The 144,179-nt window shown below is 37.3% G+C and overlaps 7 protein-coding genes and 2 pseudogenes across 11 annotated transcripts in view; 4 read left to right on the forward strand and 5 right to left on the reverse strand.

The window, feature by feature from the left end:
- The window catches only part of LOC110048742 (protein naked cuticle homolog 1-like), a 26,284-nt gene extending 26,070 nt beyond the window's left edge, over positions 1-214 (reverse strand). The window contains exon 1 of the mRNA XM_089297950.1: positions 1-214. This exon is cut by the window's left edge and continues 51 nt beyond it. The gene's annotated coding sequence lies outside the window, so the exon portion shown is untranslated.
- A 4,072-nt stretch (positions 215-4,286) lies between these two features.
- On the forward strand, positions 4,287-10,856 carry LOC110048724 (mitochondrial genome maintenance protein mgm101 homolog). The gene is made up of 5 exons (XM_020754502.2): positions 4,287-4,509; positions 6,086-6,192; positions 6,313-6,416; positions 8,560-8,763; positions 10,655-10,856. The coding sequence occupies exons 1-5, from the start codon at positions 4,325-4,327 to the stop codon at positions 10,802-10,804; spliced, it is 750 nt and encodes a 249-aa protein (XP_020610161.1). The 5' UTR covers positions 4,287-4,324; the 3' UTR covers positions 10,805-10,856.
- LOC110048725 (exocyst complex component 2-like) lies at positions 10,774-88,808 on the reverse strand. 2 transcript variants are annotated; one of them, XM_089298521.1, is made up of 29 exons: positions 88,584-88,808; positions 83,883-84,056; positions 80,321-80,459; positions 74,956-74,999; positions 73,082-73,151; positions 69,672-69,796; positions 62,354-62,434; positions 62,025-62,170; positions 61,477-61,558; positions 55,756-55,858; positions 55,356-55,468; positions 54,915-54,992; positions 53,260-53,337; positions 52,706-52,833; positions 50,848-50,904; positions 49,191-49,357; positions 46,089-46,210; positions 42,725-42,798; positions 41,308-41,391; positions 39,985-40,035; positions 39,400-39,464; positions 38,550-38,637; positions 32,178-32,294; positions 31,207-31,348; positions 30,759-30,814; positions 29,632-29,754; positions 21,085-21,146; positions 13,077-13,136; positions 10,774-12,461 (listed from the first exon to the last, which is right to left on the reverse strand). In XM_089298521.1, the coding sequence occupies exons 1-29, from the start codon at positions 88,690-88,692 to the stop codon at positions 12,377-12,379; spliced, it is 2,823 nt and encodes a 940-aa protein (XP_089154647.1). In that variant the 5' UTR covers positions 88,693-88,808; the 3' UTR covers positions 10,774-12,376. The 2 variants fall into 2 exon arrangements, with proteins under 2 accessions (XP_089154647.1, XP_089154648.1); XM_089298522.1 differs by lacking the exon at positions 10,774-12,461 and adding an exon at positions 13,583-13,625.
- On the forward strand, positions 18,501-19,287 carry LOC149106039 (uncharacterized; annotated as a pseudogene).
- Positions 88,809-92,362: 3,554 nt separating the features above from the next.
- On the reverse strand, positions 92,363-97,194 carry LOC110048734 (uncharacterized). 2 transcript variants are annotated; one of them, XM_089298596.1, is made up of 2 exons: positions 97,092-97,194; positions 92,363-94,546 (listed from the first exon to the last, which is right to left on the reverse strand). In XM_089298596.1, exon 2 carries the CDS (start codon positions 94,518-94,520, stop codon positions 93,231-93,233), a length of 1,290 nt encoding a protein of 429 aa, XP_089154722.1. In that variant the 5' UTR covers positions 94,521-94,546; positions 97,092-97,194; the 3' UTR covers positions 92,363-93,230. The 2 variants fall into 2 exon arrangements, with proteins under 2 accessions (XP_089154722.1, XP_089154723.1); XM_089298597.1 differs by having other exon boundaries at positions 97,109-97,186.
- A 3-nt stretch (positions 97,195-97,197) lies between these two features.
- On the forward strand, positions 97,198-104,942 carry LOC110048773 (transmembrane protein 170A-like). The gene is made up of 3 exons (XM_089298598.1): positions 97,198-97,387; positions 100,021-100,191; positions 104,401-104,942. Exons 1-3 carry the CDS (start codon positions 97,354-97,356, stop codon positions 104,529-104,531), a joined length of 336 nt encoding a protein of 111 aa, XP_089154724.1. The 5' UTR covers positions 97,198-97,353; the 3' UTR covers positions 104,532-104,942.
- On the reverse strand, positions 104,760-130,118 carry LOC110048769 (radial spoke head protein 4 homolog A-like). Its single transcript, XM_089298595.1, has 14 exons — positions 129,957-130,118; positions 129,816-129,877; positions 127,238-127,293; positions 123,839-123,898; positions 116,211-116,403; positions 115,110-115,198; positions 112,032-112,086; positions 111,816-111,935; positions 109,114-109,211; positions 108,168-108,309; positions 107,446-107,555; positions 106,554-106,695; positions 106,023-106,140; positions 104,760-105,161 (listed from the first exon to the last, which is right to left on the reverse strand). The coding sequence occupies exons 1-14, from the start codon at positions 130,091-130,093 to the stop codon at positions 104,933-104,935; spliced, it is 1,611 nt and encodes a 536-aa protein (XP_089154721.1). The 5' UTR covers positions 130,094-130,118; the 3' UTR covers positions 104,760-104,932.
- Positions 130,119-130,134: 16 nt separating this feature from the next.
- On the forward strand, positions 130,135-132,399 carry LOC110048744 (uncharacterized; annotated as a pseudogene). The gene has a single exon (XR_016209968.1). The product of XR_016209968.1 is annotated as an uncharacterized LOC110048744 (transcript).
- Positions 132,400-135,584: 3,185 nt separating this feature from the next.
- LOC110048757 (uncharacterized) overlaps positions 135,585-144,179 on the reverse strand; it is a 13,549-nt gene continuing 4,954 nt past the window's right edge. The window contains exons 4-9 of one of the 2 annotated variants that reach the window (XM_089298594.1): positions 143,501-143,567; positions 143,048-143,116; positions 141,632-141,706; positions 140,681-140,929; positions 139,297-139,427; positions 135,585-136,877 (exon numbers count right to left, since the gene is read on the reverse strand). In XM_089298594.1, coding sequence (XP_089154720.1) covers positions 136,823-136,877; positions 139,297-139,427; positions 140,681-140,929; positions 141,632-141,706; positions 143,048-143,116; positions 143,501-143,567 — 646 coding nt within the window. In that variant the 3' untranslated portion in view covers positions 135,585-136,822. Of the gene's footprint in view, positions 136,878-138,586; positions 139,428-140,680; positions 140,930-141,631; positions 141,707-143,047; positions 143,117-143,500; positions 143,568-144,179 lie in introns of those variants that run through there. The other variant, XM_089298593.1, reaches the window with a different exon arrangement.

Below are 144,179 nucleotides of genomic sequence, written 5' to 3' on the forward strand. Positions count from 1 at the left end.
GCGCAGATCATCTAAAAACCAGACTAAGCGCAGGTGCAATACAGTTAACATCTTCTGAAAGCCACAACTATATGATATAAAAGCGTATGATCCGGAGCTGATCCAGAGCCGTTGTACCGTAATTTGATGCTAGTGATAAATCATCAGTAGTTGAGCCGGGACTCGACAATGAGCGGATCTTTTTCAAACCAGTTGGCGAGAAAGTGGCGGCACTTTTGTTCCTCAGACAACGGAGACAACGGGTTGAAATATAAATATTTTAATCACAAATCAGTTTGGAGAATATTAGTTGACAATGTGCTCCTCCATATAAAAAAGATGCATTGTTTGGGCGATCGGAGTAGTTGAAATTAGATTCTAAGATGTCCTCCATAAAGGAGTCATCAGCGGCCTAAACAGCCATGCTGTTTAAAGCACAAAATTTGAAAGAAATGTTTTAAAAAACTGTAAAAAAAGGACGGCAAATAGGAATTCCAGCCCCTGTCTCCAACTCAGACCTATATCGCCCGGAGCGTGACTTTTCATTGTCCGTCCTTACTAATACCTCACTTGCAATTGGTCGCCGGCAAACATCCGATATCACCAACCACGCGAAACAAAGAACAAAGCGCTGGTGTATCTAGTTTTCCACAGATCCAAAAATAGTAATATCTCTCCTTATTCATTGACAATATTTCGAAACACGCGTTCAAGCGAAAAGTTTATTTCCTTTCGTGGTTGATCCTCGGTCAGCTCTTTGCATCATTTAAGTCATCATCTCTCTCATAGAATGAGCCCGCGATATGGTCACGTGATACTGGTCAGGTGTCAACTGACCATAACATGGATGTCCAATATCAAAGAGGGACGCTACAAACCGAGGGTGCGTGTCTGTCAACCTATTAGCTGTTGTATGGCTGCCTTCTTAATTGCGCGACTCCGTCGTCGTCGTCGGTGTCGCCGTCGTCGTGCGTACGTGTCCACGAGCAATACTGTTAGCCATGATAGCCATGAATAAAAAATAAATTTATTTAAAAAATAAAAAAAAATTAAAAATAATAAAAAAAATTAAAACAGAACGACAAAAAAAAAAAAAGAAAAAAAAAGAAAAAAAAGATAACCATGAGAAAATCAATTCATGGGTTTGATTTGGCGTACGTGCAAACGGATGTACGGACAATCACGTGTCAACCAAAATTTTGTCAGCTTGATGGGTTAACAAAGTTTCGCAGCTATGGTGATCCGCTCGCCCGCCCCAGGAGCTTCGGAGGCTGCCCAAGGACCAGCTCACAAACCAGTTCCGAAAAATCCTTATAAAAGCTGATGCCAATTACAATCCTGTGGATAAGCAAGGACCACCACAACAGAATTATAAAACACCTGATCCTGTCACTGTGTCAACATGATTTCTTTATGGAAGTTCGCGCGAAAATGTTCCAACATTGATTTTTTTCTGAGCCTTTTATTACTGTAAGATGATCAGTTAGTTATGTCAGAAGTGTAAATAAAATGGGGGGTCACCGACTTCGTTTTGAAGAGAGCATGCTGGGAAGAACACCCTAAATCTGAAAAAAATCGGGCTTCGTTAGCGAATAAGGCCACAGTCTCTGTAAGCCCAAAAATATTGCAATTAGATCTTTGAAGTGAAATGTTCTCCGCGAAATATTGTTTTTTGAACCTATAGGCCCTTTGCACGATCCGGTCACATGGCGCAAGTTGCACAGTGGGACTTGAACAGGAAACAATTGCATTCATTGGTGTTTGAATAGACTTTTCTGCATTACGTAATCCTTTTGTTTCAAATCATGTCAGTGGACGGCGAGCATGGCGAAGCAATGGACGAAGAAGAAGACCGCATTGAAAGTTTAAAGCAGCAAAATGCGAAGGATAAATCTGCCTTCACCAGGATCAAGAACAGGTTGTTGAGCCGTCTAGATGAAGAAGATTATCTGAGTCGGCGGGAAGTCAAGGCGGTTTGTCAAAAGCTTTGTGAAGTGCAAGAACGCACGATGTCAACTGTGGAAGAGTTATCTCAAAAATATTTATGCTCCAAAGAGAAAGAGACGAAAAAAGCTCACCAATGAAATGGACAGATCAGAGGCGGAATTTTCGGAGGCTCATGACAAAGCTCAAGAATTATGCCAGCTTGAACTGTCTTGAACGTGCTCACAGATAATGATGATGATGAAGATGAAGACGTACAGAAATTTCTGGACAGTTTAACTGTTTCACTTATAAGGACAGTCCACCTTATCATCGGCATTATCGTTGTATTGACATGCTAGGGCATATCAACGAGGGGGAGAATGATCACGAGACAATTGCATTCATTAGTATAGGTAATCATACGGTTTCGAGTTCAATTTGGAATTAATTTGCACGAGTGAGCTTTTTTAAAAACTCACAAGTGCTAATTCATTTCAAATTGAACGAGAAAAACCGTACGATTACTTATTAATAATATAAACATGAAAAAAAAAAAGTTTGCGTGGAGGAAATGCTAGAAGACCTTTCTTGAAGCCGTTTTTTCTCATTTCGAGAAAACTTTTTTCAAAAGATCTGCACTAAATTTTGGTCATCATTTTATGTGATATCATTGGCTTAGAAAATTTCCTATTTTCTTTCAGCCAATCACAATCTAGAATTACGATGTGTAATTTGCACTGATGTTACACTTTTTGCACTGGTGTTACACTTCAACTGCACTGCTCTTAGCCAATCAGAATCGGGTAATTTTTTCATGTATATTATTAGTGTTTGAATAGACTTTTCTGCATTACGTAATCCTTTTGTATTAGACTTGCAATAGTGCATTTTTCGCATATATTAGTTTATATATTAGTTTTCGTTCAAAAAAATAAGATTAATTCTAATCCTCAGCTTGGAGGTAGAGACCGTATCTTTTGGACACTTTCGAATATCGTTGGACACTTGGACAATAGTATAGATTCGTAGTCAAGGCATATGGACATTTGGACTGTCGCAGATTCGTAGTCAAGGCATCGTTTTTAAGTTTAGTTCGTGCAAACGTCTGTAACAGAATAAATGTTAATCTGGTAAATAGGACTTCCAAAACAAAGGAACTCGTACCAGTCCAGCCCGGCTTTCCTTTGGTTTGGAAGTCCCACTGTGTAACTTACGTCCCAGCATAGTTAATTTCGTACCTTGTTACCGGATCGTGCAAAGGGCCTATTAAGTGAATTTGGTCAACTGGTGATGTTCCTTTTAAAGACCAAGCTCGCATTTAGCGACCATAGTTTTACCCACCTTGCAGCCGCAAGATGGCAGGATTCGATGTCCTGTGGACAGAAATCTTAGAATTTTTTTTTACTTCCCACGTTGATTTTTTGTTCATTTTTGGACAATGTTTCTGGAAAGAAAAGTAGGGGTCACCGAACGTTTAAGGCGGGGGTACACCTGGAAATACACCATTTTTTCAAACTTTTTTCATGGCTAAGACTTGACTCCAAACCATGGCAAGGTATACACTCTAAAAAGGTTAAAGACTAAAAGATTATTATAAATTATAACCCACGCTTAAATTTCGCGCAATTCTATTGGCTACTTTGTGTCACGTGGTGCAAAATTACTGGGCAGTTATCACGCAATAACCTCCGCCTGCGTCGATAATTGTCCTGCGACTGTTTCTGTTGAAAAGAAACAAAGCTAAAAAGAATAAATCCAGTTCTAGAATTTCACCTTTTCATCTTTATTATTTTTCATGGAAGAAAAACAAACTCTTTTCGTGGAATCCGCTGATAATGACATTAAAAAGAAACACTGGTCGCCAAGCTGTTCCGATAAGTACAAAAAAGTCGACAAAATATGCAGAAAATTAATGGGAGGGTTATAAAATAAATAAACCCCTTTCTGGCTCGCTGGTATGTTGGCTGATAATGTCCTTGGCTGAGAGACTGTCCTCAAAATTTCGCATTTGCCCTCGAAGCTTCGCTCCTCAGCCAAATATTCATTTTTTGGACAATATCTCAGCCGCGGACATTATCAGCCGACATACCAGGCGCCAGAAGGGGTTTATTTACTAAATATATTTTGTACCCTAGAACTGTATTGTGACCTGACACCGGCTGATTAAACCTGCCACCTGCTGAAGAATGCGCTCTTAGATATGACGTGGCGTGTGAAATTACCTGCGCAGTTTCTTGGTTCCCTTTTAAAACGACTGTTGCCAATCCGGGATTAGGAAAATTTAATTTAGGTTGATTTTCTTCCTCGGGGTTAAGGGTGTGGTACCTAGTCTCTCCACGCAGACGCTCTTAGCCTGGAGAGCACTGGGACGAGAACACCAAGTTGTACCCAGTCCCTATACTGAGAATCAAGAGTCAAAATGGCGGGACTAGTGAGAGGTGTTCGAAGGCTTTCGATGTTAACTCATGTTCATGCTCGGGTCGCGAGAGTTTCTACGAGATTTTCGTCAACTGAACAGCATGGCGAGAATGGAACAAGGAGCCCCACCGAAGAGGAAGAAACGTCCTCCACAGGATTTCCACCAGCAAGTAACTCTGTCGATAGGTGAAGACTCCACTGAAACCATGCTTCTTACCCTGGGCATAGTACTTTGTAGCATATAAGCTTAACTTACGTGTCTTAAGCCTATATTTATTATTAAGTGTTTTTAAAATATCCGTTTAGCTTAAAGTTACACTGACAGATAGCGATAATTTTTCCGGGGGCACTCCCTTATATGGGCTATATAGGTATGGGCGGCCCCAAAGGGTATGGTTTTTAGCTGTTTTGGTCAGAAATAGCGTATCGATTTTGGCCATCTTGGTCTCACATTAAGGTGTGGTTTTTGCACTCTAGCCTTGAATTTGGTATTTTTTTAGAAAAAGCTATCCTACTCGATAAAAGCATACCGTAAAATCCCACGTTAAAGCCCTGGGCTTATATAACTTCATAAGGAGTTTTGAGTGGACTTATAAACGGGGGGGGGGGGGGGGGGGGGTATATCTGGGGGGCATATAAGTGGAATAAAATAACCAGGGGGCTTATAGACGGAGAAACATCTTTGTTAACAAATAGTAGGGCCTATATCTGGGGGTATTATAATCGGGGGGCTTTAACGTAGGATTTTACTGTATAATAAAAGCATGGTTATATGAGTATCAAGTTCTTCCCTGCTGGCACTCTATTTGCGTGTATATCTTGACGCAAATTAAGTTGTTATAAATAAATAAACAGTGCCTTTAACATAAGTCTAAACTAGGGAACTAATTTTTAGGCAGGTCTAAAACAGGGCATTGATTTAAGGGTCAGGTCTTAAGTATGGTATCAGATTTTTGGTCAGCTCATAAAGAGGGAAGGGAAAATCACAGATTTTGGTCTAAAATAGGGTAAGGGTTTTGCAAAGCATGCCGCACACCCCCAACCCAATTTTTCTGGGGGTAATGCCCCCTTCAGGAATGAGCTTAAGGTAAATGTACTGCCTATGAATTGATTTTACATAGGCTTATTTTTAAAAGTGATGAAATTTTCACAAGGTTAACTTTTTATTGAGGTTCAAAGAGCACAAAGCTTTGAAGTTCTTGATCTCCTTTCGCCACGTTACAAACGATGGTGTTGTCTCTGGATGTCTTCTAGAGCTTCACTGTTATTTCAAGGCAACTTGTTGAAATTTGTCCCCTCTTTCCATATAGTGTCAAATTTGTCACCCCAATAATAATCATGAAAGTCGAACTCCCACCTCCCCAGGATACATCAACAAGTTAAATTTGATCCCACTATAAGAGCTCTTCCAATTTCACCACAAAATTTACAAAAAAGCACACCAATTTCTCTCCAAAATTGGTCAAACTATGTTCTTTAAACGAAATGTGTCTGTGTAGGGGGGTGGCTGCTCTGGTAATCTGTAACATCAAACTAAGAAGTTTGCTAGTTCTGATTTGCACATTCCTGAAACTTAACATAGTAAAATATTTAAATATAACAAAGTCACACTGAGCTAGTTTTTTGGAATTTATCAAAGACAAAACACACCAAACCAATAAATTTTAGTGCTTTTGACAACAAGGTTATGGTTCCAGGAAATGTGACGAAAAGGTTCTTGGCTCTCAGAATAGAGTATATTTTGTTTTCATATTTCTTTAAGGTTGCCAGATGCTTTCTCAGGAGCTGCAACCACACCATTTAGCCGTGAAATTACCCAAGTTCTGATGTCACCAATCAATGAGACAGATGTTGAGATCAAACCAGATGGTAAATTAGTATACTTGACCATTTTGAGTTAAAGTTTGTTACAGTTAGTTAGTATTAATTTTATACTTATTTAATTTATACATGTGGAGCTCAGGTTAATGATATGATATTTCTGCACAGGGTTGATTTATATTCCTGAAATAAAATACAGAAGAATACTTAATAAAGCATTTGGACCGGGAGGTTGGGCATTAGTGCCCAGGGGAGAATCTCTTCAATTTCAGGTAAAATGAAATTACTGATATCTTAATCAACTATGAGTGACCCTGAGCAGATTTATATTTACCCTTGTTAAAGCCACGATTACCTTAAGCATTTCCCCCCTGATTTTTATAAATCTAAACACATATGTGATACAGCCAAAGTGTTGGGGCATCTGCATATAATTCTGAAGTGATTTTATCTGGTGTTTGGTTGACCAGTCTTGGAATATGGTTGTCCAAGAGAGTTACTGTATGCCCTGAGAAGTACCATCAGAGTACAATTGTGTTTGAATTTCTTCTGCAAGCAAGCAGTAATGAAAGGTTAATGGGAATTGGAATTCTAGAGGTGGACAATTCTTTATCAAGAAAACATTTTCCTCGTTGCATTTGTCTTGAGTTACAGAAACACAAGTAGAAGTTTGGGAGAGTGAGAAATGATGTGGTAATATGAGTTTCAGGTGAGTGTTTCCACAGCTTTTTGGAGTTCTCCCAAACTTTCACACAATATATCAAACAAGAAAGACCATGTTTGACCACAATTCCAAACAGCAAGAAGAGAGTTGAAAATATGATGTGTAGCAGAGTATTTGTGACAAACTTTGAGGTGTTTGTAAATGTGGTCAAACACTGTGAGTCTTGAGTGTTTGATATACCTTCTCAATCAAATCTAAAACTAAGGAGAAAATCTATGCTTATTAAGATCAGATATCAAGAGACTGTTATGGTCTTGATTTCCTTTGTTTAAACTCAGTGAATTATAAATGAGTATGAGAAGGGTGTTTCTAAAACTCAATAGAAACGGAGAAAATGTTTTCTATTCGGTCAGTGTATAATGCAGACTGCGGACTTACTTCCAAAATCAAGTGCTAACCATAGACAGCGTTATTCAGGCTAATCATAATGAAAGACTGCACTCCAGTTAGACTGAATACCACTCAGGTTAGCCTAAATAATGCTTCAGCCTGTTACGGTTTGCTCTTATTGATGGAAATGGTAATACAATTCAGTTAAAAGGTCATCAGTCTGTAGTCTGCATTCTACCCCTGGTCTGCAGTCTGCAGTCTGCATTTTACCCCCAGTCTGCAGTACGTAGTCTGCAGTCTGCGTTTTACACTGACCAGTTTTCTATTTCTCTTAGAAAAATGCTGGGAATGATTTTGGTTTTCGAACTGTAAATTCTCTTCGCTCATTCCATCATTTTGTCAACAGCTTTTGCTAACTTTGTGTTTCTATTGAGTTTTAGTTGAATTCTACACCATATCCTGATCCCATGCGCTCTCTCTAGCAACAGCCCTGACTGCCCTGAGACAAGGACAGTCAAGGTTCAGTCACGTCAAAAAACCTGTGTTTTCCCTAAATTACTCTTTACAACTTACACATGTATTATATCGAGGAGCAGGGATGACACGACAGTGAGAGCGCTCATCCCCCACCAATGTGGTCCAGGTTTGATTTCAGCCCGGTGCCATATGTGGGTTGAGTTTGTTGGTTCTTGCCTTGCTACGAGGGTTTTGCTCTGGGTTCTTCCGTTTTCCTCCCTCCACAAAACCCAACTTCTCCAAATTCGACCAGGATAGAGGACCTGTATGAAACTAAGACTGATGTGGCTTCCTCTCTAAATACTGTAATTTTAACTATATTTTTTTTATAAGAAGTTGGCGGCTCAGAAATGGAAGTACCGGTAGCCATCTTTTTAGCCAGTGGCAGGCACTTACTTACAACCCTGCATTATTGAAAAAAAAAAAAAACTGATAGTCATGCATTTCAAATGAAAATTCAGTCCAAGTGATTTTTCAAAGGTGTGAAGCTTAATATGTAGAGAAACAAAGAACTCAATTTCTATGAGGTGATAGTTGATTCATCCTTCAGCCACATCAACATGAACTATCAACACATAGAAATCTAAAGCTCATAATCTGATTGTTAATTATCATAAGAATATAAAAACTATGAGCAATTTATCATGAATACCATTCTCTTATTGGTTACTAACTTTTGTACCTGTAGGGTGTTTTTAAAAACCAAGTAGAACTAAAATGTCAGCGTAATGTCTTAACTTCGCAAGGGCGTTTAGTAAAAGTTTCTCAGCCTAAATGAAACTTTTGAAGCCCACTACTAGTGTAATTTGTATACGTGTTTACTAATGAATGTTTGTGAATTACAGAATGACAGAGATAACAGCCAGCTGATTGTGCGGGAGTATGCACTATTTTGTTTAGGAAGATTTGTGGCGCAGACAGTTGGTGAACACACATTTTATTCAACCAATAATATGGTGTATGGAAGAGCTATGGAATCTGCTAAGTCTAATGCTTTAATGAGGTGTTGTAAAGACCTTGGAGTGGCCAGTGAGCTCTGGGACCCACAGGTAAATAATTATTATTGACCAGTAAAATATTAGGGCTTAAACATGAACTTTCAGTCCACTAGCAAAGTGTTAGCTGGTATGATTGCTTTGAATGTCCTAAACATGTTAAGGTAATGATAGTAGTATTTTCAAGTGGCTGTATTCTGCCCCCATGTTATACTATTTTTACTATTTTTCTCCCACATTAAGGTGGCTATTAATGGTTTCCAGTATTTTTCAGCACTTCTTCTTTAATAGACTTATGCAACCTGTCATTTTTAGTTGATGCTTCATTAATGGCATCTGATGGTCTTGATGGGCCACTTGGCTCATATGCAGACTTTACCCTTTACCTTAATCGAAGGGCAAACCGGAAAATTGGACTTCTTTGTACACAAGTGAGGATGCTGTGGGTATCTGCTGGTTTCACAGCATGACAAAAGACTGAAGTGACAAGAAGTTTCATTTCTGTTTTGCTGAAGGATTAGGAGAAATTCTAGAGAGACAGAGAGTGTGTAAATATCTTGCTAGTGCATGCAGAACACAGCTACTAATAATTTGTCTGCTACTATTGCTATCATCTCTTTTTCTTGAACTGAGCCTGTCAACAATATTACAGCTCCCTGATTCTCAGTCAAAACTGTAACAGAGAAATGTTTACTCACAAAGGTTTGGCACTGGATTCTTTTTCCTGGCTCACAAATTCCATAAGATTCTAAATACCACTCACATTTTCCAGAAAAATTCCAAGTCCTTAAAACAATTTGACATGTGCATTATTCTCTAAGACATTATGAAACAAAAGTTAATAATAGGCATTCAAATCATTTGAATCTGTTATCCATTGATACATGTAAAAGTGTTAACATATACCGGGATTTCTTGATTAATTAAATGCTGGAAATCTTCTTGTAAACCCAGGGTTTATTTGAACTTGGCATTTTTTTGGGGCGAGTTTTATTTTTATGCTACTATATTTCCATTTTAATAAAACAATTATCCCACTTGTGCTTGTTGGATATGAGATGATTATAGCCAACTTGGTACTACATGCCTCTTCTGGCAATGTGCTATCTATCATTTTATATCCAACTTGTGCTTCCAGAATAATTGTAAATTAAACCATGCCTGACAAAGATTGCCAGCAAAATAAAACTAAAATAATATAGGAGAGACTGTGATATTTTGTGCTTGTTGGATGATGACTAGAGCCAACTTGGTGTATCATGCCTCATTTACTATCAACCATCTCACATTCGATGTATTGTTGTGAAACAAATTTAGTATGAACTTAAATGTAAATAATACACTTGTAATAATAAATGAATACATAACCATGTTATACTAAGGATAATTACTTAATTTTTTTATTACCAGTCTAGTAGAAGTCTAGAATACTAAATAAATGCAATCTGGTTGGGTGAGCTATTGCACACTATCAGCCATTAGTGTGCAGTGGCCAGAGGTTGTCTGCAAGTTGACAATGTTCCCTCCAAAATTTCAAACAGAGAGTTAGAAATATTACTCGATAATTCAATTCCCAAGAGGACTGCAAAAGAACGATCAAAAGTACTCTAAAACCCCAAAATTGTTGAATGAACTGATGAGCACACATGTATACATATCTGCAAGTTGTATCTGAATGGCAATTAAGTCTGTACACCATTTTGCTTAAACGTGAAGTTTTGGATATCTTAACATTGGAAATTGGAAATCAGTTTTCGAATTTTTAACATATCGTTTCCATTCCTTACTAAAATGTTAGGAAAGAACATGATTTGCCCTGTGTTGGCCACACCCACCCAGTTGAGCTAGTCATGTAATTGTTACACGCCTTTGCTATTTTTCCACCTGGTCTCACAAAGTGGAATAACAACACCTTTAAGACTACTTATTGTTTTATGGTTGTCAGTTCATCATCGAATGGAAAGAAAAGTATGCTGTGAGTGCATGGTGTGAAAATGTACGAACCAGGGAAAAAAAGAAGTTATGGAGACGAAAGGACAGAAAATCAACAGATGCATTTCAATATCCATGGAAGGAGATCACTCAGGAAAAGTGATTTATTATTAGAAACAAGTAGTGTTTAAATTAATAAAAGGTCACTCCATTTAGTGTTGTGTCATTATTTAGAGGACTTGTTGTCTAACTTCAGCCCTATGCATTTTTAATACCTCAGGCTTTGGCAACAATCACTATCTCGAAATGAAGATGTGATAACCATAATTTGTTTTCAAATTAAGCAATTACTGCAAATGAAGCCCTGTTAAAATCATTCTCTGGTCCTCAAAAGGATTTTAACCTGTGGCTTATACTTTAGTGTTCTACTGACTGATGAAGATCCTTAGATAGTAATTTGGGAGCTGGCTTATTTATTGAGAAAAGGAAAGGAACAAAACACGAGAGTGAGAATGATGTGAAATGCAGAAATACAAATGAAATGAAGATGCAACCATCGCAGTTGTTATTGCAATGTTAGCCATTTCAAATCAAGCACAAAATATGATCTGGAAAAAGTCTTTTTTGATGCTTAACCTGCAATTTGCTTAAATTAGGATTACAAATGTGATGATCACATCTTCATTGCACAGTTCACATTCTCATTCTAAATTCCTACCTTCTCATGAAAATACAAGGAACAGGAGGACAAGAAGCAAACAAGCACCCACATATTAAACAGTAAAAAATGTACTTTATTACTGATCATGTCTAACCTTATTGCTACTTATTTTCACGAGACTTAACTTTTGTGATTTTCAAACAATTGCAAAATTACAGACCCGCGAAAAATAATTTTGCAAAGATTAACCACATGAAATTTAATGCCCTAGCTGCTATATAATTCCACAATCAACATTGGAATCAAGCCTTTACAACCCCTTGACTAGCAATGAGGAAAAGCACTATGCTGCCTAAGGATAAAGCAGTAAATGTTGGGATTGTAAAGGATGAGTCAGCTATTCCTCCCAGGATCTATTTGAAGAAGTTGACAAGTTAACAATGTCCTTAGCTCTGTTGTAAGTGTAAATAGACAGTGTCATGTAATCTGTAAAGCCCTGCTTTGTTACAAAGGAGCATGTCTAAATGTTTTCAGTTTTATGTTGTTATATGGTTTTGTTCAATGTCACTGGAAACTATTGTTATGGGAAATCAATTGAGCCAATTACAGTGTATGAGACTAACTATTTCATAATAAAGATCACTATTTCGACAATTTTTGTGACATTTTGTTCCTTTTCACCTATATGAATGTAGCAATATGCCCGTTTTATTTTTTGCAAAATTAAGTTCCCATGAAAATAAGTAGCAATAAGATAATAAGAACTGAGGAGATGAGTGTAATACTGCAATTCTTATTGAGTCAGTGAACCTCTCACACAAATTGCATTCAAAATAAAACAACCTTGCTTGACAAAAAACCCCCTGCTTTTGTCTTTTCATAAAACTTGTCGTAATTAATTCTTTGTGAGGTCAACAATGACATAACATCCATGCATTTACCAAGACTTTAGCTTTCAATAAGCTACATATTAATTATGTTTTTTAAACTATTTAAAATAATATTTTTTTCATGACAAGAGAGTTACTTTCAATACTTCATTTTTACTGTGATACTTCAGTTTAACTGTCAGGGTTAAAGTTCCTCCATATCCACTTGAAAACACAGCAACTGGAAGTGCATGCGCCTTTTGAAGGTAGCCATCAAAGCTTCTATTAATCTGCAATGAAAAACAACAGCTTTGTTTGACATGCAGTTCTATATTTGCTACATTCTCATTTGATAGATAGTTGCATATTACATGATTGCTTTGTTTTCATGTCAAGGACATTTTTCAACATTTTCAAACAACAAACACAAATCAGAGTTTCAATCACATCTTGGAAACAAGAAGCCCAACAGCTTAGAACTAAGCTGAAAGCTTGATCAGTCAGTAAATTAAATGTTATTAAGGAAAGGCACAACTGCTGTCGATATAAGCTGGAACATGTTTTCTCATAATTATAATTTTTTGATGTTCTGGGGTGTTCCAAACACGTGTTGAAATGGTCAAAATGCAAATTATATTTGCCGGTATGTTAAATAACAGGCAGCACAAGCTCACAAAGATCGCAAGAGAATGCAAACATCTCTTGCATATGAGTGGTATTGTGTTACAAAGGGTTTCTATGACAATGCATCATTTAAGGGAAAGCTCATTTAAAAAACTATTGACTGATACATTATTGAAAAAAGGCTACAGTGTAACTGGGAACTTCAGCAAAAAAAATTTACTCAATAAAATAAGAAAATGGATAAGTGGGGAGTAGTAACTGACAAGAGACCAAGGCACCACCTTTTGTCTGATTCTTTAGTTATGCCTGGCACCTTCCTGAGTGCTGCTTGAAATACATCTCTGAAATAAGATATCATCTGTCAATCACATAGCCTTACAACAGTTTTCCATAAAACTGCACCCTTCAGTTGGTCGGTCAGTTGTTTGGTCTGTTGCACAGTCCATAATGTATCATTTGAATCAAGGATGAACTTAAGAGAGAGTTACAGGATACCTACACGCCCTAATACTGCAAGGAATCAAAAAGAAAGTGCAACCAAGGCTAATTATTGCAAAGGTACCTTTCAGGATAAAGAATTTATGAAATCCCACTTCAAAAACCTACCAAAAGGTGCCAAATACAGAGTTGCAGATGATTTCACAAAAGAAGCTCTTTAAAAATATTTTTACACATATTTTGTTCAGTGATAAAATGGAGATAAGAGCCACCACCATCCTTTTCTCGAAAAGAAAAGCTAAGCAAAAAATGTGATGTAGGGAAAAAGTTGTTAGAAAAAGTCAATCACCTGCAAGAGCAAATCTGTTCAAATTTTAACAAAGTGACAAAAGCTGAAATAGACCACATAAAAAATAAACTTGCAAAAGCCCCTTGATATATTGGAATTTTACCACCATGTCATTTTGGCACTAAAACTAACATAAACTGGTATTGTAGCATATTGCAAATAGATTTACATACATTGTTGGTAACAAGCATTCTGTTGTAAGTATTGAATGTACTGTAATTGAATGTAAATTTTCAGTAACATAACATATGCAGTGTAAAATAACTAGTAAGACAATCTCAGATAGTCTGACATGGTAGGTCCTCACCCCTGCCTGGTTCACTTCCAGTTAGTATTTACCTTGGTACCTTGGGCTTTTCCCAGTGCAAGATATGAATGGCCAGAAACCTTGATAAGACGTAACCTTAGTGGTGTGTATGTTTCAAGTGTATTTTCATTTTTTGTCCAAAAATAACTTTCAGTTACTGTTTGTCAAGACAGCTTTCAAATTTTACTCCGGTATTTTACGTCGATTTTCGTTCATTTCAAATTTAATAATACGTTGAAGTAGCAAACGTGACAATTTTACTTTTCATGCCAACGTTTGTAACTTGATATTTTTGTTTTCCTCGCAAAGGTATGTAACATGGAACCCTTCTTTTCTCAACAACAAACGGACGTACTTTTTTTCTCAGTGCTGGAGATGATTAGAAGAAAGTTAAATATCTGATGAGGAAATTGTTTTATTCAAAATGCAAATTGTCTTTTCACTAATAAACAAGAACTAATTTAATTATCAAATAGTCACAGAATACCACGTTCTTATTCAGTTGCCACCTTTGTGAAAACAAAACCACTTAAAATATCTATTAATACAACTGAGAAGCCCCAGCATTTCAACAAGAAGTATTGAAGGTCAGCAGTGTTCAGTTCACCGAAATTATATCCTACATCGGTGAGCAAGTCCCCTCTAAGACTGATTAAACTAATTTGCACTTTCAATAGGTGCCACGGAGTCTGCAGCATTATTAGAGCACTTTCCTGGTTTCTTTTGTCACAGATTTACAATTTGACAAGTTTTCATGCCACTAAATTGGGAAAGTTTCTGCTGAATATGAACTTTTTGGTCTCTTTCATTGGACAATTTAAAGAAGAAATAAGCAAGCCGATAAGGAGAGGCAAAATGTTTCCATTCTTAATTTGAACCCTGGCAAACACACTAGGGTAGTTTGATAACAGCAGATGATATTTGTTGAACCGAGCTAGGGTAAAGTACTGTACGCACTAGGTTGACAACATTTGTTTGGCTATGACACGACAAATAGATAACCATGTGGCTCGGGGGATGAAGACAGAGTGTATCATGCTAATGATGCTAGAATGCATGCATTTTGCATGTTGGGTTCTACCACAAGGAAAAGAACTCGGCATTTGTGTGTGATTTAATATAAAAAATATAAATATAAAATCTGTGTCAATGTATTTAGTTTTCACAACTAATTGGGGACACAACAAACGTATCTTTCACCTAATATATAGTCGACATGAACACTAAATATCTGCGCACGTGCTTAGAGCAAATTGGTCTTTTAGAATACTACCGCAAGGAAAGCAAGGGTTTTTCTAAAACAAATATATAGCTTTGTGATGATATCCTTAAGGTAAGGTAGGTACGACACGTTTTTACCAAGTAGAGTGATTTCACAAACCCTGATTCTTATATGCTAATATTATTAGAATCCTTAAATGTTAACGAGGGTGTGCAAAAAGATAGAACTCCCGCATGTGCGCCTACAACTGACAAATCAACACAGTGTTTTTAAACTCTTTTTCACTGAACAGATCTAGAGGCAATCTGTGTTGACATTCCAGATGCCGCTTGGAAACGTTCATAAAGCTTAGCTACAACAATGCATTATGTCTGTTATTCGATGACAAGAACAAATAAATGAAGCCTACTTACACACGCCAAAACATGCCCAAACAAGAACCAATTTCATTTCAGCATTCACAATTACTGTGCGTCTATAGACAGTTCAGTACATAAATAGAACGTGTGCGCATTTGTTGAGAACTGTTTCAGTATGTTTTAGCTTTTGTACATTATGCTTTTACTTTCCCACTGAAATGCTCTACCTTAATGCTCTATCTTTTCCCCTTCAATGCTCGGTTTTCCCCCCAAAAATGCTAAAATGCTCGGTTAATGCTCATACATAGGGTTTTTTTAATTTTTAATAATTTTAACATTTCAACACAATTAATTGTTCAGAGTGCTTAACAAAAACGTACACTTAGTATAACAAGTTAACAACAACGACTACATAATAGTTTTAATACGCCAAAAGATAATTCTCTAAATGATCTGTTCTTCTGTTAATCCTTTGTCTCCTTCCAGTGATACATAAGTGAAGAGGATAAGTCTTCATTTTCTCATAAAAATAATTTTTATTTCTATTTTCTGTGGAAAAAATGTCAATTTTCTGAGAAAATGCCACTAAAATGCTTGAATAATGCTTAATGCTTTTGCCTCACTAAAATGCTTGAAAAAATGCTAGCATAATGAACAAAAGCCTATTAAGTTTCGCCGTATCTTCTAGACTGTTTTGAAGAGTCTCAGTTTGAAGTTGGATTTCCACTGTCGCGTGAATTTACGTTTGTAAAGCGTACGCTGCTAATTTCCACTGTGGTGGAAAAATGAAATACAACGCATACATTTTTATGTGCGTTGAATGTACATCAAGGTGTCTGTGGATATCAATTTGGTGGGAGATTGCGGGAGCTTATTCAAAGTATTGGCGGCAGCTGTAGAGAAGCGTTTCCTTCTCTTTCACCTATGACAAAGGTGAAAGAGAAGATGAAAATACCTCAAGAGATATTGGGTACGAGAGGTCTTTCAAAATCGCTTTCTAGTGGGTGAATAGCATACTCTGGTGAAAGAAATGCGTGAAAATGACCACAAGTCCTTTTAAAAATACTTCCGGATGACACCTGGAAGGTTTGACCATCTCCTTTCTCTTGTGGGCCCGATGTTGTTGAAGAAATCGTTGTACCGATTGACAGCTTCCACTTCCTCACACCAAGCATTTTCTTTCACAGCTACGTTTTTGTAGTTTTGGTCTATGGCTTTCCACAACGCTGGAAATTTTGCAAACTTCCTTGATATTAGCAGTGGTTCTACATCTGAATATCTTCCCATTTTTATGGCACTTTAAAGGAGAAGGTCATTTCAAAGAACTTACTCTTTTTGTCTTCACCTATGGCAAGTAAACATTCAGCTTTTCCACTCACAGAAGTTTCAGCCTCTGAAGTGCCCCCTATCTTGAAGAAATTCGTCTCGAAAGAAGCAAATGTGGAGGCTGCCATTTTAAAACTGGCTTGGTAGCCAGGCCATGTTTATGACGTCATTTCGTCCAACTCAAAATTGGCAGGCTGCAACTGACTTGGCATCCTTTACAAGATTAGCAAAATCTCTTTTTCCAAGTGATTATCCAATTCAGAATCTTCAATGCTGATAGCCACTATAGAACGGCCACAGTGGTTCGGTTAGAGGTCGATAGTTCTCATGTGGTGTGGTGTCTACTGCACCCACTACATTAGAAAATTCTTCCCAATTTCCCATAACATTTCTCCATTCATGGAGATAGGGCCAACTTATTTGATTTTGAAAGTAGTGCCAAAGTTCTGAAAGAACTTTGTAGAATATGCGGACAACAGATGACGGATCAATGTCAAACCAAAGAGAGAGTGTGTCCACATGGGGATATTTCCATAACCAAAGAATCATAAGTAGAACTTCGTTGATTAAGGTTATTTTCTGGTGGCGTTGGGTAATGTGAGGCTCTCCACATGTTAAACTGGAAAGAGAGGGTAAAAGATCCAAGGCTAGCCTTAAAGACGAAATGCCTGCCTTGACAGCTAGGCAAACAAAGTATTCCACGCTAATGACTCGTCACTCCAAGTCAACGAAAAGCGGAAGCTGTTAAAAGAAAACTTGACAATGAATTGGTCGCTTTTTCGTTGGATAGTTCAGAAGAAGAGAATGGTAGGCACGAGGAGAAGCAAAAGATTGATCACGCAAAAGAAGCACAACTTGCCCATCAAAAAATGTGTCAGAAAGCCATAGACACAATGAACAATGTGAACGACTTGCTCACCAAAGTGAGACAAGGCCATGAAATAAGGAAGAAAACAGCCATGTTTTTGCTCCATATTTGTTCTTGTTGGGCAGTTCTCAGCTATTTAATTGAAGTGTTTCAGGTTCATTTAACGCATTTTGACCACTAAAATATAGTTCCTGTTTGAGCCTGTTTTGCTCGGTGCAACATAGCTAAGCTTTCTAAATAGTTCAAATTTGAAGCAAGACCTAGATTATAATGTGATCAACAACGTTTCTGTTTGATAACAACTACAACTTTATTCAGTTTGTACTCAGCTAGATATTAAATGAGCAAAAAATTAATAAGTTACATAGTAAATGGTTTGAACCCAGGAGTATCAGTAGTTTGTATAGTGTGATCATCCGGGTGAGGGTAGTTCTGAAACTGTTGCTGGTGACTGAAGTTGCGACAACCTGAGCGGAAGTCATCTTTGGAGTCAAGTGAATAGTGTTTGTCAGTCGATGATGTTAGAAGTCTTGTCTGTTGAACGTGATTGGTCAGTGTAGTCATGATGGTATTGGCTGAAAGACTCGTGTTAAGTTTGTCATCAGTCATTGGTGGGTTTCTGCACAAACCTTGGTATACCCACCTATAGTGTCATTCTGTGGGTCCCCTACATATCAACTGTCTAAGTACTTGACGACCATACTGCAACGCCTTACTGACAAATCAAGACACAAACTACAATCTACAGAGAACTTTATTGACGCTATTAAGACAGTACAGATACCTGATGACTACAAACTTGTGTCTTTTGATGTGAAATCACCGTTCATCAGTGTTCCACTTCAATTGGCAATACAGTGTACCGAGACTGCTATACAACAATCTACTGTTAAACTACCGTTACCGACAGAAGACATCATGGACTTACTGAACCTTTGCCTTACATCGACTTACTTTCAGTACAACGGTAAACACTACAAACAGTTGCATGGAACAGCCATGGGGTCGCCTGTTTCTGTTGTTGTCGCAGAAATTGTGATGCAACACATGGAGGAATGCGCCCTTACAACCTGCCGACAAACAATACCGCTTTGGTTATGCTGCATTGACGACACCTTTACTGCCGTTCACAAAGACGATATTGATGATTTTCACGACCACCTAAATGAACAGAACGCTGACATCCAGTTTACTAAAGAGATCGAAGAAAATGGAAAACTTCCTTTTCTAGACTGGTAAGCAGCGACAACAACAAACTGTGAATGACAGTGTACAGAAAACCGACGCATACCGACAGATTACTTGACGAATCATCCTACAACCCTACTTCACATAAAGCCACGACTATAAAGACTGACGAGATGAGCACAACTAGTTTATGACACCAGACAGCTTACGTGACGAAAACAGATACCTTGAACGTGTTTTTCACAAGAACAACTACAACGCTGACTATTAGACGAAACATTTACCGACCTACTGAAGCTGATGCTACGAACAGGAACCCAACACCTGTTACTACAGTGACTATCCCTTACATTAAGGGCACTTCTGAGACCATCTCACAGATCCTACAGCCCTACATGTACAACATTTGTGTAGCCCACAAACCTAAAACTATGTTACGACACTTACTGACCAACATGAAAGACAGGGATGAGCCTAACAACAGACTGGGAGCAGTTTACAAGATCAAATGCTCCGACTGCCAGGCTTCCTACATTTGTGAGACTGGCAGAAACCTTAACACAAGACTGACTGAACACAAACGAGCCACGAGAAATGGTGATGCCAACAATCACCTTGCTGTACATCATCAACTGACAAACCACAACATTGACTGGGACTCTGCTCAGTGCTTAACCTACAGTACAAACTATTTTCAACGACTGACTCTGGAAAGCTGGTACACTAACCTAGAACAAATGCCTCTTAAGAGATGTCAACAACTACCAGCGCCTTACAAACGACTTATCCATGACGGAAATGTAACCGACAAACGGACTTCTAACAGACCGACTTAACAATACACGGACCAAAAACCGACCAATTTGACTAACAATAGACGGATTGAAACCCACCAATGACTGATGACAAACTTTACACAAGTCTTTCAGCCAATACCATCATGGCTAAACTGACCAATCATGTTCAACGGACCAGACTTATAACATCATCGACTGACAAACACTATTCACTTGACTCTGAAGATGACTTCCGCTCAGGTTGTCGAAACGTCAGTCACCAACAACAGTTCTTTTCAGAACTACCCTCGCCCGGACGATCACCCTATACGAACTAAAAATAAGTTAAAACAAAAAGAGTACATGGCTGCCCGAAATAACCTTAATGGGCTAATAACACTGGGCAGCCATCCTTACTGATTTAAAGCAATTATTTATTTGGGTCAAATAAGAAGAGAAAATAAAAAGAGATTAAAACATTGCAAGCATTGTTGTTTGTGTTTGTAGGAAACCATCTCAAAATTAGAATGGTGTACTTTAGAACATGCTGGCTCTATTGTTCTTGCGCATTGGCATTTAAGGATTCTAATTAGCATAAAAGAATCTGGGTTTGTGAAATCACTCTAGTGCACACAGCCACCTATCCCACTCCAACCACTTCCTTGCCTCAAGAATAATTAATTGATATTGATTAATTAAACAAACATTTAAGTATACACCTAATTGTCTTATTGCTTTAGCAGACATCAGGCCCCAAACCATCCCAATAGTGCACTCTGCACTAAAAATCAAGTAAATTACGATATCAGCACAGGTCTTCATTCCTAAGAGAAATGAACCTAAAGTTGGGTTGGTGGGGCTTCAAATAACGGCTGGTCAACGGACAATGTCCGGTCAAATATGGGTTTTGTCCGCTCAAATCCTTAGATGGCTGGATAATTTGTCCGGTCATTTACGCTCTTAAGGAAAAAATTTAGAGTTTCAAGTTTTAAACATTTAAAGATTCAATATTATTGACGTTTGTGGAAAAGGAAGGAAAAAAGGCGAATCCTTAACTACCAGACCAAGAACTTTTAATAAATGATTCCTAATAGTCATAGCCGTTGCAAATGTTCACACAAATGTGATACTAATTTTGCTGTACCATGTGTTCCATTTTTCCTGCATTGAAATTGATGCTCATGTACAATAAATGATTTGAAAATTTATTTGTTTCATATTTAAACATCATGTGAAGGAGGAAGGGGTCACTTTTATAGTGTTAAGATGTAATCGATGTTTGTCCGGCCAAATATTGGATATGTCCGAGCAAAAATAGGTTTGGCCGGACAATGTGACCGGTGCCAGCCGGGAAATTATTTGAAGCCCTGGTTGGGTTTTTCATATTCAGAAAATGAGGGATGGGTAGAGGGGAAATCATTGGCAGCAAAACTGTCTCAGGCTAACAAGTCTGTACCTGGCATGCTGTGAAAGATATGCTGCTAATGCTTCCTGGATAGCTCGTGCCTCCAAGTGGGCCTAAAAGAAAAATCAGTTAAATTATTGTTTTTTAAAATAATCTGTGAACTTAATGTTACACATTTTCAAAGTTCAGCTTGGCTTCAGCAGTATTTTAACCTCAGGCTAGAAAAGGGGACTTGAAACAATTTGCATTTGCTTCAGGGATTCTAAAGCTTGGCAGTATGGACCTTTTCGGCAATGTGGAGGCCATTTTGAATTCTACTGTTTCAAATAGCTACTATGGGATGCTTAGGAGACAAATGCATACTAATTTGCCCGCTGAGCATCCCATAATAGCTATTTCAAACAACAGAATTCAAAATGGCTGCCGCATTGCCAAAAAGGTCCATTGCAACCCTTCAAGTATGGTGTGAAACGACAAATTACAGACACCTAAGTCCTGTCTGTAAAAATCAGACAAATTCAAAATTTTAAGAAAAGGGTTGAAAATTCCATTTCACTCTCATCTTTGTGTTAGTTAGGCTAGGGTATAACAAAACTTACTGACATTTTTTCAGTTAAGAATCCCATTATTATGGAAACAAAAAGTGGATAACAAAATTCCATTCTAATCATCGTTTAGAACACTAAATTATTATGAAGGTTTGAGCACCCCACATGCAAAGCAAATCATTCTACCATCATTTACTCATTTTAATGATTTTGGCAAATATTGCATTGTTTTTTACTACAAAATAATCTAATTAAGAAGGCATACAATTACTGCAGTAAAAGTGCTTGGATAACATTAAATTTTCACCATGTCTCCCAAAACCTTCCTAGGCTTCTGCAGATTAAATTCGGGAAGGATGCAGGGCTTGACTTTCAGGGAAAACACCTTGGGACCAGCTGGCCCCTAAGTTTACAGATTTAGTCACCAGCAAAAGTATTTCAGTGAAAAGCATGAAAAGTTAGTTGTCAAAGAAAAGGTTTGGTCACATTGGCGACCCCAGTGGTCGCAATGTCAAGCTCTGGGATGGTCTAAATTCATAAAAGATTTCTATAAAAACTCTTCTGGGCAAGTGATTAAGAGTGGCCAAGTGTTGTGTATTCTGCCAAGCATTGTGGTTTGTCATAAATATTCGTCTGGGAAACATGACTGCCTTGTGTATGGCATACACAATATGGTGTCAGAAGTGGGACACAAACCTCTACCTGAAAAGAACCCATCCAGCAAGCTAAGATACACCCTTAGAGTGGATGCATAAAAGTTTCACAGATATCCAGAAGTGAAATTGAAGGCATTTTGATAGCAAATATACCCATAAAGGACTGGTAAAGAGGTGAGCTGATGGGAGCGTGGAGATCCTTCAAACAGCATTGCAAATTCACCTTTGATGGCCCTCTTATAAATGTAAGCAAGACCAAAGAACAATGGTGCAATTACCTGATTATTTGCGTCAGAGATAAGGGCCGAGACATTTACAACACACTCGACAAGGACAAAGCAAAGATGTTCAAATGCTTCATAAAAAAAGTACATCCAGACGGGGAATCGCTCGACCAGTTTGTAACAGACCTTCAGCTGTTAGTGAAAGTTTTTCCATACAAGGATCCAGATAACATGGTCAGAGACAGAGAAGTAACTAGATGTCACTTGCAGAAAGCTAGAGAAAAATTATTCGAGAAGGTTCCAAGATGACCCTAAAAAAAAAACCATGAATGTCGCCAGAAACCTAGAAATACCTATGTCCAGTTCTCAACCAGAGACAATGGCTGGTGAAGATCCTCAAGTATAAGCTGTCGAACCCAAGTATAAGAATCTGGAAAATCGCCCCAAATGCTCTGCAAGAAGCAAGAAAGAAAATCAGCAGAATGAACCAAGTGTGGAACTGTAAACTAGAAGAGTGGTGAATGTCCAGCACTAGGACAAAAATGCAGCAAGTGCAATGAGCCAAACCCCTTTGCAAGGGTTTGTAGAACCAAGTTCACACAAGTTTCACCAACGGACATTCACTATGTCCTTGAAAGGAGCAATGATGAAAACGTCTATGTGGGATGTATTGAGACTGTGAACACTGTTGACTTGAGTGAATGGTATGATAAAATGAACAGGGGATCCATCAGAAAATGCTCAAGTTTCAATTACATAAAGAGTGCTGCAATGTGATGTCCTTAAAAACCTGCTATCAACTTGGCATCAAAGCAAATAGATGTCACAGGAGTCACAACACTGCCATGGAAGCATAAAAGCAAACTCTACCATATGAAGTTTTACATTTTCAACTGCAAAGTACCAGCAGTACTGAGAGCAGTCACCTGTGCAGAGATGGGATGCATCCACTGGATACCTACAGTTCTGTCTTCTCCTACCCAAGTACCTCACTGAGTTGAAGCAACATAAATTGGGACATGGCATTACTAAGCAAACAGTGCAAAGCTCCGGACACACTGAAGGAATACCCCAATTTATTCAAGGACTTGGTTGTCTATGCGGTGAAAATACAATCAAGATTGTCCCTACAGTACCATCGGTCACCCATCCCCCAAGAAAAGTCCCAGTAGCACTGAAAGGCAGGATAAAAGACAAGTTAGATCCAATGGAAGAGGCTGGAGTGATTGTCAAACAAACTGAACCAACACGCTGGGTCAGCGGCATGGCCACGATTATTATCATTAAAAACCAAAATCAGAATTTGCATTGTTTCAAGACATCTGAACTTGACAGTAAAGCATGAAAAGTATCCAATGAAAACCATTTCAGAAGTAGTAGCAGATATTCCTGGAGCAAAAGATGTTCTCAACATTGGATGTAAAGTCCGGGTTTTGTCAGGTCAAGCTAAATCAAGCCAGCTCCAAGTTCTGCACCTTTAATTACCCTTTGGAAGATAACGATTTACAACACTTCCACTTGCCATCAAATCAGCCCTGGAAGTATTCCAGAAGGCCATGTCTAACCTGTTAGAAGACATTGAAGGTGCAGAGCCAATAGTTGATGACATACTGGTCTGGGAACGAGATGCTGAAGAACATGATAACCACATTCAACAAGTGCTTGAGCGATTGAAGGAAGCAAACCTGAAGCTCAACCCACAGAAGTATCGCATTAGAAAAGATGCTGTGCCTTATATAGGCTACCTACTTACTAGAGATGGTCTCATGCCAATTCCTGGGAAGGTACACACCTTCTTCTTTGGGTTCATGCAATACCTAGCCAATTCCATGCCTAATATGGCTGATGTGAGCTCTACTAGGAAAAGAAGTTGAGTAACACTGGGAAAAGGAACAAAAGGAAATCTTTCAGAAGCCTGTTATTCAAAGATCAAAAGCTAATTTTCCACATGCACTCAGAGCTCAAATGCTGGAGAAAATCCACGAGTCCCACAAAGGAATACTAAAGTGCAAACAACATGCTCGAGATGCCTGGAATAGTTTCCCAAAAAACAGAATGGTTTTCCAAGTGCTTCAAGTGCAGCCAGTACCAGAAAACACATGCGAAAGATTATCCTTGAAAAGACTGTGCGCAAAGATTGGAGCACTGCAGTACTAGCTCTAAGGTGTACAGAAGGTGTTTGATTATGTGTGTCGTTTAGCATTCACTTGTAGCACTTACACAGCAACAAAGTCAAACAAAGTCCGTTGATCGATCAATGGCCGATTGTATTTGAAAAACTTTGAAAACCATCCATGGCTTTACGTACATTGTTTAGTAAAATAAACAATGCATTTGAACAATGTATTTGATTTATTGCTCGTGTAGTTGCACATAACGTCTTTTAATGAAGACTGTATTGTTGTTTTCTTGCCACACATACCCATGCGTAATGTGTGAACTTATATTAAGGTTATTGTATACCTTATGGCAGGAAGTAAAGGTTCCCTCTTGATTGACAGCCCTATAACATGCATGCAATCAACTGAGAATGTTACCTACTAGGTATATAGTATATAGATACCACAAACTGGCTGGCTACTCAGTTGATCAGCATTGTTAATCCAAGCATTTTTCGTATTAGGTGTAATTCTATTAAGTTATAAGTACCAGTAAACATGGACCACAGAAAACTCTGTGGACCAGTTCCAAAAAGCAAAAACAGTGAAGAACGAATGAAAATACATCAATGAGCGAAGAAGCGAAAGTTAACCTTGTGGATGAAGCTGTAGCTATGGTATCAAGCGGGCAAAAAGATCGAGTCAAGAGAAGACAAAGGTTCTGTAAAAATTTGGGAACTTGACAGCGATAACAGCGATGTTTACAATGAGTCTTCTGTTGAGTCCGATACTGAAGAATTGTTGGAATATTATCCATGCACATTTGCTCCGCTGTGCTTTCTTTTGTTTGTTTTCTTCACCCAGCCACTCTAGTGCTCATATCCTTTTTCGTCTTCCCCATTTTGCCAGACCAGCTTCAAGAAAAACCGAGCTACAGAAAAATTATCTACGCCTTGAGGGCATTGCAAAACACAAGGGTTGTTTGGAGATTTGCGCATAAATTTCACCGCGAGGTTAATGGTAGTAACTTTCCAAGCACTGATTGGCTCAGTGATCTGAGAACCCGGTTGAAGGCGTTTGTGGGTGGAGTTAGTTTGCAAAGCAAGAGATTTTTCTTAGCGCTGTTTTCTCGAATACATTTTTTTCGCTTGAAGCAGACACAACTCAAAGGGAATTTGTTCGATTGTCCTCAAACTTGGACGGTAGCTAGATTAACATATAAAAAACAAAACCTGTCTGTTAATTGTTTATTTTACAATATTTTTTCTTGGAGAGCGATTGTACAATCACTTCACAATTTTTAAATCCTATTTCGAAAATGTTCCGCTTTTTGTCCTGAAACCGAGGAAAAAATAAATTGGCAAAAAACAAAATTTGCTTCGACTTGTAGCTTCCAAAAGGTGATTGGGGCGCTCACATTTAGTGGTCATGAAAAAAATCGGCAATTCATTTTATTTCAGAATTCTTGGCATAGTTTGATAGCCAGCTCTATAAGCTGTAATTTGATATAGGGGTTTAGGTATCTACAGCTTCAACCGGACGCGCTACATCGCTTGGACGCGAGACACCCCTGAAGGTATATGGTAACCTTAATTCAAGGTGAGACTCTTTTTCGGCACAACCTGCCAACCTTTCAAAAAAACAAAGTCTGTTGATCGATCGATGGCCAATCATATTTGAAAAACTTTGAAAACCATCCAAGGCTTTATGTGTATTGTTTAATGAACTGCAGCTTAGCGAAATGTTTGCTCCTGCAAAAACCATATTAATTAACAACTTTGAAACTGTTCAATAAATCAGTAAAACAATGTAAATGATGAACTTCTCAACAAAATAATATAAAAAGAATATTTAAAGGAAAAAACGATGGATAAGTGAAAGAACCACAATTAAAAAGTCACAATCAAACGTTCTGTTGATGGATACAGTTTTTTAAAGCATAAACTAACGAACAAAGGCAATCGATTTGATAAAATCGATAATTTTGAACCTAGCCAGCATGCGAGTATCGAGTTTTATTGAGTGACCGATATCATCGATAACACTGGACTTCAATTTGTTGATTACTATCGAGTTATCGAGTGGTTTCCAATATCGATTTTTATCGAGTGACTACCCCAGGCAGTAATCAATTAGTACACAGCTATTGTTCCAATCAGCCAATCCAAGAGTGTTTTTTACCAAATTGAAAATTTTGATTCTAGGGAACTGTATAAAAGGTGGTTGACTCTTATTCGGGTATCATATCAACATTGAGCTACAATCGCTACTTCATCAAACAAATTTTTCATCATTGTTGACATGTCTGCAGAGTGTGTTGCTTGCCAGAATTCAGTATGAGCGCAACAGCAAGGCGTTCAATGTGATGGTTGTTTTCGTTGGCAACATCGCACTTGTGGAACGGGAATCTCCCAGTGATTACCGTTTTCCTGTGCAAACTGGTGCTTCCATCGACTGACACTGTGCAACCTATCTGTCCATGTCGCTGTCCGAGAGTACACCTGTTGACTTCACCGAGTCGATGTTCACCCACTACGAGCCACTTACATCATCTATCTTTGAGCCACTACCGGCAACTGTAGAAAATAACTTTTCCTCTGCTGTCACCTTCCAAATCCTGGAAGACTCTACTACGAAAGGCAGACCGAAACTGATCGACAACAGGGGCTACTGCTACAACATCAAATGCCGCAGAGCACATGCCACTGACTGGCAATGCACAGTCAGGCCTAAGGTAACTATCGTTAAGTTATCTTAGTTGTCTATTTATCATGATGTTTAACCGCCTCTAGCACCAAGCTCCTGTCACATTGCAGCCCCTCATTGAGTACATGTCCAGCAACTGGATCAGTGGCACCACCTGGAGCCTGTCAGACTAGACTGTGTTTAAAAAAGCTGTGAGGACAAATAATGATATCGAGGGGTGGCACCATGACCTCAACCACCAAACCTCCATACGTGGACACCTGCCCTTATACCTCCTGATTCAACTCCTACACAGAGAGGCCAAACTTACTGCCCTGCAGATCCACCTTGTTTCTGACAGGAAACTTAAGAGAATCCAGCGATGCAAGTACTGTGAGCTTCAGACCAAACTGCTTGACTTGTGGGACAAATACGAGGCCAATGAACAGTCACCCAAGCGGTTGCTGAAAGCCTGCTCTTACCTGAATGTACTGAGGGACTAGGCCGATAACCCAAACAAACAAAAAACAAACGACTTCTTTGGGAGCCACCAAATAAAATAAAAGCAACGATCAACAATACAATACATAGAATATACAAAAAAAACTAAAAACATGACAATTCTTTTGATAAAAATATAAAATCCTAGAAGAAGCCAAAGAATTTATGCAAACTTACCTTTATTCAAACTCGAAATCTTTTCTAAAAGTGGTTTTGCCATGATTGCGCATGAGCTACTTCACAGTGACTCACAAGCCGACTACTTAGCATGATTGAAAACAGTGAGGCTTACCTGCCTTCATGCGTACATAAAGCTCTGTTTTCTAAAATTATTGTTTAAAGTAAAAGAAAAAGAACGAAGTAAAAGATTAGCCATGTTTCATCACTGTAAAGTCCTGAAATTTGAAGCGTACGTCAGTGTGGCATTACCAGATGTCGTCTCTCTTGAGTAAGCTAAACTATTGGGCTGATAATGATAAGAATTAACAAGGACACTTCAAGTATTCCTCCCGTGCAATAACGAGGTTTTTTGAGGGATTACAACGTATAAGAATTCGTGTTGAAGAAGGTAATCCAATGAAATGATATTTAGTGTAACCAAGTGCAAGCGAATGCAACTGGAAGCTGCATAAGTTAATAATCTCAACTGTTCAAAATTAGTCCAACTCCAACATCAAAACAAAAAGTTCACGACAAATTTCACTTATTTCACTAATTTCGATTATGGAGCGAACTGACTTTTGGTTGGGGTGAAGTGATTGGGGGCAAAATGACCATGGGGCGAGGTGAGCGTAATTTGCCCCACCTTGCCTGAAACTGTGTGGAGAGTAGTTGGCTGGATCCACGCCAAGGCTGGCGATGAGTCGCTTGAGAGAAGTAGTGAAGTAAGTAGCAGTGAGTGGAGTGGAACCCAGACTATGTGATGTCGGAAGGCAGAAAAACGGCGCAACAGATGGTGCAGGAACCAAGGTGAAATAATGGTGAATAGCTAACACGGGGCAAAGTGATGAGTTTGAAATGCTGGAAAGTGGGATGATATGAATTCCTTCTTTACACTGCCGTGTTTTAGACCACTTGATACGTAAAAGGGTGCCAGAGTCAGTAAATTTTATGCCATGCTGAACCAGGTGCAGATCGTAATTAAAGGAGGAGGCTGAAGCAGTGACCAGATTGGACTTCAATGAGGAGAAAGGAAAAAAATGCCGTAGTAAATAAGGCCCAAAGAGCCGCGTGAGACGATGTAGACAAATTCAAAGAAGGATGAATGGATAACAAGATAGCTGGCGTGATGGAATGTTTTTGGTGCGAAGAGGTTCCCATCATGCGCTTAAGCCCTTTCTTGGTGCGATTCAAGGCGAAGCTCTTAAGTGACTCAGTGGAAAGACCCTTGTAAAGGTGAAGAAGGGAAACAGCATTCAAACAAAACTTAATTATGGGATCGCACGCAACTAGAATGAGACTAACTGAGCACGAGGAGATGCGAACATGAGACAGAGTTACACGATGTGATCAAAGTCAATAATTAACCTAGCTGTTTCTTGTTTGTTTGCTGTTCATTATCAACCAAATAAACCTGTTGAATAAGCCTAAACCCTACTATTTAGGAGTCTACTCAAATACCTCTACCTCTAGAGTTAATTTACTAACATGCATGCATGTCTTAAGCACCTATGTTATTTATAGACTGAGATGTCAAATTTGTTAATATACAAAAGCATCCCTTAATAAGGACTGATCCATTAAAGTGACTCCATTTAGACAGCATAGAAAGCTATACATCAAATTTAAGTATGCCAGCAGCAGTTTGGAGTTTCTGAGGTGATTCATTACAAAAACATGGGTGGTGGAGACGAGTTTACTGTATGAAAGCAGTAGTAAGACTCACCGTGACAGCACCAGCTGAAGTGAATGTTTTGACTGCAGAAATAAGCCGGCAGAACTCATCTGCTAACATATCAGTCAGACGGGACAGCACCTGACTTAGTAACTCCTCTGACACAGCAAACACCTGAAACAAACATCAGCAATAATTATCTTATCTTAAAGGATATGGCAAAACAGAAAGTTTGTTTAATGATGGATTAGTTTACCCACAGTAAGAAAAATATTCAAAAGTAAATATTCTAGTGTAAATACAATAAATGAAATGACAAAACACAGTGCACAAGTTTGGGCCAATAAAGCCTACTGTTGAGCTGAGTAAGGTAGGTCCAAGATTAGGTCACTGTTAGTCATTATGTTTTCTTAATAATCTGAACAGTTTATTACCCTTAACTATTAATGCTTGTCAAACTATATAAAAAGACAAATGAGCAAGCCATTCCCAACGTTATTCCGTTTCATGTACTATCAATGTTTGCAGTACTCTGTGGCAATCTTGAATACCAGTGGCTGATACATCTGATTTTTTCCTAGTTTGTCCGTCTCATAATTCAGTTTCACCCTCTTCATGATGGGTTCATGAGCACATTCCAAAAAAACCTATTGGCTGACACTTTAAGACATAAAGCCAACTGTGTGCTAACAACAAATTTTGTTGGTAATTGTTTGTTATCTATCAGTAAATTGCTTATAACAATTATTACTGTAGGCATTACTTTGGTTATCAACTAAGCTTTACCCCAGATGTACAGAAATTTGGATGGAAAAGTGTAGACTCTGATAATACTGTAACAGCTGGAAAATCTAGTATAAGCATGACCCCAAAATAGCCAAAATATTGGGGTGACGAATGGAACTTGGCTGACTTTCAGCAACCTGTTGGTTGACAGTTGACCAGTCAGTAGAGGGGAGCTACCCTTCAAAATCATCCAAACAAGTATTTATTGGTTTTGTTTTAAGTTTGAGATATTTTGAGAATGTATAGAACAGTTGAACACATAACCAGGACATGAGTATAGTAGTGGCTGAGCGTATTGTACTAGGTGTGCATGTAAATTTAGATGACAGTGTAGTTCAGGCACCTAGTTACAGTATTGTGTTTTCTGAATGGTGACGCATATTCATACCCACCTGTGCATGTACAGTGACTAGGTTCATAATGGCCTCCTTAACATAGCTGCGTACATCTGCCACAACATGTAAAAGGAATTTACAAGGTTAGTTGTAAGGAATCACTTTAGTGTTGCAATGACTTCATAGTAAGTTCACTGAGCAAACAAGCGTCTTAAAGCATTAGTTTCCTTCGATCTAAGTTAAATTCATGTGGATTTTGAACTCTTGGTGTTGTGGAATATTGTTCTGATGGTTTACTGGGCAGGATCCTAAGCCAGCTGTATGACTTTTAGTACACTAAAAAATATGAGTGATAATGACGGCCTGTTTTCCTGCACATTGATCATTTTTTGCTTGTTAGCGTTTATTTTTTCAAGCTTTCACTGACTCACTGAACTATCTAGCTGTACATATTATACAGTTTTGTGATGAATTACCACTGTATTTCCCAGCTGTAGTACATTACCTTTTGGAGGAAGACAGTTGTGCCATTTAAAGTCACCCATTGTCAATCCAGGCTCTACATATGCTAACAGAGGTTCTGCTTTTTGTTCAATATATGCATCAAAGATTTTTCCTTCTAAATCACACAACTCACTGGTAAGATCCTGAAAATGATTATAAGAATTTTCTGCACAACTCAGTGGATGACTTTTGGTACATTCACAATCTGCTTGTCTATATCTAGCTAACATTTGAGTCCATACATAGTGCCTTATGCATTAGGGTTCAACAGTAAATTAGCAACATTCCCAGCAGAATATTTAATACCTCAAGTGCAAGTGTTTTTTTAGAAACAAATTGCATGTAGTTTGATTTATTAAAAACCATTTAGTGAGTATTATTTTTCTGCAAAGTGAAACATATATTTGAAAAGGGAGGCCACTTTTAAATCCTGAAAAAGAAGCCCAAGAGCTTAGAACTAGGCTTTGCAGCTTGATGGCTTAAGGCAAAACCAAATAAAATTCCCTTGCAAATAAAATTACACACTTTTGAATGTAACAATAAACTCAAATGCTAGAATAGGATCAAAATAAAAACAACTAAACAAGAGGGGTTCCACTGATTCATGAATGAAGTGTTGAAAGATATAGCAAACAACCGTGAGCCACCTTTGCTTGGTCATTGAAAACACTCTGCCTGATTAGGAGACAAACTAATCAATGCAAATTAACATGACTGATGAGATGCCCCAAAAAGTTTAAACTAATTACATCTCATTTACTACACCCTTCTAAGTTAACGACCGACTTGACTTTGAAATATATAATAACTAACTAACTAAATAAAGAAAGAAAGAAAGAAAGAAAGAAAGAAAGAAATAACGAAATAAAGAAAACACTGTAATTTGTTACAAGTAAATACTGTAAGCTATTTGAAAATGCAGAATTACTACCATCAGCAAAATCAAGTACAACTGTAACACCACCTTCTTACCTTTTTTAGTTTGTCATTGATAGGGTAGTCATTACTTCTAAAGCTGTCCACTAGTTTTGGAAGAACATTGTTTCTTACATAACGGCAGTTGTTGAGCACAATCAGTAACCTTTCATCCTGGCAAAGATATGCACATACACAAGTTATTGAACTATCCTGAGGTCTGTTCTTTTTTGCAGGTTTATAAACTGGCACAAAAAGAGAATGAGACCAATATTCTCCACTACAGACCAAACAAGTTACAGTCAAACCTCCTGTAAGCGACCATCGCAAATGTCAAGCCAAGGTGGTCACCTACAGGAGGGGGTCCCTTATGAGAGCTTAAACCATAGCAGATCAAAATGTTGCCTCATCAGCATATTGTCACTGCAGAGACATGTTTTAAGCATTTTATTCAGGTAAAAAGTCAATTTTGAGGAAAAATCCAGTTTCCTTTTGAAATATTTCCATCTTTTGTATTACCCAGGAATACAATAATGTTGTACAATGCCTTATTATCCAATTTTCTCTCTATTATCTCTCAAGTAAGTGCTTATGGGAGGTTAAGAACAAAAGAAAATTTCAAAATTAAAAGTGGTCGTGGCTACTTACGAGAGGTGGTTGCTTATAAGAGGTTCCAAATATAGTGATATGACTTCAAAACTTAAGGTATTTTGGAAAACTGGTCCCTGGGGAGAGGTGGTAGCTTACCAGAGGTTGTCGCAACTGGAGGTTTGACAGTAGTTCAATAAAGAATTTATTACAACTGCTCATTAACATCTGCCAATAAATTGGCGCATCTCTGAGATGCATTCTCAGTAACTGTATTGCAAGAAGTAAGCATTTATTTATGTTTGTGTTCACTGAAATTGTCCTCCAAGCATGAAAGTAAAAGGATTTCTAAGAAACAAAAAACATTTACCATAAATCATTGAACTAGCACCCCCCTCAAATAAGCGCCCCTGTATCGGCCAAAATTTACAATAAGCACCCCCCTCCTCACCCACCATTTTCTGGACAAGTAATGAGACAACAAAGGATGTATAGTTTCAGTTTGTAAACACATCAAGTTTGGAAAAAAATTACAAGTACTAACGGTGCAGCGATTTGAACTTTAGGATCAGCTATTCATGTCAATAAACAGCTTATGTTGTTGTTAAAAGTGCCACCAACCCCTAAATTTTTTTATTGGTTTAATATGATCTACTAGTTTCCCTGAATACTTCAGTGAAAAATTTATCTCGATTGATAAAATCCCTGCATTTCTACAGGTGTTTGAACAAGTAATTTCTATGTTCACGACTACGCAAAGTGGGATCTGGGTCGGGCTACAAGTAGCATCACTTCGAGAACTGGGCTAAAATGCTCAAGAGACTTTTGACTGAGATTTGTGGGCTGTCAAAACATTTTTGGGTTATTTGTGATTCATACTTTATCAAAAGTGGACAAGATTTTGAAGCAAAAGAACTGTATCATCTAGCATTACAATTCAGAGTCTAGCTACAATTTGGACGGCTGCGATATATTTTTTCCATTTCAAAGTGGGGGTCGCCAGTTGAGATTGCCATGTTGTAATTTAGGCCAGCATCAGGATCGACAATTTGCTAGTCCATTTAGGCTGTAAAGGTACAAATAATGGCTGAAAATGGAGTTATGAACATGAAGAGTTGGTAATTTGACTTTACTGAACTTGCAGATTTCGGAGTGTCAAAACATTTTTAGATTCAAACATTAATTCCCCCGAAATACAAGTTAATATGTGATGCAGTCGTAGTCTACTTCTTCCTACTTCTCCAAATCAGTGTAAATAGGTTTAACATAAGAGATAAGCAGAGATGTTGGCAAAAAATATCCTTGAAAGATGAGGTAACTTTTCGCTTTGTTATTGTCGATTGACTGTAGTATATCCACAGTCAATTACTGTGTAGGAACACAAGCTACACAAATTTGCATATTTCATACCAGTAAATCATGGGAAATCCTTCGACAAGATCAGAGAGGTTCAGTATGGTATCACTTAAATGAATACATTCCTACTTCACTGATATTTTGAATGAAATGTCCATTTTAGGTACGCTAATAACCTGGGAGTTCTTGACTTACTAGTTTGCGTTTTGGTTGACTGACAAGCACATTCTTCTTTCAGGAAAATTTCTGTCGGAAGCTATAGTGTCAAATCTTAATTGTTTGTTTCGCTTTCCTCATATATTTATAACTGCTTGATCCCTTCTAAGTTTTATTTATTTAAAATGTTTTTAAAGATATTTTAATTAAAAAACAAAAACAACAAATGATTAAATTACGAAATTATGGTGGCACAGCACAGGTTTTTTTCTGTCACAAGATGAACAAATCTGCTAGCATTGGGAGATTTTCACCACTAATCAAATTAAAGTTCAAGAAAATAAATAAAACAGCGTTGTCTGCTGGTGGTAAGAGTTTGTTTCTCTGAGTTACTATTGTGTTGTTGCAAGCAAGAAGTGACTTGTATGGCATCACTATCCTGTAGTTTTTCCACTCTACTGGATAGCACCACTGCCTGTGGTTTTTAAAGCAACGACTATCCGGGTCAGATCTCCAGACATCGTTAGTTACATGGACTAAGTTGAGATAATAATGCCCTTAGCAGAGAATGCATGATTTAGAGGCACAAAAGGAATGAGTGGAAAACACTAATCTCATGTGAGAAAATATGCTTTGCTCTTGCTGCTCGTATATCACCAGCCTTTGCTAACTAAAACGGCACAGCCCGTGTTTCTGTGTTTTAGTCATTTCAGTCACTTATGATGCTCAATTTTGCTGTTATGATTAGGTTTTAGAAGTAGCGATAATCCACCCCCACCCCACCCCCAAGAAAAGTAATTTCAAAAGTCATGACAGCTAATACTCCAGAAAGCAGAATGCAATCTGCATTTGTATTGAGAGGTACTAGCCTGCGAGCAGGCATAATATATTGGAGAAGAGAAAGTAGGAAAGGAAAAAGGGAATTAGAGGTGCCACCCAAGCCTGTTTGCCTTAAAAGAATCTACCTGGACATACTTCAAAAAGCCATATTAGCATTAATATGGATGAACTCTGTGCTGCTCGTGTAATAAATGTTTGTTTAATTTTTCACATAAAATGTCATGCTGCTCTCGACAGATATTGCAATCACTTTATATGGAAGTGAACATATTTGATTTGTGTTAACAAGCACTTCTTAAAACTATTAAGAGTACAACTTCAACAAGTAAATAATAAATGTCTAACACTTTTTTGACGCCTTTAACGACACCAGCAAATATTAATTTTCCTCAAAATATGTGATTGTAAAGTTTTACAGTGATCAAATGAGAAGGAATGTCTTCAAATACGGCTGGGATAGGAAATTGGATGGTAAGTTTGGAAAGAAAATCTTAAGCCTATAAATATAACAGAAATTTCAGATTAGAAAAATAAAAGAATGAAACAAATGTATCTAAGCCTTTATTTACATAGAGTAAGTTTGTCACTCAATTTACAATTAATAGAAAAAATTTCCTTGCTAAGCGACACGAAGCATTACTGGAAGCAGTAGCTTGCGTTACTTGAATAAATAATATGCAGAATTTAAAACATTATGTTCAGCGATCCAGCTTTACCTGCAGGTAAACGGTTTCTTATTGTTGAGAATTTATCTTTGCGTGTGTTTAGATGTGTGCCAAGTGTTACTGGGCGCAAAACACTATGAATCACGTCGACATCAAAGAGATCCCTCAATCCTGCATCCAGTGCTGAAATTAGGTTAGGGTATCATGCAACAATGAACGATATCTTAGAGGCTGACAATTATGTCAAAATGTTGCTTTTTCAATTTTCGTTTTAAATCAAAATGTCTTTAAAGAGATTTTGAATAATTCAAATAAATGCCGTGATGTTCAATACGGCGTTACGCGTGTAATGTGAAACCAGGGAAAGTAACATAACGACATAACAGGTTACCTCCTGACCACAGAGGTCATTCAAGTTGTTTATTCAGTGTACAGGGGCTGATTTATTTACTCATGAGTCAACATGAAGTATATGGATATGAGAAACTGATTTGCTACGGTTTGAAGCGTATATTACATTCGACTGAACAAGATGATGAAAACAGCCACAACTGTGTGTGCCACTCAGTGTCTCATCTCAAATATAAACATTGTCGACCTTGTCATATTTTATGGCCGTTTATGCTCGCTGTTTTACTGGAAATATTTTATAGAACAACTCACAAGGACACCAGCAAGTTAAAATCATTTCTATGGCAGCAGAAGAAATGTAAGTAGAGGTGAGTCTTTGTTTCCTGTTTTAATCCATTGACTTCCAAAGAATAACCTTGTGATTTGCATAAAATTATTCGCTTACATGCCATAACATTTTATTTTACTGACGGGGAACATTTTAATTCCCAGAGCTATAACTTTTTGGGTGAAAAAAACAATAACCAAGGTTTCCTAAAATGTAGATATTTTGACCAAATGATATACACCAGAGGCCATTTATGCTAGTCAAAGTTGGCCTTTATTTGTTCCTTACCAAGGGACACAAATGGCGGCTGTACAAATACCCTTCATTAAAAAGCTACAAACAAAACTTCAAGAAACTTATTACATGATCTTAGAGTATAAGAATGAAATAATATTCGCACCAAGTTTTGTTTTCATAGGATTGTTTTTACGCCCCCGCTGTTTTTGTAAAGAAGCGTGAAATTCTGGACATTTTAAGCAGCGAAAACTGCCATTATATGCCAATTTCGAATTTCTTAAATTTTGGCCATAAAATAAATTGTTGGAACTTTAAGCTTTTTTTCATTGAATAAGTTCACCCAAAGGTATGTTTTGGCAAAATAAAAGAAAAATCGATTTTTTGTGACTGTCTTCCGATTTTCGACACTCAGAAAATCACTCTTAAAAAATTGACCATGTCAGGCCATGATTTGGGGAAAATTAAATAAGTGTTCCTCTCGAATAAGTGCCCCCCCGTCTTCTCCTAAATTTGTAATTTGAAAATATCAATATCAATGAATTCTGGTTTTCACTAACCACTAATCTTTCCAACACCTTACAGTAAACTAATAAATAGATTAATCATAACTAAAACCAAATTCTAGAATACATTTGTATAGGTAATCATATGAATGCAACTGTAATTAACGATTTACTCTTCAAGAGACAATTTTCTCAGTCATATAATTAGGTTATAAAAGGGTCTTACAATGTCTGATAAATGTATTCATAATTACGTAATTTCACAAAATTCTAGAATATGATTGGCTGTTAGAAGTTCTTACAATATCCTGATAAAAAGACTTAAATTATCACTACAACAACATTTTGAAATATGAACCTAAAAATAAATGAGCCCCACACTGGGGAATAATAGCCCCAGGTTGCCGCAGTACAGAGCGAGTGCACTGGGGCTCGTACAAAAAAGGCAGAGGGCCAATATTCCCCAGCACAGCTTATTGAGCAAGCTAGGTCAGTAAGTAAAACAAAAAAATACACAGGTTATGACTTTTTCCACAGAAATGGTCTGTATGCTATTTCAAATTTTTTGACCAAGAAAGAACCATTCAGAATACTCAAATTACCTCAAGACTACTATGCCATGTATTTGGATAGTTTATTAATAAGCCTTAAAATGTGTGATAAATGCATTAATCATAACTACATTTCTACAACTAAATTCTGGATCATCTCTTCTGGACAAGACAAAATTACAAGATAAATACACATTTTTCCTGCAAACATGATCACAACTTTTTGTCACAAACTGCCATAAGATATGCACTGGTTTCCAAATGAAGGATGCTATTGAGCTTAAAGGTGATTTCCAGTCCATACTGGGCACTCTCAAGAGATTGTTTATGTTTTTTGTTTTGTTTCATGTAAGACATCACAAAATGTAAACATTTTGCCACTACTTACTTGAAGTAAATTCAAAGTTTTATGTCAACTGCCATAATCAATGCAAAGCTTTATGCTTTGTTCTTTCTCATATCACTTGATAAAACAACTTTGCAGCTGTAAAAATGAAGCTGTTGGAAAAAGAATTTGAAAGGCCTCAAATATAAGGTATGTGGTTCTTAATGAATAACATTGATTCACATTCCATCAAGTGAGACTGATAACGTTTATAAACATTAGGGTGCTGAGACTGCATAGTACAGACTGGAAATAATTTTTAAAAGTTGTAAAAAGATAAAAATTTAGCAACTCTTATGCCTGATGAGGATAAAATCTTTGGGGACTCCTTTAGTTTTGGATTTTAGAACTTGATGATGTCACGGGAAAACAATCTATAGCTATTATTTACCAGAATTGTTGTCCTATTCAGTTTTTGATCATTTTGTGTCATTGCGTAAAAAAGAATTTCATGGCATTAAAAACTCACAATAACAGGTGTGTTTTCTTCCATTGATAAAGATGATCTTTCCAAGTTATCCGGAGACCCACTGTCATTGCTACCCTGTGGACCAGACCTACTCGGTGCATGAGAGAACAAACAGACCTATTGTTACTTTACCCTGTAAATCAGACCTACATGTACTCAGTGCATCATGAAAGAACAAAACAGACCTACTATCACCACCTGCCTGTGAATCAGACTCAGCATGAAGTGACCAGGTGTATTTCTACCATTCCCCCTTCAGATGGGATGCTTGGCCAATATGCAGGACTACCTCCCCCCAGATTTTCATGTGCAAGTACCCATTTATACACTGCAGAGGAGACAGGCCATCTGAGAGTAAAAGGTCTTTATTGCAGAAACATTGGTCAACCATGTTGTTTTGTTTTGCAAGTTTATGCAAGTTTATTCCATTGCTGACCAGTTTGCCATATAATATTTGCGACAGATTATGACCCTGACTAGGGCTCAAACCTGCACTGCTTGATCCAGACTTCAGCACACTAACCACAAGGCCTTGGGCTTTCCACATAATTTTCTTTGGTACAAATTTGTGACATTTTAGAATATATCCATACCCAACCCAAGGAGGATGATTGGATATTCCAAGGGGGTGTCTCCACAGCTTAAGTTTTTAAAGGATAATATGAACCAAAACTGGAATTCCCAGAGTGATGTGGGGAAATGAGTTTCAAACCAAAATCCCTCTGTGTAGGGTGTGTGGATATTTTCTGGAAACATGCTGTTGCAAATTCTTAAAAGAAAAGGGGAATGTATGCTGACTGAGACACAAGCAACAAACATGAACTTTACCATGCATTAAACAAACACTTACAAGGAGACTTTGTCTGATTCCTGATCAGGTTGAAAGGCCAAATTTTGAAGGCACTCAGTGAATGCCTGAAACATGGGAAAAACACGGTAATCATCATTTTACAAACACACTAATTAACCACAAAAGTTACTATAAAATAGGCAAAACAAGTTAACAAGGTCACTACTGTCTTGGTTTGCATGGTACATTGCCACCACATTGATGGTTGGTTCTCATGTTTTCTTTCCATCAGCATGCCATGGTCTCTACATATTTGTTTTATGAATCTCTAGGATTGGTTCCAAACCATCAATTTCTCGAGCCAACTCTATGCAGCAGTTAGCCATGGATTTCTGTTCTATAATGTTTCATAAAAAGACTTTCCACTGTTAGGTCAAGTAAGTGTTTGAATAGACTCCTACACATACATGGATGTTACTTTTCTTCTAATTTTATATTGGCTTCTACTTAGCAGCTTGAATAGCTAAGTAGTCTTTCATACCAGATTGTCAGGTAGAACCCAGTGAGTTATTAACATGGCACTCACTGGAACAGTTGCACACTCAACTTGTCACTCACACATCCTGAGCCTGGTGATAAACAAACCTGGAACATGTCCTTAAAAAGATCAACAGCAGTTGTCTTCAGCTGTAGATTCTGTGAGGAAGGAAGTTATCTGATGTGTGTAGACTGACAATGACAACGAGCTTACACTTTCAATAAGTAAATAACACTAACTTGACTATTATTCATACTACTGGTATATAAAGCATCAGGTCACGTTTGGTTTTTACTGTATGTTGTGTGATTGGCAGCCACCTCTGAGAATTGCAATTCGTTTTATTATTAGTTATTCAACTTTTTTTAAATTCAACTCACTAACTACTTAGAAACAATCAAAACAGGTAATATCATTTTTGCACAAAGGGCAACGAGGGCAAAGAGACAAAGTTCCTCCACTCTGTCAATAAAGAGTAGCACTCAGAAGTTTAACTGGCCATAAAGTTTTCAATTCAAACCAAAACTTTAAAGAACAGTTTTCCATCAATCATGGTCAATTAGCAAATTGCAATTTAATTGTACTATAAAGAAACAGTAATAGGGGTGGTGAATGGTCCTTCAAAAACTCTGGGTCTCGTATTTTTTTAGTCAAATTTCACAGGTCTCGCAGTCTCATTTTTTTAGCGGTTATGTGTGTCTCATAGTCTCGATTTTTATACGAAGCTCTCTCAGAGTCTCCACTTTTTAAAAGGTTAAGGGTTTTGAAGTTCGGATTCATTTGTTTATTTTAATAAATGACATCTTCTCGTCACTTGATATTGAATTTCAATAAAGCAACTTTCAAATTTCCGAGAAAAAGTTGATCCTTACTTCTACCAAATTGTCTGAATTCCACAAAAAGCTACAAAACTTACCGCAACATCATTTTGGCACCAAAAAACAATTATTTTGTTCTAGGATATCCTAACGTAGTGTGTTGTAGTTGAATTTCCAGTTCCAGCTTGTTCTCAAAGGCTGGCTAAAAAGGGGAATCAAGAAGCATCACACAACCCACTATAGCTCATGATGAAACCCACGAAGTTGAAGAACTTACCTGTTGTCCCCTGTTGGACTGTGTAAAGGCACAAGTATTTACAACAAAAGGCTCCTTTGTAAGACTTCTGTACAAGCTCATTCTTGCGCTCATTCTTATAGCTCTCAACTAAATCTGGGGCTTGAATTTTAAGAGTCTGAGCCCCTCACACTTGCAATCAAAACACTTTGAAGTCTCGGTCTGGCAATCTAAAAAGTCAATATATCTCAGGCTCGCAAAGAAAAACACTGGTCTCGCTGTCTCGCAAAGTCTTGCATTTACCATTCACCACCCCTAGTAATATCAGGTTACCTCTAGCTAGTAAAATGAAATTCTATTTGATAAGTCATTTTTACCTTCCTTTTCTCTGTGTCTCCACTTATGGCAATTTCCCTCAACATATGAAGTGTTTCCATAACAATATTTTCAAACATCAGTGGCTGTAATGTAATGAATACTGTTAATGTGAAAAAAACAAGAAGCTAAAGAGCTTAGAACTGGGTCTGCTACGTAAATGCACATCAAAGGAGCAGCACGGGCAACCTTTGAGAAAGCCCACTCACACAAATCAAATAAGAAATTGTGGTCTCTATGCAACTGAGAAAAAAATGTGTTCTTTGGCCAGTGAAGAAACTTTACTTCCTAAGTCTTCAGAAGTCATGAACCTCTTCAGAACCTACAATTTCCTGAGCTCCCTGTTCCACGCAACTGTATCATTTTAAGGACTATGTTCATCGTCTCTGTTGTTTGTTCTATTGCTTCTCACTCAAACCTGTTAAGCCTTCTGAGAAGTACATGCCCGGGGGGGGGGGGGGGGGGGGAGGGGTATTCCCTTGTATGGGCCATATTGGTATGTGTGGCCCCAAATGGCATGGTTTTTCAGCCATTTTTTTCATAAATAGGGGATTGATTTTCGCCATTTTGGTCATCAATAGGGTATGGTTTTTGTATTCTAGACTTGAATTGGAAAATATGTTTCTTGGAAGAAGCTACTTTTTCATCATTATCCATTTGACCATCATCAAAAGCCCTTCATAAATGTGACTGTTCACAGGCAAACATACTTAAATGCTTATTCTTTAAACTGCATAAAACTAACAGATAATTAATGGATAGTTAATGGTCTTCAAAGCATTCTAATGCTTCTAATGTTCTAAAGGCTAACAAGTTTGCCTAACAGTTCTTTACAGCATTCTAACGCTTTGTCCTAACAGTCAATGGCTTACTAATTCTGCCTAACAGCTCATGAAAATGATCGGTAGCCGATGGATGGCTGAGAAAAAATCTAACAGATAGCCATGAAAGTTTCTTACACTTGCATCTGATCTGCTTGAGCATAAGCAATTGGTGCCATGCATGCTATACAGCCAAATAACAGTTTGATCAATTGCTACAGAAAAAGGTCAATATCCCCATGAAAATTTAATGCCGATTTCATTCATAACTGAAAAAAACAAAAAAAAATCCAGGAATATTTCTGGAATGTTGACTGTAACCAGTCAAAATCTTCCAAAGGCAGGAAACCATAAATTACAAAAATGATTACTATAACTCATAGAACAACATACTTTTAGTTTAACTGAAATTCAAACGTCTACAATCTGTGTTTGGCATTCAAGAATTTTCACATCACTGTCACCTATGTACACCTCTAGTGTGCACAGTAGCTAAGAATTGTCAACTCTAGATTGCATTCAACCAAAATTTTACCACACTAGGTAATTATTATAAGTCACTTCTAAAAAATTATTTGTTTAGTGGCCACAGTCTTACCAGGCTTGTAATCCGGCCAACATTTTCCTGCAACTCTAAAGTCCAGAGCTCATTGCAATGTAAGGACTTGATGTCTAAAAAAGATTCGTCACAATACATTTAATTTAGCAGACACTTTGGATAAGATTATTATATAATGTTCTAAGAGACAACTTGAGATAAAAGCTTTGCATGAAGTGATGTACCAACACATGTACTAAACATGTAGTTATACTGGGGCACCATCAAAATCTAAAATATTGGCATCAATGACAAATGCTTCTTAATAAACTGACTTGACCCTCATCTACTGAAAAATGGCAAAGACCAAAATGGGCGAATTTTCATTGATCATTGAGCATACACAATGTCAAAGAATAATTTGTGGTATGAAACGTGTCATATTATGTTCATAAAGATGACTGCATTTCTAATTTCCATTTTTAATATACTGTGTCCCCAGTTAGCTCCTTGTCACTTAGGAGCTAGATCCTCAACTGACACATAAATAAAGTTTCTTCTTCTGGCACAATTGGTCAAAATAGTTTTTTGTCTAGCATGCCTAATTTTCACAGGCCAAACTTAAGCCATTTAAATATGGTATACCCATGGCATAGTTCTTTCTTCAGAACCTTTGATCTGTCAAGAGATTTGTATACTAGAATAGTTATGACCCTTTAAAATCTGTTGAAATTTTACATGTAAATTAAATTAGAAAACAGTCCTCAGAAAATGTGCACGCTGATTGGTTAAAAATCGTGTTTCTATAACTCAAAAGAAACACAGAACTAGCACGAGCTGTTGACGTAATGATGGTGCAAGTGAAGAGAATTTACATTTTGATAATCAAAGTTAACAAGTCGTTGTCCTTCTTTTGGTCGCGGTGTTTTCCAAAAGAAATAGAAAACATGTTCTCCATGTTTCTATCGTGTTATAAAAACACTAAATGTCTTGTGAAAGTTTGGGAGAACTCGAAAAAGCTGAGTTTTAATAAAACACATTTCACCAGCTGGTTAAGATTTAAAAAAAAAGCAATGGCAAAACTTTTCACCTTGTGACATCAAACCTAATTTTTATTAATGTTGAGTGTGTGTTGTAAATTCTCTTTACTGACTGCCATTAATTCATTGTAACATTAGCTCAGATAGGAGGTTGCACAGCAGTACAATATTCTCTTATTCCCTTGTGATAGTGGTATTTATTTGACAAAAAACAACTGAAGAAAGTAGAAACACAGTTGAAATATAATTTGCTTTCTTTTCACATAAATGGGTGATTCCAGAAAATATCCATACCCTACCAATGCACAGGCAGCATGAACATTTTAACCCCCCCCCTTGCCTTCGGAAAATCCAAAATGCTCTACCCCCCATGCCCTCTGAATTCCAAAATCATTAACCTCTCTTCCCCTCCAGAATTTTTTTTTCAGCCCCTTTGGAATTCCTGTTTGACTGCCTAAACAAATGGGAAACTCATGCTTTTCCCCCTCCAAGAAAATTCTGCTCACAATTTTTGGTCAAGTGAACAAGCAGTTCAAGTTTATTACAAACATTTAATAAAGTACACCATAGCTTTCCCTTCTAAGAGTTATCTTAAGTTTGAGCTGCTTACCACCAAATAAAACTTTTTGTTTTCAGTTCATTTAGCTTCATATTTTCAGAAGAGTAGATCATATTGATACCAGTGGAAGACAAAAGTAAAGTTCATGATGTGCTGGCTGTCACCCGCCATATTGAAAATTTCCTTCACTGAGTAACTGCTGACCACTAGTAATGCAGCCTACAAATCTGTCAGGTGTTCCATTATTTTGGAAACAAGAGACTGGTGTGAGTTTTTCGCAAGTAACAAGATCATCGATCGACAATTTTAGATTGGAAAGAAACACAGACTGGTGTTATATTTTATTAATCTATCAACTAATTCATCAACTTTAAGGCCTCTTCGATGTGGAGCTCACTGCACGACCCATCCGCTCCCTCATCCGCATGAACGCTAACACCTGCGTGATTGCTCTTTATTCCGCTTCTGCCGTTGGTTTGTGGTTGATTTACAAACTGGAAAAGCTATAAGATCAGCGATTTCAAGGGAGCTTTCAAGTTTTTGCTGTCTTCTCCCTCTGGAAATTCAGAGCTGAAATCACCTTTGACCAAAATTGGCATCATCTACACTTGAGTTCTGCAGGAGGAAAAGATCTTTCCAATGATACCTAGATCAGAGTAATCCGGTCAATGGAGGCTGAAATAATTATGCATGGAAATGCTCAGAAATTTAAGTGAAAAACTTGGAGCAAAATTTCCTTCGACAACACTTGGCTACTCAACGGTGAGAATTGCCCACCTCGATGATGCATTCTCAGGAATGTTTGAACTGAAAGCAAGCCCAGTGAAAGGTCAATCACTGCCCCAAAAAATAAGAAAAGGAGAAAAAGGAAGGGCAAAAAAAATTAAGAAACTGAAAAGCCTAAAGACACAAGTCACTATTTTGTCCAAAAACTTGCAAAGTTTTGCCTAAGCAAACATGTCATAAAATGCAATGCTATTTGAAAGAAAGGCATACTGACATGTTGCAAATGCCTTTTTGAGTAGATTGCAGCTAATTTGGCCCGTGTCAAAAATGTCCAAAAATGTGTTTTTGGCAAAAAGCTCCAGGAGTCAATGGGTTAACTCAATACAACTGTGTTTGATATACTTTTGGTGCAGAAATGTGTAACTACATGGTGTGTCAAACTCTGAATGAATGATGCAAGGATGGTAATATGAGCACAGATATTATAGGGCCAGAGCTGAGTATCCATATTATGAAGGCATTTGTATTATGGGGTGTCTCTGAAGGGAGGATCAACTGTAATATTCTGCAAAACTAAGCTGTCAAAAGAATTTCCTGTAAATTATACATAATGTACAATTATTTGTTTTAAAATTCCAAATGCACTTAAGATGTAGACTGTAAACTTGAATGCAGGGAAAAAGGGCTTGAAACAGTTATGTGTTTTTCCAAATAACACAGCTACTAATTAATTTCAGGTAATTTCAGGTCAACATCTTTGTCCCAGGAAATGTTACTCTTATGTTGCCATAACAGCCAACAACAGGAAACAAAATTAGATGGAAATGTTCTATTTTGTCTCTTTGTCAGAAGATGTCCCTAAATTTCTGTTGCAAATCTGTTGCAAAATTATTATATGTTTTAAACTAATATATTACAGGGATCAGTTCTCTTATCAGCCTTAACTACTAAGTAGTAGCAGACCATCGAAAGGCCTGAATATCTTTTTGAATAATAATTTCATAAATACTTTTCAAACCACTCTACTTAAATAATTTATAAGTTCATCTACAGCAGTCTTAAATATCCAACAGAAAAATTTCAAGAATGGATAATGCACCTTCAATAGCTTCTTTGAATACTTCTTTGGCACAGAGCAGTCTAAGGTCCCCAGCCAGCTTTTTAATGCGGTCCAGAGCTTGTGGTGGCAGAGACAGTTTATGTAGAGACTCTAAACAAGACCTGTAAGGAAATTTTTATAACATGCATTCTGCCATGGATATAGTGATTTGGAATAGATTAATCCTGCACCATAATGTTGACAAACGTATCTAACTACAAAATCTTGACTCAAAAACAATTGAGATCTCATTCAAGACTGTCACCTATGTTTATCTTGATTTCTAGAAGAATTCCAAATATTCCAAATTGTGGTTAATCTTGTATTGTAATAATTTGTAGGATACATTTTAAACTATTTGTACAATTTCTAGATATTTGCTTATTTATTTTCACATTTATAATGTAAAGGAATTATTCCTTTATGTTGTGTCCCCAATTAGCAGCTAAATACCCCAGACACTTTAATAAAGGTTTTGTTGTTGTTGTTGTTTACAAAAAACATGTCCTAATTCACTGGGTGATCTTTACACATGCATTTTTCAGGGGCTTGGCCAGGTTTAGTTCCAATCAGCCATATGCTTTCTCCTGCACTCTCAGCATTGTGATCACTGCCCCCACACAACTAACTCCTCCATAAGCTCCATACCTCTACAGAGGTAACATAAAATAAGTTATCAATAGCCAGATGGAGTAACTTTTGTGTGAAAACTGGCGACAAGTGAGTGGGCTCAGCAACGAGCTTTATCTCAATCAACCTTTCAAGCTACGGCTTCCGGGCACTGATTGTCTCGTAGAGTTTGTCAATGCCAAAGGACCGGGCTGCCTTGTTTTTAAGAAGGATCTAAAGCGTGTTTTTGGGCAGATTCTGATTGACCCAGCGGATTGTCCTTTGTTGGGAACGTGCATTGATGATGGTTTGTACTTTCATACTTCACTGCCCTTTAGCCTTCTTTCCGTAACTTTGATTTGTCAGCATACCACCAAGAGCATCACGTATATCTTAAACGAGGAGGCTATTTTGGTTGATGTCTACATTGATGATTTTTATGGCGTTGACATTCCATCTTCTGCTGAGTCTTCATTCCTTCAGATGAACACTTTGTTTGATGAGTTAGGCATCTTAGCTTTGCCTGAGAAAGATGCTCCACCTTGTACACAAATGCTTTGCTTAGGTGCAAAGCATAAGTCAGATCAGGCTTATTTTCTAACCTGTAATGATGTTAGCTTTGCTTCTACTGGAGCAGTATTTCAGATTTATAGAACTAAGACTATTCAATTTCACCAGCGGCTGCTTGTTCTTGAAATCCTGTTGCCTTTCCTTCCTAATTCCATTTTGTGTCCGGTTTCTGCTTTGTTAATTTATTTTAAACAAACAGTCTCAGAATTGGAATAACTGATTTTAAATTTCCATAACAATAGTTTCCAATGACACTGAACAAGACGAACTAAAAACTATTTGACATGTTCCTTTGAAACAAAGCAGAGCTATATAGAGTACATGACACCATCTGCTTGTGCTAAAAGCTGAATGACAATGTCAATTTCTACAAATGGATGCTCAGGAGAAAGTGCTGACTAACCCTTTACTACCCCAGCAACTAACAGCTTTCTCCTATCATGGCAAAGTAGCATGTTGATTACAAAATGATATAGCAAAGTATTAAATTTTCCACAGTTAACTTTCATGAAGTTTTTTCTTGCAGGTCTTTACTTTTGTGATTTTTGCCAAGTTGTAAAAATCAAAAGTGGTACTATGATCAAATTTTTAGCCCTGATTTTTTAGGTGTATCACATGGATTTTCATGAAAGAATGAAAACACCATTCACTGTTTGCAAATATCTGCATTGGTTCCAGAGATATTTAAGTTTGAAAAATGGGTACATTATGCAAATGAGCTGACTGACGATGTCATACACTCAACCCGATATTATATCAAATATATATAGAGCTATCTTGGGCAATTTGCAGCACAGACCATTGAAACCTGGTAGGCTAATAGCTCTACAGGCAACACAACTATGGCTATAAAAAATTTTCTTTCCATGGCAAATCACTCTTTTCCAGTCCCCACCCACCTGATTTCAATATGTTAGTGATTTTCAGCTTGAAAAACATTAAATGAGGCCACGAGCTTGAGCTAACATATTAATATGCTTGCTGGACCATGCATATGAGGCACCATTAGCAAATATCAGAATGGAATGCCAAAGGTGGCCAGAAAAGCCTTTAATATTGGGGAGATCTGAAACCCAGTATGTTGCTATGGTAACAAAACTGTCAAGCTTGTATTGTGGACCACAATTAGTAGAATATTACCACAAAGAATCAAACATTTCTGATTCAAATTGGCTGAGACATCTTTCTTCATCACATTTGATCAAAATTTGGTTGAGTGTATGACATCATTGCTTGGCTAATTTGCATATTTTAAAGACTTGAATATCTCTGGAATGAAAAGAGATATTTGAATATAGTAAACAGCAAATTTCTTCTCATAAAAACTACAGTGAAAACTGTATTAAGCGGACCCGATATTAAGCGGACATCCTCTATTAAGTGGACACCAGCTAGAGTCCCAAAACTTTCCTCTACATTTACTGTAAAATAAACCTGCATTCAGTGGACATATCTGTCAAGCAGATGCGGACACCAATATTAAGCCATTTCGTTGCACAAAACCTGCAATAAGCAGACACTTCAAGGGCTTTCTACTTCTGAAAGTTCAGCTCAGACTCCTTAACATTGTTCACCGATGTTGTTTCAAAGCTAAGTAGATTATTCCAGATTGATGAATTGACTGACTGAACATTGTGCTATGAACAGTCTTTGATCTTACACTGTGTTACACTGTGTTACAAAAGGGTTAATAATTAACTACTATTGCACAATAACATTATGTTAAAACCTGCTTAGAGCAGACACCCTGTATTAAGCGGACACTAGTGAGGGTCCCAAGGGTGTCTGCTTAATACAGGTTTCACTGTACTTGTTTATGTTTTGAAATGGATTAGATAGGAAAGTTGCGATTTTCATCATAGTACCACTTTAAATTTCCTGAAAATAAGTCACAATTAGGAATGCATTAAAATTTTCACATACCTAACATATCTAACACATGAAGGCAGCCATGCACCCATGCCATCCATTGGACTGCACCACAAGACTTGCTTTTCCTTGACTGGCACAGTGAGAACTGCTGGGGTACTTGGGAAAAAGGCTGCTTTGACTAGATCTGCATACAGTGATGTCATATCTTGTATCATTTCCTGAGACAATGACAACAACTGCTTAGGATCAAAATGGCTACATCATCTAAGTATCTAAGAGATCTTCTTTTCCAGTGTACCTGGTTTTAGTACATGTTCACTAAATTTACTTTGGTTGCATTTACAAAAATTTTCTTGCATTTAAGTTGCATGCTTGGTTGCAAAATAATATTCAGCATTTGAGTGAGCAATTTTAACCCTGGTGCACATACATCTGAATAGCAGATTGTATAGTCAATCAAAGAAAAGAATCACTCAGACTTAACCAGATCTAGCCTTTGATTTTACCCCTAAGAGATCTGGGAATTAGTCCAACTGACTGACAGACAAATGGATAGAGTGGCTGACTTAAAGACCCATTAACCGATTCATGAGCGTGCTTGCGCACGTTGATTAGGAGGTGAAATTTCACTTCCGGTTACTTGAGTCAGCCTGAGCAGGGAAAATGTGAGCAATTCAACAACTTGCAAAGTTGGTTACATTTACCGGTACAATGTTTTTCCTTTGTGTTTCACAAAATGCAAGGTCAAAAAGTACAAGCAAGAACAAAATAAGAGATCTCCATGTGGCTTTCATGTGCTTTGTTTGATCTTATTGAAGTGCTGCTGTTAGTGTGAACTGCACGTGCACTAAAACGGTAAATTTCAATAGATATCGGGGGCACTTCTGGTTTCTTTTAATGCTAAAGAAAATGCATTTTTTTCATTAAATCCAGCTTTTTTCAATGAGCAATGATTAAAGCCAACATTGGAAATATAGCTGTCTTCCTTTTGTGAAATCATGCTTTTTAAAGAAAATTACAAATTTTTAATATTTTGAAATTCTCCCAAAATCTATGCATAGCATAATAAAGATTAAAATTACAATATTAAATCAATAAAAAAATCCTGATCAAGTAATATGTTTGGGAACCTTACATTTTTTTCAGAATTAGTCAGAACTAGGCATGGCCTGATGACATCATCACTGCTGTCAATTGATTATGAAAAAGTTCAAACACATGAAATAACTCTTAACTACCTAAAGAGGACGAGGATATATGAGAATAAATTTTCCTTAGCAATGGCTCAAAAAGATCAGTTATTGGACCCTTAATAAATCAATTGGCCAATAATTGGCCAATTAACCATAACACCAGGGGTCCAGGGGCCGTTTCTTGAAGGTCCCGAAAAGTTTCACACCCAGAGAGCCACATAGGCTCCATAGAGAGCAAAATATCAAATCTTATGATTACAGAGCTGTTTTATTTACGTATTCTTAATATGACCAGAAGTTCCTTTCACACAGTCAAGAAGTTTGACGCATATACACCTGTCTGTTGTTAGATACAGTTTAACTAAAAATAGCTTTGTGGGCCTGAAAATATTCCAGGACTTTCAAGATACAGGCCCCTGATCACTGAAGCTGTTCTAACATTACTTTAATTTAGCATGATTTTGCATTCACTATAAACAAATAACTGCTAAATAAAACTATGGATGATGAACTACCTCAAACATTTTCTGTTTTTGTGCTGTAGGCTTGAGTTGTTTTGCTGATCCACTGGACTATAAAGAGAAGACAAAATTGAATTGTTTGTTGATGTAGAAACAATCATATCTCAAGAGTTCTGGATATCTTTATACAGTGAGCTTCTTAAACATAATCAGTACTCAGCAGATATCACTATTATTTTTAGCAAGTTAACAAAACATCTTTAGAGTACATTCTACTTTTTGAATGCATGCAATGACTGCTGATTTCACAAACTTGTTAGGTTAAAAAAACCAGAATTCAAGCATTGGCTTAACAACCAGACATTAGAAAATAGCCATCAGTGAGTCACTTGAGTTAAAGGGACAGTACATATCATAAGCTCCACATGTCTAAAAGTGCTTTTTCATATCAGCTAAAATATTTCTTTTTAGAGGGGATTTTTAATGTAATGTGTTAATGTGTAGTTAAGGAAAAGCAGATTTGTCAAAACTTAGTTATTTTGAGGTCTGTTTGAGTTTTTTTTAAAAAATAACTTCTAACTTGTGCCGTGTTTCCCGCCTGTCAGGTCACAGCATGATCAAGACAAGTTCATAAATTCACCAGTGCTAACCAACTCATGTAACTAATTTTTTCTCATCAACATCTCCACAGATTTCTGAGTTAAATGCACTATTTGAAAGCTAGGTGAATGTAGATTCTCCAGATTTACAGGCCACAATATGTTAAACAGCTAAAAAATCATGTCATATTTCACTCTACTTTCCATTGAATTGCAATGCAATCCATTTCAGTCTTTCAACTGGTCACAGTGCTAACCAACTCATGTAAATAATTTTTTCTCCACTACATCTGAACAGATTTCTATATGAAATATGCCATTTGAAAGCTAGATGAATGTAGATTCTGCAATACGTAATGATTTACAGGCCACAATATGTTAAACAGCTAAAAAATCATGCTGTATTTCACTCAACTTTCTGTTGAATTGCAACACGATCCATTTATCTTTCAAACAGTCACAGTGCTAACCAACTAATGCAAACAAATTTTCTTTCTCCACTACATCTCCAAAGATTTCTAAGTTAATTACTCCATTTGAAAACTAAGTGAATGCAGATTCCGCACTACACTAAGATTTAGAGGCCATGATACGATAAATAGCCAAAAAGTCATGCCAATTTAAATCAAACTTCCCAGGGGGACTCCTATATAAAAAGGATGGGAGTGTTCGTCAGAAATTTTGAAAAAAAAAAACCCTGAGGTACCAAGATCCTGTTTTGTGGGTGTGGCTTGAAATTTTCTCACCCCTTAGAAGTACCAATTCTAAAACAATACATTATCTCCCGTCATATTTTTTCAGCTCAATACCCTGAAAGGTACCACAAAAGCTCCCGCTATGGACCTTTTGAGGCTAAACACACTAAGAGGTAACAAAATCACTTTTTAAACCCCCTAAAAGATACGACAAGCACCTCCATCCTTCTTATATGGGAGTCCCTCCCCCGGGGAAAATTCCCATCAAATTGCAACACGATCCATACATCTTTCAAATATTATGTCATAAATACTTGTTTTCTGCAGTATATCTGCACAGAATTCCACGTTCAATACATCAGTAGAAAGTTAAGTGAATAGGGATTCTTGAGAAAATTATAATTTAGTGGTCAAGATGCACTAAGTAGCTCAACTGCCAAGGTACATTCACTGCGTAGTCTCCACTTGTTGACGCCCATGATATTGAAATTGTTGCAGGATGTTTTCAAGCTTTGGATTGAAAGCTTGCACATGTGTAACTCATGATACTGTTGATTTAAGTCAGAATAAGGTTGTTTGATTTGGCAAATGAGAACAGAAATGTAGTGTATATTATACATCTCCAATAAGGCCTCCACTAAAATATGCCTGGCCTAGTTTCCAGACATCAGGTAATCCTTCAGTCAATAGCTCTGATAATTCTTCCACAAACAGCACTCGCTGAGGCACTGAAGTTCCACTTTTAACTGAAATAAACCATGCCATAAAGTCAGTTAAATACTGAATTCTGTCCATTGAATTCAAAGAATGACATCAATACTAGTCTGAAATTCAACTTAAAATAACAATAAACGCTAAATGATGATTCAAGAAGGTCATACAAAAGATGCTGGAACTGTACATGCATTAGAATGGGATTTAAAAGAGTTCAACTACTAAAATCAATTTACTAAAACTTACTAAAAAAAAAGACCACTCAGAAACAGTTAGGAAAAAAATCAGATAACACATGCACAAAGTCAATGGTGAAATACTTTATTCATTCATTCCAACTTTAAATCCAATACTTGCAGCCAATCATGTGAACAAAAAAGCACACAACAAATACCCAATTATTTCTAGAACAATTAAGAAAGTTAACATAATTTAATTTCTGCCCTTTAACAACTTACGGTTACGCTCCAAAGATGATGTCTTACTGGGAGTTGAAGTAACCCTAAAAATCCCCAAAGAGTCACTGCGGTATGAAACTGAAAAAGATACCCAGCATTCAATATTAACTGACTTACTGCAGTATGACTTTTGTAACAGACAACAGACTTAATTTCAATTGATAATAAGTCATTTTCTCTCCACTTCTAGATATTGGACATACTTTCTTTGCGGACATTTGTGTCCATTGTTTCTGTGCATTTTAGCTGCGAGCGCAATTCACACTGCAATGTCATACCATGTCATACATCAACTGCACACACTAACACTGCACAGAAAATAACATAAGCAAGTAAAGGGCTAATAGTACCCGTTGCATCATCTTAACCTGCAGTTTATTCTCTTAAATGATCAGTGACCCCCTCTTGTCTTTTCATAAATCACTTCCTTTACTTCATTTCAACAAAAAAATTTCTATCTGTAAGAAGTTACGTGTACTAATATTTTGCTTTTCTGCTCTCATGTGATCAAAGTTTTCTTCAAATGTGGCCAGAACAGTTTAAAAACTTCAAGATGAGTTCAAGAAGATCAGTTTCTGAGACAGTATCATATTTCAGTGGCCAAATAAGTTGTCTTTCTCACACTTTCTTGTCAAAATTGTGACAAGAAAATCCACCAGCACGTAAAGAGTTTCTTCGCAAAACAACACTCCAAATGTGACTCTTTTAAACAAACATTAAAGGAGGTCACTCCAAAAAGCTTACTCTGTTTCCACTCACTGAAGTTTCAGCCTCTGAAGTGCCTGCTATCATGAAGAAATTCGTCTTGAAAGAAGCGACTTCCGAGGCCGCCATTTTGAAACTGTCTTGGCAGTCGGGCCATGTTTATGTGACGTCATTCTGTCTGACTAGAAATTGCTGGGAATGAAGAAAACCTGCAACTGACTTTGCATCCTTCACAAGGTCAGCAAAATCTTTTTTTTTTCTAAGCAATTAACCACTTCACTACCTGCAATGCTATCATTTCAGATTTTAGAGCACGTTTGGCTCAAAATAATATGGCTCAAGAGCAACCATAACCCAGAGTGGTAGTTAAAAGGCTCTTCGGAAGACATTTGGACAAAATCTTTCGAACAGAATGACGTCACGAAAACACGGCCTGGCTGCTGAGTACTGTTCAAAACGGTGGCAATGATGTTCAAATTTTGGGTTTCTTTGGAGACAAATTTCATGACGAAAACCTGCACTTTAGAGGCTGAGACTTCGCTGGGTGGCTAAACTTAGTACAAGGTTTCTATTAGCATTGACAAAAAAACCCCATTTCTTGGAGTGACCTTCCACTTTAAAGTTTACACCATATTGCCTTAGTATTTATAGCATTAGTTCCACAGTGCCTTAGTTCCACAGTGCCTTAGCGGATGGTAGCCCTTAAAATCATCCCAATAGTGCACTCTGTACTAAAAATGAGCCCAGTGACCCCAATTTGTTTTGGCCTTTTTCCCAGAGTTACCGGTAGCTTATCGTCTTATGGTACGACAAGTTTTTTTTTTAATTCAGTATGTAGGAACACCTTGGGCCCAAATGTACTTAAATAATGATTTCTGGTAACAAATTCATTGGTAGGGGCAGATTATTTGTAGAAAATACTGAAAATCATGAGATTATGCAACACACACCTAAAGAGGCAACACTTCTTGATTCTCTGATGTCCAACTCCATTTTTGAGGAATCAACTTGAAGCAAGGGAACAGAGTCTAACAAAGAAATCACAAAATCACAAAAATCACAGAACCATCTGAATTAGAATGCATGAAAAAAGAGTTTGATATTATGTAGTTTCATAACATCATAGCAACTGACCATCAATTAACTCTTAACATAATTATTATATTGAAAATAATTAAGATTGAGGCTTTAAGTGTTGATTCTCCTTCCCACAGGGCTGTCACAGGACTGATTATCTGGTGGCACATCAGTAAAATTATATTCCCTTAATGATGGTTGCATTAAAACTAGCCACAAGTTCACTTGACTGCTATACTGAAATTAATTTTGTAGAAAATAAGCATTAAAATAGAGTGTTAATTTGATGGTCAGCACATAAGGAGAATTCTTACCCTTAGATTTGTGATCTTCCTGACAGTTAGCCAGTAATTTGAGCAACCAATCCTTCTGGAGAACAAGGCACTCCCAAGCAGGGTCCCCTTGGTAGTCTAAGTCCACAAGATACCTACAATCAAGAAAAAAACCCTGCCATGTACTCTGCTGAGTCTGGACTTAAATATGTATCCAAAAATGGTACGTACAATCAAATAACAGAAAGGGTGTGATTCATTCTTTAATATATACTGTTTTTGAGAAGTGCACTGAAGAACAATCCTTCTTCATCTCATTTTAAATAATTAGAACCTTTAATTCTGGAACAACAGTATGGTTTTCTGTTTGCTCAGAATCATCTTTATGAATTCAGAGCTGTCTGCCTAGTACTAATAACAGAATAACAGTTTATACATATACCTAATAAGTTTCTTCTGTTCTTCTAGAGGTGATGGCAAGTCAGCTAGTTTCAGTTTAAGATGTTCCCGGAAGCTCTCTATTTTTGCCTCAACTTCTTGCAAAACTACATAAAAGTCACAAAATAATCGAAAGGTTGATTTATTAAAATAAAAGTGGTTTGTAGTCTATTGTCAGTGTAGAATGATGCTGCGATGAGTATTATTAGACAGTACAATGTAACAACAGCACTGGCTCAATCTGGGGAGCAAAACAGAGGGTACAAGTTGGACACATGGGTTCTTATTAAGGAAGTTACAGCTATTTTCTTTCAGTAACAATAAAATAACTTTAACTGTATACGACTTGAGGAGTAAATCAAGCATGTTTAAGCCTTTTCATCAAAAAAGGAAAATTGTTTCCATAACCTGATTATTTTCAGATACATTCCCCACATTTAGTCTCATGCTATGTACGCCAAAATCTGATTTGGACACATCACAACACAAAACACTATATACCACAACTGTATCCTCCCCACTTTAAAAGGACTTTCAAATTACATGTAGCTTGGTTTATTTTTCATATCTATACAGTGTTTTGGCATCTCTATCAAGCCTAAACTTTCTTTTGTCTCTCAATTCCCAAAAGAGACTTGGATACAAAGAAAACAACACGAAATATAAGAAAGCCTGAAAGCCTTGGAGCCATGTTAGAATATTGATATGTTGAACGTGGCCTGTTAAAAAGCCTGGGAGACCGTTAGCAGCTGCTGTAGAGGCAGCACCGATGTGAAAACTATGACCCTTGAGGGATTTATAAGGGACACCAGCTTAATGGGCTGTGTCCCCAAGGTGTACCACTGCCGACCTAGTTAGGTATCAGCCAGACTGAAATGAAAAGAAGGACCCCTGAGGGCACACAGCAAGGAAGCAGCAGTGAGGGTGAGCATGCAATTAAAACATCAGTCTTAGAGATTTAAGAATAATTGACATCTGCCGCAGGCTGGCCAGAGAGGGATGAAATGACACACAATCCACTGATAGGTCAAATTGAGGGCGAAAATTAGATACCCTTTGATATGTAAAGAATGCTAGTGTGAAGGCAGCCCAAATTATAGAAAAATACTGCGCACCCAACCAGGAAAGCAAAATGGAGCGTATGGTTAATAACACCCTTAGGGTAACAGGTTGCCTTAGGACACAGGTGTGACCCTGGTGGCGGAGAATGCCCCTAAAAACCTCTTTTAATAAAAGTTTACTCAGGAGGGGGTCACCATACCCACATGAAATGTGAAGATCGCATACCGTGGCCAAGTAAAGTTTTATGTAAGAGGAAAAATATATTAAGGTGCCCTCTGAGACTTGAAGAATATCCCAATTGCTAGAGCCTGTTCATAAGACAAAATGGGATAAAGTGTTTTTCCCCAGAGGCATATGTACGATTAGTAGTCCATGCCAGGCCCCAGTTGGCGTACGTCGTAACTTCATCTTTTAGAGGGTCATGAGCGAAGACAGGATGGTGTAAGGGGTTCGCTTGGTTGTTGGAGCAGCTGCCCAGAAACAAGATACCCGAAAGTGTGAGAGAGCATAAGCAATCTCATTAGAGAGCCCTGGAACATGGCAGGCCCTGATAAAGAAGTTATGCTTCATAGATATAAGGACAAGAAACTACAGAGGTCCATAATACGGGGAGCTCTTGAGTGACCCGAGTTCAAGATGGTGGTCACTGATTCGTTTTCGCACCAGAACTGAGAATGCTTTACCCAGTAAAATGGGGAAACCATATAGCACACGCTTCAACTATGGGGAAGAGTTCCTGCCATTTGATGCTTATGCCCTGGTCTTTGTTAAGTTGCATATGAGGAGGCCACCTGCCCTGAAACAATTTCCCATTAAAATATCCCCCAAAACCGATAGTATCGTAAGCATTGGTATACAACCTCATGTTTGGGGACGGGGTAACGGTAGAGTTGAGGAAAAAGAAATGCCCATTCCAACCAGCAAGGAAGGCTTTCCACATATCAAGGTCCTAGAAAAATTCTTTGTTAAGATGGATGAGATGGAAACAGTTGTGTACGCCCCTGGTAAGGTCGATCATACATTGCAGAAAGTCCTCCCTGGGACGACTGCTTTGCAGGTGAACTGCAGGGTACCTATAAGTGACTGGAGCTCAATTAAACGTACTGAACCACGACCTGTAAAATAATTTAAGAGTGCGAAGAAGTTTGTCCTTGGAAAGTCAGGCCTCCAGACAAGTGCTATCCAGCTCAATACCCATGAATTCCAATACTTGGGAGGGGCCCAGGGTCTTGGACACAACTACAGGGGCACAAACAGACACGAAGAAGCAGAGTAAGGTGCTGAAACTGGACAGACATTGCCATCAGGATGCCTTGGCGATGAAGAAATCATCTAAAATGTGAATGACGTTCCCCAAGTTATAATTTTTTTGAGAATGCATTCCAGGGCATCAGATGATTGATTGAAAAGGTATGGGGTACTACGGAGCCCAAAGGGGAGATAGAGATTGACATAGTATTGATTCTGCCAGTAAATGCCTAACAGTTGCCAATTACCAGGATGGACAGGGATCAGGTGAAAGGCTGATTTAAGATCTGTTTTTGCCATGAAAGAGCCCAGATCCAGGGACTTAATGATGCAAATTGCATCATCTACCTGAACATATTGGAGGGAATGTAACCATTAACACTGTCGCCCTCAGGATATGAGAGATGGTAAATGGTATGCCATTCCGTGGAATGTTTCTTAGGGACCACACCCACAGGGTGACACTGGAGGTTAGGAAGAGGATGATCATCAAAAGGTCTCGCTACCCGCCTAAGATTAATCTCCTTAGCAAGATTTGTAGAGACAACTTCGGGTGTTGAGTTGCGGAAATGAGATTACGGGGTACCCAGGATTTCTCGGGACCAGTATAGCCAACATGTGTGCCATAGCGTAAGCCATTAATTAAATTATTTACAAATTAAATTACAGTTAGGATTCTGGGATAATTCCCTTTCCAAAACATTAACGTCAATATATGGAGGTTAAGTGCCTGAAGGCGAAGGTCAAGAACGTCTGAGGTAAGTGAAGTGAGGTTTTCTCTATTTTCTGGGTGATGTGGACAACGGCTACGAGCCTGAGGTTTTGGAGCACCAGGTGGGTGAGCCATAGATACAATTTTGAGGGCTAACTAAAAGTTACAGCAGTGATATAATGAGCAAATGATGCTAAAGTCCAAGCTAAGACTCTTTTATAGGTAGACAAACGTCTGGGTTTAGACTAATAGTAAATCGTGTACCATGGAAAGTACGGAGCCCATGCAGCCTTGAACAAAACAAGAATAGGGCTACTTAAAAGACTAGCCATACAAAACGCATGATATAATTAAACCAGACGTTGTTGCGACATGCACGCATGAAAGGCTATTGTAAATATTACTTAAAATAGACAAGAAAGACTACTGCGTTACATTTAACCAAAGTAAGCTGGTGACTGTACATAAATGGCGTCACGCTCCATTAACTGTGCTTTAACGATTATCTTTAAAGTTTTATTTAAATTTTATTCAGTTAAGTATTACAACAACTCTACATGCAAGTCATGGAAAGAGGTGAACATCTAGAGAAAATGAAATATTGGATCTTAGGACCTGTATTATAAGCAGAAATTTCATTGTCAGAGGATCATTCTACGTAAACATATCATCATCTTACAAGCTGTGCTTTCACGATCACGCTTAAATTGCTGCCAAAACAAAAGATCAGCATTTTCCAACTCTACTGGTTTTCTTCCTGCAAGACTAGCTTCAGAAATATCACTTTCCATTAGTGAAACTGGAACTGTAGACATCTCTGCTTCACTTATCACCAAATACATTGGAGTTAGGGATTCTATCCTCACCCACCTTGTTTTCATGCTCTTGTACCGAAGCTTAGCCAAGTGGTCTGCCATTAATGAATTCGATGTCCATGGACACCTGAAGCTTCTTGCCAAAAGTGCAGTTTTTCAACATTTTGGACATTTTTAGGCTGCATATGAGCTTAATTAGATCCAATCTTCTCAAAAAGGCATTTGCAATGAGACTGCATGACTTTCTTTCCACTATGACATTTTTGCTTGGGAATGCACAAAACTTTTGTTTTTGGACAAGAAGACAACCTACCTCTTTAGGCTTTTTGTTTTAATTTTTTTTCGCCTTTTCTTTTTCTCCTTTTCTTATCTTTCTGCTGCAGTTGTTGACCTTCTACTGAACTTGCTTCCAGTTCAAGAATAGCCGAGTAAGCATCATTGAGAAGGAAATTCTTACAAAAGAGTAGCCAAGGGTAACTGATGGAAATTTAGCTCCAAGTTTTTCATTCTGAGCATTTTCATGCATATTTCAGGCTCACTTGACCGAATCACTTATCTGGGTATCACTGGAAAGATCTTTTCCTTCTGCAGAACTTGAGTATAAGTGATGCTAATATTGGTCAAAGGTGATGATGTCAGAGGTGGAAAAAAGGCCAACACTTGTCACGGCCGGTTACAGCCGGCACAGGCATCAATGGTCCTTGTGTTGTACGATTCAGGGAGTAATGAAGCTCGTAATTTTAAATTGGTCATGTACAGCATCCTTAGCCGATTGTCGAATAACACACTCCATTACATTATTGTTGACTCTAATCATGCAGAAAAGGTGGCGAGAATTAAGGTGGCTTACTATAGTTTTGAGGGAATAGCACCCAACTTTTGACTCTTTTGAAAAATATTCCAAGTTGTTTATCCTTTCTCCATTTACTGTTTGCTTGAGTTTTTTTACATTTGCAACTTGAACAAATTAAACGTCAACAAATGGCCAAAATGAATGACCAAGAACCAAAGGAGAGACTGGGTACTAGTAGGTTTAATGACTTTTTCCTCAAAATCTACCTAGATGACCGCACCTCAAAATTCCACGAATTAGAAATTGGCTGTGATTAAACATTCAAGAAAAGTAAAATAAAAATCTGTTAGACAGATTTTTGCACACAAAGAAAATGTGAAATTTTGCCTATAATTTTCAAAAAAAGCTAAAAATGTCTTACAGATTTTTTTTTCAATTTTGGCTCTAAATGTGATCCACCACTACAAATCAGCTGTGAAAATTTCATCATGGGTTGTACGGTAGGACTTCACGCAATCTTAGATCAAAGACTTGCTTTTACAACCTTGCACACATATTGAACTGCGTATACCTTTTTTTTCTCAGCTCATGTGACATCATGCATCGCTTGCGAGAAAGCGAGAGTAAATTAGAACTGTTTTACCGGTTGCATGTCACTGTTTTTGTCATGTTTTATTAGTCCTAGGCTTAAACTATTGCTACGAACACCAAAGTGGTTTAACACAATTCAAGTGCTCAAGTTGTTCTCATTTCTTCTGAGGGTTACTTGTGTCATTTTTGGATGCGCAAGTAATACTGATGTCTGGTAGGCAATTGTAACGTACACTTCTTAGGCTTAGAAAAACTGTAGTAAGTCACCTTAAGTAAATGAATGCTTAGATACTTAAGTAACAGATGTAAAAAAGAGTAGATACCAGTAAGGGAAACTGGGGATAAAAAGAAGTTGGACAATTAAGTTTCATGTTTGTCATGTGAAAGGTGACAAAGTGTGTGTATTGCCTTCAGATGATTTATATGGTTGTGCTGTTAGTTCTGGCCTTATTTTCCACAGTGGGAAAGAGAACTCAGTTAAGTAACTGTAGTGGGATAACACACCTCTTTTAAAAATCCTTATATCTGTTCCTGCAAACAACGACTTAGCTCTTCCATAATCACTGATGACCATCTCATAATCACCCTGTAGCAAAAATAAAATTACAAATAAAATGGTTGGAATTAAAGTATGATCAAAATAATTCCAACCATACTATAACTGACAAAAGTCAGAACTTATTATGACTTGCTGGATTATTGCAATATAATTATTGTGATTAATACATAAAATTTCTTGCACTCACTTGAGAAATATTTTTCAACACCAGGAAAGAACTTTTGTATTTCCAAGCAGCCATGTTATGTTCTATTTATTATTATATAAACAACAATGAAATACCATCATTTAACTTGAGCTACAAAACGCATGACTTTTTATGTAACCATAGCAATGGTGATCTTTTCATGTATGAAGATAACATGTTATTTTTTTGTGTGAAGATATCAGGTTTTGGCACAAAAGCTCACCTGCTCATTTTCATTGATGTTTATTAGCTATAGAAGATTAGCCATGATGCATAGTGTTATTACTTCATTTGTACTCAAAATACCTGTTGAATATTTTTCTCAATACTCTGTGGTAGGCTAAACAGAAATCTAAACCTCTGTAGGACATTCAGTGCATTCCTTGTTCTGTCAGCATCATCTTTACGGCCCAGCACATCTTGAAACAAACCCTCAGCATTTTTACTTGCACCTGTGTGACAGAGATAGTTCTTCATGACAACAGCACTTTAGATGTACTTTCATTAAATTATTGCTGCAAATTCTTGTAACAATTTGCGTATAGTTGTAGATAAAAATGGTCGTGAGGTTAAACTCACTGCTGTAGCAAAGTTTAAAACAGTGAGCAGTGTTATGTTTAACCATGGATACGTACCTTGCACAAAAGACTCAAGTTTTTCAACAATGGATCCTCCATCACAGCTGCTTTCATCACGCAACATATCATGCTGAACACCTAATAATCAACTCAGTCAAGGAAGTTATAATTACATGTATATGAGGTGTATGTAAAATTCTAGTTAAGCCCCCCCTGTTATAGCTAGGCCCATCTATGTACAGACAAAAAAGATATCACACTTTCACCTCTTTCATAAATGAAATCAATCTCACAGGACCAGGAGGTCAAGAGTAAGGGAAAATGTATTTTTTACTACATGTTTTCGCTGTCACACAGTTATTACACTCTGACATCACCCACTGACTCAAGAATCACCCACTGTTTTAGGCTCGATCTTTCTGTCAGTACTGGATACAAATAAAGTGCATTGTTTCACCCTTGTATCTCGTTCTTTGTATTTTAGAACAGTATTGCATCTTGTCTTTTAATTTTCTTTTTATTTGTATTGTCATCTGTGGCTGGTACCTACAGACTGAACAAACCCTTAGACTCCATGCAGGTTCATGGTGAGGTTACATATAATGATGTCTGTTCTTTGCCTGTTTGTTTTCTTACTTCAGATTTATGTTTTTTGTTCCCAAAAAGATAATTAACATGTGGAAATTCATTTCCACCTCCAAGAAACAACATGCCTTCCGGTGCTTTTCATGATTCCTAGTCTCTTTATCAGTGAGCTGACCAAGTACTATATCTTGCCTTTAGCCTTTTCTTGTTCACTCTCGTGTAATTCCTATTTGATGATAATGGCAGTTCCATCTTTGCTGTCACAATTGCCCATTTCTGGGTGACAAGTGAACTTATCTAATGTCAGAGATGTAAACACAGCATTAATGGCATATGTGCTTTTTAGTGTATCCAAAGCAAGAGATGAAAATCCCACCATGTTAGTTCACTGTGCAAGTAAGCAAGACGCATGTGAACAAACCATGGCACACTTAATTGAGTTCCCTACAGGTTGAGGTCTTTGGGAGACTGAGAGGTGGCCAGAAATGTGGACGAAGGGACTGATTGTCAAGATATTTAAGAAAGGTGATTTGCAGGATTGTAACAACTGGAGAGGAGTGACTTTACTACCCGTAATTCGTAAGATATTCTGTAGGATGCTGCTAAAGAGGATCAAGAGAGGTGTAGACAAGAAGCTTTGAAAGGAGCAGGCTGGGTTTAGATCAAAGAGAAGTACAACTGAACAGATCTTTATACTAAGAAACATCTTGGAGTAGGCAAATGAGTGAAGGGCGGGTCTGTATGTGCACTTTGTGGATTTTGAAAAAGCCTTTGATTCGGTACACAGAGAAAGCCTATGGAACATCATGAAAAGCTATGGGATACCACATAAGATGGTGAGAGTGATCGCAGGCATATACCAGGGCTTCGAGTGTACAGTTGTTGATGGAAGTGAGACATCAGAATGGTTTAAGATCAAGTCTGGAGTAAAGCAGGGGTGTGTGATGTCAGGATTCTTATTCTTACTGGCCTTAGATTGGACCATGAGGGAGGCAACAGCAGACAAGAGAAGAGGAATATGGTGGAATTTCACAACGGTGCTGGAGGATCTTGACTTTGCGGACGATATTGCACTACTGTCATCCAAGATTAGCGACCTGCAGGAAAAGACTGGGAGACTAGCAGAAGAAGCAGCCAGAGTAGGCCTCAAACTTAATGCAAGAAAGTGTAAAACACTGAGGACTGAGTTTGCTCATAGTTCAGAGGACGTCGTGGTTAATGGCGAGGAAGTAGAAGACGTCGAGGAATTTGTATACATAGGTGCTACAGTAAACAAAGAAGGAGGAGGCAGTAGAGATATTACGAACCGACTGCAGAAGGCACATGGAGCATTTCAGAGACTATGGAAGGTATGGGCAACCAGAGGAATAGGAAGGAGAACCAAGATACGCCTATTCAAGACTTTAGTTCGACCGGTCCTGCTATATGGCTGTGAAACATGGAAGATCATTAAAGCTGATGAACGAAAACTGAACAGTTTCCAATGCCAGTGCTGAGACAGATACTGAGAATTAGATGGCAGCAAAGAATTACAAACAAGAGAGTGGTTGAAATGGCAGAGGTCAATGACATAAGCTGCGAGGTACGACGAAGAAGGTGGAACTGGTTGGGACACATACTCAGGAGAGAGGGTGCGAACGACTGCTTCACAGCATTGGGATGGACACCAGAAGGTCAAAGAGCGAGAGGGAGGCCAAAGACAACTTGGAGAAGGATGGTGGAGAAGGAAAGAAACAAGGCGGGGTGGAAGAGCTGGGAAGTAGCCAAAGCGGTGGCACGGAACAGGGCGTGTTGGTCGGAAAGTGTGACAGTCTTATGCGCCCACTGGTGCGACAAGAAATGATGATGATGATGATGACAGGTTGAGGTCAGAGTTCAATGTTACTGTCATTGCTGAGTCACAGATTATCTTTACATTGTGTTCATACTGTACTCATCAAGTCTGTCAATAAGAGCTGTAACCCGTAACACCTGTTATGGCTGTGAGTATGTTTGATGGACCCTTGATGTTACAGGTGACCTGGCCTGTAGTTGATACAGTTCACTCATAAAGTTACAAGTTTGCTATGGATGTGAAGATCAAGACTGCAGGTGAATTAAAATGTATCAAGAAGATCTGTTAGATCTTATAACCGCGCTTTTAAAATTTAACTGTTTTCTTAGCACTACAGTAGCGATGCAGTGGACATTCCAAAGTAGTCCTTGTCGATGATTCATTTATTCCTGTAGACATCACATCACTTGATCAACACAAACTGTATTATTGCAACATCAGTCGTACCCGTTGTGAAATCTCCAATGACGTAATGGTCTTAATCTGGAACTTTCTTTGGGATATGTATGGGCATGAATGATATGAACGATTCGATAATAACGCTATTAACAACACCTTTAGTTTCTTTCTTATAAGTCCCGATTAAATTTAATTGCTTTTTCAATAAAGGGCTAGCAAAGTAATCACACAAGTCACATAATTCAAGAATTACGTTATCCACGGCTATTTCCCTACCAATGATGTAATCCTTACACGTTCTGACACTTTCTTTGCTTGGCTTGCAAATATTTAATTTTCCTTCTGATCTGTGAACTCGCTTCAATAAAACAACACGACAATTCACTTCTCTTGCCTAAAAATACGAAAAATACTCGGAAAACTAAATAGACTGTCGCTCCTGGCGAAATAAACTTGCAAAGTAAACACGATCTTATTTGTCACATAGCGAAAGTGAAAGCTGCAACGTCAGCGCATTCCATGGCTGACACAATACCTTTTTTACCATATTTATTATTCCCTTGGAATCCAACACTTCGATAAAACCAAAAGAAAATATATTTTACACAGAATAAAGAAAACAATATCTGTAACATTGTCCGTGCATTAATTTTTGAACAGCTTTTGGCGAATAAACATCACAGGGTCCGTGATTCAAAATTTGGCCGAGAGGGAGTTTGGATCTGGCCACTGACAAAAAACAAGATCTGTTAGATCTTATAACCGCGCTTTTAAAATTTAACTGTTTTCTTAGCACTACAGTCGCAACACAGTGCACATTCCAAAGCAATCCTTGATGATTCATTGATTACTGTAGACACCACCTCACTTGATCAACACAAACTGTATTATTGCACCATCAGTCTTAGCCGTTGAGAAATGTCTGATGACATAGTAGTCTTAAGCCCAGTCCAAACGCCGCTCCACTCATGTGCTGAACTAAACTTGATTAAGTTCGACTTTAGAGCGACTTTGGAGCAACGGCCGGTTGAAATGGCGTACTTGCGTCGATCTTACTTCGGGAAGCCGGTGGTAACAATTTTCTACGAGAAAATATGCATTCTGAATTCACGATTTCTGTCTAAATAGAAAAGCTGTGACTGGTTTAGTGTTTGTATTTAGACAGGTTTTCTCCCGGCTAAATCGACTTGTTAAAGGGAAATCTAATAAGCTAGGCTATTATCACGAAGAAAAAGCAAAAAATGAACTTGCGCTAAAGAAACTCACTTATACAGTCCCGTTTCTCATAAGTCGAAGGCATACTGGAATTTTGTTGTCTTTATTTTTAGCGACAACTTTGAGCTTCATGCATGACTGGTCACGCCACTCAATTCGGAGCCAATCACGAGTCCCATTATATGAAAAATAAATTACAGTCATTTATGCATTAGGTTCGACACATGAGGAGAACGCTGTATGAATCAGCTGCTGCTCCAACGTTGGATAGTGCGACAGACCCTACCGAATTTAATGTTGTTTGCCGCACCAAACCTAACCTGCCGAACCAAACTGATTCAAATGCCGCCCTTCTGCCGTACTTAACTCATCAGTTAGGTTCAGCGCATGAATGGAGTGGCGTTTGGAACGGGCCTTAATCTGGAACTTTCTTCGGGATATGTATGGGCATGAAGATACGATCACTATTAACAACAGCTTTCTTTCTTAAAAGTCACGATTAAATTTAATTGTTTTTTCCCTTGAGTGAAGGGCTAGCAAAGAAGTCACATAATTCAAGAATTGCATTATCCATGGCTATCTTTAGTACGGTAGTTATTTCCCTACCAATGACATAGTCCTTGCAAGTTTTGACATGTTCTTTGCTTGGCTTGCAAATAATTAATTTTCCTTCTGATCTATGAACTCGCTGCGATGAAACAGCCAAAGAATTCACTTCATTTGCCTAAAACCACAAGAAATACTTGCAAAATTGCAAATAAATTAATGACTGTCGCTTCTCGCGAGATAAACTTGCAAAGTAAACACGATCTTATTTGTCATGTAGCGAAAGCAAAAGCTGCAACATAAACACATTCCATGGCCGCGTGGTTAATGACAGCCCTGCTCATTTAAATCAAAGAGAACGTGATGAAAAAAGGTGCATGTATAGGTAAATGTAGAGGGGGTACCATGGAGGGCACTGTATAACAACAGAAGATACAACAGAAATTGAAGTTGCTGAAGACAGGGACCAGCCATCAGCCAGCACTGCCAGTGGTAAGAAGTTGTGTCAGACACAGCATGCTTTTGATTCTGAATCCAAGTTGAGAGTCATAAAAGACTATTATAAAGATGGTAAAAATATTAAGACGGATTCTGCTCAAAGTTTTCAAGAGCAATAAGTGCAAAAATCAGTCCCTAAAAATCTACCTATAGCACAGTAACTTTCGGAATACTATTTAAAACAACTCACTTTTATCAGTTCATTTATCTAAGTGATTCTGTGATTCAATTCTCAAGCATTCTTGAGAAAGTTAAAGTCAAACCTTGTAAGAATGCTTAAAGTATGTGTTATTGTGTTTTCAACTAACACGAAAAGTCTGTTTTAATTGGAATAAGGATAACTTTAATTTCAATTTTCCCTCATACGCCTTAACTGTATTCAAAATATTACTATGCCATGAGATTTTTTTGGTAACTAAATTTTTTGCCATTAGCGCTCGAATGTTCTGTGGAAATCATCTTAAACATTTGAGATTGATTACAAACAAGTCTGTTTGTGCATTCAAAAAGAATGCAGATCCAAATCAGACGATTGGGGATGATGATGTGAAATATCTCCTCATGGAAGATAGGCTGCACTCCAAATTTCCAGACCTGAGAAAGGAAGGACAAAATGTCAAAGGATGGTGGTTCAACAGACAAGCAAAACAAGTCATGAATGAGCTTTATCCTAATGTCAAAGGAGAACTCTGAATGCTGGTTTACAAGATATCGCACAACAAAGAACACAAGTCTGTGCAAAACTACCACTGCTCCACAATATGCACCCATCAACACAAGTGTGAAGATTAAAAGGTTTCATGCCATACTGCTCAGAGAAAGAAGACAAGGTAATTTCCATGTCAGCGACCTTGCCAACATGAACCAAATTCTTTCACCATTTGTCTTAGATGATTGTAAGACAAGAGTCTGCACAGTTCAACTACATGACATGTGATTGCTGATTGTAAACCATGTGTCAAGCCAACTGTAGTATTTCGAGTACAAGGAAAGGGGGATCATGTTTACTAATAAAAGCATCCGCAGTTGAGTGTCAATCGATACTCTCGATTGATACCCTCCATCAACGTCTCGTTCAGCACTCAATCAACACCCTGACTGATACTTGATCGACACTATCCACATTTGACCAACAGTTGGTCAATAGTCAGCCGAACTATGAATATATGAATCAATCAAAAATTTGGTCGAACTCGACCGCGATGTCGATGGAGTGTTGATCAAGTGTCAATGGAGGTGTCGATGGAGTGTCAATCAAGTATCCATCAAAGGTCCATCAAGGGTATCGATCTATACTCAACCGCGGGATGCCTTTAGTACACATGATCTGGAAAGAGAACTCCAAGGTTGAAAGAAAGGCTTGGGATTAGAGGGTTCATGTAATGTTTCAAGAGAAAGCATGGTGTGCTGAGGCAATTCTGAAAGAGTAGGTGGTCAGTGGGTATTTGTGAAGAGCTCCCTGAAACCGACTGGTGATCAGCTGTCACCCGACAGAGGGCTGACAGGTTATCAACAGGTTACCAACAGGCCACTGATAGGTTACCGACAGGCTATGAATAGTTAGTCAACAAACCTTCGACATTTGACAGACAGACAGCGGACAGACAACTGACAGGTTTTTTTGGGTGCAGCTGTACTTCACCATTACCAGTCAATGAATGGGCCAATGCATTCACAAGTCCTCACAGTGTGTCCAGCAGGTTGATGCTGTAAAACTGCTTTGCATTATTACAAGACTACAGTTCTAAGCATATAAGTGTTATCCGACATCTGACTTAGAATATCCAACACCATACATCTGACATCCAACATCAGTCCTATTTCCAACAACCAACATCCAACATCTGACATTTGACATCCGGCAAAAAAGACTGCCATTTTTGTGCCCATTGGGGTACTGTGTGTTTGAAGATGTTTTTTCAGGTAAAATGGTCAGAGTTTTCTTTAAGAACAGAGCCTAAGCATATCTCTGAGGTAGGGTGTAAGTTTGGAAGGTTTGCTCAGGTGGACTGTTTCATATGTTTGACATACAATGGTGATTCATTCCTCCTGAGGGATGTTAGTATGTAGGGTTGCAATGTCCATTGACACTAGCATTGTGTTCATTGCCACCTTTGTTTTCTCTATATAGTTTAAGAAATCTGTTGTAGTATCTTTACAGTATGATCTCTGTAATTTAGCAATAGGCTGAAGGAGGTAATCAACAAATAATGAGATTCATTCTGTTGAACTATATCACTGCTGGATGTGACTGGTGTTCTTTGTAAGCATATAGAAACTGCTTATCAGCAAGGATACTAATAAGGGTATCCACAGCATCTAAGAATGTCCCAACATTCTCCTTAACAAATGCCAGAGGACCAGTTGCTCGTCTTGATTCTTCATGCCTCAGGTAGTTCAGACCAGCTTTCAAAGTAAAAAACCTGAAGAAAATGGGAATGTTGATAAAATAAATAAATAGATAAATATATAAATATAACAACAACAACAAATCAATCCTAGTGCCAATGGGGCATAGAAAATCACTTAGAAATGGTAATACCCATAAATGTTTGGTCAGGAAATAATATGTAGATTTAACCAAGCCTTAAAGCGGGACTTCAGATTACAATAAGTTAACCTGGCTTAAGCCTGCAATCCAATCAAAAACCAGTACCTGGGCAGCGGTCAACTTCAAAAACATGCAACCTTCTGAGCTCTAAACTTGAGCCCACAATATGGTTACATGATACTGGTCGGCCGATACCTCATTTTGACAGGCGTTAATTGGAAAAAAACACGGATGTCCAAAATCAAAGATTTAAAGTGCAAACCAAGGCTGCATGTCTCAGTCAACCTGTAAGCTGGAGTATGGCCGCCATGTTGCACAACTTTATTGTCTTCATTGTCGTTGTGTGTACACTCCCACGAGCAATACCGCTAACCATGATAACCATGAGAAAATCAAATCTTTATTCAACCGTGCTTAAATAAAGATTACCTATCTATCTAGTTCACTGGTTTCCTTTTCTTTCCTATATGAGCATGGTGCTTCACTTGGCGAACCCCTCCCAGCGCTCCAAGCTCACCTTTTCAAAACGTCGCCTTTTGGTGATCTTTAATTGTAAAATGGTTGCCATGGAAAAAATTTTGTTTGCCAAAAAAAGAATGTGATATCCAAGGGAGAACACTTTGTTTAACGCTACATGAAGGTTTACTGCGCCAAGCGGCTTTTGCAGCACTTTCCTTTGCCAAATAGTTGTTACGATAGACACGCTACTCTGGAAGAGCCATCTTTTGTTTTCTTTTTTCTTTCTTTCTTTTGCAAATAAGAATAATGCACAACTTAATTTAGAACTAGCTCTGAATCAAATTTTCCGTCCAAGTGTAATCAACTGAACAAAATATCCCGTCATCCAACAATTTGACCAGACAAAACCAATTTTGACCTGACATTGCCTCAATGTCTGTTGACCAGCCATTATTTCAAGCCCTGTTACCGGAAATTTAATGCTGAGGACAACCTTGTGCCATTCCATGATATTGAAACCAGGGGTCAATTTAATAAAGAAATTGCACTTGTGGTTTTCACACATAAAATTTACATGTGTTAAGTCCAGCTTGTAAATAAAAGGATTTAATAAAAGAATTTTCTACACTGGAACTTACAAGTGTATCGCAAGCCAGGACACAAGTGTAAATTACAATTGTAGCCTGACAATTGTAAAATCTGCTTGAATGCACCAGCATTTTGACAAATGTACATTTCAACTAGTGAGACAATCTCAGATAGTGCAGAGTGCAATTGATAGCTCTGGCACGGTAGTCCCATAATTACTCACCCCTGCTCGGTTCACTTCTGGTTTGTGTCTACCTTGGTAGTCTGCTACGGCTTTTCCCCTTTACAGTGTGTATGTTTCAAGGTTGTATTTTCATTCAAGGTCCAAAAATTATGTACAAATGAATTACTACTGGTGTTTTACATTGATTTTCGTTCATTTTAAATTCAACAATACGTTGAAGCAGTAAACGAGACAATTTAGCTCTTCACGCCAACTTTGTAACTTGATATTTCTGTTTTCCTCGCAAAGGCATGTAATATGAAACCCTTGTTTTCTCCAACACACGGAAGATGTGCTTGTTTTTTGGAGATAAATGAAAGAACATTAAATATCTGATGTAGTGATGAAGAAACAGAACAGAAACAATGTTGTTTTATTAAAAATGCAAATTTTTACCGATGAACAAGAACTAATTTAATTATCTGATAGTCACGAAATACCACTTTCTCTCTCTGTTGCCACCTTTGTTGTTAACAATAAAACAATTCAAAATTAACACCCAATGATATTGATGGCTGAGAAGCGTTTCAACAAAAAGTATTGAAAATAAACAGCGCTACTTGGCCGATATGAATGAGTCTCCTAAAGACTGATTAAATTAATTTGTGATTTTCATTAGGTGCCATGGAGTCTGCAGCAATATTTGAGCACTTTCCTGGTTTCTTTTGCTACAAATTTACGATTTGCGGTCTGTCTTACAGACACAATTAAGGCAAGAATTAAACAAGCCACTAAGGAGAAGCAATACATTTGAACCCTGAGAAGCAAACTATTGTAGATTGAAAACAGATGATATTTGTTGAACTGACCTGTGTGTAATTCTAAAAGCTACGCAGCCACAGTAACATTTCACTTTTGCAATAAAAAGGGACAATGGCGCTACCTGAAAAATAACTGCTGTCCTTGGTCACATGACATGACATGATATTTAAAATACCGCGTGGAAAGATAGTGTATAACACTAATGATGCTAGAACGCATGCGTTTTACATGTTGAGTTCTACCATAAGGAAAACCACTCAACATTTGTGCGTGATTCCATATGCAATGTATCCTCCACCTAATATAGAAGCCACGAACGCTAACTAATCTACGCACATGTTTAGAGCAAATTAGTTTTGTTCTAAAAAGAATGGTACCACAAGGAGAGCAAGGGGTTACCTGAAACAAATATATAGCTTTGCGATGTTCATACCTAACTGACGGCGATGAAACGTGTTTTGCGTAGAGTACACATGTACCTTTCCCACCCCACCCCCACCACTTCCCTGCCTCTAGACTAATTAATTAATTAAACAAACATTAAAGTTTACACCTTAGCACCATAGCGCCATAGGGCCATAGCACCATAGTGCCATAGTGCCTTAGCGGCAGGCAGCTCCCATAACCATCCCAATAGTGCACTCTGTACTAAAAAGCAGTCAAGAGCAGTCTTTTCTCAAAATTCCTAGGTTGGCGGAAAACTTGAAGTCTCAGGAGCTCCTCGAGTTCCTCTTCACTAGAAGACAACATGTTTTTCAGAAGTCATACCGAATGTTTACAAGTGACATGTGACTTGTATTTTTGCACTATGTCTTGTGATTTACAAGCTGGACCCTTGCAAAAACACAATCAAACTCTTGCAAAAGTTTTATTAAATTTGATTCTTACCATCTTCTACATGTGTAGCACTACATGTGTAATTATAAGTTGGACACTTGTAACCTGGACTTGTAACGATTTTTATTAAACTCATTTTCGTCTCCGCTTGTAAATACCATGGTCTGACTTGTAGTTACAAGTGTAAAAGTTCATTAAATTGACCCCAGAAATAAATGCTTGCTGATGAGCCACTAACCCCAGATGCAGACTTTACCTCTTTCAACATTAAATCTCATAATCACTTACTCAGTATCCGAGTGTCTTTCTAAAAGAAACCAACCAGGAAGAAAGTTTTCACTCAGAATGTTTCCACTTCCTTCACGGGAAAGAAAATATTGATTTAGTACATCGCTAATTTGCTTACAAACCCTTACTTACCTAGAGAATATATTGCATGGTCACGCGGAGATACAAAATTTCTCTTTGAGTGTTGAAGAATATTTCACGAGAGAAATTTTGTATCCCCAAGTGGCCATGTAATGTTCTATTTATTATATAAATACCAATGAAATCCCAACCCATTTCACTTTTGCTGCAAAAGATGCCATTTATTATGTAACCATAGCAACGGTGACCTTCTCAAATGTGAAGATAACATGTTACTTTCACATGTGTAGATATCATGTTTTCACCCAAAAGCTCAACTGATATTTCATTGGCTTTTATGAATTAAGTTACAGCAATAATTTGTCTTATACTTATGAAAACATAATAGAAACTTAGTTAAACACCACTGAAGTACTCAGTTGACTAGTATAAGGTTAAGTTTGTTTCTCATAGTTCCTTGAGATGAGATTGTTAACTTTTTCATAAGTATAAGACAAAATCTTAAAAGTTGTTGTCACTGACTTAAAAATCTTAAAATAGATGTTTCGGCTAAAATATTATAACCTTCTTCAGTGATGAAATGAATGTTGACAGCCTCTAAATGTAAATGAGACGTTTATAAGAATGTGAGGAACTCGCTAGGGATTAATTTAGGATTTTGTAAATGTCTGGAATATGCGCGTGGTCATTAATTGAGTTCGGTTCGCGAATGGAATGCCATGCTTCCAAGAACAATCTACGCGACCACAAGGGACAGCATTTACAAAAATGCTAAATTAATCCCTAGCGAGTTCCTCACATTCTTATAAACATCTCATTTACATTTAGACGCCGTTAACATTCATTTCATCACTGAAGAAGGTTATAGTAGTTTAGCCGAAACGACTATTTTAAGATTTTTAAGTCAGTGACAACAACTTTTAAGATTTTATTACTATGCCTGACTACAACTACAGTGTATAAGACAAAATATTGAAGCAGTGTTCTTAGTGCTGTTGCGATAGCAACTCTTTCGGTTCCAGTCTCTTTCTGTCAAAAAAACAAAAATCCTTATTTGCAACCTCTAAAGTGAGACAAAGGGTCCTACTTGGAACAGACATAGTTCCCATATTCTCTTACTCACATCATTAGATCGGGTGGAGTAGATAGTTCTTGGTTGAAGACAAAAACTGGGAATTTCAGTCTTCATTAAGACAGCATCAACGGAAAAACTTTTGTCATGGCAACAGCACTAAGGATGTCATTTTGTTTCATTTGTGATGCACATTTGTGGTACCAAGTTTCAAGAACACTGCTTCAATGTTTCCAGAGATATCGTTTATTCAGTATTTTCCACTTTTTAGTTGCAAACAATATGATGTCATCACTGATCGAATTTGCAAAACGTCAATATCTCTAAAACAAAAAAAGATATTTCAAAAAGAAAAATGCCATTCTTCTGTAATTTGAAAGGCCTTTCAAATAAGCAGAAATTATTTTTCATGTTATATACCCTTTAACAAGTTGAAGGAGCACTCTATGAGTTAAAGGTGCTCTTAAAACTTCTCTTGTGCTCTCTCAACTTTCTGCATGCATTCAAAGTGATGGTTAATTAACATGGAGCATCATTCACAATAAAATAGTTCAAAAAACCTTTATTCAAGGTATTGAGGACTTCTCCTTAAGCCGACTAGCGGAATTTTCCTCAGTCGATAATCAACAATCATATGATAATTTTTTCAACTGTTATGACACCATTAACAGAGTAAATAAATTATTATTGATAACATCTGACATATCTCCAATTATCGTACCCTCAGGATAAAAGTCCTCTAGCTGCTCCTCTGTAAATTTGTAACTAGGGAAAATGAAAACAGTTAAGATTAATGTGAATACAAAAGTCAGAGTTAGTTTTGGTTAATCAGTTAATCAATAATTTAACTGTACTGTAGTACTTCAAAGCCATCTATTTCTATGCCACCGATCCAAATGGTAATTTAAAGAATTCTAGACAAACTTATCATACTATATTAATCTTTATCACCTGCTACTACGTTTTCAAAATAAATTTTTATCATATGACAGTAATTACACGCACACTACATGTATAAACTACAAACGGTTTTAAATTTGAAATACGTGTTTCTGATTACTGAACATGATGGTAGGCTAGCCGGTTTCAGATCCTTTCAGGTGTTTGAAGACCAGCAAATTCATATTAGTTGTTCAGTTTTCATGTTCACATGTAGCAACATATCGTTTGTTTGACCAACATAACAGGTATTGCAATGATTACAATCTTACTGTGGTCCAAAACTGATGGTAGCAGCACATCCTTCAAAAACATACATTTCATATCTATAACATTTGTACAGTATTTAACATAACAGTAAAAAGGGTATTACACTTGATCCTGTGGGATACAATGATAATAAAGTGTTAATTTTTTGTCTCCCAATGTAGTCAGCTGAGATGTTGATCAGAACATTTTAACGGCTTACAGCTAGTCTTCATCAGGCAATGTCAGTTTGCCTAATTATATGGTAAAATAAATATCATGAAGGTCCACAGTGGTTGGTACATTTTGATCCTCCACTGTTTCATGTTATGGGAGGAAGTTGTTCCCTCAGTGGCCTACTGTTGTACTGTTCTCCCATTATGTTCTGTTCCTGTAGGCATCTGTGCTGCAGGACTTTCAATTCCAATCTGCCAAGGTTAACTTCTAATAACTGATCAGAAATAACAGGGATATTGTATAAATCACACCACCTTGTTTGGCTGGGTTAAGTGAGCATCCTTCGGGTCACACCAAGAACACCAGATGTCTCAGTGTCATGTCAATGTCTCTTTTCTTAGAGATGACTGAAGGATTCATCAAGAGATGCTTTGCTTTCTTGTTCTGTAATTAAGGTTACCACAAAAAAGAAACCTTTGGAGGGGTATCATGTCCAAACAATGGAGTGCATCTGGTTTAAACTGTAGATACCCAAGCCCCTATATCAAATTAAAGCTTACAGAGCTGGGTATCAAACTATAGACCCTTTTCATAAATGGCTGCCAATTTAAAATTCTTTTGTATGCGTTTAAATAAGCCTTACTAACCTCGTCTCAGAGTTAAAATTCTTTTGAATTACCAACTTCAAAATGAGGTTAGTAAGGCTACCACTAAGTTTAAAATAAAATCAACTCTCTTATTTTTCACAGCCTCTAAATGCGAGTGTCCTTACTGCTTAAATTTAAAAGCTGCAAGTCAAAGTGCATTTTGTTTCTTACTAATTTAATTTGTTCCTCAGTTTCTTGACCCAAAGCACCAAAAAAGTGCATCTGCATTTTGCCATACTCAATTTCAGTGATAAGTTACAGAACATTTTCGAAATTTAAGGATCAACAAAAATGAATTGATTGTCCAAAATCTCTCTCAGAGAAAAATATTTCAAAACAAAAATATGTGCAGAGAAGTTTTTGTTTACATGTCAAACTAGCTACTGTCCATTAATTTGAGGGCAAATGAACAAATTCCCAACAACAGGGGAACAGCACAAAATAATTCTGTGAACTGCTGAAGGCATAACCTCACACACAAAGAGTGGAAGATAGACATGCACCAATTACAGTGAGTGTTCATTATATAAAATAATGATTATGTACCACATCACAATCAACAAATCTCGAGTGACTACATTGTGAGACAAATGATTTACTTAATTGTTGTTGTTTGTATCAATGTGTGGTTCCAGAAAATATCCATACCCCCCACGTAGGGTCACGGAAATTCCGAGGGGTAGGGGTGTCTGAAATAGGTAAATTTCCAAAGGGGAGGGGGCCTACTCAAAGAGTTTCCTTTCTAGTGGGTGTGAAGTGCGATTGAATGAACACTATTGTACTTTCCCAATCGATTCAGGAAACCCAAACCAACAGAAATGTTCCATCCTTTGAAATAAACATTAGATTCTTTGTTATATATTTTCCATTTTACTTCCGATGTCCTACAATAGATGGCAATCCTGAGCATCGTGTTTGTTGGACATCAAGTTGAACAACACGGCGACAAAGAGGTGCAGTGATACATGAACAATGATGATATCTAATTTATACTTTGAAGATTGTGCTGTATTTAGCTTAAATGCAGCTCAGATGCTTTTTCCAGCATTACTCATGCTGTCAATTAAATGAGACTCATTCTTTGTTTATTTTGTTTGATACTCGTACAAAATTATTCCCCGTTTCAGACTTGCTGTAACTAGGTTATCACATATTTTCATTGTTATCCGTTTAGCTAATAGTTTTTTTTTCCCTTTTTTTTTGGCTAAACACATAATTACTTACATTGCCTTACTCTACTTACAACAAGACACAATACTCAACCTACTTACAATACAGTACATTATTATTATCGTTATTATTACTATCATCATCATCATCATTATTATTATTATTACTATTATTATTATTATTATTATTATTATTTCTAACGCCTTTTCTGTCTTACAAATGTCACTTACCATACATAAAAAAAAACCTACTTACAATACTCGGCATTACATTACTTACTTACTTAACACAATAATTACTTATTATGACTTAAACATTATGTTACTAAAGGAGTTAAAATACAATGTAATTACTTAATTATAGAAAAAAAAACAAACAAACTAGTTAATAGTTTGCTTAAGTGAGCAAAGTGGATTCAAAGCCATTTGTCTTGAACTATATGTAGTCATGTACAGCGAGGAACGTCAGAGCGGTAGCCGAGTCATTTCATGCGGTCATTTATAGAACAAATGAACTATGCGTGTTTCACGTACGACATGCATGACAAATTTAAAAACATAGGCATGCAAGGCGTGCAAGAGTTATTTTTTCTGTGTGTGAAGTCTCGGAGATAGGAGCATTCATGGAGCTGTTTACAGTAATGATTTGGTTAATTCGACAAGTTATTTTGGTTGCAGTGTACAGCAAGAAAGAAACTGGGAATTTAATATGTACATACGATGTTACATCGGCAATGGTAAGATAGCTAAAATTAATGGTATGCCATAAGATGTTTGACTGAACAAACTACAGTAATTTGACACGTCTCCAGATTAATGTAGATACCATCTTATTTTTTTTCTTTGATTCGTTCTCTGATAAAACCCACACTGTGATTGGTGAGACACGTGCACATGCATAACTCCCTCACTCAGCGATTACATAGCCCTTCCAACCCCTCAAGAGGAATTTTTGCTCAAAAACACTCAAGTTAAGAGACCTTTTCGTATTTTATATGAGTCGCAAGTTTACCTTTTTTACACAACACAACACAACAACATTACTTCACCGAAAATTTAAAGAAAGAGAAAAAAAACTCTCTGACACATTGAAAGTCTGATTTAATTAAATTGCACTTTAACTTGGTGCCACGCAGTCCTCAAAGAACATTTGAGCAGTTTTGATATTTTCTACCTTTAAAAATATTGGACTGAAAAGAACGTCATAAAATGCCCATCTAATAAAAATAAACTGCTACTGCAGAGACGTAAAAACCATCCAGACATGAAAGCTTTTTTTGTTTAATATCCTGGGAACAATAGCTGATAACTTGTCAGCTCTACTTGAATTTACTCCCATATAAAAAACAAAAGTGTTAAGTTACCATTTGTAACTAAAGATAGCAAACACCTCGTGGGAACAAGTGGTGACGATTCGTCAGCTCTAATTGAATTTACTCCCTTGTGAAAAACAAGAGTGTCAAATTACCCTTTGCAACTAAAAAGTAAAAATATCTCGTTATATTTGCATGCAACAAGAACAAAACAATCGTCACCTGCACTTACTATGGTAACATTAGAACTGTTTCAAATCTAAATAGTCTCATCTCCTCTAAAACATGTCCTAAGAACTAGAAGCGACAATTCGTGACCTGTAATTGAATTTACTCCTTGTGAAAAACAAAAGTATCAAGTTACCTTTGTAGCTAAAAATCTTGTTGCATTTTCATACTACGAACTCACGAACTGTTTCAAACCTCAAGGCTCATCTCATTCGTGACTAAAATCCTCAGCCTAACCCACAGAAAATGTCGAAGTAAGCCCAATATATGAGTACTTCCATAAATATGGCCGTTCTAAATTGTGTCGGGATCAAATCTTCTCACCTACCATTTACCTTTGCAACAAGAAATTTGATTGGCTGTTTATAGTAAATCCAATCTGATTGGTGTGACATACATACATCTCTCACTCACTCACTCATGCATTGACGCATCCATAGCATACCCGACGTGCCGACTAAGAGGTATTTTTTTTACCAAAAAAATAACTCAAAAACTAAGGCATAAAATGAATTCACTATCATTTACAAACTACAGAGACAAAGCATACATGACTTAATTGATGTATTCCTTTGGTGAAAGAAAAAATAAAGCGACATTTGGGAAACAGCTGTTTTGAAAAAAATGTTGCATGTGATGACTTGACCGCGTGTGTGAAGTAATTTGAGATGCTGTTTTGACCATGCATAAATTAAAACTTTGACTGGGTTATTTAAAAGAGCTTTATCTACGTTTCGAGATTCTTGTATGAAAACTTCTTTTAATGGATGAAAAGTCAGCTGCTATGCCATTTGGGAGTGAAGTGCTTCTAAGTCAGCTGTTTATTAGTTCAAGCACCAATTCAAACATTTTAACATGACGTGAAGGACCATGAAAAAATGCGCCTTCCTCTACAATGTAACTATAAACAGCTGTAGCTAAATTTTAGTACAATTAATGAGTTAAGTCTTGTTATTTATGGATACAGAATTTCCGAGGGGTGGGGGGGCTTAAGTAGAAAAATCATGGAAATTCCAGTGGGTGGGGGGAGTACCATGAAGCCCCTTGGAATGGAAATGGGGGGTGGGGGGTCATACGGGAAAAAAACCGGGAGGGGATGGATATCTTCTGGATCCACACAATTCTATTTCAGAAAGATGACTGTATAAAAAATTAAGGCAAACAAAAATTCTATAAAATGGGCTTTTTCATGAGATTCATAATAATCCAAAAGAATACAAGGGACTGTTAGAGGTCACTGTGTTATGACCAGCAATTGTACCATGGGGCACTTTGTTTTCCACACTCAACAGGAACAGCAGTAATCAGAGCAGAATTGTCATTTTTTTTTTTTCATTCAAGTGAGTGATAACATTTAGTTAACTGACCCAAATACATCAGCACCTGTCCCCAGTGGATCTTGGCTTGTGTTTATCTGTGGTGACACTGGTCGAGTGGAGCCAGACCTTGTCCGTAATTCTTCAGGATCTACTTCCTCTAACCAAACAGCACTCTCTTTTAATGGATCTGTAAGGAACAAGTCTAAACTGTTTGAATACCACATCTATTAAAATTCTGTTATTTCATCATACTACAATATCTGTCAAAACTGTGGGACAATTTTCCCCTCTACACTCTCCTTCAATGTTGACATGAATAGTTTCTCAAAATAAGGGGCAAGGAAGAGATAGAAACATGGATGCTTGTCTACTAACCTGTAGTCCCAATTAAATATTGTGACACACATGGTACATCTAGGTGTAATTGAATTCATTGTTTACAATATTGGCTCCTTAATATTAAGCAATTCAACCTCTGATCAAACTACTTGAAAGGGCTTTGCACAATAAAATTTTAACTGACCCTCGATAATTTAGGCGAAAATTAACAAAGTCAAAAATTTACTGATATTTGTTATGACAAAGGCTGTTCCAGGAGATTCTTTGTTGCAAAAATGGCAATCCCTGACACTTTTTTGTTAAGATAATTCTTGGGAATCTGGACACAAATTTCATGGCAAGTTGTCACATCTGTATACCCTCTGAATTCACTTTAAGAGGAGATAATTGTATGAAAACAGGAGTCCCTTTTTGTTTATCGACATTTGACTGCATGGAAAATCAATTGTCAATACCATGGTCATTCACTCTACAAGGGGACACACAACAATGACCAATAGAAGATAACACTTGAAAGTTTGAAACTTGAATCTAGGAACAAGATTGGTGCATGAAAGATCTTGAGCATGTATTTCAAGTTTTTGAAATTTTTTTTTTCTGGAAATCATTCTTTGAGGCTCATTTATTTAGCAGTCTTTTTTTGGGATTGTCAGCTACCCATATGTACCAATGTGCAGTTCCAGTTTGTGAGGATCTGCTTGCAAAACAAACATGGTGGGTCACTCATCTCAGCATGATTGTTGTTGCAAAGATTTACAGATTTGTTAACGAAGTACCTCAACTGTTTTAGCTGATTATGCTACCCCAGATTTGAAGCTACATGTACAGAGAGAGCTTAACAGAACGCTTGCAAAGAAAGAGTGTATCGGTTAAGGTCAAGAATTCTGAAATGTTCATATCACCAGGTCCCTACACAGCCAGGAGGAATTTTCCAGGAGTTACAAGCTTGTTTTTATCACTTTTAGATGGGAAATGTCCCAAGATTGTATCAGTTCTTGAAACTGGATATCTTTAAGCTTGACCCGAAATTTCATTTAGTTTTGTAGGAGATTGAATGTTTGTAAATCATGCAAACAGTGAACAATCTTCAAGAGTGCAAGCAGTCATGCATGCTGTAAGCTTATACATTCTTGATCTGTTTGATCTGCTAAAATGACATAAAATTAAAAGCGGTTATAAAAATGATGAATGAAATAATAAAATCAAAGCCTTGTTAAATATTTTTAAACCTATGTCTTTCATATTAATGTGATTTTTAGTAATAAAAAATTAACACGTTTATTTGTGACTAAAATTTTCAAACTTGCAACCAACTTTTCATGACTGGTCAGAAATTTTTTTAATTTTGAACCCTGTTATTCCTTACCATTCTGAATTCTCTACAGTCGTGCTTTGGTTGTAAGCATGTTTGTTTTGGATACCAAAAAGATCTCTGGGGAGTGTGATTCAGGTAATTTTTTAGTATTTACAAAGGGCCACTTGCCTCACCTAGCTAATGTAAGGGAGTTCATACAGTGCCTCATCCACCAGTACATGATGTTAACACTAACAAAAAAAGTTAACATCTTTCTGTTGTGGTCTGTTAGTATGTCGTCATCTTGTGTCTAACTGAAAAAAATACTAACATCTGAGGCCCACATTTCCATCAGGAACTAGCATTTCACCACTTGAAGTACCCTTCCCAATATTCTAACCTTAGAGTCTTTCTTGTAAAACCATTAACATCAGAAAAAAGTTCAGTAATGTTTACTGTTTGCCACCAATCACATGCAGTTTAAAAGGTCATGCCAGTTGGCTGTGATTGGTAGTTTTCGATCTGTATTATTTTGTAGCTAAGAAACCTTCAACCGACAAATAAGACATACTTGTACCATTGTAAATTTTGACAATTTACACTCGCTTTTAGGTCTATTCAGTAGTTTAGTTGATTGGTGTTGGTGTATGGTCAAAAAATTGCAAGTTTTCAGGGAGAACTTCACAGGCAAATCACATCAACTTGAACTGGTCCAGTTGTGAAGCCACTGTCACTGTGTATAAAATATGCCAACTGAGGAAACAAACTTGTGGAATTTGAGAATCATTGTAAAGCACCACATTTTTATAGGCTAATGGCTTGCATAACATCTTGAGCCAGAGAATTTTAATGTTATGCCAGTTGTTAAGTCATATGTTCCGGCCGCAAAGTAAGGCAAGGCAAAAACTATGTAAAGCTTTTTTTGACTTTTTGTTCAAACAGGAACAAATTAAAGCTAAATACCAGAAATAATTATCTGTTTGATTCACAACACTGTAGTGTACCCTCTTCTCTTGGACTGAAACCAATGCTGCTTTCTGAGCTGAATAAATCCAAGGAGGAAATGAGTTTCACTTCGCTGGCCTAGATTTCTGTGCGCAAACTATGTAACGTAAACCCAACGAAAGTATTTACATAGGAATTGAGTTCAACTCCCACAGGGTTGCTTTGGTACACCAACATGTCCTCTGTTTCATTGTTTTGGAAGTGAAAATGCCCTGTAGCTGTTACCCCAAAGCCAAGGCAATTCAAAGTCATGTTCGTAAACAAAATAATTGTCCTAGTTTTGGTACTAAAAGTACATTGTCTTGCATACCGACAGAACAAACATGGTTGGTGATGATTTACACAGTCAGTATAAAACACGCACTGGGAACTGCGGACTGTGGAATGCAGACTGCAGATTGCGGACTACAGACTACGGACTACAGCCTGGGTATAAAACACAGACTTATGTATAAAACGCGGACTAAGCATTACAGAGTGGGCATAAAACACGTGTAGACTTAGGAATAAAATGGGGACTGCAGACTAAATGCGGCCTCCTGACTGCAGTCCATGTTTTTTACTGACCGGTCGTAACTAATATTACACAATACATGTATAAACGAGAACAAACCCTCTCGTATGCACATGCTTTGTGATCAATTCATTTGTTTTCGCCCCTGCTGAAGGGAGACCAATTTCACGCCTGCCTAACAGCTTAGGCACAAAAATATGCTGCCCCTAGAATTTTTTTTTTTTTAACATACCAAGCCTACCAAAACTTGAATGCAATCTTTAACCTACGATTACTACTAGTATTATTACTCATTACTTATCTCTCAATAAGCAGAAAAGTTAAATGAAGAATAAACAAATAAATGGTACGATGCATAAAGAATACTAAATTGCTGACTGGACCTAGCATTGAGCAGCAGTTGTCACTTAAAAGCACTGCATTTAGCCACTTTATAATCATATTATACTGCATCCTACCTGGAACCACCTTCACACTTTTAAACTGCACAGTACAGCTGCCTTCTCCACCAGACCGTGTTGTTACTATCACATCTCCCTTGCCTGGCATGGCCTGACCAGTCCGTGCTATAATCTTACTTGCTGATTTATAGTCCGCAGAAAGAAGGCAGTTGGCACCACAAATTGTCAGTCCTAAAATCAACAGCCATCAAGGAAAACATTAATCATTAACTCCTCAACCTTGGATAGTACATTTTAAGCTTTCTGATTGGTTCACTGAGCCCCAGTGATCAGCCAGTATACCTGACTTTGGCCTCACTGAATGAATAGAAAAAGTAAAAAAGATAGCACCCATTCTGATTGTTTTTTAACATCATTTATTTGCACTGTCTAATAACTTGTTCTTCTTTTACAACAACTACATAACATTAGTCACTTAAAAATAGAATGTGAGACTTATTTATTTATTTATTCATCCAACCCAGGCAGCCACACAAACAAGATGCGCTCAGTAATTTCCATGTGTTTTTTTTGTTTGTTTTCATCGATTTATTGTTTCAGTCTAGGAGGGGATGAAATGGAACAAATATACCAAATAAAATCAATAAAAAAAGACTTTGTTTGATGTTTTTTTATGCTTACTTTAGTAGATTTTATTTGACTAACTGGTCATTAAGGTAGTCCATAAGGTAAGAAAATGTCATGAAAGTTAATATAGAAGTATTGAAGCTGTTGACCCCAACACTGAACTGAACTCCATTGCTTTGTTTTGCCTATTTGTTTCTAGCATCTCAGTTTTCTTAGTTGATTAATATGTAGCCATCCAGCAAACTCAATTTGTACTGAGACTCTAATTAAACAGCTGTGCACACATCATCAGTCATCTTAAATGTGATCACAAACTTGACCGAGAGAGCGTATCTGATCATGGCCAACTTTGTGCATATCACAGATATCCTTCCTTAGCTAGCAGAAGTAATATATTCAGATATCTCCTTGAAGTACAAATTGTTATGATAGAACGATCACGTATGAGATGATCATCAATCCATGTATACAGTGGTCAGTAGATTTAAGAATTCATTCAACCGAGCAGTTAGAGCAACTCCGCTTCTAGCTTGCTAAATAGAATAAGTTTGTTGTCAGGACATTATATTTTCGCTATATTTAGATTTCTCATTTGGAGAAGTAACTTGTCAGCAATTAGGATACCGTGCTAGACAAAAACAAATTTAAGCATGAGGGATTTCCGTGAATGAGTGCAAAAAACGCTACTGTGAATGCGTATCTTTTAGAATTGCCCCTACATGTAGCTCAGTTCAACAAATATCATCTGCTATTATCAAACTACACTGCCTAGTGTGTTTGCCAGGGTTCAAAATTAAGAATGGAAACCTTTTGCTTCTCCTTAGCGGCTTATTGATTTTTCTTTCAATTGTCTCTATAAAAGACGCCAAAAAGTTTATATCTAGCCAAACTTTCCTGATATAGTGGCATTAAAACTTGTCAAATTATGAATCTGTGACAACAGAAACTAGGAAAGTGTTCAAATGCTGCTGCAGACTCCGTGGTACATAATAAAAGCGCAAATTAATTTAATCAGTCTTTGAGGGGACTCGTTCACCGATGTAGGATATATCATCTCGGTCAACTGAGTAGCGGTGGCCTTCAATACTTCTTCTTGAAATGCTCACGCTTCTCAGTTGTATTAATCCATATCACTGAGGTGGTAACTGAACAAGAACGTTGTATTCTGTGACTATTTGATAATTAAATTACTTCTTGTTCATCGGTGAAAAGAAAATTTGCATTTTTGATGAAACACAATCATCCTTATTCCATTTCTCATAAGATATTTACATTCTTCCATTTATCTATAACGTTTGCAAGAAAACAAGGGTTTTATGTTACATACCTTTGCGAGGAAAACAAAAGTATCAAGTTACAAACGTTGGAGTGAAAAGTAAATTGTCACGTTTGCTACTTTTGCTACTTCAACGTATTATTGAATTTGAAATGAACGAAAATCAACGTAAAACACCAGAGTAAAAATTGGAAGCTGTCTTGACAAACAGTAATAAATTGTAAGTTATTGTTGAACACTGAATGAAAATACAGACATGAAACATACACACTGCTACGATTGTGAGATTATGTCTTATCAAGGTTTCTGTCCGATCATATTCTGCAAGGGGAAAAGCCCTAGGTACCAAGGTAAATACAAACTAGGAGTGAACCAGGCAGGGGTGAGGACATGTGTGACTATCGTGCAAGAGCTATACATTGCACTCTGCACTATCTGAGACTGTCTCACTAGTTTTTTTTTTCTTCTTTACTATAGGAATCAACAACAACAACAACAAAAAAGGTGATCACTAATACTAAAACGATATGACTACTTTGGTGTGTTTAAGTAAGATTGGGCTTGGACGGGCAGAATTGTTGAAAAAAAGGAGTGAACCAAGGAGCTACAGCAGACTACCCCAAATGGATAAAAATTGTGGCATTTATTTTCAGCTGTGTAAAATTCTAAAAAGCTTAAGTGGTTTTGGAGGCACAGAGAAAAACTTTAAAAACATAGCTTACTGTTGCATGAACTTGTTGAGAAAATGTTATATTTGGCTAGAAGGCTCTATCAATTCCAAGCCCGCCCCTCCCCCCAGGCATTGGACGAGCATTTGAAATTTTCGTTTCATAACATGGCAAATGCCCTACTGTGGGTGCAGCTGGTCCATACAAAATCCCCACGGCCGTGTGAACAGTGCAAATGCCCCATATTAAAAGTGAAGCTCAACAATTAACGTTTTTGTATATAGCGACATTGCAGTGTACTCATGACTGTTGTGAAAAGCATCTTCTGTTATTCATGTGCAATCAACAGTTTTATATAAAGCGTATTGAAATTCTTATTGATTCTAACATGGTCAAAACTCAGTAGTGCACACCAAGTTCCACAAAGACAAACTTGCAAAGAAAATGTTTGCAAAGAAAACTCATTGAAAGAAGGCTTATTCCTGTTTGTTTTATCTAGTAAGCTCATAAGTTTACAGTCATACAATTGTCATCTGTCATGTTAACCATTGCTTCTTGACTTGATTTTCTTGTACATGGAAGACCAACATGAATTTATGGGCTAGTAGCAGGGCACAGGCTAGTTTCCATTGGTTAAATCATTGTCAGAAAAAGAGTTTACAACTGCGTTCTTTGCGTAACGTTAACCCCTTTGATTTTTTAATAAAGCAGGCTTGCATTTTCACAAAATACTTAATGTATAATACTTTGTTTTTGATTAAATTGTCAAATGCCCAAACCCCCAGACAGCCCTTTGTGAGTAAATGCCCCATGATGGGGACCGACAACCTGTTAAATGCCCCTCCAATGCCCAGTGGGATGGGTGGGCTTGGAATATTGACAGAGCCATAAGTGCCTGCTTGTTTCTGATGTTGTTATGGCATCCAAAGAGAATGGTGTATTCTGTCAAATAGACAATTGCATGATGGCGTCATTTAACTACAACAACCAGAATCCTTCACCTTTACTGTTTCTTATGCAACTTAGGGCGATTGGTATTTTAACCCTACAGGAGCTTCAAATTTTAAATAGTGAAGAAAAATGAAAGGAATTCTGATAGTTGTAGTCAAATGACAAGCATGCAAATGTGCTATGAACAACTTGTTTAATCATAATTATAGCTCAGAAACCACTTAGAGAGTGATTTTTTTTTTTACCAAAAGAGTAAGTGGTTGATTGATTGTTTTTAAGTTTTTTATAATGTGCAAGTATCACTTTTAGTAATTCCTGCTCAAAAAAAGCTTGATTTAGTTGGTAAAGTATGGTGGATAATGTTTTATTATATAGACACGAGTGTTTTACTGGAAAATACACCACTCGTGAAATTCATACAAAGCCACATCTGGGACTCAGGTGGCAATTTTCCATATCCTCACTAGTGAAGATATCAATGATTTCACTAATATCAAGTTTGTCTCTTAAATTGTACTTAAATTTGTTGGTGTATGATCGGAACATCTTCCTGTCTTCCTCGAAAGTTTTCAGCAGTCTTCGGTAATGTTCGGAAATCTTCGGTAATCTTCAGAAATTCTCAAGAAAATGTTTTGGCAACATTCGTCTGACCTACAGACAAGTTTAAGAGAATTTTCGGAATTCTTCGGAAAATGGTAGGAAATTTTCAGAAAATCGTCAAAAACGGTGTCATCAGTATGTCTATTTTATAAAATGAACATTACACGTTAGCTCGAAGATATGAATTTTACATTGTCATGGCAAGAACAATATGTGACTCATTCGCTGCACCCACTCATGGGATGTTGTTCTTGCCACTTAAACATAAAACTCAAATCTTCTCACCACTGTGTAATATCCTGTATACACTGAAAGGCCATTCAGAGTATTAGTTTAATTTATGGAATCATATTTGATCCGTTTCTTTGTTATTTACTTACTTCTGCTTCTTCTTTCAATTATTTCATTTTTAATTTTAATTTTTTTTTTCACGGAAATAAACCACCAGTAGGCCATGGCCTACACCATGATCCATGTTATTCCTAACCCAGAAAATACTTGGCTAAGGCTTGTTCTAAAGTGCGGACTAGGTGGTCAGGATGTGCAGAGTATGTCTGCAATTGCATGAAATTGGAATTTCCCCCTCGGGTTTTGAACTGACTTTCCTAGTAAACTTTATGGTGTTCAGCTTCATACCTGTCACATCTTTGGCGTTAATGCCGAGGTGTTCACCACGAATAATGACTTTAGTTCCAGGCGGGCCTTCTGCGGGAGAAATGCCAGTCACCACTGGCGGCGGTCTCATCGTTATCTTTATATTTTTGCTCCGTACACAAGAAATTGTTTGACTTGGTTCCTTCTCGACTCCGCCGTCATACTTGTCAACTCTTGCCCAGATCCCCTCGTAATAAAACCAGCACTGGCCATTCCTCGCGGGCTTGCCAGGACATCCAGGACATGTATTTTTTACGTGTTGAAGCTTGTGGAAGATGTGTGGTATTTGCACGCTTTTGCCTGATTCTCTTGTTTTCTGCAGAAAACAAGAGAATCAGTTTTAAGTTTGAATTTCATCAATCAGATTGCGAGAACTTAAGGACGCGCAGTTGACAAGTTGTTGAATGGTTCAAGGGTTAATTCACACGGGCAGTTTAATTTATTTTTGGAAAGCAAAGCTTGAGTTTGTTTCGAGGCAACACGGCTTTCCAAGGAAACCGAAGGTGTAATAGGCCAATTCCGATATATTAAAACTCTAACTTGGCTCCGAGGCTTAGGGGAATAAAATAGAAGAAGTTAATTATTCATCCCTCATCCTCGATGCGATTTCTTTTCTTTTATTCCCCTAAGCCTCAGAGCTAATTTAGAATTTGAATATATCGGAATTGGCCTATTTCTCACATTTTCTAGACATGGTCAAAACTGGACTGTTCTTTACTTTCTTTTTTTTCCCAAAAGTGAACCGCTAACTATGAAAATTGTGAGTTGAATACACCATTTAGACTGAATGAAATGCACGCGATATGAACAGTACAGCTCAGGCGGTGTGAATTTTTTAATAATTATTATTTTTATTCCTTAAATTTCTATTTCTAGTTTATTTATGTATTGAATTATTCTTTTAATTCACTTTTAAATTTTTTAGTTGTATATTTTTTTTTAATTTCTTTTTTTTTTAAATTTTTTTTTTAGACTCCGCACTCCGCACTCCACGTTTTCGGAACAGCCATAAACAGACAACAAAATTCGTCCCGGTAACCGAGCCAGCCCGGCTACCAGGCTCATATGAAGAGGCCCTTAGAATCGGCCTACGACTGAAATCAACAAGCTCGTCGCCGCGGGCAAAACTCTTATTCTCAAGACCGGGCGGGAGGGTACCCCAATATATGGGCTACATAGGTATGTGCAGCGGGATAGGGTAGGGTTTTTGAGGTTCTAAATCCTCACGGTTACCACAGGCAGAATACTCTATATGTTCATGGTTAATAATTGTTTTTATTATATAGACATGAGTGTTTCACTTATATCTTATTAGATGTGCATGTTTTGGTGTGTAGTATCGCTGTATATTTTTACGAGTTGTGCCGTCTTTGGTCTCCGGCCAAAGTAATTTCGTAAAAAGACGCTTCAGACGGCCCAGGAAGGCAAAAAACACCTCACATGAGTCGATTAACGTTTCATTTAACTTTAGTGGGATATTCAGACCGAGATGTAATTTAGATATGAAAGTTTCAGGGCTCTATTCAGAAACCTCATCGATTCTGTTCGTTGCATATAAACAATTACTGTAACCACGAACACATAGAGTGGTCTCCCTGTGCGGTTAGCGGTCATCTCTCCATGGCCACCAGGGAGTTTCGTCACCAACTAAGAAACCACCTCGCCACCAACGAACTCGCCACCAAGGGAAGTCACCTCGCCATTAATAATCTAATAACATTAAACCCCAATCCGAAAAGATTGAAATTCGTTCTACTTTGTTTAGTTGTAAAACTCACACTGTTCGTGTTACGTTGAACGTTGTGGTGAACCTTAGGTGGCCCTAAAATATCAGGTTTCTTTGTATAATACATGTAGCTCAGTTGTGTCTCATTTTTTAAACGACTCTAAAAGAAAACTAAAAATTGATATGAAGGCAATGCAAAAGACTACTGCACAATCATAACAAGAAAGTAATAAAATAAGAGCGCAACTTGTGTTGATGTGAAAACCCCCGGGGAGTACTCCCAGAAAAGTTGGGTGGGGGTGTGCGGCTCACTTCCCAAAACTCTTACCCTAGTTATGACCCAAATCTGCGATTTTTGCTACCCTATTTATGGCCTTGCCAAAAATTCGATACCCTATTTATGACCGTTGCGGCTGGCAGAGTTGGCCTAAACAAAAGTTATGAAGGGCTTTTCTTGGCAGTCTTATTGATAATGATGAAAAAGTACATAAAGGTCCGGTAATACGGCAACATTTTTCTTCAACTTGTCTCGCAACATTGTTGCATTGCAAGTTGAAACACATTGTTGCGCGTATTACCACGTTTGTGACCAACTTGTCTGGCAGCAAAATACAGTGTTGCAAGTTGAGGCAACATGTTGCGCAAAGTAGACTCGAGTTCAACTTTCTGCAACAAATTTTAATTTTGCTGCTCGTATTACCACTGAGGCTACAACTTGTCTCGCAACAAATTTAAATTCAACGCTTGTGATTGGCTGTCACGAAGCGTGGCAACGAGGCAAATAAAAAAAAAAATGGCGAACGGTGAAGACGAGCATGAATTCGAAGTAGACCAGTAACTCTCGGAAAGTCATGAACCTGCCCTGTACAAAGACATCGAGGGCTATCATAGTCTTTGGGACACCTAATTTGCCCCTTCAAAACAAGCAGGAAAAAAGGCAAAAGACTTGGAAGAACTGTCGCAAAAATACCACTTTTCGCCTAGCTACCTGAAACGACACTGAGCTTCATACTGAGAGAACTTCGCTGGCACGGAAAATTAAGAAAATGACTGCCAGAAGTCGAAGTGGAACTTCGTCGAAATGCTAAATTATATTAAAGAAGGCGCCATCTTTATTTACACACGATTGACCAATCATACTTGTAGAATTCTGCAGACTTGCAACACTGTATTTTACTGCGAAACAAGTTGGTCACAAACGTGGTAATACGCTCAACAATGTGTTTCAACTTGCAGTGCAACAATGTTGCGAGACAAGTTAAAGAAAAATGTTGCCCGTATTACCGGACTTTAAAGCGGTAAAAACGAACGATAAAATCCGACGTTTCGGAGTAGTCATGACTGCATTATCAAGGAAAAATGTATGATAGATCATGCAAATTAAAGCGATTTTGGCGCGAAGAAAAAATATTGAAGTCCCCAAACATTTTATGGCTTTTTTTGAGAACTTTATTGATTGCTCTCACTATCCATGTTAGAATAATGTGTATCATTTGGTTTTGCTTGTTGTAGATATTTGCCATCAAGTAAGGCTATTCACAACACTACGAAATATGCGCCTTACTTAAGACGAAGCCACGGAGAGAAATCAAATTGCCCAGTTGAAATGAATATCTGTGCTTTTAGACTGATAGTTTAGAACATGATCCAGTAATACTAAACCAAAGATGGCTAATTAAATATGCATAAATTAGTGTGGAATGGCCATTTTTGCTGGGGGTCCCCCTAACTTGAAGGGAATAAAATATTTTTACCTACCTTTTTTTCAGTCATTTTCTCACCGAACCCAACAATTGTGCCAAGTTTGAGCGAAATCGGTGCATCACCTCCTGCCTGGTTTTTTCATGGACACACTCTAAACTGATGAGTACCGCTTTTTCTGTCGTCTTTTTCCGGCGGAAGTGAAACTAAAATTTAAGAGCTGGATTTTGACCATGTTGAATTGTAATTTAATGACGAACTGGTTGTAAAGAGGCTTTGAAATGTGTAAGGGAATAACAAAATTAGCCGTTGTGGTAAGTTGGGTTTTACATCATTTTTTTTGAACGGTTTTTCGACTGTTTTATTCGAGCCAGACTGAAAGTTTTAGCTCGAAATTTTGCGATGTTTGTTCGTGACGTTTTTACGTAACGTCACGAGCTCTGTGACGATCACTGTGGTTTGCAAAAAGCGAGGATAACAACAAAATTATAAATGTCACTGTTCTTTAATCAACGCTCCCTTCACTTCTATGTAAGATTGGTTACATCACTAATCATGAGGTGCTCTTTCCATTCGCATTCATTATATCCCTATCTGTGCTATTGTTAGCAAGTCAGTAAGTCAAAGTATATTTCCGGATAATTGGAAATGCACAAGGTTACCCCACTTTTTAAACAAGCCAATCGGGACGAACTAAACAACTACCGTCCAATTTCGGTGAACTCAGATGTGGCCAAGGATCGTTTATGATCAATTATATGCCTACCCAGAAGAGCGCGACATCATCCGTAAATGTCAATTTGGTTTCGTGCTATTCACTCAACTAGTTTTAATTTTTAGAATATCCTAGGGCCGTGGATTACCTGTAAACTAGCTTACTGGCTAAGCGTAAACCCCACGTTAAATAAAGTATGGTATCATATCGTATCTCCTTGAGGCCACAGACACTTAGACGTACGACACTCACAGCGGTTAAAGCAATGCCGTTGTTTTCTTGGATTAAAAAAAAAATTTCTTTGACACAGTTGACCACGAAATCCTCTTATTTAAGCGACTACGGCATATATGGGTCTCTTACTTTGATGATATAATAGCACCTAAAGTGGACCCGTCAATCATCTTATGACATGATAATGTCATTTGGTGACTCTCTGTCAAAGTGGGTCCAAGTGGGCCCACATGACTACTGCCACGCCCTACATTTACACAGCTTGACTCACAGGTTTGTTCTGGAAAACTTCTAGTTCAGTGGTATTTGCACCTGGAGACTGTCCCATCTTGTGTTCCATACTTGGGTGATGTTCATAATCATAGTCAATATGGACAAATGCCCTTTCAACATCAGAAAAACTCTCCAATTTGTTTTGAAGTGATTCACCAATATCGTGAGCATCTCTGAGATTCATATGTGGTGGCAAAACAATATGGGCCTCTACAAGGATATTACAGCCGAAATGATAGGCTCTTAATGTGTCAATAAACTGAATTCTGCTGTCATGATTCATACAAACCCACAGAAGCTTCTGTAACATGACTGGGCATGCAGTGTGTCCTGTTAAGCCACGGATTTGCTCTCTGGCTGTCTTATACCAGACTACAACTATGTACAGACTAATTAAAATGGCACCTAATGGGTCTGCATTACTCCATACTTTGTAACCAACATAACCAAACCCAAGAGCAAAGAAGTTGGATAAAACATCATTTCTGTGATCTTGAGCTAACGCATCAGTGGAAGGTTTCTTCACTTGCCGACAGTACACAAACAAAATCATTTTAATCAAGATAGTTGCAGCAATAATGGCAATAGTGGGAATTGAAATATCAGGTTCAGCAGACTGTTCAATTATCTTTGTTACAGATGTGATTATCATTTGTACTGAAGCCACTGCCATAATGACTGCTAACACTATAATGCTTATAGGCTCCAAGCGAGTTTTTCCTTCAGGGTAGTCATAGTAATTGGTACCTTTAATGGAACGCGTTGTAAACCACAAAACTATACCAGAGACCAAATCAATTATACTGTCTACTAAGCTGGAAATGATTGACATCGACCCAGACAGATAAGAGGCAACTGCTTTAGCAATAAGCAGCCCAATGTTGCATAACATGCTCATCTTGACAGCAATGGATACCTGTGACTCTTTACCATCTTGTGAGCTAGATTTTGGTGTTCTGCCGAAGTCCTGCACGTTTACTTGTTCAAAAGTGGCTTTGGTCTCTTCTAGTTGCTTGTAATATCGTCTTACATTCTTCTTACCAGTAACTGCTCCCGAAAGCCTTTTTTGTCTTGCTAACTTCATAATCCAATGCCTTTGATGTGCACGTTTGTTTTGTGTTCCATCAGATATGGTATTATTCTCTGGTGCAATTTCTTCAAGGGTGATGCATGAAGATTTTTGAGATATGACTTCCATATCCATGCCATTTTGTGGATCATTCAGATTTTGTAAAGAAGAACAAATGATGGTGGGGCTTTCATCTCCCATTGTGATTCAACTATTATCATTAACACCTAAAAAAAAAAAAATACAAGGGAAAGTAAGAACTAGTGCCAGACCTATGCTATTGGATACTCATGGTTCCAGCCACATTCAAACACTACATGTTTGACCAACCATATGTGGATAGCTCTCAAAAGTGCACGCTTTCTTGTTCAAGGCTGTCCACTTACTGGACATGAATTCAACTACTGAAACACACAGTGACAATATGTACCATTGCTTGCATCTAAGCGTGAACACATGATGCCAAAACATGCTCAAATGTTTGATGACCAATCATGCCACGTTTTACAACCAATTAGAGTATGTTCTGGCATCACATGTTCACACTTAGATGCAAGCGACAGTAATAGCCCTGATGTCAACCTATAAATACGAATGCCATCAACGGCAACATAAAGAACCTGTAGGATGATAATGCACAAGTAACTTTGAGAGACACTACCTTCCTCTTTTTTAGGCTTTTTCCATGCTTGAAGGACCAATAAAAACAAAGTAGAAAATGAAAGATTGCCTTGAAATGCTATCTAGAATTGATCTAAGTGACACTGCTAGCAGAGGACGGTACCTTAGTTTGAGAAGCAGGCTTTTAATAAAGAGGACCTTTCAAGAAGGGATACAAGTTACCTGGGATTCATTAGCTCCTTTGTTCCCTAAAAATGTTTCATCAAAGTTCTCATAGGTAGTAAAGATGTCCCTTGGTCCCTCAAATTAATCCAAACTATACCCAGATTTATTCCATTGAACTTAATGATTATGTTGCCTTGCTTCCTAAAACCCTGGGAGAGTGAGAGGCCCTCAATAACCATCAATAATGGATGACAGTCTGTTGCATTAACTTGGTCATAAATTTCATCTACTGTCCAAGACGAGAATTGACCTCATAATAAGCATTTTTACAATAACTGTGAAATCATTGCGTGTTCACTGGCTAATTTTTATTGTTAATAAGTGGACAGACACATGAATTTAAAATTTATGCCTTTTTTCTTGTAAAAACAAATTGCCATCAGTTTCTCATCTGTCTGTCCTGTCTTATTTGTGTATCTACTTGGCTATCGCCTCATGAATCCACAGCTACTTTGATTGTTATGACAAAATTCATGATCAATATTTGGGTGGACTCACTCGGCTGCTCCTCGTGAGTCCACAACATTTTCACAACTAAGATGACACATATTGTTGTCAATAAGAACGACATTTGATTTGTTAAGTAGTTGACCTTAAATTCAATAAAATAGTATGTTTTCAGGTGCATAGTTCATTAACAAGTACTCACAGCCCCATGGGCTTGTGCAAGTATTTTGTTAGCCATTAGAAAATTTACTCATGCTTTTTTTCCCCAAATTGCACTCGAAATCATGTGATTACCTATGCTAACAAATGACACCACAAAATGTTCAAATTTGCATCAGGGCCTTGCAGTGAGCCACTAAGATTCTACTCTGGTACTCTAAGAGATTTGACCTTTATAGCGGAGCTCTGGCAGCTCGAAGGGCTGCCAAGTGGAGTCCCATACCCATATAGGAAAGAAAAGGAAACCCATGAATGGATTTTCTCATGGTTATCATGGCTAGCAGTATTGCTCATGGGTGCATACGAACGACGACGAAGGAGTCGTGCAAGATGGCGGCCACACTCCAGCTAATGGGTTGACAGAGACATGCACCCTCGGTTTGTAGCGTCCCTCTTTGATATTGGACATCCCTGTTATTCCCTGATTTCAAACCAAAAACGACTAGGTACGAGTCTCTAAATTATGGGATAAGCAACTATTGATCCACATAGTCAGAAAGAGCACACCAAGATTCACAAAATCCTCAAGTTTGGTGTTAATCAGGCTAGTTTTGACTAAGATACGACCATTTAAAAATGTCAAAATTAACAAAGAAATGTTTGGTCATCCGGACATGGCATCCAGATGGCCATACATTTCTTTGTAAATTTTGACATTTTCAAACGGCTGTATCTTGCTTACCATTGGGTCTATTTATACCAAACTTGGGGATTTTGTAAAGCTTGGTCTGCACTTTATGACTATATGGATCAATAGTTACTAATCCCATAATTTACAATGCAATGGTCAATTGACACCTGTCAAAACAAGGTATCTGCTGACCAGTTTCAAGTGAGCATGTCGCAGGCTCAAGTTTAGAGTTCACCGAGGTCATATGTTTTTTGAAGTTGACCGCTGACCAAGTGCTGGTTTTTGATTGGATCACGGGTTCATGTTAGGTTTACTTGTTGTAAACAGGGTCAGGTTGTTTGGAGGCCAGTTAACGCTACCCAGGATTGTAAAAGTTAAGTGAAGTATAAATTTCTCTTGCATAAAAATGTTTTTAACTGCTTTTGGTTTGTGTATTTGAGGACCTTAAGATTATTCAAACTCAAAACAGAAGGCCAAACAACATAAACAGAAAGTTACAAAACTCAAGTCAAAATTCTCGCTTATCCTGGGTTAGCTAAATCGGGCTTTGAACAACCTAACCCGGTAGCTCCGGTTCTAGCCTTGGCTAAATCTATATATTAAGCTTTGATTGTTATTCGAGGACTTACAGGTTCGTTTAGCTTACTTTTGTGGCGGAAGCTGACCCCGGCCCGGGAAGCTGACACGCTTTCCGATTACCACTCGCAAAGGTGTAGTGTAATCCCCAGGGCCCACCTTCTTCGGTTAAGCCTGGGCACAAGATACCGTGAATCCGTAACAGTTGACGAGCTCTTGCAGCTAGCTGAAACGACCGGGGACGAAAGAGATTCTTTCATAATGGTTTATTGTGCATAATACGGACGATTAAAGACTGACCAGACGGCAGGATCCATGGACGTTCAAGGAACCTTATATTTGTTTGGTGGTGAGGGATAATTCAGAGATAAGCTACATGTAACTAAGTGAAACACCAACCCGGGTTTACTTAGCCGGGATAAACATCCTGACGTACTTCGACTAACTCTTGTATAAAATATTTTGGCCGCTTTTTTTTTTCTTAAAATGTTAAATTAGTATTGAACAATTGACTATGAGCACGAGATTTTGAAGAGGTGATAGCTGATGACCCTAGAAAATCGAGCTTGAATAATCCTATTGTTTCATGCAGATAATTAACAATTATTATACATTGTAGTCACCATCTGTCTCCTCATTGGCTAAAAGCCTAGAGTTAATTCTGGAAAACAGCACAGCCTACAGATTATTCACTAATCTGCTAGCAGATTAGTAAATAATCTGTAGGTTGCGTGCGCAATGCATGATTTCCAAGAGCAATGTCAAGTTCACAGAACAGTGAAGTAAGGACCTGGCTTGTCTAAAATAAACTGTGTTCGGTGCGATAATGCGTTTGTCGTTATTTTCTTTAAAACAGTGTATAATGAAACAATTATTAGATTCGGTTTTTGTGATATCTGAAATAATCAAGGTCTCAGTTAATGTTATCAGCCTCAGCCTTCGGCCTCGGCTGATAACACTCACCGCGACCTTGATTATTCTGGATATGACAAAAACCTCATCCAATAATTGTTTATTATTATACATTGAACTCACTATTTCTTTTCTGATTGGCTGAAAGCGTACAGTGAATTTTCGAAGTCAGCGCCTGTGACGTCATATCTGCAGATTGTACAATAATCATGTCAAGGACACTCAAGGTCATGGGTAATCATGTTAAGTTCGCACGCTTTGTCTTGCTTGCCGTCAGTGAAGAAGCAAAAACACGACTTCCACTTTTTTTGTTCAATGTATAATAAAACAATTATTAGATTTGGTTTTTGTGATATCCAGAATAATCAAGGTCGAGGTAGGGGTTATCAGCTGAAGCTGAAGGCTGAGGCTGATAACCCTTACCAAGACCTTGATTATTCTGGATATCACATAATCCCATCCAATAATTGTTTATTATTAGACAAGGGATTGCTGAAGGTAAAATTTAAAGGAAAGCTATTTTGGAGAGTTTTGGAGTGTTTAATTGTTAATTTTATACAAAGGAACGTTTGCTTTGAAAAAAAAAACTTTGTGAACTTACACTTGCCTTTGTAGATGACATGTGACATGTGGCAAACATGCAAGATGGAATCAATCTTCAAGTTAAAAGACAAAAACGCACACACATCACATGTCATCTACAAAGGCAAGTGTACTTGTGGACAAACATACATTGGCGAAACAGCACGCAACCTCAAGGTTCGTGTTAATGAACATTCAGATTTTAATAAGCAGCTGGAGCTAGCCAAGCAAATCAGAAAACATCCTAACCACAAGTTCTCGTGGCAAGTTTTAACCACTGCCCATTCATGGTTAAAAAGGAGAATAAACGAAGCGTTCTACATCGCATGCTTCCATCCAGAACTAAACAAACAAGTGCAATCACTGGACCTCACCTTGTTCCCCATGGGAACAGGTATTACATAACTGGCATTACCTGAACTATAAGAACACTGAGCGTATGCATATTATTTCACTCTGATGATGATCTTGAAAACAGATCGAAAATGTTAAGACTCAATTTTAACAGCTTTTTACCTTAGAGTTTTATATTTTAATGAAAATACATATATATGTTTTTGCTAGTTTGGTTTGCTTTGGCTCCTTAGCTCTCATTGAAAAATCTAATTTTGTCTGGCTTTGCCACTGAGACTGGTGTCACTAAAGTTCGGTGACATCAATTTGACTGAGTGTTTTGTCTCTTGAATTCAATGTTTAGGTTTATCCCTGTCTTTGTTGGCTTTGTTTGGCACCACAAGATTGAAGTCTGTTGCCTATTTTGCATGTTATATGTGCTACTATTGTTTAAATCAGGCAATATCTCATCAGTTGATGTCCTGCTAACAAGATCACACTTTACATCACACAACTTCTTTTCTACTGCAAAAAAGATAATTTATATAGCCTGCTCAATTCAGGCAGATTTCTGATTGGTCAAAATATTAACACTGTCAAATCCACATAAGTCCAGTCGTGAGTTCGGGGGAGGAGCACAGGGTTCATCTCCAACAGTGGCTGGCAATCGAGCCTACATTTTTTGATTTTGAAACCATTTAACTCCAGTTTTGAATACAAGAGCATCACATTTCAATACTTGGAATACTTCGAACAGAAGTTGTCTTAGATGCCAAGCACCAATGATGACAAAAGTAGTTAGTTACTGTAGTATGTTGATTGTAATTTATTATTAATTTGGACAAAAGTAACATCACCCATTAAAGACCCAGTTTTGGCCATGATGCATTGCATGCTGTTCAGCATTGTTAAACAATAAACCTTGCTATCATGTACATGTAAACCAAAAAAAAAACAGACCGGCGAAAAGCACAATGTTCATTACTGGGTCTTAAAGTTTTTGAGAGATTGCCCTCCACCCTATATCAACACTGAGGTTTTCCTGAACTGTATGGTGTAACATGCAGAAAACATTTTTTTTACCAAGATAATTGCACGCGGCCATGGCCATTATTGGGAATCAATCAGTGAAGCTAGTTTTGTTTTTATTTGCAGAAATGTGGTATCAGATCTTTCTTTGGTGTTTGGCAACCTCAGTGTTTATTCACTGTGTTTCAGCTGGTGTTGCTTTCTTTGCTTTACGGCAGCATTCACGTGGCATGTTTTTCCCTCTTCTCATAATCTTCGTTGGATTTCTTTATCCTGTGACTGGAGGAATAATTACAAGTGAGTTTAATTTCTAGAAAGTCCACTTAGTGCTTGTCTTTATTAATCAACGTGAAAAATATTCTGTAGGTAATGAAGGAGCATTTTACTGATTGCGAATCAAATGTAGACTACAGTAGAACTTATGTTACTCTAAGTTCTCCTTTTTAGAGGGTAATCTGTAAAATTTACTGCCTGTAAAACAGCGTGCCTAGAACCAGAAACTTAAGTCTGGAATAATGATGCATATATAGATGACTGTGAAAAGTTAAATGTTGTACTACTTACATAGCTATTTTATTTGAAGTAGTAGGGTAAATCTGTTCAAGTTGTTAAGGTGATTCCTCAGTAATGCATTGCGCATCCCTACTGTGCACGATTTCTGTGTTATTAGCTCGACTGTGAAATAAAGGCTCATTTTCTCTTAAACGAGATTGGTGAAGTATATTTTTTATTGCATAATTTTGGTGTACAAATTATCCACCTTAGGTTAAAAAATTAGTGATAGTAATTGGACTGAGTGGAGTACAATTCAGGGAGTAATTGCGCGAGTAACTTCAAAATTGGAAGAGCGCGAAACACGAGGCTGATTTGAAATAACGATTGTGTACAATTACTCCCTGAATGTATGAGATGAGGTCCAATTACTAATTAATCGTATGTATAACAAATTTTGGTATTAAAAATGTCTTTTGAGAACTACTTTTGAGTAAAAACGTCTACAGCGGGTTTCATGAGTTTTGAAAACTGTAGGAAACATTGGGAAGGAAGCCATTAAGGTGCACATAATTGACGTGCGAATCACATACGTATCCAATCCACCGTAGGAAAAAAGATGGCTGCTGTACATTTTACCACAATGCCTTGCGAACCTAACACAGCCTATAAGACACAAAGAAAGCCAAATTTTACAATATTTTTCCCAGTGCTAAGGACATTGAGTAGCCTAGGTTTGAAGATTTTATAACATTTCTGTACATTTTTATGAACGTTGTTAAGGTTTTTGTGTGCTAAGAATTATGGGTAAATGTACCAGTCGCCATCTTTTTTCCTATGGAGGATTACAGGTGTCCAATTTCAAAAAGTTCAAATTGGATACCTGTAATTGGACACCCACATGATCACGCACCAATTACGTAGCAAATAGGCATGCGGAGAACCAATCATGATCGAGAATTTCGTTATAGATACAATTAGGAAAAAAATTGTTCGGAAGGAAAAAAGTTATTGAACTGAAAGAGTGCACAAAACCGTTACTCAAGGATGCAAATTATGACCTGAAAAACAATGATTCAAGGAACATTTTGAGTCAGTGTTATTTAGAATTGTGTGACTTTTTGATAAAAAGATAAATATTGTGACAAACGAATGCGTGACATTATTTGTTGTTGCGAAATCACCACGCTGTTGTAATAGGATCTCCGGGAGAGGTCTGAGTCGGAGAATTGAGAAGAGAATTGAAAAAGACGCGTGTGTATTTACGTGAAGGATCTGTCCTTTATTTTGGCGTGTTACAATATATTACGTTGTTCCAGGTGCCCAAGACTTTCTGCCTATCAAGATTTCTTTCAAGTATTGCTTTAATAACCTTTGCTTCCAGCTACCACAAAATGTAACGTGAACTGATGAAATAATGTGCGTGGTGAGGGATAAAGGGGGTAAGACTGGCCCATCATATCTCTTAAACGAGAATGGAGACCTACCCTTTATATTTTATTTTTCGAAACAGTGCTTTGTAGGGAACATTCAGGGAAAGTTTCAAAAAAATTGTTCGGTAACTTTTATTTCTGAGGTGCTGCAGCTATTTTTCTCCAAGAGTAGCAGAAGTTTTAGCAGCAGGAAGCTTTAAAAGGAGTTCATCATTTGATCTAAGACTATAAATGGAGCAAGGCTTGAGAGAAATAAGGTCACATAATGCACTAATATGTAGATTTAGCCAAGCGTAAGAGTGGAGCTCCTTATTGCAATAATTAATCATAAAGGAAAAAGAGGATTTGTTTTTCTTGTATCAGAAACTTAAAAAAATGATCAAATTATTGTCAGCATGTAATTGTTCAGCATGTAGTGTGGCTGTTTTTTCCAGTTTATTTTTAAGATCTTTTAGATCTTATAACTGTGCTTTTAAAATTTAACTCTTTTCTTAGCACTACAGTCGCAATGCAGTACACATTCCAAAGCAGTCCTTGATGATTCACTATTGATTACTGTAGACACCACATCACTTGATCAACACAAACTGTATTATTGCACCATCAGTCGTAGCTGTTGTGAAATCTCCAATGATGTAATGGTCTTAATCTTGAACTTTCTTCAGGATATGTATGGGCTTGAATGATATGACAATAACACTATTAACAGCTTGCTTTCTTAAAAGTAATAATTAAATTTAATTGGTTTTTTCCATGAGTGAAGGGCTAGCAAAATAGTCACACGAGTCACATAATTCAAGAATTACGTTATCCATGGCTATCTTTAGTACGGTGGTTATTTCCCTACCAGTGACGTAATCCTTGTGCGTTCTGACACATTCTTTGCTTGGCTTGCAAATATTTAATTTTCCTTCCGATCTCTGAACTTGCTGCGATGAAACAGCCAAAGAATTCACTTCATTTGCCTAAACCCACAAGAAATACTCGCAAAATTGCAAATAAATTAATGACCGTCGCTTCTGGCGAAAAAAATTTGCAAAGTAAACACGATCTTATTTGTCAGATAGCGAAAGTGAAAGCCGCAATGTCAGCACATTCCATGGCTGACGTAATACCTTTTTTTAGCATATTTATTATTCCTTTTGAATCCAACGCTTCAATAAAACCAAACGAAAATATATTTTACACACAATAAAGAAAACATCCGTATCATTGTCCATGTATTAATGTTTCAACAGCTTTTGGTGAATACACATCACAGGTTGCGTGATTCAAAATTTGGCCAAGAGGAAGTTTGGGTCTGGTCACAAAACTGAAAAAAAAAAATACTAAAAATAAGCCCCATGCAGAACATAAACCGCACTCAGCCCATGGCCGCATGGTTAACAAACTACACCCAATAAGTGTAACCAAGATTGTAGAAATTACCTAGTACACAATATACACAAAATTCATTACTGGCGGCCTGCTCAGGCAGTCGTCAATACAAGAGCACGAAATCAAGGTGGGTGAGGATAGCATCCCCAACTCCAGTAAGGCAAAGAGTGGAGCAGAGATGTATGTATTCCTGTGTAAGACATTTAATTCCTGTGTAACATTCTTTGCATTACTAATGTAATATTCCTGTGAAGGGCAGTAGATATATAGGTATATAGATATGGTTCAGGCAAGTGCCAAGTTAATCAATTTTGGCTACGAAAGGCAGGTATAAAACTGACGATAAATTGACGGTGTTTGGTGCTATTGATTTTGGAAATACGGGTTTCAACCATGCTTTACAGATTCAAGACACTATGAATTTATTTGGTTTACGGGGACTGGGATGTAGACCTTGAGGTGGTGACTTAAGCATTTGTAACTATTTGTGATAGGCGGTTTTTAGCATTTTATCTTGTTAGTGTGCGAGCCCTCTTTTCACTCAACTCGCATTAAAATCAAATTTGACAAATAACAGGCTTAAAAGGTTGAAGTGACAGGTTTCAGTCTCGTAGCAAAATGTAAAGATGACAATGAGTGGATTAAAAACTGCATTTTCTGCAAATAAGCAAACAGGTATAACTCACAAAAATTAATTGTTAGGTATATGATCAATATCTCACTGTATGTATACCATGGGTTAGATCAGGGCATCATGCCAAATCGAATTGCATTCATAATGCTATCAGAACTGTATCGCTTGCATTGTGTTAACTTTACATTTTATTTTTAGCATGAGTAGCCTGTACACAGGCTGGCATGAGGGCATTACCCTGAATTTATCCTTGCTGACTTCTCGCCGAATGGTTTTCGATTCCTCTGATATCAGTATCATTTTAATCCATGAAATAAAGCGACAAACAACAGATTTAAGCTTAAAATTGAAGGCTTTCATGCAAATACAGAACCACAACAGGTTACTGGGATTATGAACTCAAACTGGTATTGAGTCATGTCTGCATTACGTAATCAATGGGAGTAGAACTGGCAAAAAAAAAAGCAGGTGGATCAAAGATCATGATCCTTCAATATGTATCTTTGTGATCTTTGGTTTCAGTTAATGATCTGGAATATTAATTTTTGGTTCTTTGTCTTGAATCTTCAGGTGCTACAATAGGAGCTGTGTATCGAACTGCACATTTCACCATGCCTCGCTATGCTGCATTTCTTTGGGGTGCTGGACAAGCGTTCATAGGATTTTTGGTATCTTATACACGGATATTGGCTACCCTGTGACGCAAGAATGTGATTGTGAATCAATGTAACTTTGAGCTGCTTGATAATGACAAACAGAGTAAAGGACTAGGAACTAGTTAAACTTCATGTACTATATATGGGCACATACTTTGTGTACTGTATGGGGCATAATTTGACTCAACCTTTGAAGGAAGAAAGAACATAATTTACAGAGTATGCCAGGCCATGTTTTCTCATCACAACTTATCACTAAACAAAGGCAGCAAGTAGAGATGGAAACATAAGTTTATTTTACAAGGCAAGAGAAGACACCATATACATTGTTGGTTATATATACAGATTTTATGTGTACTGCTATTGGTCTGTGCATTCCACAAGAATGTACTAAAAGAACCCTTCACTTGGATGTGTTTACACAAGTTCTATTAATAAATTCAGTTTTAGTCATCATCATCTTCGTCATCATCTACATCATCCATATCTTCAGCTGCCTCCATAGCTTCTTCCTGTGCCTTCTTGAGTGCCCTCTCCTCCTCTACCGTTGGGTCATCAACTTCTGTTACTTCGGACACCACTGGGTACTCCTCCATGGCTGCAGGGGGTGGAGGTGGGGTGTAATTGTCAGCATCAAATTTGTGGCCCCATCCAACATAGATGTTTTCAAATTTCCTTTTAAAAATAATGACACCACCAACAATTAGGATGTAAGTTATTCCTTTCTTGTGGGAGAATCAGTGGCGTAATGGTTATTGTGCTGGTCTTTGCATTCAAGCCCTGGCTGGAGTCAATGTGTTGCATTCTTGGGCAAGACACTTTACTCTCACGGTGCCTCTCTCTACCCAGATGTATAAAATAATTAGTACTGGCAAATTTAATGTTGGGGGGTGGAACCCTCTGATTGACTACAGCCATCCAAAGGAGAGTAGAAATCTTTGTAATCACTTACTGCTAGAGAAACCTGTAATAAGCTCCAGTGGTATATACCACTTGGCCTGATGCCGACTTAACATCCATAACGTGCCTTTTCAACACAGTCCAACAAAGTGGGCCCTTTGTCCCAAACATCAAAAGATCGTAAATTAGTAAGGCTGAAATTAGCAGGGCTTGTTATCCAATAACATTTTTCCACTCAAATCTGAATTTTTGCAATTTATAAAACCCTAAAATCTCACACCAAGAGCATCAGTGGTTACAAAATTGGCAACCTTACTTGATCCATCGCACTCTTTTCATTTCTGGCACCTAATTAATTCTACTAGTAACAGCTTTCATGATGGACAAGGTCATGACAGACTTCAGTTTCATAAGTGACCTTCTAATCATCAGGCACTTCCACAAATTGGTGGTGTAGCAGCTCTCGTGAGCTTGTAATTCTATTTGTCGTCATTGCAACAGCTGTTATTGTTTTAGGGCTTGGGGGCATTGTTTTTGTTGTTTGTTCTATTGTCCTCTCAAAGGGTTTCAAGCCATTCATGTGAGACCTTACAAGAGATACAACATGACCCCAACAAATGACTTCATGTTCCCTACCTATCTTTTGCAAAGGCAACTGCACCAGGCCACCTGTTGGAACGCATGACAGCAAGGCCATACTGAGGTAGCAATTCTGATGAGACATAGGGAGTCCAAGCAGGCATTCCGTTTACAGCTGTAACCAACAAAACAAAAAAATTAAATCCCAGCTCTTTCCTAGAGCAGACTTTTTTGTCTGAACAAAACCTTTGCACGTCATTAAAACACGTAACATGTAAACTTGCTTTAAAATGTAATGACACACGAACAGTGCTGTTTATTTTTTTTTTGGAAAAATATACATTCTGATTCACTTGATTTGACAAAACTGTTTATCCAGGTCATGAATATTTTGGCTTTCAATGAGAAATGTATCAAACACTTGACAGAATTCTGATCACTTTCCAAACACCTTGAATATTGTAAATTATAAAAAACTCTGCTCCCTTCTCAGTGTTTGGAAATGTGATGAAACACCCCCCCTGCATGTTTGATATTTTACATAAATACAGTCAATTTTACGAACAAATATTTGATAGTTTCACTCACGTTCATCCTCAGCGATGGAAGTTAATAATTGTGGTCCTGATTCTGGTTTTGGTTCCTCTACATCTTCTCTTTCTTCTTCCTCTTCTTCTTCTTCAAAATCATCTTCTGGTTTTTCTATGGGGTTGTGCCAAACGCAGCGACCCTAACACAACAAAACAAACTGATTACAATTAAGGTGATAGTTTCCAGCATTTTTTCAACAGGTCTTCTTGATGGATAAATACCACCATTCTTTTTTTCAGTTGATGCTACAGTAATGGTATGAAATGGCCAACTATTAGTAAACTAGTTGTGGTCATTTTTATGATGGTGTAAAAGCATGACCCATAATTTTAGCTCTAAGTGCTTATAACTCAAAAACAATTTCAGAGACCCAAATAGTTTATCAAATTGTACTCAGCATGTTATATTTGAAATATTTGTTTATTTATTTGCAGTGCCCCCAATTAGCATATTAGTGCTAACTACATTGACACTTAAATAAAGTTATTATTTTTATTATTATTTTTATTATTATTATTATTATTATTATTATTATTATTATTATTATTCTGTACCATTTTCACTTAAAATGCACAAATGTGAGAGGAATAATTATTTTCACTTCAGGCTATTTGACAGTGTCAGTGTAGCCAAATCCAACACTTACGTGTATGTCACCTCCAAAAAAAAGAAAAAAAGTTTATTCTTGGGCACATGACTGGCCACTGGTTTAACAATGGCATCAGCAAAAACACTACAAGTGTGGGGCATTCCCCACCATAAAAAAACCAAGATGATGACAAATATACTGTAAGAGAGCTGCTCTTCTTTACGATTTGAACCTGTAACAGTTCAGAAATAAAGGATGGTCAGGGTTTAACCATATTTCTTGATAAAGTGGCTCACTTACCTGTGGTAATACATGCTGTACATGATGTGCCCAGTTATGAAGTGATGGATCAGCAAGTTCTCTCACACTAATCCCCTCAAAATCAACATTCAGCATGTAGGAATCTCGCACTAAAAATTATTCAAACAAGATTTTATAACTCTGAAACTGGTTGATGCATCTGATCTAACATACGGTGCATATTTGTGGTAATCAGTTACATAATTTCACTAGTTTATCTTTGCATTGAAATCTGCGTTTAAAAGACATATGAGTTTTAACTGAGAACTATCACTGTTTAAACCATTAAGGACTTTTTCTGTGTTTACATAGCCTTATCAAAACAAACCCAAGATGAAGTCGAGAATTTTGTTTAGATGAGGCCATGAAAACAAGGAGAAAGCCCTCAAATTGCTTTTATAAAATATTTCTTCTAATGTAGGCCGTCTTTAATGTTATAAAGGACGCTCTAAAGGTAGACTTTGTGGTGATTATATTACATTAAATGAATAGTCTAACAGTAGTATTCACTGACTTATTTTTCTTCAGCTTAGAGACTAAGGCAATATTGTCCTGCAACTTTAACAACCCTTTTCAACTTCTCCATTATGCAACATTGTTGCATGGCAAATGGTTCCCAAATTATTTGGCCTGAACAGCTCTGTTAATAGAGTAATTGCTAACAGTGAATAATTTACTACATAAATGTGGCAAAGGTGACAGGAATCATTCAGTAGGATTACCTTCTCCCTCCTCCTCCTCCTCTTCCTCCTCTTCAAACATGAAAAACCCAGCAGGACTTATTTGAGCACCAGCTGAAATTCGTGCAATCTGTGCTCTCAGATAGTTCATTTCATTTCCTGGAAATGGTGGATAACTTACGATCTGTCAAAGTAACAAAGTAATAGTAAACACACCCTAAGTAAACAGAAATAAGCCTCCTCCCTTTAGTTGGCTCCCTGTGTACTAAATCTTCACACAACTTCTAACCAATGGGTACCCAATTGACCATTGCAGGGTCAGCTGGGACTGTGGTATGAGCCACCATTAATTTTAACTTTAAGTATTTTATCTTTATTTCTGTCACGAGTGTTTTGTATGCCAGAGGGAACCATTACTATGAATGACCAGACAGAAACTTTTCTTATTGAATAGACCTTAGCATGCTTTTGGAAGCCATCTTGAATGGTAGGCAACAACGCCAGAAATTACTGTTTGTATGGAAGTCTGATGGCAAATACGTTTCTTAAGAATTGAATACTGAACAATTTATGAATAGCAAAGTTAAGATAACAGATAAAGGATTGCATTAACCAACTTTAAGAGATGTAGCTGTGCCAGAAAGTGACCAGTCATGCATATAGACAAATGTACCAAAAATTATATTAAATGATTTAGTTAAAGCAATCCTTTTTTTAAGATACAAGACTCAAAAAGTTCAGAATTCTATTTTTAAGAAAATTTGCCATTGGATAATTCAACTCATGATCTATTAGGTATGAATGAGAATAACTGAGTTTTTCAGATCTGGGGAGGGATTAGACCAGCTCTTTTAGGCTGACCACACCCAATAATTATCACATTCTTCTCAATGTTGTCAAAATATTAATTCATGAATCAGCATGATTTTTCACTTGATTCACATCTGATATCATACATTATTTAAGTAAGTAAAATTATTCATCTTACTGGAGCATCCAGTCTTCCTGTAAAGAATTTCTTGATAGATCTAGCAGTTACTATTTGTGCAGGAGTCACAGCTGGAAGCTTTACCCAAGGTTTACCAGCTAAGAAAAAAACAGAGATCGGTTAAGACAGTATACATCATACATTTAAATAATGAACCGCAGGGTATTTACTTACTTACTAAGCATGTACATGTAAACCATATAATTTTAACAAATTAAATGTAAATGTAACTGAAAAGTCCTATTAGTAATGACCCACAATTTCACATTTGTTCCTTTTGAGTAAAAAAATGTCTGTAAATGGGTATCAATCAGATTCCCCATTGTTACATTTTTATATGGGAGGGGAGGGGGGAATTGTAATTGTACAGTCGAACCTCCTGTTGCAACCACCTCTTCTAAGCAACCACCTCTCCTCAGCAACCAGTTTTCCAAAATACCGAAAGTTTTCCAGTCAAATCGCTATATTTGGACCCTCTTTGACCATGACTGCAATCACTTTTGGAGCTAAAAGTTTGAAACTTTCTTTTGTTTTTAACCTCCTATAAGCAACCACTTGACAGATAATAGAGAGGAAATTGGACAATAAGGTGTTGTTACATTAATTGTATTCCCAAGAAGTACAAGAGACAGAAATTTCTCAATGGGAAGAACCAGATTTTTTCTCAAATAATTTAGTGACTTCTTACATGAATAAAACACTGAATTGGCATTGGTGCATGGGGTAAGTTTCTGCAGTTATCATATCCTAAAATTCTGTCTAGTAAAATTCCAGTCTTGCTACTAAAATTCAGTTGGTCTTTTATTTCCATCACCATGTCTAATTTCCACAAAGGACATTGTGTCCATTTTGACTGTGCAAGTTTGTCACATTCAACAAACTTTCTAGAATACTACAACAAGAATTGATTCATATACAGTCGAAGGACCACCTTGGACATTCCAAAAAAAGGTTGCATACAAGAATGGGCTCTCATTGTTTCAGTTCAGTATGTGACAATTTGCAACTGTTTAAAATTGAGGTATTTGTAGTTGCATTTTAACATTCTCTTTAATGATCTTTAATTTCCAACAGCACAACTCTGATTTACTAAATGTCAGGTGTAAGTTCATCTTTTCAATGCGATAAAAATTGCAGGGAACATACAATCTAGTTTAGTGGGATGAGAGTAAGATAGCCTAATATGACCCTAATGTGGAGCATTTCAACACCAATTTTGGTCTCACCTGTGCCAGAAGTTCAGTTAGGAGAGAGCAATGTGTAATACCCAACAGCACAACTGTCAGTTACTAAGTGTCAGGTGTAAGTTCATCTTTCAATGCAATAAAAATTGCAGGGAACATACAATCTAGTTTAGTGGGATGAGAGTAAGATAGCCTAACATGACCATAAGGTGGAGCATCTGAACACCAATTTTGGTCTCACCTGTGCCAGAAGTTCAGTTAGTAGAGAGCCACGTGTAATACCCATCAGCATGCTTGCCTCCCTCCCCTTCCACTGAGATCCTTGAAAAGGCTAATAATTCAACCTCATTCCCAGGGTCTCTCATCTTCCCACCCCCTGGTTGGGTCTAGTCACGTGCTTCTAAGAACTAAGAACACCAGGGAGCGGGGTCCTCTCTAATCAAGCAATTTGTTGCATTGAACTTTATCGAATTCAAAGCAAAGCTAATAGCATCATGCTGCGACTGCCAAACCCACAATGTTTTATAATAGCCTTCAGGCTACAATTTCAAGTAGTATTTATTCCAACATTAATCTAAAGGTTAAACAAGTCTGTCTCTAGGCAATTTACTGTGATTGTGATATGATGTTGTTGCCACTTCCTTCCATGTTCCTCGACAAAATCAACTGTGGACGTCAAGCAGCACAATCTCCTGTAGTAAATGTTGTTTTGCTTTTGAACGTGCTTGATCAAATTGATGCAAGAAACATCTACTAGACAAATGTATAGCTTTAATTTCTTGAAGTTACCGCAGTCTCTGAGGAAAAGCTGGATCAAGACAATTAAACAGTCGGGCTGGGCTGGGTCGGGCGTCACAATAGAATGCAAGTAAGCTACATGAACACAAAGTATTTCAAACTTTGTACCTGGAAAGCCATTGCTTAGAGAACTTAAAACAATATATCTTGCAATAAAAATAAGCATACACAAAGTATAAAAGCACATGGCAAATTACACAGAGATGTCAAACTCTGCAAAGCGACCCTGGGATTGATCCCTCGTATTGGAATAGAGTCTATGGTACCCTTATTAACAGATGTAGGGGCATGGTCATGATTGGGAAACTACAAATTAAAACAACAACTTTATTTAAATGTTTTTGAAAAAGAAAGTCACTATTTGGAAGAACATAGGTTTGAAATTATTCTCTGTGATTGGTTTAAGAATTCTATTGGGGACCCTCATGAATAAGCTGTTGTATATGTAAGTTTACGAATTTAATAATGAAATTTACAAATAAATAATTATAACTTGCAAAATAAAAAATCTGTATTGACATGTGTTAACATAAATTACATGACTAAGAAATATTAAACACATTACAAGTTGATTAAACAAAATAATAAGAAAAGTACTAATTTTTATTGTTAATTGGAGCCTAGAGGTGAAAGAAATCGCAAGGTTTTTCAGTTAGCCCCTACTAGCTATATGAGTTAATTTAATTCTGTATTGAAAATCATCATAACTATGGCACCTACGTTCAGTTGTAACAAAGAAAGTTCTCTTGTTGGTGCCAGTTCTGTTATCCTCTTTCGGAATAACTGGTGGAGGTTTCCAGTCTGGTTTGGGAGTATCATCTTCTTCACCACCCTCCTCATCTATAAGGAAAAGGAATAAAAATGTAATAAATTAACAACTACATTTCCAAAAAAAAAATAACAATTAAGTTCTGATCCACAGTCTTTACTATGTACCTTCATCTCCTTTGTCTTCTTCCTTTGCCTGATCATCACCTTCACCTTCACCCTGCTACACAACAACAAAACCAATTACTGACTACCAACTTATCACCTGGATTTTTTTAAAGTTTTGCCGTTGTAAATTTAAAGTAATAAAGTTGGAAATGAAGTGCAGCTGGGCAAACCTAAAAGTTCCTGTTTGGTTTGTGCTTCTCTTTTTCAGCACCCTAGTATGATCCTGAGCTGTCAAACTGTTAATCGCCTAATCACAGGAGATTTGCACAACTTGCACGATTCCCTTCCAAAAGTGTTTCAATTTAAGAGTCAATTGTAATTGTAAAGATTGTAGAGGTTACCCTCACTCAAATCTTAAACTAGTTATTGTTGAAACACTCCTCAGTTGTATTAATCGCTAACATTGTGTATTAGTTTGACATGGTTTTATTGTTAACATCAAAGGTAGCAACAGAATAAGAACGCTCTATTCTGTGACTTAACGTGACTATTTGATAATTAGATTAGTTCTTGTTTATTGTTTTGAATGAAAAAAATCATTCCTCTTTGATTTTTCATCAGATATTTAACTTTATTCCATTTATCTCCAGCAGTGAGTAAAACAAACACACATCTTTTTCATTTTCAAGGAAACAAGGGTATCATGTTGCATACCTTGGCAATGAAAACAAAAGTATCAAGTTACAAATGTTTGGATGAAAAGTAAAATCGTCACATTTGCTACTTCAATTTCTGCATATTACAGAATTTAAAATGAACGAAACTCAATGTAAAACACTACTGTCAATAAAATTCAAAGCCATCTTGACAAACGGTAATATTATTATTGTAATTTATTTTTGGGCCTTGAAAATACAAACATGAAACATACACTGCTAAGAGTATGCTGTATCAAGTTTTTGTCCACTCATATTCTGCAAAGGGGAAAAGGCCTAGAGGCTACCAAGGGAGAGAACGGCATGGGTGAGGACCTGTGTGACTACTGTATCAGAGCGGTAAATTGCACTCTGCACTATCTGAGATTGTCTCACTAGTTTAATTTTTTTCTTTTGCCTTTCCTTTTCCTCATGTTCTTATATCTTTTTGCTGCAGTGATTGACTTTCTACTGGGCTTGCTTTCAGTTCAAGAATTCCTGAGAAAGTGTCATGGAGACAGGCACTTCTTACCATGGAGTAGCCAAGGCTAGTTCAAGGAAATTTGATAAAAGTTTTTCACCCAAATTTTTGAGCATTGTTTGTGCAAATTTCAGGCTCCATTGACCCAATCACTCTGACCAGAGTATCATTGGAAAGATCTTTTTCTCCTGCAGAACTTAAGTATAAGTGATGCCGATTTTGGTCACCGGTGATGATGTCAGAAGTGGAACAAAGGCCGTTCATCCCAGCTGGCTACCGCTCACAGGCACAGGCGTCAATGGTTTATTATAAATCCTCATGGAATAGCAGCTGCATCTTTACATGCTATTAGCTGAAGCTACCACCACTGACCAAAGTTTCTTCAGTTTTGACAATAAAAACCACTTCAACAAGAAGAGGGTATTCAGCGCAAAAAGTGCTACAGTCGAACCTCGATTATCCGGACTCGTCGGGACCTCGGTAAATAGTCCGGATAATCGAAAACATGAATATTAATGAGATAGAAATGTAAACAAAAGGGATACAGCAAAGAAAACATCATTTTAATTGTGAAATCTACACAGCCTGTATGTATTTACAAGTAAAAACTTTCAGTTCAGGTATTTACAAAGGTCTAAAATGTTGAGCCAATCAGATTTCAGCTGAACGCATCAGACTATTTCTTTGTCTCGTCGCACTTGCGAATTTTGAAAAGCGCTCAGGATAATATGCTGTTTCAACAGTCTTTTGAAAGGATTATTGGGCTTTTTGCGACTTTGAGTTTTCAAGATCACAACTAATTAATATTCATGAAAAAATTGGGACCAGAGAAAAAAGTCCGGATAATCGAATAGTCCGGATAATCGAGGTCCGGATAATCGAGGTTCGACTGTACTTGATCAAGATTTATCCTGCATTGGTGCTGAAACCAATAAGGAAGTCTGGAGCAAAATTTCAAAGGTTTCCTTGTCTGAAAAAATTTTGCACAAATTAACAAATTGATGTCAGTTCTTTATGCATCTGTCCTCTTATTGATGATTAATTGCATCATAACATTGTCAAAGTGATTGTGGAACCACGAGCTGCACAATAGCAAGACCCCAAAATGGTCAAATGCCAGGAATAAATCACGGGAAAAGACGCTGTGAGCTTGCCGTAAACAAGATAAGTGAATTTTGTTCAAAATGACGCGAACATTGTCAATAGCTTTTCTCACTTTTGATTGGCTACTTAAAAAAGTCCATAAAATCTCATTGGTTAAAAAGTTGACAGTTTGACAGCTGAAAGTTGAACTTGAAAGGTTGCATAAATTACAATTTTATCCGTCTGTACTCTTATTAATGATATAAATACGCCAGTCAGCATACGAGAAATTAGACAGTTATTGTAAAACATAAATTGGCTTGGACTTTTTTTGAGTTTTAACTGCTCTCAAAACTCTGCAAAAAAACAGGCAGGAACTAGTGGCGGATCCAGGGGGAGAGTCAGGGGGGTCTGGACCCCCCCTTCCCTTTTTTTACTACTTGCTTGATACTGAAATTCTTGCATCGACAGGATCGCCTATGACTACTCAACTGGTTGGCTTGTTTTTTGATGGAAAGCCATTGGATTTTTCCACTAATCTAAATTCCAGGCACAATTTCCACAATGAAATGTTTTTGGCGATACCCTCTGATGGTCACTCTCCTCTGCTCGCAAAGCAGTTTTGTCCGACCAGCAGGGCCAGCAGGGGGAAATTTAATTAGTTGTTCACTGTAGCTCCAATTTATTGGTGTGGCACACATACATCTCTCACTAATCCAACATTACATACTCCAGACCCAACAACTAAGAGGTTTTTTCTTTTTAGAAAACTACTACTGTCATCTTGCTGTCAAATGTTATATTGTGTTTGTCAAATCTCCAAAAGACCTTGATACATGTTTACTATTAGTATTTAAAATAAATTTAATCAATAGTTACCTCTTCATCTTCTTCATCCTCTTCCTCTTCTCCTTCTCTGTATTCTACTTCAGCTATATAATAATTGGACTCAATTCCAAAAACTTTACCTGCAAAATCACAACTAATCACTTTCAGTGGAACATAAAATAACAGTTTTTATTTGGTAGAATTCTACTAGTACTGTACACTAATGCAAATGCTGCAATCTGATTGGCTAAGTGATTGTATGTTATCAACCTTTTGTGTGCAGTGGCCAGAAGTTATCTACGAAATGGCAATGTTTTTTTTGTTTTTCCAAAGTTTTGAAGGTTAAACGAAGGACATGCATTAACATTTTCTTCACCTAAAAGAAAAAAATTGAAATCATTGAAAAAAATAATGCACGAATGCACACAACTGCTATTTCAAATGACAATTCAATCTGAGTGATCTTTCTAAGGTGCGAAGTTTGATAATATGTCAGAAAATAATTGGCAACTGTAAATTTCAGTTAGAATTATGCTAAAACAATCAATAGATTAGTCGCTCTCAATTTCTATGAGGTGATAGCTGATGAAGCTAAAGTTGAGGCGTACAATTTAATTGTTACATATTCACACCAAGTTTGAGGCTGACAAGTATTAGTATAGCCGAGTAGTGTAGAGCTGTCAGGATTGCTCCAGATTTCAAGTGACAGGGAGGTTCCAGTAAAGGTATAAATCAGAAATCAAAAATCCTTAAAATTAACATTCGGCTCTGGAAAGACCACTCTTAAATGCTGCTATGGTTGGCGATTTTCTAAGCGTAATGTCTAAGGAGTTCCATACATCTGCAGCAAAATTTAGAGTGGTCCAATGTCCCCATCTTCTATGAGTCGATGATTCCCGAATATTATGCTTAGACCTAGTATTATAAAATTATTATGAAAATTGTTATTGAACAAACAATGAAACAGGTGCATCAAGAGATTATTAATGGACTTGCAAGCAAAAATTAAGTGCAGTTTTCTGCCCTTCACCATTGCAAAGGCTTCCAATTTAGCATCACAAGCAAGATATTACAAATGGTGTATTACAATTATCTAGCTTAGCAAGATATTACAAAATGAAAATGAACTGTAGTATGCTATAATTTTCCTACCCCAGAAACGGACCATTTGTAATGGCTTAGTGTCCACTAGCTGCTTTAATGCAAGAAATACTCTAAACATTTCTTCACGACTCAGTCCAATTCCAGCTTGTTCAAAGTAAAAAGTTAAATTCATGAGATCAGGAAGAGGAGTCTCAACATCTTCCTCTGTCTCGGGTTCGCCTCCTTCACCATCACCGTCTTTCTAGACAAGTAACAAATTAAAATAACAAAATAGAATTGGCTTATAATGAAAATCAAAACTGGGCCGTTAAGGTGATTCCTCAGAATCGCATTGTACATCCCTACTGCGCACGATTTTGCATCATTAGTCTGCACTCATGAGCGCGTGCACATATACAAAATGGTGGCTTTTTCTAAACAGCTTGGCCTGTGAGAGAAAAATCATTGTTTTTTTCTCAGAAACGAATAGCGGGACCTACAAATATTTTATTTAGTTTAAATGCAGAGATCACCTTCTTTCTATACAGTGAATATGGACCAATTTCTATTGCAGAGTAAAAAATTATCATGGAAAATGAGAGCTCAGTTAGCCCTCGTATAAGATAGTACGTGGCCCCAGAACACTGTGTGGTTGGAACATATTGTATCCCTGTCTTCTAAATATGAGTTCCTTTATCATGAAACGTACATTAATGCAATACATCCATTGTTGCATTTCTGGCTTAACTTTCTCCCTATACTTCTGCTCTCTTAAAGGGTAAGGTGAATGGTTCAGATGTAAACTTTTCTGAAAGCAGATAATTTAAGGAAATATGGGGTTTATTGAAGGTCCTCCCGCTCCTAACTGAATACCGGGACCCCCCTTTTTACTTCAAATTTTAAGTTCTCTCGAAATAAGCAGCCAACAGGTAAAGTTTGAAAGAAAATCTATTGTGAGTTTGACTTTGATGGAATTACCTTTAGTTCTGCTTATAAGTAAAGACTGTCTACTGTTCTTAGCTTGACACTTGCCATATTTTTTTGTTTTCTTTTCTTTTTAGTTTGTTTGTTTTTTTTATTTAAAGTAACACACCTTTAACAAATTACATGTATCACAAATTATAAATTACAATAACAAAGTACATGTACTATTACTTCATCCATACTACAATTATATACACTACTTATTTACACCAGTTACTACTTGCTTACTTATAAATAGGATAACGAAAGAAAAGGAAACAATAAGTTAATTCTGACAGCATAAGTTAGCTACCATTAAATCAAACAGGGAAAAAAAGAAAAAAGAGAGGGGGGAAAAACGAAAAGGAAAACTTAAATACAAAAAATAAATAAGAAAGAAAACAAACAACTAAGGGGAAGGAACGACATCTAATCTTGATCAAATACAATTAACAGTAGTTTAGTCTGTATTAGGTTGGTGAGACACTTGCCATTAATGATGTACATATGATGTTCATAATTTCCAGTAATTTTAGGGGCAAACAAATGTTTAATATGCAAGCAACACAAAATCCATTACTTTAACTTCCCTGTAAGTATCAGCTTGAGAAAACTTGTGTTGCTAAATTGACCAACATACTACATGTACATGTGGTGATAGAAAACTTCAAAAGTCACCCCTCTGTACATGAAATGCTTCTTATTCAGGTCCAGAGTGTTTAAAATCTATTTCAGAAGACATGTTGAGAGAAGCCTTGACAGTAAAACAATTCCAGAACATGAATGAGTAATCAATACATAGCGAATGGACCTTTTACAATGTCACGCTTCTCCAATTTTTTCATTCAAACCAAAAAAAGCCTCAATGCTCAATTTACTAATGCCAAATTTAGTGAATTATATGTGAAGTTTTGTAAGAATCCATTGAAAACTCATAAAAATATGGGACCCCAAACTTGCCAGTTTGTACAAAGAAATGTATGCCTGGAAGCAAGTCTTAACATGCAAGAGTTGAATTTAAGGACAGCACTTTAGTTGAGAAGAGTGGGTTAAATTTCTATTCCGTGTGGTGTACTGAGCGGACCTAATCAACATGACTGCAATTCACCTGATTGCAATACCAGTTTGAAATGCTCTTTTACCTACTGTGCTGAAAACAAGGGAGAACTTAGACTTGCCACAAGTCAACCTCGAAGCAAGCAGCTCTATGAGGTTTTAGGCTGCAAAGCAGCTTTGTGAAGGTCGTGAAGCAGTCGAGTGAGTGACAAAGTTTGACAAAGGTTGACTTGTCTCGCTTGAAATGTTTTCATTTGCATTTCACGTAATAAATGAGGAGTAGTCATGACTTTCAGCTGGTGTCTCAGATTACCTTTGCAAGTACGTATTGATACCTTTAATACCTAAAATGTCCTGCGACTGCTGTTCTGAACAATCTCCTACAAAAAGACACTGAAATGCCATGGGAATTTTGGTTTGAGACCTGATCTTTTCATAAGCGAAATCAGCGGAACCACATGCAGCTGTTCTCTCCATTTAAAAAATCAAAAGCGTGCTGAGCTAGCTGAATAAAGTCAAGCCTTTCCTAACTCTAGTTGGGGCAGAAACAAACATAGCAACTCTGATTGGTCAAAGTGTAGCGACCCATTTTTCGGTCACTAAAAAGTAGGAAAAGTCTTTTGACTGGCAGGTAATAAATAAACAAGATGAAGGACTTTTCTGAAAGTCTAGGGAGAACACTGTTCCTAAGTAAGTCAAATCACTTTTTGTGACCTTTCTGTTTGAGACTGAATTTTTATTATACTGTAGATGTCTCTTTGTTTGAGACTGACTCTTCATTATAGATGTTACAAACCTTGAGTAAACTAATTAAGAGCTGCCCAACCCCTCTAGGCAGTGTTGGAAACTACATTTTGACAGCACTTGCCATTCGGGCAAGTGAATCTCAAAATGCACTCGCTTGGAGTAAATTTCACTCACCCTGAAAGATGCCTCCCCTCACCCCAAAAAATCTCCGCAATGATTCACAAGCCTACGTTTTTTTGGGATCTCATAATGATGGACACCCAGCTTGACATAATTTTCGTGTTGAAATTTCTTGTTCTGGTTTATTTATGTGACACCTCCTCAGGATCGCAGACCGATTTTACTGTTTTATCCTCGTTTTTATCACCAACTTTTGACAGACCTTGGAAATATTTCCACATTTCCGTAGTTTTAACTGAAAAACAGCTAAACAAACATCCCTAGAAACAAGACATTCAGGAGTAAACAACTTGTCAATTTTTTTTGTTTCATCCCTATAGCACTCTTGGCATGTAATCCAAGCATTGCTTGATGAGTGGAACATGTGTGCACTAACAAAAGTAGCTGGCATGTACACTACTGGTGCTTAATAGTGGAGCTCCGGCGGCCCAAAGGGCCACCAAGCAGAGCCCCATACTCATGTGGGAAAGAAAATGAAGCCCATGAGTTGATTTTCTTATGGTTATCATGGCTAGCGGTATTGCTCATGGGCGCGTACACACAACGGCAACGACGATGACGGAGTCTTGCAACATGGCAGCCATACTCCAAATATTAGGTTAACAGAGACATGCAGCCTTAGTTTACCATGTACTTCTTTGATATTGGACATCCATGTTATGATCAATTGACACCTGTCAAAACAAGGTATCCACTGACCAGTATCACATGACCATATCGCAGGCTCAAGTTTACAGCTCATCAAGGTCATGTGTTTTTTTGAAGTTGGCTGCTGACCAAGTGCTGGTTTTCAATTGGATCACGGGCTTATGTCAGCTTAACTTGTTGAAAGCCGGTTAACGTTAACCCAGGATTAAAAGTTAATTGAATTATAACTTTTTCTTCTAATTATACAAATGTTTTTTGCTACTTTGTTTTGTGTATATGGTGATTATTAAAACTCAAAACAGAAGGCAAAACAGAAGGTCAAACAATATACAGAAAACCTCACCACAAAATTACATGAAATCAAAATTCTACCTTTTCCTGGGTTAGCTTAATCGGGCTCTGAACATCCCAGCCCAGGAGCTACACTTTTAGGCTGGCCTAAATCTATATATTAACTGTTTCAAACAATCACGTGTTCTACCTGGAAATATCCAACCTGTATACTACTCTTCAAGAAAACTTGTATCATACCGATATAATTCTTACTATCAACATATGAATTCGTATAACAGGTTCTAATCAAATATCTGCATGTACAGCTCCTGCTATTCTCATTTAAACTACTTCATTCAAAGTTCAACTGCCTACTGGTCCACATGTATAAAGATGTAGCTTGGGGATTGTTAGCTACTTTGTCAATGTTAGAAGGCAACTCATTATCAAATACAAAACAGGACAAATGCAGAACAACTGACTCACATTAAGTTCTAAAACTGATCATTTTTTGGAAACTTTTTTAAATACTAAAATTAGTGAACAACAGGGTTGGTACATTTTGCTGACCCCTAGTCCATGGACTACCCCGATGAACCAGTGGTCCATGGACTACTTGAATGGACTACCCGTGGACTACCCTAAATGGACCACCCTGAACTTTGTGGCAAACATAAATTTAACGATGCTAGAACCTGAACAAAAGATGAGATCGATCAACAAACACATTACGGAATACTTGCGACGTAACAGATTTAACGATCTGAACAAAAGATGTGATCGATCAGTTGCGATTTAATCCTCAAACTTTTCCTACCTTAACATAACCCCATACACCCATAGAGGGAGACATAGGGATTTGCGGTGTTGCGGTGTTGATGTTTTTTTAATGCAGTGATCCGGTGAATAAACTCTCAACTTGCAGTGTTGCGGTGAACTCAAACCCTGCGGTGTGCGATGTTTGTGTTTTTCATGCTGCGGTGTTTGGTGAAATTAAATTGTTTGCAGTGCTGGGGTTTTTTGATTTAACATTCTCGAACCTAAATCTGACCTAAATTTAGCATGTGAACTTCGCTAATCCATGCTAATTTATGACAAACACGTACCATTGAGGTTAATAATTTGTAACAAAATACAGACCATCACTTTCTAGTCAATCTTCAATATGTTTCGGCTACCAATCCGAAGCTGTTTTTATTTATACGTAACTTGACAAGTAACTCGACCTCTGCCACCCGGAGCTCAGTGTTTGGTAAACATGTGGAGGAGTGAGGACAGAAACAAGGGAGGGATGTCGTCCACTTCCTAGCTTCCCGCAAGGTTTCTTCACAAGAGCAAGAAAACTGATTTACAGGCATCAGTAGTATCGACACATCCGCAATGAAAAGCGTTGTGATGTGTTTATTTTGTGGAAAATTGTTGAGGTATAAAAGTATTGTTTTAAATGCAGATGAACGAATCGTGGCACTAAAAATACGTTGCGGTGATGGTGTTTCATTGACTTTTCTTGCGGTGATGCGGTGTTCGTTAATTTCTTTTTACGGTGTTGCAGTGTTCAGAACCCCCCCCCCCCCCCCCATACACCACCATCATGCATGTCTACCGCTGGCCAAATGAGTGTAGCTAGCAGGCGCAGTAGTTGCCCACGAGTCACTCACGGTCACTCACAATATGGTCCAATATGGAAAGTACACTAGATGGTAAGTGGAAATTTTGCATATATAATGCATTCATCTCTGACTTGTGAGCCAGTTCTTTATGCCATGACAGGGAATGAGAAAAGCAACCCATTTCATTTATTTCGGTTGTAATATTTTGTGGCAAAGGTCGAGTTGGGGATTAAATCTGTTACATCGCAAGTGTTCCATAATTGTGTTTGTTGATCGATCACATCTTTTGTTCGGGTTCTAGCATCGTTAAATTTATGTTTGTCACAAATTTCAGGGTGGTCCATTTAGGGTAGTCCATGGGTAGTCCATTCAAGTAGTCCATGGACCAGGTCCATCGGGGTAGTCCATGGACTAGGGGTCAGTGAAATGTACCAACCCTGAACAACACTTGGCAGCTTCACACTAGAACTTGTAAGTATAATCTAAGTGCACTTGGAATCTACTTTGAGTGGGAAGGGATAAAATGTACTTACTAATGGACTTTACTTAGTGACCATGGAAACTTTCGTAGTTCAAAGAAGCCAAAGTACGCTGCCAAGTATGGTCTACACCACACTTCACAACACACTGAACCAAACCATTTCCTATTGTAGGAAATGGAAGCCAACTAAAAATGATGTGCAGCAGTGCTTCAATTCTGATGAATACCCAGCTGAACAACTTGTTGCTTGAATTTCATTTTCACAGCCAGCTTAAACCAATTAAATATAATTTGCTTTTCATATCATCCAACACCTGAATGCAGTTCTGCAAATAGCAAAGCAGCTGATATTTCAAGTTTCAACCAGGTCATTTCTTTGCACCCAAAAACTCTGCATAAACCGCGTTGCTTCTAGGTACTTGTTAACAACCCAAAATACCTATGCACTTCTCGTAAGTTTAAAAGAAATGACAAATTAAATAGGAAACTACAAAAAACGCTCTTCCATTGCAAAGGTAAAGTCTGCATACAAGCCAAGTGGCCCATCAGGCCGGAGCTTATCCCAGTTTCTGTAGCATGAAGCGACTAGGAGTATTTCTACTCCCCCCTGGATGGGATGCTAGTCCATCGCAGGGTTACCCCCAGCATTAAGTTCGCCAGTACCCATTTATACACCTGGGTGGAGAGAGGCACTGTGAGAGTAAAGTGTCTTGCCCAAGAACACAACACAATGTCCCCGGCCAGGGCTCGAACCCGGACCGCTCGATCCGGAGACGAGCGCACTAACCATGAGGCCACCGCGCCTCCCTTAAAAAATTTGGAACGCTTCACGAATTTGCGTGTCATCCTTGCTTCTAGGTACTTGTTAACAACCCAAAATACCTATGCACTTCTCGTAAGTTTAAAAGAAATGACAAATTAAATAGGAAACTACAAAAAATGCTCTTCGATTGCAAAGGCCTCACTAATTTACACGCTGATGTTACCGCCAAATAATACCATTTGTGATATGCATGACTGATTTTACTGCAAAAAAAAAGATAGCTTGACAGTGTGCTTCAATTAATATACTTTGTCATCAGGTGTGAAGCCAAGTTTTTTGAAGTGCAACTTGAGATTTTTAAGTGAACCATGAGCCATATTTTTAATTATAAATAGTTTGCATATTTTTCCTTGTATAATATAATGCTTTTTTTATTGTAAAGTAATTTGTAATTCAGCCGCTCCAGCGGCTGCAAGGAGTTTGCTAATAAAAATCTATCTATCTATCTATCGAACTTGAGTCAATGCAAGTGCTTACTTGAAACTCACTTTAGCTTTTAGTGTGAAGCCAACAACTCTGTGAACTGAAGTTGCAAAACTTGTTTTAAAATTCTCTAACAAGTTAGGCCTAGTATGACAGACTTCTTCAGGAAGGTAGACTACGAGTAGTCCCTCTTTCTTCTCACAGTTTTCTGTCACACACGACGGACTAGGCAAAAGAGTGACTACTCGTAGTCTATCAGGAAGGTACCGGTAAATTAAATGCCTGTGTTTAAGATATGCCAGTAGCTATTTTTGAGTACACAAACCACAAAGATTTGGTCGGATTTACAAAAGAGAGGAGGCGAAACCGTTAAAATATTGACACAAGGCGTGATTAAGTCTGGGCGGGGGGGCACAGTTTTAGTCACCAGCTTGATTCAAACTACCAGAGGTGAGTACACATGTATCCAAGAGTCAAGAAATTATGACCTTACCTCAAACAACTTCTGGTGTACTTCAGCAATTTCTTTGCTTTCCTTGTCATCTGTGACTTCCTGTAATATTTTGGAATAAAGTATTAAATTTGTATTTTTGATATTTTCTTTAAAACAAAGTATTGTCAATGGATTAGTAACATTAAAAATATTGTAAAATGTGGGATAGAATGCTAGTTTGTTATGTATCAGGCATGCTAGAAATAATAACTCATGTATTAAGTTTTTATTATAATTTCCCCTGGCAAACTGAAGACCATCAAGTATGATAAATAGCATTCTGAATTTTACATCAAGGCCCTCTAGTACAAAAATAGGTCCACATTGCATACATGTGAGCACTTAACATCCTATGCCATTGTTTAATTTTGATATCTTCATTAGGAAGGGCCCGGATGTTCAATATATCCCAGGCTGCTTTATTGGGAGAGGGTCTTCATATTTTTTTGGATGATAATTTTCTCTAGAACACTTTACTTGCCCTAAACAAATCATTGCACTAGCTATTAAAGTTTAAAAAACTTTTAGTAGTTCCTGGTGTGCTTAGTTTATGTTAGTTTTGAGTTGAGGAAGGGAGTATAATTATTGTAATGTGCACATACTGGAATCAGTGGTGGGGTGTTATTATCATAAAAAAATACCTCTGAGTTTGGGTATTCAATAAAAGGGGCCTCTATTAGGCAAGAATGGAGAAGACTTTTTGTTGACGCTTCATGTGAACAGCAACACTTAATAGATGAATTTACACATTCTGAATTGAACTACTCTGCTTCTTAAACTTCAAATTATACAACTTACAAAAGACATGAAAGAGAGAAGGGAAATTTATTTTGAGTAACTGTGTTCATTGCTTTGAGTTAAAACTGAGAAACATTGCCTAGCATGTTTTTTCTTTTCGCCCTAGGATGAAAGGTGATCTGCTTTACACAACTTTGTCAGTGCAATCAAACTTAAACTAATTTGAGAATTTTTGACTAGAAAATAGTATTTTGATATTTAGAGTAACATTTACACTCAAATATTCCCTCTATGTTTTGAAATACAACGCGTTGTGTTTTAACTATAAATTATCATCGCAAGTGCTCTGTCTCAAAGTTTGCTGAACAATAACCTGGTTAGTTATTGTGGGAGCCTCTTGAGCACAAGTAGTCAGTGTTACATTGTGTTTAGAGATAACTTCACTCTCAAATTATAAGTTTCTTACTTGGGGTGTGTGTTCATGTCGGGCCAGCTCTAATTTGCCCAAAATGACATAAGTGTTTTTGTTAGACAAGTGTTTCAACCTTTATTACATCCATTGGGTTACTCCAGAAAATATCCATACCCTACCACAGGTGACATGAACATTTTAAGTCTCCCTAGCCTTAGGAAATTCCAAAATGCTCTACCCCCCATGTCCTCTGAATTCCAAAGTCCTTAACTGCCCCCCTCCCCCCTCCCTTCCAGATTTCGGTTTTTTTACTTCAACCCTCCGGAATTCCTTGTTTGACTCCCTATAGCTTCCAACAAAAGAGATTTTCTACTTTTACATCTTACCAGACATTTTTTCTAATAATTTTCTGTCAAACAACTGTTTGCAGCGCTCGAAATTGCAAAAGATATGATCGCATGCATTTGTGGGTAAATGTTCAAAGACTAAAATTTCCTCCTCTTTAGTCGCAAATTTTCAACTAGTTTTTGACTAAAATGGTGAGGTCATGTGTACTAGAGACATAAGCGGTCGAGTGTTGATCAACACCCTTGATTGATACCCTTGATCAACCCTCAATCGATACTTGATCAACACTCCATCAACACCTTGGTTGGCACTTGATTAACACTCCATCGACCTCTTGGTTGACAGTCGACTAATTTTCGATCGATTCATACGAGTTGGTCGACACTTGACTGACTGTTGATTGAGTGTCAACCAAGTATCAATAGCGATATTGATCAAACTGTGTATTGATCAAGATGTCGATCGAGGGTATTGATGGAGAGTATCGATCAACACTCAACTGTGGATGCCTTTAGTACACATGATCCAGATAGTGAAGGAATAAAAATTTCAATTGATTTATTCTCAAATTGTACTATTTTTGTGCTCTATCTTTTTCCCAGCAGCCAATAAGAATGGAACACTAAAACAAATTAACCAATCAGATCTCAAGGCTAGAACTCAAATTATTCACAAATCACGCTATTTTGTGCCCTAAATTGCATCTTTTTCTGTTTTGCATACAAAATGAGATTTAAATGTGTTTCTGCATGGTTCTGCTTTTAACAAACCAGCTACTGGATCAATAAAATGTTGGTGCTGACTGAGGCAATTAAAAATTTATGTAAATAAAGTGGCAAATATTGAACTTTGTGTCATGTAATTTTAGTCTGATCGAAATCATACTTGTTATTTCACATTGAAATCACTCATATGATTTCAGACCAAATTTCACTTCACTCAATTACCATTATAAAACAATAATTTAATATGTTTATCTGTTTTAGTATGTACCAAATATCCACATCTACATGTATAGGCTCTACACTAGTGCCCAGTCTTTCTAGTAGAATTCCTTTGGGTCACACGATTCTTAAAAAATAACAAACTTCTTAGCTAGACCATCAGAGTGTAAGCTTCACCCATACAAAAATAAATGGATCACTCATGAATTAATTTCAGCAATGTCAGTTTGCACTAAGTCGATTTTGTTTATCTGACTGATAATTTTGGCAACTATACTGTGATGTGAAATAATTGTCATACTGAGAGTGGATGTTCAACTTGATATAACTTTTTCTAAATCAAAGGCATGAAAATTTTATCAAAGATTTTTAAAGGCATTGTTCATTAAACATAATGAACAATGCAGGCACCAGACTGTGTGTTAGTTAAAACTGAAAGTTAGATTTTGTTCCCTTGGCAAAAGAGGGATGAAATCAAAATTTTCAAGGTCCCAACAGCTGCCATGAGATTCACCCAAGGAGTGAGTTGCAATTGGCAGGAATATTTTATCTGATAGTCACAAGGTTAAAAAGGTTCCAATCAGTATTGATAAGAAAATGGTATTTTGGATATATTTAAAAACTTTTAACTTAACCTACTGTCAGTGGCTTTTATCCTCGTTTGTATAGCTGAGAACATACAAATAAATCTCTGTGAAAAACCATTCAAATTTAAAGAGTTTTAATTTTTTCTATTTATTTTATTTTTTATTATTATTGATATTATTTTAATTGACAAACATTTCACAACATGTAATAAATATCTTAAAAGAGTCTTAATTCTGTACTTTTTTTATATACTAGTTAAACTCATTTTCTTGTGAAAACTTTTGCACAAAGACTCGGAACAGAGGAAAGAGTAACTTGAAATTGCATGATGTAAACTACCATTATATAGTGTAAACATAATAAACTTACCTCTGACTCTTCAGTCTTTCCTTTTCTTATATCTTTGCTAATATCTTCAAATATATCTGTTTTCAGCAAAAAGGATGAACAACCAAACCAATTGATGTGATATGTAAGCCATAATATTTAAATTATAATTATCAATTATTTGTCAGACTGCATAATTTCAGTATTTCTACAAGTAGTATGTGCTTGAAAAATTCTATGGACATTCTTCCAAGCATTAGTTTCATGGGCAGCCATAGCTTGTAAAATTACAAAATTTCCTTAGACTATAGGTGGTACAAGGATCATAGTCCCTCAGTTAAAGTATTATATTAATACAGTTTATGTGCAAGATTTTACCAAAGTTCGATACATCCTTTGATACATCCTTAACAAGCAATTCAAATGGGGTTTCACAGGGAGGGACATTCCAGTTTACATCCAGCACCTCACTCCTCTGAATTGATGAGACCTTCTACAAGGGCTATGAAAGTCATTTCCAATCAAGGATACCGTATACCTTTAGTGCACTTTTAGAGGTACCTTGCATGCAAGCGATGCAGTGTGTCCAGTTTAAACTGTAGATACTAGACCTTAACCCCTATATTAAATTGAAGCTTATTAAGAGCTGGCTATCACACTATACCAAGAAGTTTGAAGTAAAATGAATTGTCAAATTTTTCGTGACCTTTAAATGTGAGCATCCGAATCTTCTATTGGGTCCCTTTTGAAAGCTACAAGTTAAAGGGAATTTGTTCATTTGCCCTCAAATTTGGACTGTAGCTACTTTGACATATCTAACAAAAACGTGTCTGCAAATTTTATTATTTCCAAATTTTTTTCTCAGAGAATGATTTTTCTATGATCACTCCATATCTTTTTAATCCTATTTCAAAAATGTTCTGTAACTTTTCACAGAAACTGAATATGGCAAATTGCAGACATGTTCTTTTTTTGGCACTTTGGGTCCAGAATGTGAGAGACATATTAAATAGACGAAAAACAAAATTCGCTTTGACTTGTAGCTTCCAAAAGGTGATTTGAACCCTCACATTAGGAGGTCATATTTAAGAAACTTGACAATTCATTTTACTTCAAAATTCTTGGTATAGTTTGATAACCAGCTTTACAAGCTTTAATTTGATGTTAATAGTGGTTTAGTTTAAACCAGACGCACTACATCGCTTTCACGTGAGACGCCTCTCAAATGGTAACCTTAAGGTGGTTTGCTCTGTCAGGATTGTTGAACATTTGTTATTTTTTAGGGGTTTTTGAAGAAATTTGGCATTCTCAAAAGGGTAAAGAGACATTGTGTTATTTATTAGGGGGACATTATGTCAGCACTTTAATCATTATACTTATTCTTAGGGGGTTCATTCTGACTCACCTCCCATGTCAGTCAGGGAGGTTGTGGTGTGAATATCAAATGGGTTGGCAGTGATGATCTAACTAGCTCAGGTCACTTAAGGGAGTGGTCACCGGCCAAGCTTTGCATTGACTATTGTTTATCCTTTCTTCCTTTAAAAACTGTAGAGGGTGGGGACTTGTGATTGTCTGTGTGGATAGTCGATGGTGGAGCATTTCACCATGTAAACTGCTACCACAGTGAACTTGGATCATGTGTACTAAAGGCATCCACAGTCGAGTGTCAATCAATAACCTCGATTAACACTCAATCAATACTCGATTGACACTTCGATTGACACTTGCTCAACACTCGCTCAACATCTCAGTCGACAGTCAGTTGCATTTTAACTAATTTTCAATCGGTGCGAAAATGAGTTGTAGACACTCAGCCAACTACCAACTGTTGACTGAGTGTTGATCAAGTGTCAGTCGAGATATTGATCAGGTGTTGGAGTGTCGACCAAGTATCGATCAGGATTTTTACCACAATTGCTACTAATCTCACAATCTGATTGGCTAATTTGCCATTGTTGATAAAAGTCTAGACAACGCTGCCCGCGTCAATGTGTCATGCAATGCCTTTGTCAGCTTGCGCTCTGAAAAAACATTTTCTTTGAGGTTGATATTGTGGTAAAAAACAAATCGAAATGTGGTTTAGCATGGTCTGTACTCTTATCAACAACGATATGCATCATCATAGTTGTCAAAATTTGTTGTGGAGTCACTCGGCTGCGCCTCGTGAGTCCACAACATTTTGACCACTGTGATGACGCATATCGTTGTCGATAAGAGTACAGAGCACGCTAAACCAAATTCGATTTGTTAAGTCGATGTAGTGTTGATCGAGATGTCGATCCAGGGTATGACGATCGACACTCGACCGCGGATGCCTTTTAATAGTACCCATAATCCGGGAACTTTACCTTTTTTTCAAAAAAAAGTAAACTGGTTGCAGGTTGCTAAGTGGAGGAGATAGCAACTTTTGGATCTGAATGATACATTGATACATAAAAAGGCTGGAAATTTCTGGTACTGAAATGGTACAAACGTTGACCTGTAGTTCATAAGCTTAAATTGTTCAAGAGTAAGCTTACATGCACGCTCTTGAGAGCGAAAGCCGAAAAGAAGTTAGTCTCCAGTAGCTGACAAATATTAGGATAATGAATGAGAAAAATTTCGAGAAATGACACCTTACCAATGCAGTTATTCGGTCTTTCGTCTAAGATTTTGCTTAGCACCTCACTTAGATGGTCATACCTGGATCAGAAGTAAAGGGAAAAGTAAGCATCGTACAAGTAAGCTTGTGCCATATAACGGGGATTTGGTACATACTTACAGATTTTTGTTTGATGTCGTGTTTGTTTTTAGCAGAAAAGCTTTGGCTTTTTCTATTTCTTCCTGCATTCTTTCTGTTTTTGTGTGCAAAGTAACTGCGCTACTCAGAGAAAAAACCTTTATGGCGGAAGTTACCATGGTAACAGAACATTAGTTTCCAGTCTTTTTTCCCCAGACACATTCCGTCTTCGTTAGTCTTCGAATATGTCGTCGAGCAAACAAGAAGTGATTGCTATTACAGGGGTTTCTTCGGGCTTAGGCCTTGCGATGGTGAAATGGTACACATCCAGAGGCCATGTAGTGTTAGGATGTGCAAGATCGACACAGAAGATAAGTCAGTTAAACGACGAGTTTTGTAAAGGAAACAAACCGAAGCAGTTTACTGTTGTTGATATTGTGAACGAGGCGGATGTGAAACGTTGGTCAGAAGAAACTATTTCAAGCTTTGGAGCGCCGACTCTTCTTCTGAACAATGCTTCTGTCACCAATAATAACCTTTGTCTGTGGCAAATTTCAGCAGAGGAGTTTAACAATGTCATTGATATCAACATCAAAGGCACCACAAATGTTATTCGCCATTTTGTGCCTGAGATGATCAAAGCCGGAAAAGGCGTGGTTGTCAATTTTAGCTCCGGCTGGGGGAGAAGCGTTTCGCCTCATGTGGCTCCTTATTGTGCTACCAAGTGGGCAATTGAGGGGCTGTCTAAAGCACTGGCCTTAGAGCTACCTGCACCTTTGACTTGTGTTCCATTAAATCCTGGCATTATCAACACACCGATGTTACAGACCAGCTTTGGAGAACAAGGTGCAGCAATGCAGGAGACACCAGAGAAATGGGCCCAGACTGCTTGTCCATTCATTTTATCCATAGACCGTTCTCAAAATGGCAGGAGCCTCACAGTTCCATAACTGTGTCTTGATGGGGTGTATCAAAACACATGAATAGCTATTTTATCAATTTGAAGTTGACCCATCTACATCTGCATCTACATTACTGAGTCAGCACAAACTATATACAGTTATAATAATAACACACTAACTTTAACAGAAACTATATATAGTCATAATAATAAGTAACATGCTAACTTAAGCATAATGATTATAATGGAGGGACTCCTGTATAAAAAGGACAGGGGGGGCTCTTCATACGTTTTCATCATCATTCCTTATAGCCCCCAGTGGAGCATAGGATCGCCATCATACCTTTTTGTGGTTTAAAAAGCAGTATTGGTACCTCTTACATGTAGGGTGTTTATCCTCAAAAGGTCTCCAGTGGGAACTTTGCAGTACTTTTTCAGGCATTCAGAGCCACCCAAAAATAGGACCAGAGATATTTGACAATCAACGGATTTTTAATTGTCTCATTTACCATTTCCTGTAGTGCAAAATTCATGTTATATAGGATAGAGATTATGACAATACTTTCAAAAACTTTATTTGATGAAATCATCTTTATTCCTATGAGAACTTAATTTTGTATGGACAGGGGCGTAGCTCCCTTTAAGCCAGTAAGCCCAGGCTTACAAACTTTTCTTGGTATATTTATTTTTTCAGTTCTTGTAAATTATATTTCTTTTCATAGAACAAGTTTTCGGGGTGACTTCGTTAAGAAAACATTCTAAGAAGAGAAAACTGCAGAACAAAAACAAAAAAAAAACTACTCAAGGAAACCATTTAAGTGCTTGTGTCCTGAACCTTTTTTTCGGGTTTCTTTCCCACGTCTAGTTATTTATTTAGATTGCGCTGTTTAATGTAATGGGTGCACCAGTGGTTGCAGGTTTTGTCCAAAGTTTTCACTGTTTTATCTAATATGCGAAGCAATGCTTTCGCAGTATTTTTATCTTTTTCTTTAGGTATTTGTACAACGTGCGACAAGGCCTGCCCACTAAACATATCAATTTTATTTTGTAGAAAGAGTGAAAAAAAACCGAAAGTAATCATGATAGCAAAAAAATCGGTTTCTGATTGGCTGCTTTAAAATGAATGCAGAAAATCATGTCTTAAAAAAATGCTTGAACTCATGTGTTTGATCAGCGGCAATTCACCTTATCCATAGGCCATTGCAAACTACAAATATATAAGCCACCTTGAGCTGTACTAAGGCATGAATCGAACAAATCATTGGCCTACTTGACTTCCCCCACCTTCCCTAGCTGCACTGCATTTATGAGGTATGAAACAGGCTTGGAAGCCAAAAATGGCTAGCTACACCCCAGATGGATACCAGAACTGTACATAGATATGTTGCCATCAAAGTGTTTGATTTATTTACCATTTTGTTTACAGTGAACAACGTATACTAAACAGGATAGAGATTTATGACAGTGCTTTCATAAACTTTATAAGTAGAAGGTATTCAAAGCAAACCTGTGTATCAAAACATGAGTGAGTGTAGTTCATATCAAATTACAATGTGGTAATTTTGGGTGTTATGGCTCTGTTAATTCAAGCTTGATAGCGTCAAAACTATATTTTATAGTGATATTGCCATGTTCTCATGAGCACTAATACATAGAGGATATTACACGTTGGCGAGAAGATATGAATTTTATGTTCAAGTGGCAAGAACAATATCTCACAAGTGAGCGCAGCGAATGAGTGAGATATTGTTCTTGCCACGAGAACATAAAATTCATATCTTCAAGCTAAAGTGTAATGTTCTTTTTATTATATAGACATACTGATAAGGGCATTTTTGACAATTTTCCGAAGATTGCAGAAGATTCTCCAAAACTTATCTGAAGGTCACACTCATGTTGCCAAACATTTTCTGAAAATTCCGAAGATTACCAAAGATTGCTGAAGACTTTTGAGGAAGACCCGAAGATGTTTCGATGATACACCAACGAATTTAAGAACAATTTAAGAGACAAACTTGACATCAGTGAAATCATCGATATCCTCACTAGTGAGGATATGGAAAATACACCACTCAAGTCCCGGATGTGGTTTCGTATGAATTTTACGAGTGGTGCATTTTCCAGTAAAACACTCCTGTCCATTTTATAAGATCTAATATTTTGTTAAAGAAACAGCATCTATTTGGTAAATAGCTTACTACAGTTTGATTTTGACTGTTAGTCATGAACTCAAATTTATGGTATGGTGTTGTAGACAGAATATTGAAATTGATTCAAACATTTTCAAAAGTTATGCACACTGGTCTGGTCTTTGCAAAAACAAAGACAAAATTACAAAGACAATGTTTGCTGAAAAAAATCTCTTTGAAGAAGTCTTATCGCTTCAAACAAATATACAATCTGTTTTTATTATGAAAATGTAAATAGCTTACCTTTGACCTTCTAGGCCCTTTTGTCTCAACCGACAACCCACATCATGCTTACTTCCCGCATCAGTTCTCATGCACGTGAAAGACCAACATGAATTTTTGAAGGTGGTGATGGGGCATGAGCTAGTTTCCCATGGGTTAAATGTCAAAAAGAGAATTAATATCTACATCCTTTACATAGGGTTAATCCTTTTGATGTTTAACATAGCAGGCTTTTGTTTTTAAAAAGTACAGATTTATTATTCTCTGTATTTGGCTCGATTGTCAAATGCCCCACCCCCCAGGCAACTTTTTGCAACCCTTTGTGATCAAATACCCTATGGTGGGGACCTACAACCTGTCACATGCCCATTAAATCCCCAGCAGGGGCATGGGCAGGCCTGGAATTGACAGATCTATCAAGGCTGGAACATTAGGTTAAATATAGTAGTGGAATACCAGGAGAGAATACAATTTTTTATCCACAAAATAATGATGGATGTGGGTTAAATTTACAGGGGTGTTGATTGATTTAGTCTGAGTACCACCCAATTTAATTAGTTTAGGCAGTTATTTCTAAATGTAACAGCAAATATAGAGACATCCTGTTACATGTCATGTAAGTAACAGAATTGAAGATTGAGAGGTCAGTTGCATGTAGAACATATGGAGATAATTTAACGAAGTGTAATGACAGATCGTAAGCACCTGTAATGGGTCTTATGGTTGTCAGGGAGGCTGCAAACAGTGGTAGTGATGTTTGCTTAGGAATCTGATGTCAGCAACTGATAAACAGTGACTATATGCCTGGCAGCCAAGAATCCGGCCGGCAGGGGAATACTCCCTTATATGGGCTATATAGGTGTGTGCGGCCCCAAAGGGTAAGGTTTTTCAGCTGTTTTGGTCATAAATAGGGTATCAATTTTGGCCATTTTGGTTATAAACAGGGTATGGTTTTTGCACTCTGGTCTTGAATTGGGTATGTTTCTTAGAAGAAGCTACTTTTTCATCATTATCAATAAGACCGTCAACAAAAGCCCTTCATAACTTATGTTTAGGGCAACTGTGTCAGCTGCAATGGTCATGAATGGGGTATTGAATTCTTGGTCAGGTCATAAATAGGGCAGCAAAAAAGGAGATTTTGGTCGCAAGTAGGGTAAGGGTTTTGGAAAGGGGACCGCACAACCCCACCCAACTTTTCTGGAAGTACCCCACCCCCACCCCCACCCCCATGCTAAGAATACCAGACAGTCAGAAGCTTTCACAAATTTTCAACGTCTTATTTCAACCTATTGAGAGTATTCTATGTTTGTTTCAACATACCAAGAAAATTCAACAAATCATTCAGTTATCTAGTTGATGAGCCGTCAGGAGGTTGAGCATACTAAATGGTCAGACTTACAGTCAGAAATAATAATTATTGTTACATAATTCCTATGGAAAGACGTTAAACCCCTAGCGAGTATTCTATGTTTATATAGAAATGCTAAACTACTCTGACAACTATCTTGGTCATGCAGTGGGTGAATCTTCTGTGCTTGGGCATGTACCATTGCCATGGGCATAGTTTCAAATGGACTAAATACCTGGCAGTCAGAAATTGTTATGGAATTTCAAGCAAACCATGCCTCTGCAAAACATTTTCCTATTTTGGGAAAAACTGTCCGATAAATAGCTATTTTACTTAGCACAACCACATCCCATTTCCACTGCCAGCCTTAAATTTACGAGTAGGATGATTTAAAAAACAATAAATGCTAGTGAAAATGTTAGTGTCAAGTCTGCCCTTGAGCACATGGTCACCCAGTGTGTTGGTTCTACAGAGTTTTCAAGTGTTGACATAATTTATGGTGATCAGTAGAAACACACAGGGTCAGAAGTTTAAGTGTACCCAGTTCAACTTCTGAAGAAATGCCGATTTTGCAAAATTGGGTTTCTCAGGTGGCATGTCATGTGTACAGCTATTTTGAGAAATGGTAGTTCAAAATTTCTTGATTGAAGCTGACTGTCTAATAACAAAGGTTGGAAAACCACCAGTGGACGTATCGTGACTTTTCCTTCTAAAATACCATTATTCACTGAAGTTCGATCAACGGTGGTAAACTAAAACTACCCATACTACCTTTTCACATCTGTAGGATGACCTTTCTTGAAACAGCTGTAGACATACAGTGGGAAGATTCTCATAATGAGTTTCAGCTGTGCATAAAGTAAATTGCTTCTGAATCAGCTGTAGTTGACAGTAAAAAAAAAAAAAACAGCCTTGCCATTCCCTTTAAATTTGAACAAGTGTCAAACTTCACAATCTCTAGACTCACTGTACATGCCACTGTTTGTGCTCTTAGTACTAAAAGCCACATCTCCAGAATATTTTTTTATTTTGTCAAAATTTAAACTTTGGTCACAAATTTCAGCCTAGTTACAATACCTGCCAACTTCTTTTCCTATCCAAATAAGTGAGATTTTTATCCTGGGATTTGCAAGATTTTGAAAGATTACTGCACCATGAATAAAGACAGCTGAAGATTTCCAAGGACATAGGACATTTCAAAGATTTCCTGAGTTCTCAAGCAGCATGCAAAGAAAGTCCTGTTGTGTCCAGTACGTCGGGGTTAGTGGATTATGCTGTCAAGCTGCTGGATTCTATCATTAATATTATTGCTTGCCTGACTAGCAATGAAGAATTTTTGAGGAAATTCAAATTACAGAAGTACTAAGGCATGAGATCAAAGTAATAATATTATATTATCAGTAATTCAATTTTAAATTAATCAATCTTGCTGGTAAGAAAATCTAGAGTGAGAAGGACTAATTAAGTTCAGGCTTGTACATCCCATTTACAGCTTACAGGAAAGCATGAACAAAAATTGCTTTTCTTTACACCCTGACAAGACAAAGATATTTATTCCCCATAATGTTTTTACGGACCACAAATTCTTGTTAATAACATCTAATGCTACCATAAAGTTCACAAACTCCTCTATGACACAACCAATTTTATTCTTACATTGGTTCAAGTTTACGTTAATAAGAGGCGTGTGTCAGTAAGGCTGTTCACACTTTTCAGCTATTCACAAAAAAATTTATTAGACAATGTCCAGAAGCACCATGTTGAAGTATTCAACCTACAGATATGGTTTTACACCTAAGGTATAAGAGTTGGCAGGTATAAGTTAAATGTACCCACTGGTTACTTAGATGTGCACAATTGACAATGTACCAGTTACCAGTAATAAAGAATCATGTAACACAAATAATTAAACTGCCGATAATAATAAACTTCCAAATAAACACAACGTGAATGAGGTCACCATGATCTTGCTATATTAGGAGTAACATTCTCATCATGATCCTTACCAGTCTCACAAAGTAATGCGAACACCTATTTTGAAAGCCGAGTATTCTAATGCTTTACAAAACAGTGTGTAGTGTCACAGTACTGAGAGTTCATAAACAGCTGCCTGGATTGTGGATTGATGAACGTTGTTGTATTTACATAAGGTAGTTATTTTTAATAAATAATGCAGTTGATCAATGCTAAATTTTAGAGATGTCTTAAGCTGAAAAGTGCATCACTAGTCCAAGCTTTAGCCGTTCCATCAACTGGCTTCTGATTTGACATTTCTCTGTTCAACCCACATTGTGAATGCCATTCTAAAAAGAGAACAGAACTCATTAGAGAATGCAAAATTATTTATTAATAAAGGACTTGGGGTGAATTGAATTGAATTGGGGTGCTTGTCTTAATCCATCCTCTATAAATGAATTTACTTCCTTCTCCAATGTGCACTTTTTGTGGAGATCACGAAGAAACTCTTGAGCACCTTCTAATCAGCTACATTAAAAACTTTTGGCTTTGTGTTATTTCTTGGTTAAATACTTACAATATGAAAATTTATAAGGTTGATGAGGTAACAATCCTCTTTGGTATTTCCAATAACAACCCAGGGAATTGTTTGTTAAATCACATAATCATTCTTGGGAAATATACCATTTATTTATGCCGTTGTAAAAATATCAAGCCATCTTTATCTTTACTTAAGGCCAAAACAACCGAAACTCGAGAACTAGAATTTTCAATTGCAAAAAAGAATAAAGAATCTATTCATTACAAAAAATGGCAAAACATGTTGTCGTAACTTTTCTTTTCTCAACAGCTGAGTATCGGGTAGTAATAGTTATATATGCAGTTGTACATACAGATATATAAGTATCTGTACAAATTATTATATGGGTTTATACTGTTAACCACACCCTTAATTAGATCTAGCTGACTGTGAATGTAATGTAATGCACATTTGTAATTAGTGACTGTGTTAGTGGGTAGCATAAGCGTTAATGTAATTAACTGTGTAATTGTTTGTATCGCTCTTGTAATTGTGCTTTAAGTAACAAAAAATGTTAAAAAAATCCCTTATTAATCTTATCTCATTAACATCTTGACTACTATTGTCCATGATTTTAAATCTGGATTGTACCTTGTTTGTATTTTGAGCTCTTTCTTTGAAGACTGGAGTTCGAGACAATTTTTCTTATTAATCACATACACGGTGGAATTCATTGCGTTGAAGATGGGCAAAATTATCATACATGACTGCGTTATGCGTATCTGAATGGTGCTGGTCCTGCCTTCAAATTTTATGAAGTCATTGGAAAATGAGTAATGTGCATGAATTAGATTGTGCTTGTGGCAGGCGTTTTCCAAACTCAGTCTCTACCTGCTGCATTTCTACCAAATCCTTGAATACTTTTTCTCCCCCTGGTACTCTGGAAGCTTCTTTTTTACCTAACCTATCACTTTATTTACTGTAAACCATAATTCCGGCACACAATACATTAATCTTTGAATTTAATTTCGGGAAAATCTCACATATGGTCGGTATCGCATATTATTACATGTAGGAGTTGTATATTGTTTACAAAAAGAGAATATTCTGCTCCTTATTTATTTTGCTCCTTACCAAAATCCAAATCTTTTCACCTTAAACCCACAGAAATTGATCTTTTTAGTTTGAGGTTCTTTATCAGGGTTCTTTATAATTTTTATCACCAAATATAGCAATGGATGAAGTCTGGTTTTGTAGCCTTAGGCTCCAAGTCCATGCATGCAGGTTTGAGCCACACATCACAAATAGATCAGGTTTAATTAGTAATTATAAAACTACAGGGTAACTGCTATTTTTCAAAAGGAAAAATGATTAAAGTGTGGTTTCTTGACTGATGGAGACAATGTTAATTTGTATGCTTTCTTTCACATCTGATTGGTGGCTACACAATCGACATGTAAAAATCAAATCAAAGTTTTCACTCCTTTTTGACTTTCACAATACAGAGATAATAATAATCAAATTTTCATTAGTGAATCCATTATTTTGTTTAGTATTTGGGGGAAGACTTGTTAAAGTCTGACTACAGCAAATCTAGATCTTGTATGTGGGCTGGCATTATAACAAGCAAAGCATTACAACTGAAAATGAGCAGCTGCTATATCACCTGAATCGAACTAAATTATACTAGTCTAAGTAACTTCCAAGCACACATAATGCCACACTCAAATACCAAAGTTAAGTACACCAAGTAATAAAACACCAATATTGCAAACAGCAAGTAAAATACATCACACAAGTAAAGTAACTAAGACAAGAAAAGTACATGTATACATACACTGTATGGTTGGACAACAGATGGTGTATTACATAAGTTCTATGGAAAACAGTTTGCCACTGACTTGATATTGGTGTATCATATATACAGTTGTTTCAACAAACTTTGTCCCACGAAAAGCATAAATAGCATACACAACATTGGCGGTATTATAGGTATAATAGTGATAGTTCATCATTGCTTGGTTCAGGATCACTGAGCGTTTCAGCAAGAAGGAAAAAGAATGAATACACACATTTGTGCTGTTTCCTTCTGTCATGCTGAAACACACTGATTATAATCATTTGATTAACCACTCTTACCCCTAAATCCTTTCAGCATTGTCACCCATGCATTTTTGTTTTTGTAGGAGTCAAGCTTTTTGAAAACAGTTGCATCATGTAAAATGTAACTACAATCATCATTATACCTGCAGTGTTTGACAATACACTCATTGCTACAGTACTGAGTGCCACGCTCCTTTGTTGTCCGTGCTGGATTGTTACAACCATCACACAGACAGATACGCTGGCTTATTGGGTTGACTGTCACTTTACTCTTCTGTATACAGTTAAACAAAAAACCCAGTGAAAAAACAAAACAAAAACATAACAGATTAAAATATCCCTCCTCAATAAACTTCTGACTTACAGTGCATCCATGAATCTACTAGTTATGATTATTATTATTATTATTATTATTATTATCATCATCATTATCATTATTTGGCAGTTTCAGTAATTGCAATTCAGTAATTTGAGTAGAGGAGTCATGGGAAATGTGTAGATTCATCATAAGATAATTATTAGTCAGAAAAGTTACTCTGACTAGTTAAATATAACCTTCGATTTGATGCAGATTTATGGCATATATGATGTTAGCCTGTGAACAGGCTCCCGGCAAGCCTGAATGAAGCAAGGGAGCCTGTGGACTTTCTGTTGATGCCACCGTTCCATGATACCAGGATCTGGTATCATGATCTGATTGGATAAATCGCTGATTGATGACATCGTAGAGATAAATATTTGACAGATCTTTGTAAAATAAGGTTGACCGCCCCATGCAACTCCTACAATTCGTGACATTTGTGCATTTGCTGTTCTTTTTTAACCTTTGGTCCCTCAACCTTTTGGTATTTCACACATGATTCTGAAGGGTACTTCATGCTGTGTTATGAGGAGGAATTTTAAGTAGTCTGGAGCCATTTGGCTGTGCCATTAACAGCAATTTTTTTTAGAGGTCAAAGGTATGGTTTCCGGACTTTCCACTGCTATTTGCATGTTGCTTCACAGGGTTTTACACCTCTATCATTTGCCATGTGCTTGTAATTTATTTAGGCTCATTTCAGTATTGCAAAATATGTTTTAAGCTCTCGAAGTATTAGCTCTGGAGGGACAAAGTTTGAAATATTCCGTGAGCATGTTGCTTACTTGCACTCTATATTATGATGCTGGGCCCGGCTGTTTGATAAGGTCGATTAGAACTGTCAAGAAGAGAAAACGTAGCTTCTTGGCTGGCCTAATTACTTCACTGACTGATTTGTTACAGGCTAATCACCAAGGGTGGATAGGCACATCACAAACAACGTCTACAGGCTCCCCAGTCATGCCCCGATCACTTCGCTTTCTGAATTCTTCAGTTTCATGCCCATTCACTCAATTTGCTCGCTGAATTTTTTCCCCTTCCTCACTTGGAGCCCGTTGGCAAGCTGGTTTGATGTTATCTGGATGGGCTTTTTAGAGCGGAGACACACATGAGAGTATTCAATGTTTCAGTCTGTTGTGACTGGCTACTGGTTAACCCTCCACACTCACCTTAGGCTTGGTTGGAACTGCTGGTTGAGAAACTGTATTAGTAGTTGTCTTGCTAGCTGCCATTGGAGGTACAGTTGCCACAGGTTTCCCAGCCATAGGAACTTGATTTTGAGCACGCCCTAAGGGTTTACTGCCAGAAGCTACAGGTGCAGTAGAATCCTTGCTACTTTCCAGTGAAGCAGGTGCACCACTGGGTACTACAGTAATATCCATTTTATCAACTTTCCTCAATTTTGGTCCAGGTTCATCCTGAAGGAGAAACATTTGTAGGACTTGTAATTCTTACAGACAGTTTTACAACATGCACATCGTTCTACGCAATGTGGTGTTAAGATATCAATAATGAACTTGAACTAATATACAATGGAACCAACTTGTAACTAGATCCCCTGTCAACATGTTTTCTAGTAATGATGGCTGTTCTTTTATTGATTCATTGCTTTGGGAATTTGGTAATTTATTATATGGCTAGCTCCGTGAGTGGGCAAGATGAATCAAATCCTGCACTGTGATTGGCTACCTGAGCGGGCAAGATGGAGCTATCTTGCCTGCTCGGGACTACCCGCCGTGTTCCGCACCAAAAATTTCCCGAAAGCCATACAATAAATCCTTTATTGACCAAGCTTGTTCGGTCAAGATTGCTGGATATTGGCTTCGTTCTTTTTTTGCAAGTTTATGGACCTTGACTCCGTTTCGGTCCATGAACACGCAAAATAAGAACTTGGCCAATATCCAGCCATCTTGACCTTACACTTGGTCAATAACCCATACGTACTCCACCATATGTAAACATCTGCATCCATTTACATTCTACCTTTTCAGACAACTCTAGATTAGGAAAACAAGAACATTCAGGATTTTAAACTTAATAAACATCCAGGATTTTATGGTTTCCAAAACAGATGCCCAAGTCGGATACTCTTTGGGTTTCACACATGGACGAGTATATACCTCTTGTAATAACTTTTTAGCTCTGTGTTCTTCTTGAAATTTTTGGTAATCCTGTTGTGCTTTCTCTTGCAAACTCTAAAAATATAGTTAACTTGTTAATACCATGATAAACAAAGGTTGCCTCTAAATCACACTTAACCCACCGGAAGCAACTATACATTATTGTTAGGCAGGATAAGAGTAAACAAAGGAATAAAAAGAACGAATAGTTTACCTTGTCTCCGGTTGTCATCAGACGTACAGGGAAAACTACTACCTACATGTGTTGCAAAACACTACAGTACTGAACTCATACCTAGGCCCCTTCACACAGAAGGGGGAGCCTCTGCTGGAGGGGGCATGTGTAATGGTACTATCATGTAGCAAAAATTGATTAAAAATTTGACCAAGTTGTAAAAAACTCTTGACTTTGTTGTTTGTTTGCCTGGTTTCATGGAAGCTACAGTAAGAAATTTAGAGATCTGAGCAAAGTTTGGATTGTATTTCAAAACAATGAGAGAGCAGAGAGTTGCTTCCCTTGTCAAATTATATATCAAAGCTAGAAAAATTTTGGACCGCAAAAAGATGCCTAGGTATCAGTTCAACACTATAATTTTTTGTAGGACTTAAAGGAAGCTGTTTTCCCTCTAAATTCACCTGAGAGGTGACAACAGGGGACAAAGGTCAACTAAATGCATTCTTTTTACTCCTTCATTTACTCTCATCCTACTCAACCAGATTGTATGTTCCCTATACTTTAACCTAGAAAGAGATGGAAATCATCTGCTCCTTATGCACAAGAAAGCTAGTTAACATTTCTTTTTTTTTCTGCAGCCTTTACAAGGTGGCAAGAAATCAAACATTATTTCAACCCAGTGATATCCAATGCTCCCTCATCATGCCCCATGTGCCCTGTCTGATATGGACAGTACAGACTACTGCCCCATCCACCATTGGGTTTATAAGGTTGTTTCTATCCAGGGTTGTTGCTTAGAAAAAAGAAAGTCTCCAGGATGAAAATTACACTGAGCAGACTTCAGAAGGATACAGTGATAGTGATAGGTAACTTTTAACTTAACTTAACTTAACTTAATTTATTAGTAATTTTATTGGGAGTGTCCCGATTAAGACCTTATGCGTCCAATGGCATGATGAGGACTGATCATGATGAGTAGCACATGACTGACATGATTGGGTGGGGGAAGAGGGAGAGGGTAAGGGTTGCAAAAGCTTGGCTTGGATTTTATCTAGGAGAATGTATGAGAAGTTGCTTCCACCCCTATCACCCCTAAAGAAAATTATTTGTTCTATCAGCCAATAAACTCAGTGTTTAGCTGACAAGTTACATGTACAAGAAAATAATGTCATCTAAAATCTACATTTTCATGGCAGTTTGTAGATATAATACATGTATATATGCTTCTGCTGCAGTCATACCTTTTTTTGATTTTCATTCAAATTTTCCCATAACTGGTCAACAATTTTCTTGATGTCTTCAAACTGTACCTGTAAAATATTTTACATCAACAAATTAGACATTACACGTACACAATCATACACAACACTGTTTAGGAGTTAAATGCCGTATGTAACACAATATAGTCCACAATAAATATTACAGAAACTGCTCATTTATGATCTGGTCACATAGCCAGTATATAAAACTTAACTAGACAAATTGTACGTGAAATGCTGCAAGTAGATGTTGGGCAGTACTACATCATAATCTTGATTAGTGTGTTGCTCACCAAAAACAAGTGAAAATAATACTACTGTAACAATGGTTTCAGTTTTCACTAGACAATTATTAAGATATTTCTTAATCGATCTGACATGGACATTTGTTTGATAAGTGATAAGGATTGTGGGAAGAATGCCAAGTGTACTTACTGCAGGGTTCTTTGAACGTATGGTTGATTGCGTTTCCCTGAAGAAGAGCTCATAAGCTGTAAGAGGCCTAAAATTAAAGAACCAGAACCATTATAGATATGCATCTATCAAATAACTACACAAATGAATGATTTATTTGTCTGAAAATGTAGCACGTGTGCTGTGAATGTCAAACTTGTACATCTATCCAGGGGTTTCATAAGGGTTGGTCACCTAGCAAATTGATTGGCTAAGATGCTGATTTCCCTGCCTGGTTTGACCATCTGGAAGAAAGTTTCCTGATAAAGTTCAGTTCAAACAGTTTGCCTACCTGTGAAAACCAACTGCCTTCCCGCTGAAAATGTCAATTAAAGCCCTAACTATCACATTCTAGACTAATTTTTAATGCTAATTGCATGTAAGAAGAACTACACTAGAATGTGATTTATATCATGGAAATTATAAGGGTTCACAATAGTTGTTGTAAAATACATGTATGTGGAAACAAGTATTGTAACACAATTTTGACTGTGGTCTTACTTGTTCCCACATAATAGATCTCTAAACCATTCCTATCCATCTGAAGGAGTATGAAATTGTCAGTTCGTTCTGAAATTTTGTTACAAAAGAAGAGAAGTCCTCATTATCAACTAATCAATTCAATTTAATGTTGACTAAGGTAATGCTGAATTAGGATCAT

Source organism: Orbicella faveolata, unplaced genomic scaffold (genome assembly GCF_042242905.1).
Source record: "Orbicella faveolata isolate gen_17 unplaced genomic scaffold, um_ofav_v1 contig_3, whole genome shotgun sequence".
NCBI classification, from domain to species: Eukaryota; Metazoa; Cnidaria; class Anthozoa; order Scleractinia; family Merulinidae; genus Orbicella; species Orbicella faveolata.

What these genes read in the sequence shown, in the direction of transcription:
- LOC110048769 (XM_089298595.1), bottom strand. Translation starts at nt 130,093, where the DNA reads ATGGTAACTTCCGCCATAAAGGTTTTTTCTCTGAGTAGCGCAGTTACT. An exon ending in AAGACCGAATAACTGCATTG is followed by an intron (nt 127,294 to 129,815) that starts GTAAGGTGTCAT and finishes TGCTGAAAACAG; the next exon opens with ATATATTTGAAGATATTAGC. An exon ending in TACAGCATGTATTACCACAG is followed by an intron (nt 106,696 to 107,445) that starts GTAAGTGAGCCA and finishes TTGTTGTGTTAG; the next exon opens with GGTCGCTGCGTTTGGCACAA.
- LOC110048725 (XM_089298521.1), bottom strand. Translation starts at nt 88,692, where the DNA reads ATGAGACCGCCGCCAGTGGTGACTGGCATTTCTCCCGCAGAAGGCCCG. An exon ending in TAACGCCAAAGATGTGACAG is followed by an intron (nt 84,057 to 88,583) that starts GTATGAAGCTGA and finishes TGTTGATTTTAG; the next exon opens with GACTGACAATTTGTGGTGCC. An exon ending in TTTTTAAGGACATGTTCCAG is followed by an intron (nt 39,465 to 39,984) that starts GTTTGTTTATCA and finishes CCCATGTTTCAG; the next exon opens with GCATTCACTGAGTGCCTTCA.
- LOC110048734 (XM_089298596.1), bottom strand. Translation starts at nt 94,520, where the DNA reads ATGGGAGATGAAAGCCCCACCATCATTTGTTCTTCTTTACAAAATCTG.
- LOC110048773 (XM_089298598.1), top strand. Translation starts at nt 97,354, where the DNA reads ATGGACGTTCAAGGAACCTTATATTTGTTTGGTG. An exon ending in AACCTTATATTTGTTTGGTG is followed by an intron (nt 97,388 to 100,020) that starts GTGAGGGATAAT and finishes TTTTATTTGCAG; the next exon opens with AAATGTGGTATCAGATCTTT. An exon ending in GACTGGAGGAATAATTACAA is followed by an intron (nt 100,192 to 104,400) that starts GTGAGTTTAATT and finishes TTGAATCTTCAG; the next exon opens with GTGCTACAATAGGAGCTGTG.
- LOC110048724 (XM_020754502.2), top strand. Translation starts at nt 4,325, where the DNA reads ATGGCGGGACTAGTGAGAGGTGTTCGAAGGCTTTCGATGTTAACTCAT. An exon ending in GCAAGTAACTCTGTCGATAG is followed by an intron (nt 4,510 to 6,085) that starts GTGAAGACTCCA and finishes TATTTCTTTAAG; the next exon opens with GTTGCCAGATGCTTTCTCAG. An exon ending in GAGAATCTCTTCAATTTCAG is followed by an intron (nt 6,417 to 8,559) that starts GTAAAATGAAAT and finishes TGTGAATTACAG; the next exon opens with AATGACAGAGATAACAGCCA.